General features: G+C 35.3%; 1 pseudogene; it reads left to right on the forward strand.

Moving 5' to 3' along the window:
- The first annotated feature begins 38712 nt into the window (after positions 1 to 38712).
- On the forward strand, positions 38713 to 72630 carry LOC121492553 (annotated as a pseudogene).
- Positions 72631 to 144179: the final 71549 nt, after the last annotated feature.

The raw sequence follows: 144179 nt of genomic DNA on the forward strand, positions 1-144179 counted from the left end.
AAGGTCTTAACAAATTCAAGACACCATGCACCTTTTCTGAATGCAATGCTATAAACTAGGAGTAAAAAACAAACAAACAAACAAACAAACAAACAAACAAACAAACAAACAAACAAAAACTAGGAGTCAATCATGCACACACACACACACACACACACACACACACTCTAAATCTGGAAAGACCACAAATTCATGGAGGTTAAATAACATGCTACTAAACAATGAATGGGTCAACCAGGAAATAAAAGAAGAAACAAAAAAGTTAATGGAAACAAATGTAAATGAAAACACAATGATCTAAAACCTTCAATATACAGCAAAAGTGGTTCTAAGAGGTAGGTTTATAGCAATTCAAGCTTGCCTCAAGAAGCAAAAGAAATCTCCAATAAATAACCATACTTTACACTTAAAGACACTAAAGAAAGAATAAAAAACAAAATGTGGAACCAACGGAAGGAAGGAAATAATAAAATTTAGAGCATAAATAAATGACATAGAGACCAAAACAAACAAAATCATAACAGATCAGTAAAACCAGGAGCTGGTTCTTTGAAAAAAATCAATGAAATTGATAAACTTTTGGCCAGACTTATCAAAAAGAAAGGAGAAAGGATCCAAATAAATAAGAGTACAAATAAGAGAGAAGAAATAATAGTCAACACCACAGAAATATAATTAGAACATTATGAAAAACTATATGCCAACAAATTGGACAATCTAGAAGAAATGGATAAATTCCTAGAAACATATAAATATTAAAACCGAAAGAGAAGTAGAAAACTTGAGCAGACCAATAACCAGCAAAGAAATTGAAAAAGTAAAAAAAAAAAAAATTCCAACAAACAAAAGTGCAGGACCAGATGGCTTCACAGGTGAATTCTACCAAACATTTAAAGAAGAGTGAATACCTATTTGTGTCTGCTTCAAACAATAGAAAAAGAAGAAAAACTTCCAAATTCATTCTATAAGACCAGCATTATCCTGAAACCAAAACCAGATGAGGACAACTATAAAAAGAGAACTACCAAGGCCAATATCACTGATGAACATAGGTGCAAAAATCCTCAATAAAATAGCAGCAAACCAAATTTAACAACACATTAAAGCATCATTCATCATTTGATCAAGTAGGACTTATTCCTGGGTTGCAAGGGTGGTTCATTATTTGCAAATCAACATTATAAATCAAACCAATGAGACAAAGGATAAGAACCATGTGATCCTTTCAACAGATACAGAAAAAGCATTTGACAAAGTACAACATCCATTCATGATAAACTCTCAGCAAAGTAGGGTGTTGAGGGAACATACCTCCACATGATAAAGACCTTTCATGAAAAACCCATGGTTAATATCACCCTCAATGGAGAAAAACTGATTTCTTCCCCCCTAAGGTCATGAATAAGACAAGGATGTCCACTTTTACCAGTTTATTCAACATAGTACTGAAAGTCCTAGCCACAGCAGTCAGACAACAAAAAGAAATAAAAGTCATTGGGATGCCTGGGTGGCTCAGTGGTTGAGCATCTGCCTTTGACTCAGGGTGTAATTCTGGAGTCCCAGGATCACATCCCACACCAGGCTTCCTGCATGGAGCCTGCTTCTCCGTCTGCTTATGTCTCTGCTTCTCTCTCTCTTTTCTGTGTCTCTTGTGAATAAATAAATAAAATCTTTTTAAAAATGCAAAAATAAAAAGTCATCTAAATCATTAAGGAAGAAGTAACACTCGCTATTTGCTGATAACATGATATGATACATAGAAAATCTGAAAAACTCCACCAAAAAACTGCTGGAACTGATAAATGAATTCAATAAAGTCACAAGTTACAAAACCAATGTACAGAAATCTGTTGCATTTCTATACACCAATAATGAAGCAGAAGAAAGAGAAATTAAGAAATCAATCCCATTTACAATTGCACCAGATATCTAGAAATAAGCCAGACTAAGGAGGTGAAAAATCTGGATTCTGAAAACTATACAACACAGATGAAAAATATTGGAGATGGCACAAACACGTGAAAAGACATTCTATATTCATGAATTGGAAGAATTAATATTATTAAAACCTTTATACTACCCCCCCAAATATACACATTTAATACAATCCCTATCAAAATACAACCAGCATTTTTTCACAGTCCTAGAACAAACAATGCTAAAATTTGTATTTGAAAAATAAAACAGGGAGTAAAGGGAAAAAGAGAGAAAGACAGTTGGACAAACTAAGAAACATACTCTTAATAATAGAGAACTGATGTTTACCAGAGAAGTAGGTGGGAGAATGGATTATAGAGGTGATGGGGACTAAGGATTGCACTTGTTGTGATGAACACCAGGTGATGTATGGAATTGGGGAATATATTGTATACCTGAAACTAATATAATGTTGTATGTTAACTAACTGGAATTAAAAACTTAAAAAGAGGAAATAAAAACTCTAATTTGAAAAGTAGATACATGTACCCTCATGTTTATTGCAATATTATTTATAATGGTCAAGATGAGATTTTTTTGCCACTTGCAACAACAAGGACGGACCTAGTTATGTTAAATGAAATAAGTCAGACTGAGAAAGACAAATGTCATATGATTTCACTCATTTATGAAATCTAAAGAAACAAATAAATAAACAAACAAAAAGCAGAATCAGACCTGTAAATACAGAGAAAAACTGATGGTTGCCATGGGGAAAGGTTAGGGGGATGAGCAAAATGGGTAAAGGAAAGTAGGAGACACAGGTTTGTAGGAATGGAATCAATAAGTCATGGGAATAAAAAGCACAGCATAGGGAATATAGTCAATGATATCATAATAGCCTTGTATGGTGGCAGAATGTAGCTACACTAGTGGTGAGCACAGCATGACACAATAGAGAAGTTGAATCAACATATTGTGCACATGAAATTAACATAACATTTGTGTGTCAGCTATCAAATAAAAATTAATTTCATGTCTTTTAATGTCTTTTTTAAATATTTATTCACGAGAGACAGAGGGAGAGGCAGATACACAGGCAGAGGGAGAAGCAGGCTCCACACAAGGAGCCTGATGTGAGACTCAATCCATGATCCTAGGATCATGCCCTTAGCCGAAGGCAGATGCTCAACTGCTGAGCCACCCAGGCATCCCTTAAATCTCTTTTGATTAACATCCCCCCCATTCTTTATAATATTATATTTGAAATGAATTTCTTATAGACAGCACGTCATTGGCTCATGTTTTATTTTGGACTCTGTCAATCTCTGTCCTTTAATTGGCATTTTTAGATAATTTACATCTAATTTAATTATTGATATGGTAGGGCTTAAGTCTGCCATCTTAGTTTTTGTTTTCTATTTGTTCTCTCTGCTTTTGATTCTCTGTTGTCTTTTTCCTGCCTTCCTATAGGTTAAAAATGTTTTAGAATTCCATTTAGATTTATCTATGATATTTTTGAGTGTATCTCTTTGAATAGATATTTCAGTGTTTTCTTTGGGTATTATATTTGCATATGTAACTTATCACAGTCTACTGATGTCATACTATTTTCATACAAATGTGAATATAGGATCTAATATAATGTGAGATGCCTACTATAATGCTAATTCGAGTAAAACAAGATTCCTTTTTTGATGCTGCAGTAAAAAAATGCAAGGTTTATGGTTTTGCATTTTATGGTTAGCCATGGTTTGTACAAAGAATTGAATCTCACACCAATTTTTATGTTGTGAATGGTGAGGCTATTTATTCTGACATGAAAAGTGCAACACTCAATCCTGATATTAGAAAAATAATGAACTTATAGAATAGCACAAAGTATATATAATATTGAATTAAACTATACTATTTTTTAAAAAAATAAGTTTTGAAAAGGAAAAACAATGCTAACTTATAAGAACAAGATATTTTTATATTCTTTTCTCGAACTATATAGTTGGACCCTGAAAACTGAAATAATTACTTGTTTGGCATTCATAAAATACATGTTTACTTGAAGACTTTGCTAATACACAGCTTTTTGAATTATATAAAACCAATTATATACAACAAAGTTGAACAAAAATTATGGAACAGAACCATTAGAAAAGTTAATGAGTAACTGGCCTTTTCACCTTAATTCAGTTTTAAAATTTGGTGTAATCATTAGCTATTGATTTTATAGACATATGTCCAAATTTTATCAATTTACAGTTTGTCTTACATATTATTACAAAATTAAGCTTATGATTTATGTATTAGTTAAATTTTGAGTATTTTAACTTATACTGCAACAAAAATGATTAAAGATACAAACAATGGAAGAGAATGAGTCAGAAAAACTATTTGGTATCTAGCAATTTGGAGATGAGTTCAATTGCTTCTTAGACGAGGAAAATAGAAAATGGGCATTTTTATGTCCACTGGACATGGAATAGTGCCATAAGTCCAGTTCCTAATCCTGCAGACCAGAATAGCTCTTGGCTCTCTCCTGAGACTTCAGACTTGTAGTTGTCTTTCTGCCTAAGGATACTCTGACTTGGAAAATGCAATATATTGAAAGTTGACTGATCCTGGCAAGTGTCCATTGAGGGTGCTCCTATTGAATCCTAAATCCTTTGTATTCAGTGTGGTTTCCTGGATTACTTTTTCTTGATAGGATTTTCTTCACATTTTGCCTTATTGCACATAGTTTTGACTCATAGACCCCTGGCACATTGTTGGTTTTTCCCTTGGATGAAAAATGTAGACTGTGAAATGTTTCTTTATTGAGAATGCTGCTGTTGCTCAACTTCTTTTCTGAGATGAAATTGAGAATACAATTATTTATGTCCATAGTTTTTGGCTTGGGGTGTGTTTTATCATCCCTATAACCATTGTATAGGTCATGGGGCAAGAGGGGAAACAAGTTACTGATTCCTTGAGACGTTGGAGGGGTGTCCATATGGAGCAGCAATGATCATGAGTCTAGTTCTCCCCTGTGCCTTCATTATGATTCATTCTATGTCACAATTAGAAATATATTCTTGGATATGTATTCGTTGCTAAGTTTTAGGAAAGCCCAATTTTTAATGTTTAATTGCTTGTTTCCAAAGTTAAGTTCATTTGTTTTTCTCACTTTAAGATCTTCAAATAGATTTTCCTTTCTTATTTGAAACATCTTTCAGCAAAGATAAATGAGCCAGAAGAACGGCACTTGCTGATGTGCCTTCTCTTCTTGCTGGCTTGATGAAAGCTCTTTTTTTCCTTTTTGGACTAGACTGTTGAAGATCTAGTCTGGCAGGAAGTCAGTCTCTGCAATGTGTTCTCTCTTGGAGCATTGATCTTCATTCTTTCTCCCTTTTCAGTTCTTTCTTCTTGATAGTGGTCTAGAGACCAAAATTCCTGATTGTGGCCAACAAAGCTCCCAATGTAAAATATTATCCTTCTCCGCCTGAGCTCCGCATCATCATAGATCAGCAGCTGAGAAGCTATCTCTGGAAAATATCTTTGTAGTTCTCCCCTACTTATTCACAGCTCACATTATTTGTTTGACTCTCTAACATCTCTGTGATGCTGGGGAAGTTTTTAAACTTAGAATGAGAAGTACTGGGAACAAAATTGATATGACATGGTGCCTGGTCCATACTTTTCTATTTCAAGTCATCCTATCTGCTGATTGTAGAAACACTGGTTGTATTGAAGTAAAACTGCTAAAATGAAATTTTAAAGTAAGTAATGTCATTCTGGTAGACATATTTTGAAGTTTGACTACAATCTGTGTTATTGACTTAAGGACAAAATGAAGTTTGAATTGACTGAAGGAACCAAGAGAATATCATTACTCCACTGGTATATTTTAATTATTATTAACAACATATCAGCTAAACAGGTGGATTATGAGTTGATAATTAAAAAGATGCTCAACATAGTTTGATTATAATAGAACACATCATCACCACATTCACAATTTTAAATAACTTTCCTTTTAATTGCCAGGAAATAAGATTATCAGTATAGTGCAAAAGGTCAAGACGTCAAAGTAAGTTGAAAATGTGTAACTGTATAAACTTCAAAGCAACACTAAATACTTCTTTAACATAGTAAGTACTTAAATAACAATTTCTTCATATTATTTTCATGTAATGTTAATTTTGTATTTGAAAACCAAATCAACTCTGTAAAAAGTATAACTTTTTGGTGTTTATAGAGGAAACACTGTTTCTTTTGACTTATAACAAAAATTCCTTATATTTGTAGTTAGATCATCTTTAGCAGTCTATAAATCTTGACAGAAGGAGAGGCTATTTATTTTTTATGAATTAAGACATTTGGCAATTTAAAAAGCTATTATGTTCTGTATCTTTCATTCCAGCTTATGTTCAGAAAAAATGCTGAATGAAAATATTGGCTGCAAAGATAATTGTATGGTGTTACTCATATTATATGGTGTTAGAATTTTTTTGTTTGCTCATTCAAATCTATCTTTCTGCCTTCTCATCCTGTTCTTTGCCCTTGCCCTCTCATTTTCTTGATTTGACCAATGAAAGGTATTAGCAGATGATCAAGGGGCAGATGAAAGATAAAGTGGGGTTATTTGTCCCCCTTTCTCCCTTTGGGTCATGAATTATCAGTGACTTCTTTCTCTGTTTAAGGCCACAGCTCCTTCCAAGTGGCACTCTGCTATTCCTACTGCTTTTCTCTGGGTTGTAATAACTTCTCTTTCCCTTGTTTTTATGACCTAAGGGTCGGAATGACCTCCTACTCTTCTTTTGCCTCTCCATACCTTGATATTTATTCTAAATTCTTGCTAAATCCTTGTGAATAGTCTCTGTATTAATCTTCTAGGGCTGCCATAAGAAATTAACACAAACTTGGTAGCTTTAAATAACAAATTCTTTCACCGTTTTGAAATCCAGATATCCCAAATGAAGGTGTTAATAGGATTGTTTGTTGTGGAGGACAGGAGGAAGAATCTATTCCATGTCTACCTCTTAGCTTCTCTGTCTCTCTGTGTCTTTTCCTGTCTCTTTTAAGGACATCTGTTATTGAATTTAGAACCAACGCTAACCTAGGATAATCTCACCTTGAGACTTTTACCTTGATTGCATCTGCAAAGAACCTATTCCAAATAATGTCACCTTCTGAAACTTCAGGTAGAAATGGTTTTGGAGGCCATTATTCAATTCACTATGGTCCTTTAGTTAAACTCTCATTGTCTGAACCCTACTGGATCTCTGAATACAAGTACAAATATGTTTGTAATTGTAATTGTACCTGTATTGACTAATACATGTACAAATATATTTGTACTATATCAATATAAGGAAAAAAAGGAAAATTAAAAGGAAATATTTGATGCAAGAAGATACTCAAAATTAAACAGTGCTACTACTAGACTAATGACACAACAGAAACTAGAAATACATTGTCTAAAAGGAAGACTAGCAAGAAGTATATTTACACTGTCTTAAGGGGAATAATTTTCTTTAGAATCCCTTTAGAAAATATACTTCTAGTTTACTTTGGAAATTCTGTATTAGAAAAATAAGATTGTTTGGTTTATTTGAAGTTCACTCCCCCTAGTAGGACTTAAGAATATATAAAAAAAAGAACCTCTAATAAAATGGTTCAGTTTTGATTTTCAGTCTTTCATGTGTAAACTGTTGGGATATAGAGATAGGCCTCACATTCCTGAGTCTGAAACAGTTAAAGAGCAGATGCTCCCCTTTCCATGATCTTAGCAGCTCAAAATTTTCAGTTGAATTGCACAGTATGTCAATGTAACTCTCTAGCAGAGGAAACGAAGGATTTTTTTTTCCCATAATGGTTGAAAACACCCACAGAATTAAAAAAAAAAGTAGTGGTAAAAGCTGAAGATAAAGCTGCAGACTTGAACAACCTAAGTCATGGGGAAGGCCAAAAGACTTTCTATAGAAATAAAGTAGTAGAACATTGTGTAGGATACTCAGAAGAGGAAGTTCAGTGAGAGGGTACAACCAGAGTCAAGACTACTCTTTCACTCAGTGGGTTAAACATTTTCATCAGCTTATATTAAATCTTTATTCTATGTTGTATTTAGAAAACTTGTGCTTATTTACTTCAGAGAAAAATGTGTAAGATCTTACTCAGAGTGTCTAGTCATTGATGAATCTTTATAATTATTTGAACCTTGTCAATTAAACAACTCCTCCAGTTTTTGTTAAAAATATTGAATGCATTCTTCCCATCTATATAAGTTGATTCCAGTCAACCAAAGAAAACTATAACTATGTAAGAACCATCCCTTTCAGAGTGCTGCTTTTTAATAAACTATAAGAAGTCTGGATGTGCTGCATGGTGAGCAAAGACAAGGTCCTATCTTGTCAGTTAGTTGAATACACTATGTTTAAATGAGATAAAATAATCTCTTTGTTTCTGTATTGTTCTTTGAAGAACCTATTTGAAAATGACATTTTCCTTATTATAAAAAATGCAAATCTTCATATTTCTAAATGTTTTATTTATATTGAGCAATCTAGTAAGATTAAAGTCTTTCTTCTTCTATGACAGAAATGAAGAATTATGAAACTTTAAACCTATATATATTCATTCAAATAAAAGAAATTAAAATATCATTTCATGAGGTAAAAATGTCTTGATGAGTAATGCATAAACATGGCATGAAATAAATTACTTAATAAACAGTTTGCAGCTGTGATTTGTTTAATATGTTATAGTTGACTCATACTGCCTGTTCACATTAATGGCTGAGCATAAACCATTTTTGTCAGTGAAATTTTATTGAGATTTAAAAAGAATAATGTAGTTTATGACAGATTTAACTACAGCCATCAACCATATATGATCTTGTTTCTTTCAGGTTATAGATTGAACATATGTTTTTAAAATATTAATTTGTCATATAATCAGAAATGTTTTGTGTTAATATATGGCTTTGTTCATCTGATTACAGCATTGGAAGAAGATTAAAGTTTTATGAGAGTCCTATAAAATTCAGCAGTTTGATAGAATACTAAACAGTATAATCACTATACTTTATGGAACTTTATTCTGAGATGAGTTAGATTTTCTCCAATGATTATTAGGTGAACTGATTCTTTCAGATCATTAGCCTACCACTTACCATACATCAGCAAGGATGGTGCCTGGGTCTAGAGTCTGGAGAAATTAAAAATATCTTTCAAAATATTTATCACATCACCAAAAAGCAACTTAAACATTGGAAAGAGAATCCCTTAAGTATGTCATGACAGACTTTCATAGGAATCTAACAATAAATCTTCTGTCCTCGTTTTATCCAGGAGGTCAGCAAAATTTTTCTATAAAATGTCAGATGGTAAATATTTTTAGTTTTGTGGGCCATATGACACTGTCTGTCTCAACTACTTAACTTCGCCTTTGTAATGTGAAAACAGCATAGATAATATGTAAGCTAATGTATGTGAATGTGCGTGTGTGTGTTGTTTTTTTTTTAAGATTTTATTTATTTACTCATGACAGACAGAGAGAGAGGCGGTGACATAAGCAGAGAGAGAAGTAGGCTCCTCACAGGGAGCCCGATGCAGGACTCGATCCCAGGACCCCGGGATCGTGACCTGAACCAAAGGCAGGTGCTCAACCACTGAGCCACCCAGGCATCCCTATGAATGTGTTTCAATAAACATTTACAAAAACAAACAATTGGCCAGCAGGTTGTATTTTGCCAATTCTTTGAAGCCTTTGGTTAGCTAAACTTTTCTTGATGACAGCAGTCAGGTTAAGGATCAAGCCATTGGGCTGTTCAAATTAAAACAAACAAACAAACAAACAAACAAACAAACCCCACCAGAACAGGAAGGTGAGTTTTACCAGTCCTAGAATTTCCAACTGTGTGGTATCAACCACTTGAAAAATTTATTTAGTCCAACAGTGAAGTCAGTGAATGCAATAATTTGCATCATTTAAGAATCCTCAGAATAAGGGCTCATTCAATTATATACAGCAGCCAAAAACATCCACTCTGATATCGCGCTGTCTTAAATACTTCCAGGGATCCCTGGGTGGCGCAGTGGTTTGGCGCCTGCCTTTGGCCCAGGGCGCGATCCTAGAGACCCGGGATCGAATCCCACATCAGGCTCCCGGTGCATGGAGCCTGCTTCGCCCTCTGCCTATGTCTCTGCCTCTCTTTCTCTCTGTGACTATCATAAATAAATTTAAAAAAAAAAAAATTAAATACTTCCATATCTCTTTTCCAACAGTTTTTGAAGGTTGAGCTGGCTAGAACTCATGCTGCTGTATCCCTGATTACTGTTCCTTTCATTTCCATAAAAATTGTCTAATTATGACAACATGAGTAAGGGGGTTCTTGCTAGACTTGTAACCTGTAGAGTTTATGTGCATTTTAATATTTGTAGAGAACTTTGCCCCACCAAATTCAGCTACTACTTTATCTGCAAATAAAGGTACATGGATCTTCCTTATCTCAATTATGTTTGCAGCCATGTAATTCTTTCTCCATATTTTACTGATCATAGCATTTTAAATATTCTTTCTCTTAGCCTGTAATCTCATATAAGTAACATATGTTTTGTTGTAACATATTCTTAATAAATTTCTTTCCTCATTGTATGAGATCCTACTAACCACAGTTGACCTTGTAGTATGTGGCATCCACACTTTGAGGTCTGATGAGATGGTGACTTGCAGGGGATAGACATTCCTCAGTCAGCATCATCAGACTCCACCAATGTCTAAAGCTTGGGGAGAGGACGGAGCTTGTTGGCTTGCTCTTTGTGAACTCTGTCCCACTGAGTTAGAGTTAAGTCTCAGGGTCCCCTCTTCAACTGCTTTTTGCTTGCTTTTGTAGACATTGATTTCTATTTATGTAGTGCCCCTGGAATTGATGGGTTTTGGGGAGATGGTACAGAACATGTCAGTATATGAACAATTAAAATGTCAAAAATTTTTAGATAATTTATTCATTCAACAAATATTCATGGATAGGTTGACCATTTATTGTACAAATAATGAAAATATTTTTTTTCTGAAAAGAAATAAAACAGAAAATAGAAAGAGACAAAAGGATGGTCATTATATTAATGAGTGCTTTCTCCGTCTCTTCTAGGCATTAGAGGTACAGCAGTGACCAAAAAAGCTGAAGCCCCTGCCCTTAAGGGACTTTGATTTGGAGTAAAGAGAGACAAATAATTAAAAAGTTAACTTTTAAAAAAGTTTTCCTTGGGGCACCTGGGTGGCTCAGTCCATTAAGTATCTGCCTTCGGCTTAGGTCATGATCTCAGGGTCGTGGGATTGAGCCCCTCATTGGGCTCCCTGCTCAGTTGGGCATTTGCTTCTTCCTCTCCCTTTGCCCCTCTCCTGCTTGTGCTCTATCTTTGTCAAATAAATAAAAATCCTAAAAATTTTTTAGTATAATGGTGGTTAAGAAGGGAACTACTGGTGGAACTTCATAGGTTTACGTCCTGATTGTCCCAGTTGGAATACCAATATGGAAATTAAATGAGTTAAAGCATGGAAAAGGCAACAATGCTGGCCATGAAATAAGAACTCAGTAAGTAATATGTTACTTTTATTACTTGACAAAGGCGCTACACTGATGAATCCTCTGAGAACCGGGAGATAAGATTGTTTTCACAGTTTGACTTCAAAATCAATACATCGGAATAGAGATATACAAATTGTCTCAAAAACAAAGACTAATTTTCTGGGGCAAAAGTCTGTACTATAACTTTTTGCATGGATTAATACAATTTAAAAAAATACTATGCCAGTCATATATGGGTTTTGTTAGCCATTGAGGTATAGAAAAAGAAGGGCTACAAGGTAAATATTGGTGTTGCCTATTAAAACACTCCCAGGAGAGAGTGAATCTTAGTCTGATAACTTATCCCAGCATTCCTCTCTGTTTTGGTAGGAGTCCTCAGAAAAGGTCCCTTTAGGGATTTAATGCCTGAAGAGAAAATCTTTTTTTGTTTGTTTGTTTTTTCTTCATTTTATTGGTCACCAGATAGTCCTGTAAAGTAGGTCAAGACTGCAGTGGAAGTTTGGCTGATTGACTTTCTCTAGAGCAGTTAGATTTAGTTTCCTTTGCTCTGCTTAAAATCTACATTTGATTTGACTATGTTCTTTAAAGAGATTGCTGTGGGCAGCCCTGGTGGCTCAGCAGTTTAGTGCTGGCTGCCTTCAGCTCAGGGTGTGATCCTAGAGACCCGGGATCGAGTCCCACGTTGGGCTCCCTGCATGGAAGCCTGCTTCTCCCTCCGCCTGTGTCTCTGCCTCTCTTTCTCTCTGTGTGCCTCTCATGAATAAATAAATAAGTAAAATCTTTAAACAAATAAAACAATAAAGAGATGGATGCTTCTTTTTGGTGGGGGAGTATGGAATCTTCAATTTTATGGCCAACTTTGATATACAGGTTCAACTGTACAAAGTTGCCATATTATTGGTCACAATGGTCCAGTATTGGCAATATCACATGAGTTAATCAAAAACCTGGGCTGCCAAACTTAAGCACCCAGTTGTGCTTGATATGATTCAGTGCCTGCCTCTGGCTTGGCAGTGAGAGGGAGGCTTCCAGCCAGCCAGCCAGCCAAGTGCAAAGTCTGTCTCTTCGGGACAGCTGAAGGCAACGAATGGGACGATACATCCTGCCCTTATAGCCCCTTGGCAGCAGGCTGAGATGGTTCATGTAAGTGCTGCTGTATAGCTCCTGCCAGACACAAAGGGAGTTGGTCTCCTCAAACTCTGGTGGACCATGGGGATAAATCTGCCTTCCAGACTGCTGTCTCTGCATACAAGACCCTTTCTGCAGCAATGACAAACTATAACCCTTATCTCTCCTCTTCAGCTAGGCGTCCTTTTCTTTCCTACTGGGTCATGAAAGCTGTCTTTGTTTTATCCATATTCTGTAAGCCTATGCCTTGTATGAAGGCTCCCCTCATCTAGGAGATGGAAATCCCTCTAGCTTCCTGTCTCAGGCACACTCTGACAAAGCAAGGCCATTTCTGGCTTAGAGATAAAGGAAGGGAGCTATAGTCAAATATTCTAGTCCTATTGGAATGACCATAACCCCGTGGTTAGAGTCTTGCATCAGGCTGTTTTCCCCTAATGCCATTAAATATTTTATTCATCTGGTTTCCTCTTCAGATTTTAGGCTCATCCACAAATCTTCTGCTTATCATCTACCTTGTCATGTAGGTACGCCCTGTCACATGGACTTCCAACTATCCTGATTTCTGTGATTTTTATTTCTTGTTGTGAATTTATGAAGCTGAATCTGGATTATATCATAGTTTTATGAGTTCAGTTTGTATGACTTTCTGTTTGTGAAAGATCCTCTACTTATGGTGTGTGCCAACACCATCTGATCTCTAATCCTTCAAAAAAGTGGCAGGAGGTTGGACAAGTCAAATTCACCAAAGTAAGGAATGAAGTCCTGGGAGAGGTCTTTTAAAAGCTAGCTAGATTTGACTTTTTGAGTCAGACAACAAATACCTTTTATCTCCATAGGGCTGATGGAGGAAAGGAAAGCACAAGGAAAAGCTTCTTTGTGCTTAGTATTAAATTTTTATATTCATGCCCCCTCCCAAACACCTTAATGCAAGTACTTCACAGAATTTTTTGTCTAGTTGTGGCAATTTTCTAACATATTAGATATTAGGATATTAGATATTTTTGGAAAAAAACAATAATATTAAATAGCTGTATAATATGCCAGTTACATAGACACATCAAAATTTGTAGAACAACAGCACTGTTGTTGGATATTTGCGTTGTTTATGTATTTATATATTATATTTCTATTAATGAACTGTCTTTTCAAAACTTTCTTATGTAAATCTATTTTCATCTTAGCATAAATGTCTGAGTTAATCATGAGTTAATATATATATAGTCATTGTAGGCTCTTGATATATACTTCCACTTTTTTTCAATAAGAATATTAATTTACACTCTCACCAACTCTGAAAGAGACTTCTTTTCACAGCACACTCACCAACACTGGTTTTATTCATATTCCTTACTATAGGTGAAACATACTACTATATTTTTATGAAGAGCTTTTCTTTTATTCCTAGTTTGGCTAATTTTTTTTGAGATGTTTTTGGAAGTTTTTATTTTCTTTTTTTCAAAAACACATTTTTACCATGTGATTGCTGTTTGTGCAGAGAGAAGCAGAGAATAATGATCCTGGAGGTCTGAGGCTTGGAGATGCTAGTTATTTGATTTCTTCCTGAGCAGTGGTAGGACCCGTGGACTGTAGCTCTTCACTGACAGACTCCTGTGACTGGGACACCAAACTTATTTCTATCAGAGCTTTTATTGTAGTAGCTGAGGCTTTTATTGTAGTAACTGATGTCTTTTCACATAGTGCTAGAGGCCATATCATAGGCTACAAAGGGAGCTACTCAACTAAGTATATGTAAACTGTACTTTCTAATAATTCATATAATTTAGGCACATACTTTTTTTGTGATGTGCATTTCAAGCAGCAAACCTACTAGTGGCATTTATTATATCATCCTGAAGCAAACATTCCCCTAAAATCTATTAAACTTAGTACACTTGAAAAGCAAGTATTTGCCAATACATAATTTAAAGCATCACTCCAAAATAATTTGTTTACAGTTGTTGGATCTACTAAAGTGACCTTCTAAAGCTAATTACCTGGAAAACATTATATAATTTCTACTGGAGAAAATCAGTCCTTTAGAAAGGTATTTTCTAGTGTCACCCTTGGATTCTCTTGTCTCTGATTCTTTCAATGTGTGAAGAAAAACTGAAGCATGCCTCTCTAAATGTCAAAACCCTTAACCTCAACTAGTCCTCTTTTCATTCTCAATCCTATTTCTTTTCCTTGGGGGAGACTGGGGACAAGGCTCTCATCTAACTCTAGACTGACTGCTCTGAGAAGTAAGGGCTTCCAAAGTTGCCACAAGTTATTGTGCATTTATCTCCTGTCTGCATTGTGTTGTGTAGCTTTTCTTGAATTTCCATTAACCTAGTCTGCATCTCTTTCAACTGACCCACAGCAGTCACCTACTTACCTATTGGACTCCATTTTTATTTTATTTATCTATATATATTCTTTTTTTCTCTTTTCTTTTTTGGGCTTCATTTTCAAATGATATAAATTGTTATTCAAATCTGTTCACATACTTTTGAATATGTCATATTGTTATGAAACATAACACATTATTATTCAGAGTAGTGCTATGTTGCTCTTTCGTTCTGTTCATCTTTATTTCTTTTCCTTTTTCATTTCCCAGCTGCTCTAAGCCTTTATTGCTTTTTTAAAAAAAATATTTTACTTGGGTATAGCTAACATACAATGTTGCATTAGTTTTAGGTGCATAACTTTCAAAGTTCCTAATTCCATATTGGGTTACTTGCTCTCAGCACTAGCTACTTTTCTCAGTGAGCAAATATCAATTATGAGCCTTCTGTCCCACCTCCTTTCCATCTCTAAATGCACTTACAGAATCAAATACCTCTGCTCCTCTCCTAAAGGAGAGTTTCTATTTCAAGCTTGATCCCATTAAATATTTCCTCTTTCTTAGCTTCATTTCCACCACCACCCCTGCCTTTTATTGGTTTCTTTACCACAGTTTAAAAATAAGGCTAAAGTTTTTCCCTCCCAAAATATTAATTTTACTTTCCCTGAAACACTTTCATTCAACTTTAAGCTCTCTGTTCTCTCTCATCATCTCTCTTCACCATTAGTTTAAATCTCAACCTACTGTAATTCAAAATTTGAGACAATTCTTCCCAGGGGCCCCAAGGGCTTTCTAATCAAGTAGTCTGTTGTAAGTATTTTCATTCCTTTCCTGTCTGTAACACTAGCTCGCTTCTCTCATTTTCTCTCATGGCTTCCATGCCACCAATCTCTCTTGCTTTCTTTTTCCTCTCTGAATATTTCTTCTCAGGCATGTTTACAGGCTCCTGTGAGGTTATTTCATGATCTGTAGGAATCTAGAATGGTTTCTCTTTTTCTTCCCTTTTCCCCTCTCTCTGTTCTCTACATATACATTCATATCCTCTCCCATGGCTTCAGATTCCATCTGTTTACTGTAGACAGTAAACAGTATATCTCTCTCTACTGAGAGAGAAATATAACACAAAATATGCACATCAGACAGTTATGATACCATACAGTAGTCATATACATGTGTATTATTCTCAAGATATTACCTGACCCGAATTGTTTCAATCTTCTCAACAATTTACATGGATTATTGTGTGGCTAATTTTAATGTGCAAATTAGAATCAAAAGGTACAGCAAAAGAGATTACACATTCCATGAGAACTGAAATTGTACTCCATTGATTCCCTGAAAGACTCAGGATTAGGGTTTTATATATCCTAGGCACTCAGCAGCTTTATGATACTTGTAAATAGTCACCGTGACAGCATGTGCTTATGCTTCCCTCAGAAAGTTTCTCATAAAGTACAAAGGATAAAAACAGATGCCACTTTTATCAACTGCAATTTTCCATAGATTATTTTTTGAAAACCAAAGCTGAAGAAATAACTTTAAATTACACACAATAAATTTGTATTCAAATGTGACCTGTTCTTGAAAAGTTGAATAGAAAAATAAGATTCTGTAAACTACGAAACCCCAGAACCATTATAGATCCTGTGCCTCTCTGGTGATTTTCATTAAGTGGTAGGCAAAAGTGATTTTATATAATCATGTTAATCAAAAAATGAAGCTGTAAAAATGTATGAGATCTTTGAGCACTTCAAATAATTTTAGAACTGCTCTTGGTCTTAGCTCTTCATTTTATATGAGAGAAAATTGAAGCCAGAGGGGTTAAATGAGTTCTTCAATTTCACTTAGCTAATTAGTAGTGGCAAAGCAGGGAGGATTCAAGTTTCAAGGCTCAGAGTTTAATGTGCTTTACATTATAAAACAGAGCTCATAAATAGCCAAAATTGTTGTCAATTCTGGCAGAAAAATTAGACCTGCTTTAACATCATCCTTTTAATTAAATAAATAGCTCTTCTTCCTTACATATGAATTTATTTATTTGTTCTCCCTTAGATGTCTGAGATGCTGTGCAGGTGGAGAAAAGTGGTATAATTGCTTTACTCAGCATGGTGAGTAAATCTGCCAGGTGATATTAATGTTAGTGATTATGTTACTTTTTTACATGACATCTTTTGTTCCCCAAATACACCACATAGCTATTTTATGTTTCTATATCTTTATTCCTTATTTGGTCAACAAATATTCCTTAAAAATGTACCTTATTCCAGTCATACTATTGGGAACCGAGAATAGAAAGGTGAATTATGATCCAGTCTTTGCTCATAAAGGAGATGTGAGCATCCACTAAAGATTAATTGAAATAACATATGAAAGTGCCCTGTTAATTGTAAGTAGTAGTATATGTATATGGTCAAAATAATCAATTAAATGCAACTTTAACATTATAGTTTGTGTACATTCATTGTGCAAATGCATGTAGATATATGATACTGTGTAGATACAGTGGGCTTCTGGGAGAAGTTATAGTTTCATCAGTAAAAGGAAGAGACCCATCTGGCAAGCAGTTGTTTTGTGAGTCTAGAGATGAACATTACCTATTAAGGATTTTGGAGCAGGGAGCTACACAGGACTTCGGTCCTTACTAACTTTTTGAGCTACCTTGGGCTTCCTGCCTCCCCGTTTCATCTTATTTACAAAAATACCTGTCCCAGCCTCCCCCATTAAGCCACTGTTCATTGAGTTTTTGTTATATGTCACTTAACATCGATTCCTGACATGTTGACCAAAGAAGTGGATATCAAACTTTAATAAGCACCAGAATTATCTGGAGGTCTTGTTAAAAATACAGATTGCTGGGCTCTTCCCAATTTTTGATTCAAAAAATCTAGGAGTAGATCCCAAAAGTTGGCATCTCCAGCAAGTTTCTAAGTGATGCTGCTGCTGCTGCTGCTGCTGCTGCTGGTGCAAGAACTGTGATCAGAGAAGGATTTAGCAAGTTAACAGACATGAAACAATTATAAGGTAATATGAAAGCTGTTTTAATTGAATTAGGTACCAAGTTAAGAGAAAAAGGGAAAACTGCACTTTAAGTCTTCCTCAAGAAGTTAGAGGAGTCAATGAAGAAAGAATTTGAGTTGAAGAATGAATATGAGGATGCCTGGGTGGCTCGGTTGTTTAACCGATGGTTGTTTAACCATCTGCCTTTGGCTCAGGTTCTGATCTCAGCTACCTGGAATGGAGCCCTGAATCAGGCTCCCTGTTCAGTGGAGACCATGTTTCTCCCGCTCCCTCTGCTACTTCCTTTGCTTGTTAACTCACTCTGTCAAATAAATAAATGTCAAATAAATAAATAAATAAATAAATAAATAAATAAATAAATAAACTTAAAAAAAATAATGAATACAGGTATGCTAGGCAGATTAATGGGAAGGGATGGAGAGAGAAAAAGTTGGCAATGACATGGAAACAGGGAAAAACACTGGGTTTTCTGAGAACTATACAGATGCTTGTCTATAAGGTAGGGATATGTATGTGTGGTATTACGGGTGGTCAGGGCATTATGTACATGTATATCAATGACCAGATAATGAGAAGTCTTATCTATCATGTCAAAGAATTTATATTGTGTTCTGTAAGATTGTGTTTAGTGGCAGAGCCATAAAAATCTTAAGAAGAGGGATATGTTTGGTGTGTGTGATTAAAAAGATGATGGTGACAGTGTAGAGGATAGGCTGGAGGAATATAAGCATAGAAGCAGAAGTCCAGTAAAGGGCTGTTGCAATTGTTCAGGCTGTGTCAATTTGTTGTTGAATAGTTTGATTTTAGTGTGGAGATATGAATGCTAAGTACTCATATCATCCAATCAAGATGGAATTTGTGAAAACCTTACCCCTAGCTGTGTAACAGTACCTAGTAAAGTGCTCAGGCTACTGTCCACCAGAGGAGGCCATCTTCTTAAAGGTTTCCTTTCTTCAATATTGGAAGTAGAGGTGGGGCCTGAGGTTCTTTAATTACCGTGATATGTACCAGTCCTAGAAATCAAAATATTTCTCCCTAAGGTGTCTTTAATCTATTACGAATTTAAGTCACAAATGTATACTATCTCAACTTAAGCATTAGAATAACCTTGTCTCTTGGATATAGATAAGGATATCTTGATATGTCACAGGGGAGGTCCTCTGTACACAGGCTAATATCTGCTCTCCCATACATCATCAAACTCATGAGATTCACACATGAAGCCCTAAGAAATATCCTCTACATATTTTTATCTAACTAAAAATTTATAAAAAAAATTATTCTTGCTGGAGCTATACTATTTGTATTTACAGTTCTTGTCATCAGTCAAACCAAATGGCAAAGAGGACAACTTAGGGCTTGGAAAAAATGCTAAGGTATCAGGGATTTGTAAAATGAGCTGCCAGCTTTCAGCTGAAATGTTTAGAGCTTTTGGAAAACAGAGGCCAGCTCTCCAGGTTAACCTGACTGGTGTGTCTACGCACATACACACGACTTTGTAATGACATGGAAACAGGGAAAAACACTGGGTTTTCTGAGAACTATACAGATGCTTGTCTTTGAGTGCCCCCCCTAGAGGAAGGGCTTGTTCTATATCCAGATGAATTCCTAAAGGCTTTTTTCTAAAGGAGCAAGGGGCCTGGGGTTAGGGGTGTCTGAAGGTTAGGGCAGCAACAGGTACCTTCTTCCCCTTTGTAAATAGTATTTTTATACTTTCTCCTCACCATCTCAGGCTTTATATGTGGGAGCCCCTGAATGGAGGGAGGGGGGTGTCCTCGCCCCCACCTGGAGCAGGTGAGGGTGGGGCAAAGGTATGTATTTAAAGAAAATTAAATTTAATAACAAGTTTCTCTAACTTAAAAAAAAAAGTGGTTAGTTAGTGGTTAATTAGTGGTTAATTAACTTAGTGGTTAATTTTTCTGGTTCAGAAACTTGTTTTTTGTTTCCTGTTCATTTATGGGTAATCATAGAAATACAGAATAATTATGTGGTATAAAAATAAACTTACAGGAAAATGGCTTATATGTAACTTGTAACTGGGGTGTGTGGGGGTACTATGGGGGAATATTACTTTCCTGGGGACCATCATCATTCTCTTATCTCATGGGCCCATATTTTCTTCTGTCAAGATACAAGGACAATCAAATGATTAATCAGAAGTGTGCTCAGGGAGCAAAGGGACTTGTGTGGTTTTGCAGGACATTTAATCTGGATTGGCTGATGTGGAGGCTGATGACCTTCCTCCAATGTTGTGTCCTATTGCCGGGCTCACCCTGGCTTCTCAGATACTGTCTTTTGCACAGCCCTGGTGAACCACTCATAAAATGGTTATCTCTAGCTCTCTTTTTCTCCCCAGCTTTATACAAACTACCATACTTCTGTTCTGAAAATATTTTCTGGACACACTGGATATTATTGTCATAGTTTACTTCAACAGTAGTTAAACTTTGGATATTTTGATGACATTTTAGAGAAAATGTATTCTTTATATTTAAGAAATTATGCCTTATTTTCATTAGAAAAAATAATTTGTTAGTGTACAACTACATTTAAAAATATAATTTACTATTATTTTTTATATTACTCAGAAAACCTAAGTTTGATGCAAGAACACAGGGTAATGGTAAACTAAGAAAATTTAAGACTCTAAAACATATTAGCAATTGGGAATATTCTCTTACGTAGTCATTCTTACAAAAATGCTGATATGTTGAACATACTATTTTATGCACTGACTTGTGTTATGAATAGTGTATTTTCCTATGGCAACGAATATTCTTCTATAATTGTTTACAATTGAATATTATTCTATTATATAGGGATAACATAATTTACTACATCCTATTGGTGGATATTTAGATTCTTCCCAAATATCAATTGTATAGATAATACTCTACTGAAAGCCTCTGTTTAAGTATCTGTTACTTGTATCTTTGATTCTTTCCTTAGAAACCATTTCTTAGCAAAACAAAACAAAACATTTCTAGAAGAATTTTGCCTTATGAACATTGCCAAGTACAGTGTATCAGTCTTTAATCTGACCACTCTAATCCATTATTTACTGATGTTTTGTCTCAAACCCAGAGGGTGCTACTTTCTGATTATGATCTCAGAATCTGGTTGTTTCATGAATTGGGAGCCTGCAGTTCCTTATATACTCTATGTGTGTATATTTGTTTGCCTGTGTGTGTATGTGTATGTTAAATATAACATCTATAGGGGCAAAGGAAGTATATATACATAGTATATATTGTATAAAGTGTGTATATATATACACTTCACTTTTTTTGAGTTTATATGTTTGTTTCATTAGATTTTCTATGAGCTTAATTTTAAGCTTTTTAAGTCTGGATTGAGGAATTTGAAATAAGTGATACAATTTATATCAAATACAACTTTGAGAATGTAACTTTATTTGGACCAAAAATATTTGATACCTGGGAAATAACCCATGTTAAATCTTTTATTGCCATTTTATAATTTTATTTGTTTATCTTTTAAAAGTTTTTGAAGGCTACAAATGGTATAAGATTAAACTGGAAAATTTAAGGATGTGGTTCTGGATCAAGGATGTGTGTGCATGTGTGTGTATGTGCACAAGCATTCACGCACCTATGTCTATTATGAAAACAGCTGTATGTGTGCCATGTCAATCACGGAAACAGCTATGCTTTCGTATGTCCTTAAAACATAGAGCTATTACCTTAGTGTTGCAACATATAATATAAATTCTTATATAAGAACGTGGGCATATTTAATCCACCCAGCAAGGAGAATCTGGCAGAAAAAAATTTCATACTTCTATTCTCTTTTGGTTCTTTAATAGATATCCAGTCCATTACCTTAATCAAATATGAAATTATAACCAGAATTTTTTTGCACTAATGATTGAAAATATAGTTAACTAGTCCTATCTTTAAGATAAGGGTTTTTAGCTTGAGAACATTGACTCCTACAGAATTCCTCAATGGGCTTCACCATATGTATGAACCTACCAAAATTATACAATCCTAATTCTATATTTGTGTGTATTTATGCATTTTTCCCTCTTGTGAAAGATTCTACGGTTTTTAAATCTCATTCTTCAAGGGGTCTATGACACTCAAAAGGGTTAATAACCATAGTATAAGACATATTGTTAAATATTAGAAAACATAATTAAATGGAATATATATAAATTAGAAATCCAGAGGTTTTAGAATATTCAGCAACATGGTGTTATATTTTCTAATGTGATTTGCCCTGTCAGAGCACAATTCAATTTTAATTGTACAACTCAAATTGGTAGCTGAAACAAAGTATATTAGTCACATAAAATTTTTTTGAAGAGTGACGATATTACAGGAAAAAAACCTTAATCATAGCAATTTTTTTGGTTGTTCAAGTCAAGGTTAATTTAGGTAATCACCTCTGGTCTAATCTTGAGTTCATTTGTTATTTACTTTTTAGTAAATGAGGGTGCCAGAATGAAAAGAAAATAAGCATATCAAAGAAATTGGTAATTATATCATTTGTTTGGCTAACTAGCTTAGTTAGTCTTGTCAAAAATCCAGAAATAGCAAAAGGAGAACCACCAAATCAATCAATAGTTCTTAGTAGTAGCTTATTGTAGATATAAGATTAGTTCACAAACTTGAGAGCCTTCAAAAATAAAAATTGATATGAGGTTCAGGGGCATGGATTTACCAGATGGCTTATAAAGTAAAAAGACGTTGTTTACTTTATAATGACTGGTTATAACAGGGGTTTCCAGACAACAGGGGATTGGTTGAAAGTGCTTATCTCATTCCATTTTTAGGAAGAGGACTTGGGTTTCTTTTATGATTTTCAGAGGCATTTCTAAGAAATAACCTAGGTTGTTTTGCTTATGTTCATAAAACAAGATAGATTTAGTTTCGCCTATGTGGCTTAAGTGGTTTTGCTTGCTCAGGGAATTCTCAATTCTGGTCTCTACTGAGTATTTAATCTTAACAGCCTCATATATTTGAACCTGTAATATGTAGGATACTTTAGTACTGAGGGATACTGAGGATTTGGGTGCATATGAATACATGTTAAAGATGGCCCAAATCTTCCAAAAGCTTACAATCTAGAATGAAAATAAAGTTTATAAGACCAACCACAAATCTAAGACCTTTTGCTATAAATCACCCAGAAACAAGATTACATCATGTTGCCCATTTATATGATCACAACTAGGCATGATTTCTACTCACAGCAGAAATCTGACAAGGGTCTATGATTCAAAATGTAGGTTTTTTTTTAAATTATTATTCACATATGGTGAAGCTAACAGATGGGGTGATAATTTGTTACATTACTTGAGAGGAGGGTTCATACAGGACACCATTGGGAAGCAATTATGGTTTTCAGGGGAAGGAATGGATGAGGCAGGATAGGCAAGTTTAAGATTGGTTAGTTTAAATAATTTCAGTGGGCTCTGAGGTGTAGGGACCATCACTTCTTTCAGTCTGATATCTTGCCCTAATGTGATTAGAGGGATAGTTGACCCTGAATGTAAAAGCCCACAAAAGGAGGTTGAGAGTGAGTGGGTTCTGAATTGGTTTATTTGTAAGCAAATGGCACACTCCTGGACCAGTTCTTTATGACCTCTAGGAATTAGCTAGCCCTGGGGGGAGTAGTCTTTCCAAGATTAGCAAGGCCCCAGATGTCAAAACATCAGAAAATACAGAAAATAAAAAGAAATAATATAGGTTATTAACAGACTATGGCCCTTGAGGCCCATTTACCTCCCTATACTAGTTTAAAACAATAATAAAGTAGTTGGTCTGTCTACTGAATGCCAAATATTGAGAAAAACAGAAATTCAGTCCTTTCAATGGTCTAGGAATTGGTTCAATTCTAGGATTGATTCTTAAAATGCTTCTATTATAAGTTGATACTATGTTTATAATATCAATCAATTACCTGAGGGAAACTCAAATTAATTCTTCTATTAATACTTTACTCCTCCCCTAGCCTCACAATTTTATTTTAGGAGTCAGTACAGAGATAAAAACATTGGTAAACTCTTAATCTAAGGCATTGCTGTCTACTTGAAATATAATGCTAATCATATGTAACATTTAATAAAAAATGTAACTAGCCACATAAAAATAAAAAGAAACAGGGGTACCTGGGTGGCTCAATGGTTTGAGCGTCTGCCTTTGGCTCAGGGTTTGATCCCGTGTCCAGAGATAGAGTTTCACATCAGGCTCCTCACAGGGAGCCTGCTTCTCCCTGTCTATGTCTCTGCCTCTCTCTCTGTCTTTCATGAATAAATAAATAAAATATTTTAAAAAATAAGAAGAAACAAGTAAAATTAATTTCTATATTATTTATGTGTATTTAATATATAATTTTAAATAATATGTTTTGTATATCCAAAATATTTTAACATGTAACCAATATAAAGTTATTTATGGAATTTTTTTTCATCCCTTTTAATGCTATGTCTTTGAAATCTGGTGTATATTCTGTACTTATAGCACATCTCACTTTGGATGCTACTTTTTTGTTGAAATACTTGATCTCCTTTTAAACAGTTGAACAGATAGATTTACATATGCAAAATTGTTCCAAATATACAGAAAAGCTTCTTGATAAGTGAACTCTGAGTATCAGTTTTAAAAACTTAAGTTAAGTAAAATTAAGTAAAATTTAAAATTCAATTCCTCGGTGGTATTAGGTGTATGTGGCCAGTGGTTACTCCATTGTACAGTTTAGGCCTAGGGTAATCAAAGTAGTCTATGCATTAGAATCACTGACAGATTACAGAAAGAATATAGATCCTAGAACTGTACCGTAAGCCTACTGGAATCTACACAGCGTTATGTGATCCACAGAATAGTTTGAGAGCCTCTGGAAACACCAAACATCCAAATGTCTGAAAATAGTATGTCCTTAGAAGGAAGTGGATAAATTTTTACCTAGTTGAGTGCCCTTTACTTTCCAACCTCACTTCTTACAAGCCTTCTCCAAAATTGCTCTGTTCCAGCCACACTGACATCTTTGTACCTTTTCCTCTATGCCTTTGAATTTATTTCACCCAGAATCATCTCTTCCATAACTGCTTGGCTCACACAGATATGTTCTCAGTGAAGCATTTCCTAAAAAATGTGAAACATGAAATAACATCTTTCCAGTCATACTCTGTCTCCTTGCCTTTTACATGTTAGTTCCAATACCTAACATTTGATATATTTCTCTATTAGTTATCTCCCCCTTACTAGAATATAAGTCCAATGGAAGATGAGTCTTTGTTTTATTTATGGCTTTATCACCATCATCTAGAAAAATACTTGGCATTCAGTAAATTGTGTTGAAAAGATAAATATAAAATCCCATTCAGCTGAAAGAATAGAACCTAGTCACTAACTTTTACAGTTTAATTAAGTTTGATGCAAGTCAGCTTCAGAGTCTATAGTAACCAAATGCTTAATATCAGTCCTCAGATTAATTTAGAACAGTTAATTTCTTTTTTGTAAAAAAAAATATTTTGTTTTTTCATTTGAGATAGAACACAAGTGGGGGCAGAGAGAGAGGGAGGGAGCCTGATTCAGGGTTTGATCCCAGGACCCCAGGATAATGACCTGAGCTGAAGGCAGACACTTAACTGACTGAGCCACCCAGGCACTCCTGAACAGTGAATTTTTGGCCACTGTATTTTAGGCCATATCTTGGGAAGCATGATAGACATCTATGGCCAATAACAGGACCTGGAGAAATGGAAGATCATGGCTGCTGACTAGACATACACACTTTGTAGTTGAGAGGATCAGGATACTCAATGATATTTGATATTCTCAAAGATAAGAAAATACTTAGAATAATGGTAGGCCTTTGGTAGATATATTGGCATCGACCCATATTTCCTTTGCTTTTTCCTGTTGAGCAAAACTAGAAACCTGGAAATGGTACAGGAGAAAGTACAAAGATAACTCTGAAAAGTGTTAAGAAGTGGGTGAGCTGGTTTGGGATACCCAAATTTGAGGCATAGCACAGTGGCCGGTTGTCTTGAGTCCCCCCTACCCAATAAAGGATGGTGTTTAGAAGCAGCATTTCTAGGCCATGGAACTGCAGTGGAAGGTAGTCCAGGTATGTTCTTCTTCCCCCCAAGCCCCAGATGAAATGGAGTACCTCTGACAGTGTCCGATGAGCCTGACAACATCAGGGAAGCCCCACCAGAAATATGTATCCACTGTTTTTCCTGTTGGCCTATCTCTCTTTTTCTTTTCTTTTCTTTCCTTTTCTTTTCTTTTCTTTTCTTTTCTTTTCTTTTTCTTTTCTTTTCTTTTCTTTTTTTTCTTTTCTTTTCTTTTCTTTCTTTTCTTTTCTTCATTCTTTTCTTTTCCTTTTCTTTTCTTTTCCTTTTCTTTCTTTTCTTTTCTTTTCTTTCTTTTCTTTTCTTTTTCCTTTCCTTTCTCTTTTCTTTTTCCTTTCCTTTCTTCTTCTTTCTTCTTTCTTTCTTTCCTTTCTTTTTGCAGAGAGATACTGAAGAGGGCAGATGAATCCTGCAGGGGAGATTCAGCTATAGCAGGCAACCTGGTCCCTGGTACTTGTGTGTCTCCATGGGAGACTCTTCTTCCCCACTCAGAGCCACCAGAAACCATCAATGGGGGATCACACTATAATTTTCTCCTGCTAAGAGATATCCAGTGATCCTCTTGGGGAAATTCAACTTCCTCAGTAGCACCATTTGTGGCATCAGATAGACCAAATTAACTAAAGTAACACTTCCAAAACTTTGAAACTTAGTCATTAGTATCAGAGCCCACAAATATAGGCCTAGTGCTACATGCTACACCTGAACAGGGTGAATACTTGCTAAATAGAAGATTCAAATAGGAACTCAAGTCTCTTAACATAATAGACAAAATGTCCAGGATACAATAAAAAACAGATTGACAACTTGAATGAAAAAAGATGATTCAGTGGTGTCAACACCAGGATGAATCGGATGTTGGTGAAGTCTGACAAGGATTTTAAAGCAGCCATAATGAAAATGCTTCAAAAGTCAATTACAAATTATTTTAAGACAAATAAAAATTAGAAACTCTCAATAAAGACACAAAAATTATGAAAAAGAAAAAATGGAGATTATGGGAGATTATGGAACTAAGTAACAATAATTGAGATAAAAAACTCATTAGATGAAATTTACAATTAGTCAAGTAGAGACAACTAATAGAAGATTATACTTATTCATTTAAAAGATACTTACTGAGAATTCACACAGCATCAACAAGTCAGATATGTTACCTGTACGGACCTTCAGTGAAATAAAGGAGATAGATATTAAACAAATCACTGCAGAAACAGTTACAGTTGTGCCAAGAGCCATGAAGGAAATGCTATGAATAAGAAGTACAGGCAATCCTTCTTGCAGGCATGGAATTTGCAGCAAACATGAGGATAAGTAGAGGAGAAAGTCTCCTCTTTGAAGGGAATTTGCTGAGTTTCCTGCAGAGTTCCTCCTGGCTTGGCTACCTCATGATTGCCTCAGGAGGCTTGGTTGCCAGGATCTCTGAATAAAGCATATGCTCTCTGAAATCCTTATACTCCCTCTGCAATTTAGGGTTTGTGATGAAGTGAGTCAAGGGTGACTTGCCAGTTTGTGGTATGGATGATAGGGAGAATATGGCCTCATTATTAGAATTGCATATAGAGGAAATAGAATGGGTTTGGAACTGGAAGAAAATGAAGTCACTTTTGAATACACTGAGTTGGAGATGGCTGGTTATCTGCTATATCCTATTGGCAGATGGATTTGTGGTTTGGAGCTCAGCAGTGACCAGAGTTGAGATAGGATTTGCCAGTCCTTACCATAGATGGAAATTGATGCATGGAAGAAATGAAATCACCATAAGAAAGTAGGTAGGATGGGGGGAAGAAAAAGGTCTAAAACATAAACGTAGAGATTGGGAGAGAAAGAGAGCCTGCATAGGAGATGAAGACAGAGAAAACAGAAAAGTAACCAAAGCTGAATAGTATTAAAGAAGTAAGGAATGGTTAATGTCTAATGCTACATAAATGTCGAAGGCAAGAACAGTTTGCAACAAGAATGTAATCAGTGCTTTTGGCAGGAGCAGCTTCAATAATTTTTAAATGGAGAATATGGAGACAACTCATGTAGACTCTATTTCTGGAAATTTGACAGAGAGAGAGAGAAAGATTTTTGGTTTTGGTAGGAGAGTGGCAATTTGAATGTTTGTAGGCTTAGTAGAAAGGGCAAACAGAAAGTAAGAAATGGGGCCATAGGTAAGGGAAGGAGGGAGTAACAGGGGAGACAAGGTGCCAGAAGTGCTGGTAGCATCAGGGAGGATGAAGCAGAGGAGGGGGCACTGGCCTTCATGGAGAATGGGGAAGGAAGGCTCATTTATATAGAGGATAGGAATTGAGGTATTATTACCTGGTCCACTTGGATTTCCTTGTCATGTGGAAGAAAAATCTCTGCTAAAACTAAAGGGACAAATCACAGGTGGTGAAAATTTGAAAAAAACTATTGGTGGGAATATTAAGAGAAAGAAAAAACTGCAGGGTTTCTGGGAAGCATTGATATATTAGTTGAGGTTAGAGGCATCTGCATGATAGATTCATTTAACTATTTCTTCAGCAGGTAATTTTTTATCATGAAGGTCCACTTGTATCTGCTAAATCACCTGATCAATTTTGGGATGGGAGTTTAAGGAAGTGTAGGCACTTATTAAAGCTTTCACCAATGAGATTAAGTTTTTGTAGCATTGTTACTGTCAGTGTTTACCTCTTGGAAAACCATATCAATTTAGTAAATATATCACTAATTAGTTGATTAAAAATGTGTTTTTCTTTTATTTATTATGCTGTAGGTGTTTATTCATTGCCTATGATGTACACTTTGTCAATCCCAATGGGAAAGTCTAGGAAAGTTGTAGTTCCTGCCTGTCACAAACTGCCCATTTGTTTGGAAGGAGTTGATAAATAGTACAGCTATTAGAAAAGATAAGCAAAAACAAAAAGACAACTGTTTTTTGAGTTAAGGTCTACTATGTATCAGACATTGGACTGGGTGTTTTATAAATGTTATACAGAAGCAGTATCGGGTGATGATGGAGTGTGAGCTCTGGAACCAGAGTCTAAGTACTTAACACATAATGGTGATTGTTATCATCTAATTGATTTTCTCAACAAACACACGGAGCAGGCATTCTTATCCCCACTGAATAGACTAGGAAAGCGAAGTCAGAGAGGTTAGATGTCTTGCATAAGATCACACAATTGAGGTAGATTAAGATTCTGATTTCTGATTGTGCATCCTGCAGTTTTTTCACTTGACTCTGCTGCCTCTCACTAATGTATAATGTTGTACAAATTACATTCACCTTAGTACTTATGCTTGCAAAATAGGGGGTATGCGCTCGGCATGTGGTGACATTAATCACAGAAAGTATACCGATGGAAATGAGTCTTACAGAGGGATTTGAGTGAAGTTGTGGGCATTAATTAGAGAAACAGAGTTAGAAAGGTATTCTAGAAAGAGGAAATAACAGAAGTCAAGCAACAGCCATGGGAAAGACTTTTGTTTTGTTTTGTTTTTTAAGTCTGGGAAATGATAGGAGGTAATCTTAACTAGAGCTAGTCTCTGTGCATTGGGAGATGAAAGGTGGAGTAAGCATGGCCTTCATAATGATAATTTGATTTGATTTGTAGCTTTTGTTGCTTACCTGACTTTTTGATATTATTGCATTTTAAGGAAAATTGGAAATTTTTCTTTCCTTTTCAATTTAGATCAGTTTGGTGGGCCTATCCTGTGACATGGCCTTTCTTCTTCTGTGAATCACTAACCACACAGAATACTCATGCAGAGCAAAATTTGTAAGCTAATAATTCTTATCAATTGTCTCATAAATACTAGCTATATTTCATTTGAATGGTTTTGGTTCTAGAATTTCCTGACTGGTTTCTCCACTTCCATCTCTGCATGCTCCCCTGCCCCCAATCCCCGTGATGATCTTTGGAAAAATCTAAGTCTAGTCAAGCCAATCCTCTGCTTAGAATTTCCAATGACTTTTTTATTCAGTCAAAATAAAATCCAGTGTTCTTACTATTATTGCCTATAAATCCCTACAAATCTTATCTCTTGCTTGCAACCTCTCAGACCCATGTGCTGTTGTCCCTCTCAATCCACGGTGTCTGGTTGCTTATTTCCTTCATATTTTTGTTCAAATGCTATCTAATCATCTAATCATTAAGGTTTTGCCTTATCACCTTATCTAAAATAGCCGAGCTCTTTTCATCTCTCCCCAAATCTGTTCCAGCCCTCTATTCTTACTTAAACTAATTTTGTTCATATCACTCATCACCATCTGATATATTACATATTTATTTGTTTATTGTCTGTCTTCTCTCACTGGATATAAGCCCACTGAGAGTGGGAACTTTGTTTTGTTCACTGTTCTAACACCAAGAGCATTGGCACATGGTAGGTTCCCAACAAATATTTACCAAAGGAATGGATGAAGAAAACTTTTTTAAAATGCTAATTAACATTTTAAATTATTATTGGGGAGAATAGTAACTTTAATATGGAAGTTATGCTGTACTAAAATAGTTTACAAAATATAGTAATTGAACAAAACCTTGTCATGCAGTGCCAGAACACATGCCAGTAGTGATTTTCTCCTTAGTCACATTCAGTATAGTGATATTCACTATATTGATAGCATTTCCTAAAGAAGATATGAATACCTTCTTTAAAAACTGAAAGCCATTAATGAATAGTGGATGGGATAAAAAACACTAGTGATAGGAAAAAATCAACAACAATACAACTTCTGCCTTTTCCTTTTGGTGAAGTGGTGAGATTCATATGGAAAATCTGGGACGGGTCATGAATGACAAATCTTACTAATAAAATGAGTTGCATTGCAAACCTCTGCTTGAAGGAGTCTAAGAGTCTAGAGTAGTTTGTCTTTATCTGAAATACAGTAGGAAACAGAGAAGGTTATTAATACCTTCTCAACTATCAACACAATTTATGAGTGTGGGTGGGTTCACACATAGCCAATCAAGGCCTGTCATTCCCCCTTAGAGATGAGGCAGACTGTTTCTCCTTTTTTTGTCATTGTAGTGATCATTGGAGGGAGGGGAGAATGACATAGGACCATTTGAGGTTAGCGCAAGTTAGCATTCAAGTCTGTGTCCATCCTGGTGTCTTTGATCTAAGCAGTTCAACCTGTTTAGCCATCTGCTGAGGTCAAATGAAAAACAGCAAATGAGAGTTTTGAAGTATTCAACTTCAAATTTGTATCATTTGAAAACTTCCTTGACTTCTTCATGTTCTATTTCCCTAACTTATTGATACTTGTAGCTTAGTCAAGGCTGAGAAAAATACAGTAGTGTGCTGCTTGTAAATTACCAAAGACAATCAGAGCAGCTAGCTTCAGATAGGTTTGTGTTGAAGAGATTGGTAAATTGGTAAATAGTATAGGTATTGTGAGTTATCACTGGCTTCTAAGTATGTCCCCAAATGACTTGTTTGGGCATTGTATTCCTTTATAGTGATTCCATTAGAAGTGGAGCCTTCAAACAAGAAGCTAACACATTATAGTAGAAATGATAGCAGTACATGTTTGACACGTTATAACAAAAACATTGTTAGAAGTTTTTTCCCTGACACCCAGTTTCTCATAAAATCATGTGAAGACAGCAAGCTGTCTCAAGAGGCTACAGTCAAAATGGTGATATCCCTTTTTATATTTATGTTCTCAGAGAAATCTCCCTGATAGTGGAATATATACCCAATTCCAGCAAACCTCCAGTTTGAGAACGGGAGAGGAACTCTTGGCCCCGGATTATTAGTCAACATACAGAACTCATTATATCAAATGGGGTATAACCTTCAGTGGCTGCCACTTTTTTTTTTATCCAGTAATACCAACATAACCCCTTCATCATGCAAACAAATAACAAGTCTGTTATCCACAATATTCTTACGTGTATGCTAATGACAGCAATCTCAGAGACTAGACATTGTTCTGGTGCTACCACACTTCAGACTGTCATGTGACATACTGCAAATAATGGACTTTAAAAGTTGTCAGCTGCCTCAGTGACTACAATAGAAATATTGAGGGCTGGCCTGTCCCTCTCCTCTATAAGGTATCCAAACTCACCACTACACCTGATGCTTTGAGGGGAGCCCTTCCTGTTTTCCCTCCATTCCCTCATCCTATGCCATCCTTTTTCCTCCATGGAGCTCAAAAAGACTTCCTTCCCAATAAGGAGAAGGGTTCAGATTTGGATTACTGTTATCTCGGTTAGTCATTCACTCTCAAGTATCTACATTTTCTGGGGCTCCCTTGGTTTATGGCACAGCTTCTGCATCTGTTGTGTCAGTGGTCATTACACTCCAGCTAGAGGACTTGCTACCACTCTCAGAGATGTCTGCTTCCTCTTGGGTGACTCAGTTCAACTTTTCTGCCTTTAAAAGCAGTCTGGGCTTATCAGTGTGGGCGTGCCATCTTGTTTTAATTTGCAGTCACCTGCAAGTTGTCATGTGCTTATTTTCCATCTGCATATCTTCTTGAGTGAGATATCTTTTCAGACCAATTGGCCATTTTAAAAATTGTGGGGTTTTAATGCTTCAGTTTTTTTTTTAAGATTTTATTTATTTATTCATGAGAGACACACAGAGAGAGAGAGGCAGAGACACAGGGAGAGGGAGAAGCAGGCTCCATGCAGGGAGCCCGATGCAGGACTCGATCCCGGGACTCCAGGATCATGCCCTGGGCCTAAGGCAGGCACTAAACTGCTGAGCCACCCAGGGATCCCCTAATGCTTCAGTTTTAAGTGCTTTTTGTATATTTTGGATACCAGTGCTTTATCAGATACGTATTTTGAAAAATTTTCTCCAAGCCTGTGACTATCTTTTGAAACTTTTCTTGATGTATTTTGGAGAGCAAAAGTTTTTAATTTTAATGAAGTCTAACATTTTTTTAATAATAAATTTATTTTTATTGGTGTTCAATTTACCAACATACAGAATAACACCCAGTGCTCATGCTGCCAAGTGCCCCCCCAGTGCCCGCCACCCATTCACCCCAACCCCCCGCCCCTCTTCCGTTCCACCACCACTAGTTCATTTCCCAGAGTTAGGAGTCTTTATGTTCTGTCTCCCTTTCTGATATTTCCCACACACTTCTTCTCCCTTCCCTTATATTCCCTTTCACTATTATTTATATTCCCCAAATGAATGAGAACATACACTGTTTGTCCTTCTCCGACTGACTTACTTCACTCAGCATAACACCCTCCAGTTCCATCCACGTTGAAGCAAATGGTGGGTATTTGTCGTTTCTAATGGCTGAGTAATATTCCATTGTATACATAAACCACATCTTCTTTATCCATTCATCTTTCGGTGGACACCGAGGCTCCTTCCATAGTTTGGCAATTGTGGACATTGCTGCTACAAACATCGGGGTGCAGGTGTCCCGGCGTTTCATTGCATCTGTATCTTTGGGGTAAATCCCCAACAGTGCAATTGCTGAGTCATAGGGCAGGTCTATTTTTATCTCTTTGAGGAACCTCCACACAGTTTTCCAGAGTGGCTGCACCAGTTCACATTCCCACCAACAGTGTAAGAGGCTTCCCTTTCCTCTGCATCCTCTCCAACATTTGTGGTTTCCTGCCTTGTTAATTTTCCCCATTCTCACTGGTGTGAGGTGGTATCTCATTGTGGTTTTGATTTGTATTTCCCTGATGGCAAGTGATGCAGAGCATTTTCTCATGTGCATGTTGGCCATGTCCATGTCTTCCTCTGTGAGATTTCTCTTCATGTCTTTTGCCCATTTCACGATTGGATTGTTTGTTTCTTTGGTGTTGAGTTTAATAAGTTCTTTATAGATCTTGGAAACTAGCCCTTTATCTGATATGTCATTTGCAAATATATTCTCCCATTCTGTAGGTTGTCTTTTAGTTTTTTTGCCTGTATCCTTTGCTGTGCAAAAGCTTCTTATCTTGATGAAGTCCCAATAGTTCATTTTTGCTTTTGTTTCTTTTGCCTTCGTGGATGTATCTTGCAAGAAGTTACTGTGGCTGAGTTCAAAAAGGGTGTTGCCTGTGTTCTCCTCTAGGATTTTGATGGAATCCTGTCTCACATTTAGATCTTTCATCCATTTTGAGTTTATCTATGTGTTTGGTGAAAGAGAGTGGTCTAGTTTCATTCTTCTGCATGTGGATGTCTAATTTTCCCCAGCACCATTTATTGAAGAGACTGTCTTTCTTCCAATGGATAGTCTTTCCTCTTTTATCGAATATTAGTTGACCATACAGTTGATGGTCCACTTCTGGATTCTCTATTCTGTTCCACTGATCTATGTGTCTGTTTTTGTGCCAGTACCACACTGTCTTGATGACCACAGCTTTGTAGTACAACCTGAAATCTGGCATTGTGATGCCCCCAGATATGGTTTTCTTTTTTAACATCATTTTTTTTTATTTTAAGGATGATGCTTTCGAAATTGTATCTATAATCTTATTGTTAAACCCAAGGTCATATAGATTTTCTTCTATGTTCCTTCTAGGTGTTTTGTAATATTATATTTTACACATAATTCTATGATCCATTTTGAATTAATTTTTTCTGAAAGGTATAAGATCTATGTCTGGTTTCATTTATTGCATAAAGACCCATATTGTTCCAGTATCATTTATTGAAAAGACTATTCTTTCTTCATTTTATTGCCTTTGGTCCTTTGTTAAACATCAGTTGACAATATTTGTATGGGTCTATTTCTGGGCTTTCTATTCTGTTCCATTGATCTGTTTGTATTCTTTTGCCAATGCCACACTGTTTTGATAGAGTAAGACTTGCAGTCATATTGTATCTGTCTTCCAATTTTATTCTTCTTTAGTATTGTACTAGTTATTCTGGGTTTTGTGACTTTCCATATAAAACTTAGAATCTGATTACTGAAAGCCACAAAATAAATTGTGGGGATTTTGTGTTGAATATATAAATAAAGTTGGGAACATCTTATTGAGCTTTCCTATATGTGAACATGGAATATCTTTCCATTTATGTAGGTCTTTGATTCCTTCACCAGAGTTTTCTCATTTTCCTTGTGTAGGTCTTGTAATATTTTGTTAGATTTATACGTTGTCTCCTTGGTACTAATGTAAATGGCATTATATTTTAATTTTCAAATTCCAATTGTTGCTGGTATATAGGAATCGGTTTACTTTTGTTCTTAACTTTGTATCCTTGCTAAAATCCCTCATTTGTTCCAGGCAACTTTTTCTTTTTTTGCTTCTTTGTCTGTTCATCGTAGAGGCAATCATATCATCTGTGAACTAAAACAATTTCATTTCTTCCTTCCCAATATGAATCCTCTTCTTACTTCACTACATAACACTTTCAGTAAGGTGTCTCTAATTTCCTATCTTAAAAGGGAAAGCAGTCAGTTTTTCACCATAAAATATAATGTTAGCTGTGAGTTTTTTGTGGGTGTTCTTATCAAGTTGAGGAGGCTCCCCTCTATTCCTCATTTGTTGAGTTTTATCATAAATAGGTGTTGGATTTTATGAAATGCTTTCTCTTCTTTGGCATATTAATGTGGTAGATTACATTAGTTGATTTTCAAATGTTGAATCAGGCTTGTACACATGTAATAAATTCCATTTGGTCGTGTTGCATGATTCTTTTTATACAATGTTGGGTTCAGTTTATCAATATTTTGTTGAGGATTTTTGCCAATGTGCAAGTATCTCTGATTCTCTCTCCTAAGTGAATGATGTCTTGCCTGAATATATGATTCTTGGGTGATAGTCCTTGCCCCTTTGAACAGTAGTGGTAAGAGATGGTAGGTTTGTTAGGCCCTTTTGACACCATGTATACCCAGATCTCCTTAGCTTCAAAGTCTACAGTTCTTTAAAGGCTCTTTTTACCTCCTAGACTTCTCTGAGGTTGGATTGGTAGGAAATCACTGTCTTTTTGGGCGTAGATTTCCATAGCCAATCTTTCTACACTAGCATACAGCTTTGATATTTGCCCTAGGATCCTCTACTTTTGATCTGCTTTGGCTGCAGTCACAGTGTATGAGAAAGTTGGGTATGGGCTTCTCTCCCTCTCTCACTCTCTTCCTCTTCTCCCACTTCCCCACCTTCCACCACTCTGTCTTAGGAGAACCTAAATCCTTACTCATAGTCTTCAGTCTCTTCAACCTGCTAAATCTAACAGCTAAGAAAATGAAAAACTAAGAAAAATCTAATGGTAATTAATTTCTTTTTTTTTTTTTTTTTTTTTGGTAATTAATTTCTAATGAGAGAGGAAAAGAGCAAAGACTTAGAGTTAGGGCAATAACTTCCCAGAACTCCTGTGCATGTTGAAATCTGTTTGCCTTTTCCTTTCCCATTTCTCTCTCTGCATATAATAAATCTCATTTTATACCTTTTAAATCAAATGGTAAAATGCATCAGACATGCCATCATTTTTGGTGTCAGCTATACACAAACTCTGCACTTAGAGAAGTATTTTACATATAGTAAGAGACTCAATTTAAAAGCCTAAATTTTACTGATATAGATACAACAGGCAGGACTGAGGCAGCTGCATAGAGCTGACCCAGCAGGAGAGGGTTTGACAGAAGTGCCCAGAGCAAGCTGTCATTGGAGTTGATAGAGTGGAAGAGGAGGAAAAATGGCAGATTCAAGTGGTAACAGACACAAGTAGTTCAGATATACAGGTGAAACCACTTCAAATATCTCTGAAATAATTCAGGATTTTTACAGAGAACTGGAGATCTTATAGGAGTAACAAGGGAATAGCAAAGTCAATGAAATCCAGTTGTTATCTAATATGACCCACTTTTATATATCCTTTTAAACCTGGTTTAGGTAACCCAGGTTACACAGCATTAGAATGTAGAGAGTAATTATGTAACACTTTTATTTAACTAGCAAGTATATTTTCTGTGTCTTTAGACACAGGTCTTTGGCCTTTGCTCCAATATCATTTCTTTGTAGGATTTAGTAAGATGATTAATTACCATATTTTAATGAACATCTTATTATATTCTTGAGAAGATGACTTTATAAAGTGTGTATAATCACTTTACCAAGGGAAAAAATCTTTAGTTACTCCTGGTCAACAACTATCCATGTTCATTTAGAAGGAGGCAAAAACATTTTCTCTGTTACCGCTGCTATCTTTCTGACATATCCAGCAGACCTTGACAGGTATAGCACATAAAGCTTATTTCTGTAGTGATAGGAGTGGTGCTTCACTTCTGCCTAAGAAACCTTTATAGGCAAGGCTTCAGTTCCACAAAAATGAGCTGAGACAATCTTACAGCTTCTTCAAAACATAACGTGCTATTCTTGCTTCATTTCACTGGGTTTCTGAAAGTTCCACAGAACTACTTGTTGCTTCTAGTCATCTCCTCAGTTCATCCATCAATTTGGGGTACAATTTTTTTTCTGGAACATCAGATTGCTTAGGGACCAATGTAAAAGGATTTGGAGTTAGGGTCTTTCATGCAGGGGAAGGGATTCTTTGTATTCTTCTTACAAGTAACTCTCAATTTATATTCATTTAGAGTGTTTTAGTTCCTTATTCACAAAGAATGGATTTTTTCACAGTTGATAAGAAAAGTAAAGAGGAGTGTGAATTTTTGCTGAGCTTAAAGCTAACCTGCTTGAGTGACTGTGAGAATCTTAGAAACGCACATTGTATATTTAGGAATGTAACATAATCTTCTGGCAAATGGGGTATTGTTTGAGTCCTGGACAGAAGGGATTTGCTTCATTTGCTATGGTAGATCATATTATATCTGCCAGATAGTAGAGTTATGAAAAATATAGTTTCTCTTCCTCTTTCTTTCCTGGCCAAGAGAAAAAAATTAAAGTAACAATAAGATAATAAATTTTAAATGACATCCTTTTCTTCTGTTACATAGAATTAGAATAGAAAGAGCTAGCTTCATTTGGCATTCTACAATTGAGTTGGAAAATCATTATAACTTTACCCAGATTGATGCAAAGCAGTGGTTCTCAATTTGTTCTAATCAGCATCACCTGGGAAATTGTTAGAAAGGCAAATTCTCAGGATCCACCCCAGACCTACTAAATCAGAAATTCTGGGGTTAGATGCCCACCCATCTATGTTTTAATAAGTCCTTATGGTGATTAACTTGTAGGCTAAAGTTTGAGAATCACTGGTGTAGGACATACATCTTCTTTAGTGCCCCTGAAACTGATTTATTGCTAAGAACATCAAAGAAAGCGCTATCATTCTATTTCGCACATGACATGGTAATAAAATGGGCATATTAAGAAGAAGTTTTAGAGATTATCTTGTATTTAATTGATTTCTGTTTTAGAAGTTGACCTTTAATGCTAAAAAGGTCTCGTTTCATGGAAGGATAGATCAGAGTGAAATCTATTATATTGAAAGAGAAGAATGTATTCCTTTTCATTAATAGAGAATATTGTTATATCCAGTTGAGTTGGATATAATGTTTTGAACAACAGTAGAGATTAAGGGTAAACATTGGAGATATTTTACTCCAATATCACTTTTTTAATGAAGCCTAATCCAACCACATTAAATAAAATAACAATGCTCTCTGTTCAGTTCTACTCATTCTTTCTCCCTCTTCTCATTCTCTCCTTTCTTTTCTCTTCCAGGGCATTTACTACTACTATCATATAAGTTTCTCATTGATTAATTTTAAAGTGTATTGTCTATCTCCCCTGAAAAAAAATGTAAGATTCTCCAAGGATGGCATATTGTATTCGCTTGATCGATGCATTACCCGAAGAACCTAAAGCAGTGCTTGACATATAGTAAGTAATCAGTATTTGTTGAATGAATAAAATACATAGTGTTTATATTCTTGCTACTATAAGAATGAAGAAAGCAAAGGGTATTGTGAGAGTTTAACCAAATGGAAGAGATAATCTATCTAAGACTAACCTGGGCAAGCACTTATGCTATTTATCTCAGTTGTGGGATCTCTTTATCACATTAATGATATTATAAGAAGCCACTTTACAACAAATAATGTAAATTGTAACTAGGGGTAGAGTAACAAAAGTGTTCCAGCTGGTTCCTAGATTGGAGGATGGTTAAAGGGGGGTGTTTGGGTGGATATTTTACTGTGGGCAAAGAACAAAGGCTATAAATAAATAATAAAAAAAAGATTGGTGTATAAATACAATATCTCATAAATAAAAGATATTGCATTGAATTGTGAGTTCATGAATTTTTGAGTACTGTAGATCTAGAAGTTTTACTAAGAAATCAAGACTGGCAGGTAGTAGCTTTTGTGAACCAGCTTGTGTTGTTATTATGACAAGTGGTCTTACTTGTTTTCCCTTCCCCCTGCTGCTACTCAGCAGCTCATCCAAAGGGATTAGAACAGATAGAAGGGGGAGTTAACCAGAGAGTGTGTTGGATTAGTATTCTAATATTACTGTCTTTAACTGATGGAAATAGTTTTTAAAATAATTTGTTCCACTTCATAATGTTCTTGTCCTAAGTGGTAAGTGCAAGAATATTCCAGAGGGTTGTTAAAAATGTTATTGATGATGGCTGTGTAGTTCCAGGTACTGGGCAGTGTAGGTGGCAGTGGACAAGATTAAATTATGTTTATTAAATATAAGCTGAGGGTAAAGAGCAGAACTCAACTTGGAGTACAAGCATTTGCTGATGCATTGCTCATTATCCCCAAGGTTCTTGCTCAGAACTCTGGTTTTGACCTTCAGGAGATGTTAGTTAGAAGTTCAAGCAGAAGATTCAACATCAGTTCAACTTGTGGATGTGGACTTGAACACAAGTGAGCCCATGGTAGCAGCAGGAGTAGCATATGAGATAACTATTGACAGCTAAAGAGACAGCTTCTTCACTCCTGCACTATGATTGCCACCAACATTCTCCTGGTTGATGAGATCATGCAAGATGGAATATCTTTTCAAAAAGATTGAACTGAAGCTTCTCTTGTGTCATCTCAATCATGAAGATTCTACAGAGTGATTCTAAGAATATAGCTATGGAATTTTTGTCTAAGCTTCAAATGATTTTCAAACGAATTTTCTTTTTCCATGTGAAAAAAAGAGTACACTGATACTCAAATTCTGAAGTTCTGCAATTATAATTACAATATTTTTTTAAAATCAGGCTGTACTGTATACATAGAAAGCAGGCCATTTTTACCCAATGAACAAGATGTTTTGTTCTAGCTTCAGTGATATAAAAGTACCAAGTTAGATAAGTATATATTATCTACCTTATTAAATATTCCTTGAAAAACAAAAAACAAAAAGAATATCCAGGGAGCTGAAGTCAGTAGAGAAATTAAGTCATTAGGTGACTGTAAGATAGGCCTAGATTACCAAATTGGAAAATTAGGTCATTTATTTCTTTTTCTTATATTCCTATTACCTCTATGTATACCTCAGAGTTCTGCTTCTGTCCCATTAATAACTCTTGTAAGGGATACATTTTTCCAAGTTATCATTTTCAAATATCTTCTTTTACTAAAGAGAATGCTAACTGTTGAAAGGATATATTTAAATTCATAGTCCTCTCATTTGTAGCCTGAGAATAGCTTCAGGTCAGGTGAATTTGCTTCAGTAACTAAAGAAAACACTGTTAAAATTTATCATAGCAGATTCTGAAAAATTAAATGAACAGCGAGACACCATTTTTTGAAACTGGTTTATGTCTTATCCCTGGGCTTTTCCTGATCATAGCCCAGGAACAATGAAGAAACAAACATTTCTCTACACGGTGGCTATTCATTTAAGCTGTCATCTTCACCCACTTTGGTAAATAAGAATGCAAATGAAAAGAGCCATGTTGGCTTCTGTTCTTTGAGACACTCTAGAGAGAACATGGCATCTGGCAGATGGGAAATAAAAATAGTGGTTTATGTTTTACTAATTATAGATTTCTAAAACAATAGATATGTCAAGAAAACACATGTTGAAAAAGAAAAAAAGAAGAAAAGCGCAGCTATCCACAAGTTACTTTAGAGAAACATTCTCACGTTTTAGGTGCTAAACTTGGATGCTTGCTAAAGAAATTTATTTTTAGCAGGAGAAAAGAAAACTGCATCCACAAGTATGCCTGTGTGTTTGCTCATGTGTGAATGAACTTAGGAAGTGAAAGAGAGGCAGAGAGGCAGAGAAGGAAAGATCAAGAAAGTGAGGGAGGGAGAGCAATTGGTTGATTTCCTTTCCAGAAGATTTGGTTCAAATATGTTTCCCTGAAAGTGGAAACCTATCTGGGGCAGCAAAGATCTAAAACTCAGCAGATCTATCGTGATCTATTTTTCATAGAAGGGATGCTCTACTTTCCTTTGATGAAAAAGTAGAGGTAAGAGGCTTGTGCCTGGACTCAACTATTTGCTTTGGATAATTCTGTGCCCCTAGAACTCAGAAAATGCCTGGATGCAAAATAGAGATGGAATAGATGTCTAGAATTTTACAGGCCTTTTGTGAAATGTAAGGGGCTTTCTAACTCTTCCAGATTGCATTGAATTGATCCATATCAGTGAGTTAGCTAGGTCTCCAAGAAATTAAGGTGTATTTGTGCTTTAGGATATAAACACACTCATTCCATTTCAAAGTAGTACATTTTTCTGGCTTAACTCAGTATTAAGTAATACAAATTAACAGCTTAAAATATATTTTTCAGAAATTTATATTTTAAAATAGTATTACATTAACATTATTTATTCTTTTCCTTTTTCTATGAATGTAAATTTAGGACCTGACACACATTTCATTAAAATATAACAACAACCATTCATGGACAGCAGGCACTGTATCTAGTTAATGACTGGAGAATTTAATCTTTTGGGATAAGAGAAAGGAGGTCATTAAGAAAATAGTAACAATTAATCACTTATAGACAAAGGCCTCTAATCACAGGCTGTGAGCATGATCTGCAAACAGCAAAAGTGAGATTTGTCTCTAGAGAGTTGAAAAACAATTACAAAATTAAGTGAAAATCAGTCTTCTAATTGTTATCACCAAGCACTTGGACAATTTTAAACTTCAGTGATAGAATGTAACTCCCTGCCTGGGCAGACTGCTTCCAGGCTTCTGTTCATAGAATTTCCTATTTAACCCTTGCAACAACCCTATAAGGCAGGTATTACTAATGTCCCCATTTTACAGAGGGAGAATCTGAGGCCTAAAGAGGTTAATTTGCCTAAATAATAAAGTCAGTCAGGGTGTTGCCACGAGGGACCACATTGAAAACTAATATTCCATATTGCTTTCCTAAAACAATTGTGGATGTTAAACTGTTTGTTTGTTTATTTATTTATTTATTTATTTATTTATTTATTTATTTATGATAGTCACAGAGGGAGAGAGAGAGAGAGAGAGAGAGAGAGAGGCAGAGACACAGGCAGAGGGAGAAGCAGGCTCCATGCACTGGGAGCCCAACGTGGGACTCAATCCTGGGTCTCCAAGGATCGTGCCCTGGGCCAAAGGCAGGCGCTAAACCGCTGTGCCACCCAGGGATCCCTGTTAAACTGTTTTGACCTCCTCCTTACCCCATTATGCATTTTTCTGCTAATCTAGCTGGAGGAAATTTGATCATTCCACAAATTAATTTCTATCAGATAATTCTGTTCTAGAATTTTTCCATTCTGTAAAGCCTTATAATAGCATTTGTGAACAAAATTTAAGCTCCAGATTTTACTCTCAGAAAAGTCACTCATACATCTATGACTGATTTTATTAGATCCTTGTCAGATGTTGTTCTTAATCAATAGCAGACATTATAAAGTAAATACAATATTCTGTAGTTCTCCTGAGTTAGGTTGAGTGGTTAGTGATTGCACTGTCAACTACCAATGAATAAATGGAAATATATGGATACTGCACATAGGAAGTATGACCTTATCAAATTGTCATTTGGAGATATTTAGTGCTCTTAGAGGTATGACTGTCGGAGATTCCTCCAGGAGACGTTTAGCACATCCCTGACTATAAGAATAGTACTAATTATCAATTAGCATTAGTAGATAGCTAAGTAGAGAGTTTTGAGCCTAAACAAGTGTGTGTTTGTGTGGGTGTTTGTGTGGGTGTAGGGATCAGAACTGAGTAAGCATGGAATAATGAGAGGACTTGAGAAACAAGCCCTGTGGGGTATAGTAAACTCTGAGTTGACTTGAGGTCTGGACCAATTACCTGGGAGTCTAGACCCAGAGAGTAGGATGTGAACAGAGGGCCTTAGGCTTTGGAATGAGGGATGTAGGGTGAACTCCATCCAGAACACCAGGACCTAGCTGAGTTCAGAAGTTCTACCTTGACAAAATGAAAACATGATTCTCTCTAGTGTGGAAGGGGATGGGGACTAGGACCCTGTCACATCCAGAGTCTTTTCTGTCATAGAAATACAGAACAGTTGATGGATCCAAATGCTAATGGAAATTCTTTACTCGTTTGTCCATGAAATTTCTTTTCCATTTCCCATAACTGATATTCTTTACCATGCTTTCGAAACATCTGGTCTTACTGCCTTTCCCCTCCTACAAGTGTAATTCCTGATTTCCAATGATCATAGAAGCCACAGGGAGGAACTCCTTTGACTTTCTACTAAAAGAAAGATTTAGCTAAATCTGCACTCATTTTTGTCCTTCATCCATCCTGTTACAATGAAGTATACGTAGGAATCTCCTAAAATAACCTTTCTGGTTTTGCTCTGGATCTCATCTCCCATACCCTCCTAGGGAGCTTATTGTTCTGGTTCTTTCCTCCCTTTTCCTGTTTTCCTGTTCCCAAAAGAATTTAAACAGACTCTGGCCTCTTACATCATAAAAACACAACATAGCTAGTTCTGCTTTCTTTATCACCAAACACTCTAACTAGATGTGCCCTGGCTTTTGTGTTCATCCAGGTATTAACATTATTTTAACCAACATAACCAAATATATCTTTGTTGTTAAATCTAATGAATACTTTTCAACTTTTTTCTAAACTGAACCACTGATTTTCACTCTCCTCTTTAAATACTCCTTTGTCTTCTAGATTACTCATTTCCCTGCTTTTTTTACAATTTTTTTTTCTGATAGCCACTAAAAATCTGCTTTGCAGGGTCCTTTTCTTTTGCCAGGAATTCTAGCCCCTCCTTTCTTTTTTCTTCCTATCTGCTCTCTACCCTTTATCTGTACAACCCCTACCTTTCCTAAGAAGTTTTGTCTTTATGTTCTTCAAGAAGTTTTTCCCGAATTTTGAAATGTGTTATGTCCAAGTTTATATCCTTCCACAGCACATTTTCCTCAAATAGCGCTTACCACTATAGTGTTGTAATCACCTGTATACTAATCTGTGTTCCTTACTCTCTTCTCAAAATATGGCTCACAAAACCCTCAGCCTCACTATCACTTGGGAGCTACTTAGAAATACAAACCCTCAGGCACCACCTCAGACCACTAAATCAGAATCTTCATTTTAACAAATCACTGTGATTGGTATCTGCATTAAAATTGGGAATCTTGGTATGGTCATAATAGAAACTTGATAAATATTTGTTAAATGAAATAGAAAAATCCCCCTCTTTCAAGAAGTCCAGACAGAAGAAAGCATATGGGTTGGATTGCCTTAAGGCTGGAGTGACATACCTAAAAAGACACAGCTTAAAACTATGACCAAACCAAGAGAGAAGGCTCTTTTCACTCAGATGTGGAAGATGACATCCACCCAGCTGCTCTGTGTCTGTCTGATGCAAAGAAAGGTGTGTGTATGTGTGTGTGACAGGGGAGGAGAAAGAATGAGAGGGACAGAGAGAATGAGAAAGAAGAGAGGGTGAGTAGAAAGTACATAGAACTAGTGAGCTTTTGAAATCTCAACAGGTTAAACTTCCACTTGATCCCTGAGCACCGTGGAGTAGCTCAGTCCATGAGTGAGTGGGTAACTACTGTCTGAAGTGAAGCTCATGGAAGAAGCAGGATTTGGAAGGTCCTTCTAAGGCAATACCAAGTCTGCTGATTTTGTTCTATTTCAAAATCATAAGAACAGAGGCTTTGTATTTGGTAAACATTTACTGAAACCTACCATTTAACTTGCAACGTGATAATTCAAAGCAGGAGTCAGCACACTATGCCCTGTAGGCCAACATCTTTTTGTGTCCTATTTTTGAATTGCAGAGGAGCTAGGAGTGGTTTTCACTCTTTAAAAAGGCTTTTTAAGAAAACAAAGAATATACAACAGAGACCATAAGTGGCCTGCAAATCCTCAAATATCTACTCTCTGGGCCTTTACAGAAACTGTGTCCTGATCCTAATTCAGAACTTCACACCGAGATCAATAACACTATCAGAAGAACCATTTTAGGGCAAAATAGTAGAACCTAAGAAATATTCAGTAACAGGAAAAGATTTTTAAGTTGCCATATGTCATCCCTGTAGTGTGCATGTATACACATGTATACACACACACACACACACACATATAGTGATCTGTTATCTACAAGACACTCCTGGATATGCTTTTTAGCAAAATAGTTTTTTTTTTAATTTTTATTTATTTATGATAGTCACAGAGAGAGAGAGAGAGGCAGAGACACAGGCAGAGGGAGAAGCAGGCTCCATGCACCGGGAGCCCGAAGTGGGATTCGATCCCGGGTCTCCAGGATCGCGCCCCGGGCCAAAGGCAAGCGCCAAACCACTGCGCCACCCAGGGATCCCAGCAAAATAGTTTTCATGGAAGATAGCATTTTCCTAACAATTCTTTGCTTGTGTTTAATGGGTGGTAGAATTTATGTTCTCCAAGTTTTCACTTAAAGTTTTAGTAAGAAACCATTATCATTCTAGAAAAAAAATGACTTTTCAATAAATAAGTGCAGTCATTTCACCATCCTCTCATTTATTTGCATGTGTTAGTTTAAAACAATGGGTTCTGGCTATCACTTCATCTGTAACAAAGTGGTACTTAGGAAGAAACTCAGAGAGGGTAGATTGCTGTTATGATCTGATGTAAATACAGTGACAGTCTGAGTAAAATCCCAGGATTTGACTGAGAGTACATTCAAATTAGGGTGGAAAGACCTCTTTATAAACTCCATCAGGGAATGCAAAAAAAACTTGGTTTTAAAATTTCTCAATTGGTAGTGGGACGTGTATGTGTGTCTATGTGTGTGTATTTTTGACACATGACCTATTTTTTATTAATGAAGTGATAACTATTTTGCTTAATAGGTAAAGGACTTTGCATTATTTTTAGCTTTCTGTTTAGTTTGGAAATTGTGGTCTTGTATACATAGAAAATACAAAATTATCTCTCATCACAAATGTGAGGTAATTTTTGGGAAGCACTTATCTATTGGCATTCATAATTTCTTTGTCCTGCACAAGCTAGATAATCCAAAATAAAGTTTAAAAAAAGTTTTTTTAAGGGGACTTTCTGGAATAAATCCTATGTGTGTGATTATATGCAAATTATGGAGGAAGGGAATACTTATGAACAGATTAAATTATTCTCTAATTTAAATTTGCCAGATAATCTGTCAGTATTACAACTTCAGTGCTGTGTTCTTATACATGGAAAAATAACTTTATGCAGTACATGTATCTGTAAATTATTTGAAAACAATTTTAATTGCTGAAACTACTATGATTAGACTTGAATTTAGTTTATCCCCCTTCTGTTTAATACAGCAGCATATAATGTGACCCAGAGGGTGCTTTATAAAATTTAATGTGTTTAAGGAATCTCTAATGATGTTAATTAAGTTTGATCTTGCCTCTAGGATAGGACGGTCCTGTAAAAAATTATTTTTTAAATTAACCTGTGTGACATTCAATTTTTCTCCATATTAGGTAGCATCCTCAAAGTTAAGGAAAAAAGTAATTACTTTTAACCATATTAATTTTTAGAGGGAAGCGCTGGCTTTACATAAGGTATTAATGGTTTTACGCAATATACCAAATTATCAACTATATTTTTTGATTTTTTGTATGCTATTGGCACTCAAGTTATAATGAATTAATTCAATTATAGACAATCTATCGTATGACTAAAATATGCAAAATGCTCTGAACAACAAGAAGGGTAAAGAAAATGAGTGGGTAATGCTGTCAAGGTAAATTCCATGAGGGTGGGATAATGTCATTTTCATTTTATTGAGTTAGATCATGGCACATAGATTATATATAGAAGATGGTTGTTAAATGTTGTACGTGTTGAATAGAAGAATGAATCCATAATGAATATAATGGAGAATAGATCTAAGGAAAATGTACAACAGGGACATATGACTATAATAATGCCCTAGAAAAATTCAGAGTGATGTGTCAGTTCCCAGGAGAAAGTAATCATATTAGATTAAGATTGGGAGAGCGGAAGAAACCTAGGAAGGCTGCATCTCATAGGGATTCTTGAGATGGCATTGGAGGATAGAATAGAATTTTAACATCAAAAAATGGGTTTAGGAGTACTCCAGACAAAGAGAAATCACATGAAACAAGGGACAGAGATAGTAACACATGGCAGGTGTTAGGTGATAAGTGACTACTCTGGATCAATTATAATGTGAGATTATGGACTGAAAAATATGGGAAGATTGGACTTTAACATGCTCTGTTAGAATTAGAAAAAAGGAATAATTTATATTCTCTAATCTGTGGGATTGCCAAAATGCTCTAGAATAAAGTAAAAAAATCTCCTCAAACAAATTGATAGTGAAAACTATAACATTGCTTTAGGTAAATTGTGCCAGATTTTAAGAGGCAGGATTATCAAAAGGGTACCTTAAATTAACCCCAGATTTTTTTAAAGATTTTATTTATTTACTCATGAGGCACACACACACACACACACACACACACACACACACACAGAGAGAGAGAGAGAGAGAGAGAGAGAGAGAGAGAGAGGAGAGAGGCAGATACACAGGCAGAGGGAGAAGCAGGCTCCATGGAGGGAGCCTGATGCCGGACTCGATCCAGGGACTCAATCCAGGGACTTGATTCAGGGACTTGATCCAGGGACTCCAGGATCACACCCTGGGCCAAAGGCAGATGCTAAACCTCTGAGGCACCCAGGGATCCCCTAACCCCAGATTTGATTCAGAAATAGAAGACATGACTTTGGTAATCCTTTCAGTAAACACATTGTAAACTCTCTTGTCTTAATTAGTTTTTCTTTTTGTGAATAGAATAAATTTAGATATTTTTACATCCTCTTAAAGTTATTTCACTAATCTGTTTTCTAATTCAGCCACCAAGATACTTGGGTAATAAAGTTTTAATGATAAGAAATCATATTTATAGTATACATCTAAATCTTGGTCCCTAATATATATTTCTACTTTTCATATGTCATTTTAAAAATTATTTCTTGACTGTACTTTTATAGGAAGTATTGAAGAATTTTTCCTGAACACTTGTGTTTCCTATCTATGGCAATACTGTCATATGGCCATTTGAAGTTGTAAAAGACAATTGGATTGAAAGGAAGCAGATGTTCATTGCTCATGATGAACTCATGTGATGCTACTACCAAAGTATACATCTTCCATATCAATAAGATATTTTTTCATTTCTGCCTTTCTCTGTGTGCACTGGAATTTCTTATGTATGTTATTCACTGCAGGAAGTATAATGTTTGGGGGGAATATTGTGATAAGATTTAAGTGTCATACCAAAGGAATAGTTTTGAGAAATTAACTCAGGAGATTTGAACAGCTGCTTATTTCCTTTTTTTATTATTTCTAGGAAGTGAAACTTTTAAACTAGATTTTCTGAGGTGGTTTACAGATAGTTCATATACTAGGAAAAAGATAATAAGGTGCAGGAATCCAGGGAGAAGAAAATCTTTGTGTTTAAAGGTATATTTGAGAATATGTTTAAAATAATCTCTAGTGAAATATCGCCTTCACATCTTAATGAACTTAGTTAAGAGAAATTTTAATGTAATAGTAAATTTATACTCATCATTCTTCTCAGAACTTACTGGAATGTGAATCAGTTCCTAGAAACCATAGGACATTTATTTGGAGTCAATGTCTGCTTTTTATGATTCTTTTAAAATGAGAGGATATTCAGGGTCTTCTTAGTATCATCTCCTGTGGCCTTGCATGTGGTCTTGCACATCATTACACAAAGCTGAAATAATGTAGTAATCATAGAAATATTTATTTAAAGGCAGGACTAAGAATTTTATTTATGCTTGATTAACCAATCAAAGTTCCTTGCTCTGACCTTATCCTAGTAGAGGTAATAGTTAAGAAATTATAATCTCTTAGATTTACATTAACATTTACAGGTAACATTATATTTTGAAATATATAATGTAATAATAAATAACAATAAAAAGTAAAAGAAAGCATAATTATGTTAATGTTAAAAATCATATTGCAAGTAGCATAATTAATTTATTTGAATTTCTCAATTAGGAAAAGTGTCATTAAATCTCTTAATCTCAATGTGTCTCTGTTTTTTTCAGCTGTAAATAAGCTTTAGTAATAACTCTGTTTTGTCTGAGCTGACATTGCTAGTGTGAAAATTGGACTCTAACCCAGGACTTCTGAATCCAAAATGATGATCCTATCTCTTTAGTAAAATGTCCGTTGTCCCAGAAAACAACCATACAAAGTGTATTGACTTTAAACCTTCACTTTTGTTCTATTTTCTCATGTATTTGAGCTAATTGCATGATGGAAAATTTTGAAATTTGAAAATTAAAATGTTCAGTCAAGAATTTAGACATTTTTGTCTCTTGATAACCACCAGCTATGCAGAAACCCAGAACCAAGAGATAACCTGAACTAACAATTTAGAGAGCATATGGTTCCATATCCTCATTTTAGGGAGGAAAATACTGGATTGATAGTTCTTTTTATAAAGACACAGCAGGGCTCTCCATGAACTCCATAAAAACTAGAAATAATATTATAATAATGGAAGTTTTGGAGGAAATGATTTTGTCTTTTTGAGCTTTTCATTTAAATAGTCCTTTTTAGGGATGCCTGGGTCACTCAGGGGTTGAGTGTCTGCCTTTGGCTCAGGTCATAATCCCAGGGTCCTGGGAGCAAGTCCTGCATCAGGTGCCCTGCATGGAGCCTGCTTCCTTTCTGCCTATATCTCTGCCTTTCTCTCTGTGTCTCTCATGAATAAATAAATAAAATCTTAAAAAAATAGTCCTTTTTATATTTGGAGAAAGGAAGAATTTTATCATATTCTTAAGTAAATAAAAAGCAATCCAGATATTTTGTGAAAAGGAGGTATATGCAAAAGGCCAAAAGAGCCTTAGGACCAAAGAAAAAGGCAGACAAGTCCAGCTTCATAAGAAATGGTACATTAAGGGGGCTTACAGGCAGAAATTTGTCTTCAGTGGCCTCAAGATGAGTAGATCTCAGCAACTCCATCTCCCATAAAACCTGCTTTTATAGTCCTAAAGGCTTGGGAGTACATGCTGAGGTACTACCAAGAGAAGAATGTTGCCACTACTGATGTCAGACAAATTCTTGTTTGTGTTCTCTTCCAGGATTTTTATGGTTTCAGATCTTTAATCCATTTTGAGTTTACTTTTGTGCATGGTGTAAGAAAGTAGCCCAATTTCATTCTTTTGCATGTAATTGTCCTGGTTTCCCAGCACCATTTGTTGAAAAGACTATCTTTTTTCTTGTGTGTTTTTCCCTCTGTTAATTAATCTATGACTATAGATTAGTCATGTGATTATATACATGTGAGTTTATTTCTAGAGTCTTTATCTTGTTCCATTGATCTTATGTCCATTTTTGTGCCAGTATCAGTGTTTTGATTATTATAGTTTTGTAGTATATCTTGAAATCTGGAATTGTGATACCTCCAGGTTTTAGTTCTCTCTCAGGATTGCCTCAACTATTCAGGTTCTTTTGTGATCCCATACAAATTTTAGGATTAATTGTTCTAGTTTTGCAAAGAGTGTTATTGGTATTCTGATAGGGATTGCACTGAATCCTATATATTGCTTTGGGTAACATGGACATCTGACAATATTAATTCTTTGAATCCATGAGCACGGTATATCTTTCCATTTGTGTCATTTTCAATTTCTTTCATCAATGTTTTGCAGTACAGATCTCTCAACTCTTTGGTTAAGTTTATTTCTGGGTGTTTTATTCTTTTTGGTACAGTTGTGAATGGTGGTGTTTTTTAGATTTTTGTTTTGTGACTTCATTGTTAGTGCATAGTAACACTACTGATTTCTAGGTATTAATTTTGTATCCTGCCACTTTACTAAATTCACTTATGCTAGTAGTTTTTCGGTAGAATCTTTAGGATTTTTGATATATAGTATTCTGTTGTCTGCAAATAGTGACAGTTTAACTTCTTCTTTACCAATATGGATGCTTCTTCTTTTTTTTTTTTTTTTATGTGTTGTGCCTAGGACTTCTAGTATTATGTTAAATAAAAATAGCAAGTGTGAATGTCCTTGTTTTCTTTCTGACCTTAGAGGGAATGCTCTCAGTTTTTCACCATTGAGAATGATGTTGGCTATGGGTTTTTCATAATAATGCCTTTATTATTGTTAAGAGTTTCTATCATGAATGGACGTTGAATCTTGCCAGATACTTTTCTGCATCTATTGAAATAATCATATGATTTTTATTCATTTTGTTAGTGTCATATATGACATTGATTGATTTGCAAATATTGAACCATCCCTGCATCCCAGGAAGAAGTCCTTCCTGATCATGGTGAATGATTTTTTTTTTTAATGTGTTGCTATATGTGGTTTGCTAACATTTTTAAGGCTTTTTGCATCTATATTCATCAAGGATATTGGCCTGTAGTTTGTTTTTTTTTTTTCTTTGTGCTGCATTTGTCTGGTTTTGGTATCAGGGTAATGGTTGCCTTGTAGAATGTATTTGGAAGCTTTCCTAAGTGGAAGAAAATTTTAAAGTGACTCTTTCATGCTGTCATTTTGTAGCCCCTCTCTATATTGTTTCTTAGATTTTAAAAGATATACAAAATCAATAATTTTTGGTTTTAATGAATCTATACTTCCCACCAAATATCAGAATCAGAATGTATATTTCACACGTGGTTGGGAACTAGAAGAAAGAGATTTTAAACTAACATGGTAGGTTTCTTGCCTTTAATTTAGTCAATGGTCTCAAAGAGGATTCCCAAGTTCCCAAGATGATATACTGCCAGATTCAATAAAATAACACCAAACATTACTCAGGTTAAATAACCCATTCTTAGAAATAAAAAAAGAAACAACAGGTGACTTGTTTTTCATATAGTCAGAAAGAAGGTTTCATAGCCCTGTAGGAAATGGCCAGTGGAAGGTTTCCCTCCAGCTAGTTATGGATAGCAGATAGTTAAGAAAATTAAGGTGCAGTGTTCTTCTTTTGGCAGATTTTGTGAAATACAAAGTACTAGACTCTGGACATTATTATTTTTTTAAATTTTTATTTGTTTATGATAGTCACAGAGAGAGAGAGGCAGAGACACAGGCAGAGGGAGAAGCAGGCTCCATGCACCGGGAGCCCGATGTGGGATTCAATCCCGGGTCTCCAGGATCGCGCCCTGGGCCAAAGGCAGGTGCCAAACCGCTGCGCCACCTGGGGATCCCAGACTCTGGACTTTAAAATACAGATCATAAGTAAGAGATTTATGAAAATATGAATATAAACCATAATTTTATGTGTATTCTTGATCTGCCTACTCACATATTTATCTAGAAAATGTGAATATTAAGCAAAAAATAGGAAAGAAAATAACCTCTTTAGATTTCAACTTCAATCTAGGATTCTGTTTCTACTTATTTATATGAGATAACAGATTTGCAATCAAATTAAATTAAATTATTAAATTATAGGCTTGCAATCAATGAAGTAAAGAGCTGGCCTTAAGTAACATGGGAAGATTGGATTATTTCCTTTAAGTTTGTATTCTTAAATGCTCTTACCTCAGAGATAATAGATATAAGCAGGAAAACTTAGAAGAAAAACTCTTCCTTCCTCTTTTCTCACTAGCCATTGCAGTAATGAAAGGATCAGGTTTAGGAGATATGGGAAGAGAAAAGGCAAGAAAGTACTCATAGGTCTTATTAACTTAGTTGTAGTAAAAATATAGGCTATGAATGAAAGTTCGAAATATTTTTATTTTTTAAAATACTTTTTACATTTCAATAAAGGTTATTTCTGGGATGCTGAATCTAGAAATCAGACTAAGATTAACATAAACCAAGAGTAGAGAAAAATAATTCTCTAAACAGACTTTTCTGAGGACTAGCATTCTTACCTGAAAACAGCTATGCACTGTGTAATTTTATAGGTTTTTTTGTAGTTGAAAATGTACCATTTTTCAATTAAATTATCAATTTTTTAAAAAGGTCTTATTTTTTTATTCATGAGACACAGAGAGAGAGAGAGAAAGGCAGAGACACTGGCAGAGGGAGAGGCAGGCTCCATGCAGGGAGCCAGTCTGATGTGGGACTCGATCCCGGGACTTCAGGATCAGGCCCTGAGCTGAAGGCAGGCACTAAACTGCTGAGCCACCCAGGCATCCCAAAATTTTCAATTTTTAATTCATTCTGAAATTACTGAAAAATTTCAATTTTGTTCTATTTGTTTCATTAAGGTTTGAGAATAATTTTATTTTTTAAAAGAGAGAAATGGTGATTTCAATAAATGACATTGTTAGGAATAATGGCAAGGACAGAGACTGAAACCATAGTACTAAGTATTTCCTGAAGGCACATGCTGGTTCAGTCATGAGAAGTTGTATATAATTTAAAACAAATTCATATTCATGGCCAAATTAAAGAAGAAAATTCAATTTAACTTTTAAAATTCCTTAAGCAGAAACAGGTCCAGCTTTCAGGCCAGTGCTCTAGCTAGTTGTTATTTCACAGCAGGAATTCTTCCTCTCCCTTTCTTCTTTCCTCCTTCTTGTCCCTTTCCTTACACATGTATTGAATACCGACTGTGTGGGTGGCACTGTTTGGTGCAGAGGCTAGGAAAAGATAAATAGCCTCTGTCTTTAAGGGATTTGCAATTAATAGTTAAACAGCCTTGAAATTTTAACTTAGTTTGAAGAAACTAAATGCAAAGAGATTTAAAAGGAGAAAAGTCTTTAGGGATAGCCAATTCACGTGTAGTTATTAAGATTCTCATAAACAAGATCTACAACTGTATTCTTTGTCTAATGTACTGAAGACTGACTTTACAATCTATTAGCTTGTCGAGGAGAGCTATGAAGTTGCGGAATGAAACAAATAGCCTTGTTTTTTCCTGAATAAGAGACAGAGACTGGGATTGGAAGACCACAGAGGATGGATCTTTGAAACTGTCTCTCCAATGTGGCATTAACCATTCTCCTTTTTTTTCTGACCTAAAAATACAGCTAGAGTATAAAATAATAAAAACATTTTTATAGTTGCCCTGTATCATATAATCCAATAATTTCAGCAAGATATTTGAAGAATTTTTTTGTCTTGTGGATATTTATCTTTTCCAAGTCTAAAGAGTTTAGCAAATAGCAACATAATGAGCAGTGCAAAAACAACTCTTAGGTGACCAGTTTGCAATCAAAGCATGCTCTATGAATCCCTGTTATTATTCCCCCTTGTTTGCTTTATTATTTTCTGTCTTATTTTGTCTAAAGCATTCTCTTACTTGATACTGCATCTTTTCAATAGCTCCTTTCTGTAAAATCAACTGCCAATGCTAATTGCAGAGGCTTAGTACATATGCACTGAGTGGAGACCTCAGAGATAACATTTTTATCTTAAGTTTTATAGAGCCCAAGACTGCTCTTATCTTTTAATTCTCTCTGTAGCAGCTGCACTTATCTTTCATGAACAGATTTGAAATGTGATGAAAATGCTAACAAATTTGCCAATACATAACCTTTTCTTTCCAGTATCATTAAGGATTAGGGTGAATGACTCATTGTCTAGTATTATCCATATGCAATTGTGGTCATTACTGACCCCTTAATTATTGCTATTAGATTCCATAGAATGTTAAGCACTTTGCAACTTTCCTATTATTTGGAAATGAAATATTTTCAAAGATGCCAATATTACTGCTCTGATATTCAAGCATATTTCTTCAATAGCTAAATTTTGCCTCATTCTACTCATAGAAATAAATAATATTAATGAATAAAATCTCAAATGAGGGATGCCTGGGTGGCTCGGTGGTTTCGTGCCAGCCTTTGACCCAGGGCGTGATCCTGGAGTCCTGGGATCGAGTCCCACGTCGGGCTCCCTGCGTGGAGCCTGCTTCTCCCTCTGCCTGTGTCTCTGCCTCTCTCTTTCATGAATAAATAAATTAAATATTTTTAAAAAATCTCAAATTATCTCTTCACTCCTATTTTCCCCACAAAATACTCACTTTTAATTAATGATAAATAATATAAAGAAATACACATTTAAAAAATTAAATGCCTAGAAGTCAAAATCCACTTTAGAGGCAGACAAAATTATTGATACTGCTATTTAGTTCTTAGTAACTTTTCTATAATTTCTATTGGTATGCCTGGCTGAAAATCACTACTTTTTATTCACTTGGATACAGGCAATAATAATAATGATAATGGCTAACCTTTATTTTGTACCTATGATGTGGGAGCCATTATACTGCCTGACTTGGAATATTTTATTAATTCACACAGTAATCATAATATCTTCATTTTATAGCTGTGGTTAAGTATTTTGCCCCAATTTGCATAGGCAGAAACTGACATAACTAGGATTTGAACCCTTGTCTTTTTGAGTGATGCCAAAACCAGCTGCAACCTCCTCCACACACACATTCAATCACTGTAGTATAATTTGTCCTTCATTTACCTTGCTCTCCAGGTGCCTCTGAGGATGAATGTAAATTGATTTATTTGGGACTTTTCAGAGCCATATTTTGCATGATAATGATTTTCTTTTTATCCCTCAAATTGTCACTTTATTTTCTACCCATAAGGTCTAATGCATTTTTATGTTTTTTTTTTTTTTTTTTTTTCTGAGAACACAGTTGCTTATCTCTGTATTTCCTGTGCATAGCACAGTTTCTGGCAAATGGAAGACTCTAAGTAAATGTTTACTTATTTTCTTATAGATTCATATGTAATTTTTATTTAAAATCAAACTGTGCATACAATTTTGCTAATAATTATTATCAAATAAGTTTAGAACATCAATCTGAACATCATCCCAAGTCAATAAGATCAGTTCAGATACATCATGTTTAATAGATCCATGGTATTCCTTGATATGCCTGTACCATAATTAATTCACCCAATCCACCATTTTTGACATTTTAGGTAGTTTCCAATTTTTAGCATTTGTTATCAGTGTTGAGAGGTATGTCTCTATACTTAGTTCTTTATATATAGCTATGCCCAATTTTTAAAGAAAAGGCATTTATTAGGTCAAAGGGTGTGTACATTTCAAGTTCTGGTCGACACTGATAAAATTTATGTTCCCCGCAGAGCGAGATGAGGTAGAAACAAACAAACATCGCTAGATAAAACATAGATTTTATTTACTGCAACAACAGATTTGCTACAATATTCTGAGCAAGCCACCTAACCTATCTATGAGTTTATTGATAACATCCTGGATGGAGATTTAATGCCTGTTATAATTTACAATTCGTACGTATTCACGGAACATGTAAGAAAACACTCAAAACTCAAAAATGAGAAAACAAAACATCCATTTAAAAAGTGGGCACAGGGATCCCTGGGTGGCGCAGCGGTTTGGCGCCTGCCTTTGGCCCAGGGCGCGATCCTGGAGACTTGGGATCGAGTCCCACGTCGGGCTCCCGGTGCATGGAGCCTGTGTCTCCTTCTGCCTGTGTCTCTGCCTCTCTCTCTATCTCTCTGTGACTATCATAAAAAAAAAAAAAATATTTAAAAAGTGGGCACAGTATTTGAATAGGTCTTCACCAAAGAAGATATAAGGATGGCAAATGCATTTGAAAAGATGCTCAACATAATTTGTCATTAGGGAAATGAAAATTAAAATCATAGTTAGGTACCATTACACACATATTAGAATGATTAAAATAAAATAAGACAGAATAAAATAACAAAACCCAACAAACCTGGTGAGGATGTGGAACAATTGTAACTCTCATTCTTTGCTGATGGGAATGCAAAATGGTACAACTACTTTGAAAAACAATTGAGCAGTTTGTTATAAAGTTAAATATACCATATGATCCAGCAATTCTACCCCTGGGTGTTTACTCAAAGGAAACAAATGTTTGTGTGTACATAAAAACCTATAGTGAATATTTACAGCAGCTTTATTCATGATTGCTCAACATTGGGAACAACTGATATCCTTCACCATGTGAATGGATAAACCAACCATGGTATATCCATTCAATAAAATAGTACTCTGCCATAAAAAGAAATGAACTGTTGATAGAAACCAATAACATGTATCTCTGAGATAGCTGAATAAATATAGACAGAACTGAGAAAATAATGTGCTTATATGAAAGAGATATGAATATTTGATTTCTGTGAAGCTATAGTATTTATCCATTTGTATTAAATATATTTATTATTTTGTTTATTCTTTAGCTCATTCATGATCTCAGTAAATTATTAGTGAGTTCCTAAAAATAGGCCTGATAGCATTCCAGAACTGAAGGATAAAGATGAAAATACCTACCCTTGAAGAAGTTGTAATGTAGCTGGGGAGAGTTATTTTTCACTACTTAAAAACAAAAACATAAGCTATATAGTCAACCAAGCAGTTGTAAAATATATGTTCAAAGTGCCAGTGGGTGCAGAGATGAGGGTGCTACTAACTGCTTGGTAGAGTGTGAAATCATATGTTATATTTGATGCAGGATGAGCCTATGTTTGTTAAAGATTGATATGCATTTTCTAAAAAGAATTTGGGATGGTGTCACTGCATCTATCTAGAACTGAGTGATATGTCCTCACTATATATTTGAATGAAATAAATTACCAACTCCAAAGGCTATTTGGGAATAAATAGATTTTCTTTCTCTTGGATAGATGGTTTCGATATATGCTCCTAAATTGGGATAAGGCATACATCAATAATATAATATAATATAATATAATAATATAATATAATATAATAATATAATATATAATCTGAATCATGAGTATAATATAATTTATTTGAGATGTTATTTATTTTAAGGCACATTTTACTTTATAAAAAATTTTTCAGTTAAAACATGGATGTATTCTCATCAGAAATCTGGCAATATGTTATAATTTTGTAAAATCTCATGTTTTTCAAATTCTATATTTCTCCAGAGAACATGAATCATGAGTAGGACCATGTTCTTTTGATTTAAATAGCATCACAGAACTTTTCCACAGGCAATTTGACATTTAATTATGTTAGTAATGGAATTTACAGAGGATAAAGATATATTAAATTATATTGTCATTATTTGAAAAATATTATTTCTGCATTTATCCCAGAGGTCATCCTTCCATTCCCCATTTTCCCCTCTTCCCCCTTCCCAGATATTATGTTTTCTCTCTCAGAATTGAAGAATTCCCTAGTATCATTGTATATTTTTTCTATATGTAGCATTATATCATCTACAAATAGTGAAACTTTGCTTCTTCCTTACCAATCTGGATGATTTTTATATCTCTTTATTGTCTGATTGCTGTGGCTAGAAGTTTCACTACTAAGTTGAATAAAAGTAGTGTCATTGGACATCCTTGTCATGTTCTTCATCTTAAAGAAAAAGTTCTGTTCTTAGGTTTTCACCATTGAGAATGCTGTTTGCTGTGGGTTTTTCACTTATGGCACATATTATGTGGAGGTATATTCTCTCTAAACGTACTTTGTTGACAGTTTTTATCATGAAAAGATGTTGTACTTTGTCAAATGGCTTTTCTGCATCAGTTGAGATAGTCATGTAGTTCTTAACTTTGTCTTATTAATGTGGTGTGTCATGTTGATTGATTTGTGAATATTGAACCACTGTTGCCTCCCAGGAATATATCCTATTGATCATGGTGAATATATTTTTAATGTATTTTTTTGTATTCAGTTTGCTTTTATCTAGCTAATGATTTTTGCATTCATGTTCTTTTTTTTCATTCAATCTGCTTTGTTTAATTAAACTTAATATACACAAATATGTCCACCCATTGCTCTAAATTTACACCTCTCTATGCAAACATACAACAAAATAAGGCAAAAACTAGGGCATAAAGATGCTAAAACAAATATCTATAAAAACACCACAAAAAATGCTCTTGAAAAACTAGTCTATAGTGTTTCGCTCCAGTGAAGTACATCTTTTTAACCATATAATTGTACATAAAAGGTATATTCTTGCTGGCAGACTAACTTTCAAACTCCTTGCACCTCTCATCTATGTCTGAATAATTTCCTGTTTTTTTATAAATTTATTTTTTATTGGTGTTCAATTTACCAACATACAGAATAACACCCAGTGCTCATCCCGTCAAGTGCCCCCCTCAGTGCCCATCACCCATTCACACCCACCACCCGCCCTCCTCCACTTCCACCACCCCTAGTTCATTTCCGAGAGTTAGGAGTCTTTATGTTCTGTCTCCCTTTCTGATATTTCCCACACATTTCTCCTCCCTTCCCTTATATTCCCTTTCACTATTATTGATATTCCCCAAATGAATGAGAACATATTATGTCTGTCCATCTCCGATTGACTTATTTCACTCAATATAATACCCTCCAGTTCCATCCACGTTGAAGCAAATGGTGGGTATTTGTCGTTTCTAATGGCTGAGTAATATTCCATTGTATACGTAAACCACATCTTCTTTATCCATTCATCTTTCGATGGACACTGAGGCTCCTTCCACAGTTTGGCAATTGTGGACATTGCTGCTATAAACATTGGGGTGCAGGTGTCCCGGCGTTTCGTTGCATCTGTATCTTTGGGGTAAATCCCCAACAGTGCAATTGCTGGGTCATAGGGCAGGTCCTTTTTAACTCTTTGAGGAACCTCCACACAGTTTTCCAGGGTGGCTGCACCAGTTCACATTCCCACCAACAGTGTAAGAGGGTTCCCTTTTCTCCGCATCCTCTCCAACATTTGTTGTTTCCTGCCTTGTTAAATTTCCCCATTCTCACTGGTGTGAGGTGGTATCTCATTGTGGTTTTGATTTGTATTTCCCTGATGGCAAGTGATGCAGAGCATTTTCTCATGTGCATGTTGGCCATGTCTATCTCTTCCTCTGTGAGATTTCTCTTCATGTCTTTTGCCCATTTCATGATTGGATTGTTTGTTTCTTTGGTGTTGAGCTTAAGAAGTTCTTTAGATCTTGGAAACTAGCCCTTTATCTGATAGATCATTTGCAAATATCTTCTCCCATTCTGTAGGTTGTCTTTTAGTTTTGTTGACTGTATCCTTTGCTGTGCAAAAGCTTCTTATCTTGATGAAGTCCCAATAGTTCATTTTTGCTTTTGTTTCTTTGCCTTCGTGTATATATCTTGCAAGAAGTTACTGTGGCTGAGTTCAAAAAGGGTGTTGCCTGTGTTCTCCTCTAGGATTTTGATGGAATATTGTCCCACATTTAGATCTTTCATCCATTTTGAGTTTATCTTTGTGTATGGTGCAAGAGAGTGGTCTAGTTTCATTCTTCTGCATGTAGATGTCCAATTTTCCCAGCACCATTTATTGAAGAGACTGTCTTTCTTCCAATGGATAGTCTTTCCTCCTTTATCGAATATTAGTTGACCATAAAGTTCAGGGTCCACTTCTGGGTTCTCTATTCTGTTCCATTGATCTATGTGCCTGTTTTTGTGCCCATACCACACTGTCTTGATGACCACAGCTTTGTAGTACAACCTGAAATCTGGCATTGTGATGCCCCCAGCTATGGTTTTCTTTTTTAAAATTCCCCCAGCTATTCTAGGTCTTTTCTGATTCCACACAAATCTTAAAATAATTAGTTCTAACTCTCTGAAGAAAGTCCATGGTATTTTGATAGGGATTGCATTAAACGTGTAAATTGCCCTGGGTAACATGGACATTTTCACAATATTAATTCTGCCAATCCATGAGCATGGAATATTTTTCCATCTCTTTGTGTCTTCCTCAATTTCTTTCAGAAGTGTTCTATAGTTTTTAGGGTATAGATCCTTTACCTCTTTGGTTAGGTTTATTCCTAGGTGTCTTATGCTTTTGGGTGCAATTGTATATGGTATTGACTCCTGAATTTTTCTTTCTTCAGCCTCATTGTTAGTGTATAGAAATGCCACTGATTTCTGGGCATTGATTTTGTATCCTGCCATGCTACCAAATTGCTGTATGAGTTCTAGCCATCTTGGGGTGGAGGCTTTTGGGTTTTCTATGTAGAGTATCATGTCATCGGCGAAGAGGGAGAGTTTGACTTCTTTGCCAATTTGAATGCCTTTAATGTCTTTTTGTTGTCTGATTGCTGAGGCTAGGACTTCCAGTACTATGTTGAATAGCAGTGGTGAGAGTGGACATCCCTGTCTTGTTCCTGATCTTAGGGGAAAGTCTCCCAGTGCTTCCCCATTGAGAATGATATTTGCTGTGGGCTTTTCGTAGATGACTTTTAAGATGTCGAGGAAAGTTCCCTCTATCCCTACACTCTGAAGAGTTTTGCTCAGGAATGGATGCTGTATTTTGTCAAATGCTTTCTCTGCATCTAATGAGAGGATCATATGGTTCTTCGTTTTTCTCTTGCTGATATGATGAATCACATTGATTGTTTTACGAGTGTTGAACCAGCCTTGTGTTCCAGGGATAAATCCTACTTGGTCATGGTGAATAATTTTCTTAATGTGCTGTTGGATCCTATTGGCTAGTATCTTGTTGAGAATTTTTGCATCCATGTTCATCAGGGATATTGGTCTGTAATTCTCCTTTTTGGTGGGGTCTTTGTCTGGTTTTGGAATTAAGGTGATGCTGGCCTCATAGAATGAAATTGGAAGGACTCCATCTCTTTCTGTCTTTCCAAACAGCTTTAGTAGAATAGGTATGGTTTCTTCTTTAAATGTTTGATAGAATTTCTTCTAGATTGCCTAATTTATTGGCATATAGCTGTTCATAATATGTTTTTAAAATCGTTTGTATTTCCTTGGTGTTGGTAGTGATCTCTCCTTTCTCATTCATGATTTTATTAATTTGAGTCTTCTCTCCTTTTTAGTAAGGCTGGCTAATGGTTTATCTATCTTATTAATTCTTTCAAAGAACCACCTCCTGGTTCTGTTGATCCATTCCACAGTTCTTCTGGTCTTGATTTCGTTGAGTTCTACTCGAATCTTAATTAACTCTCTTCTTCTGCTGGGTGTAGGATCTACTTGCTGTTTTCTCTCTAGCTCCTTTATGTGTAAGGTTAGCTTTAGTATTTGAGTTGTTTCCAGTTTTTGAATGGATGCTTGTATTGCGATGTATTTCCCCCTCAGGGCTGCTTTTGCTGCATCCCAAAGATTTTGAATGGTTGTATCTTCATTCTCATTAGTTTCCATGAATCTTTTTAATTCTTCCCTAATTTCCTGGTTGACCCTTCATCTTTTAGGAGGATGGTCCTTAACCTCCATGTGTTTGAGGTCCTTCCAAACTTCTTGTTGTGATTTAGTTCTAATTTCAAGGCATTATCCTCTGAGAATATGCAGGGAACGATCCCAATCTTTTGGTATCGGTTCAGACCTGATTCGTGACCCAGTATGTGGTCTATTCTGGAGAAAGTTCCATGTGCACTTGAGAAGAATGTGTATTCAGTTGATTTTGGATGTAAAGTTCTGTAGATATCTGTGAAATCCATCTGGTCCAGTGTATCATTTAAAGCTCTCGTTTCTTTGGAGATGTTGTGCTTAGAAGACCTATCGAGTATAGAAAGAGCTAGATTGAAGTCACCAAGTATAAGTGTATTATTATCTAAGTATCTCTTCACTTTGGTTATTAATTGAGTGATGTATTTGGCAGCTCCCACATTCGGGCCATATATATTGAGGTATGTTAAGTCCTCTTGTTGGATAGATCCTTTAATTATGATATAGTGTCCCTCTTCATCTCTCACTACAGTCTTTGGGGTAAATTTTAGTTTATCTGATATAAGGATGGCTACCCCTGCTTTCTTTTGAGGACCATTTGAATGGTAAATGGTTCTCCAACCTTTTATTTTCAGGCTGTAGGTGTCCTTCTGTCTAAAATGAGTCTCTGGTAGATAGCAAATAGATGGGTCCTGCTTTTTTATCCAGTCTGAAACCCTGCGCCTTTTGATGGGGTCATTAAGCCCGTTCACGTTCAGAGTTACTATTGAAAGGTATGAGTTTAGTGTCATCATGATATCTCTTTAGTCCTTGTTTTTGTGGATTGTTCCACTGAACTTCTTCTTAAAGGGGAATTTTAAGAGTCCCCCTTAAAATTTCTTGCAGAGCTGGTTTGGAGGTCACATATTCTTTCAGTTCCTGCCGGTCTTGGAAGTTCTTTATCTCTCCTTCCATTTTGAATGATAGCCTTTCTGGATAAAATATTCTTGGTTGCATGTTTTTCTCATTTAGGACCCTGAATATATTCTGCCAGCCTTTCTGGCTTGCCAGGTCTCTGTGGAGAGGTCTGCTGTTACCCTAATACTCCTCCCCATAAAAGTCAGGAATTTCTTGTCTCTTGCTGCTTTAAGGATCTTCTCTTTATCTTTGGAATTTGCAAGCTTCCCTATTAAATGTCGAGGTGTTGAACGGTTTTTATTGATTTTAGGGGGGGATCTCTCTATTTCCTGGATCTGAATGCCTGTTTCCCTTCCCCGATTAGGAAAGTTTTCAGCTATGATTTTTCAAATACATATTCTGGCCCTCTGGCCCTTTCAGCGCCCTCGAGAACCCCAATTAAATGTAAGTTTTTCTTCCTCAGGCTGTGGTTTATTTCCCTTAATCTATCTTCATGGTCTTTTAATTGTTTGTCTCTTTTTTCCTCAGTTTCCCTCTTTGCCATCAACTTGTCTTCTATGTAACTCACTCGTTCTTCCACCTCGTTAACCCTGGTCGTTAGGACTTTTAGTTTGGATTGCATCATTCAATTGATTTTTAATTTCTGCCTGATTGGATCTAAATTCTGCAGTCATGAAGTCTCTTGAGTCCTTTATGCTTTTTTCTAGAGCCACCAGTAGCTGTATAATAGTGCTTCTGAATTGGCTTTCTGACATTGAATTGTATTACAGATTTTGTAACCCTGTGGGAGAGAGGACTGTTTCTGATTCTTTCTTTTGAGGTGAGGTTTTCCCTGTCGTCATTTTGCTCATTGCAGAGTGACCAAAAACAAGTTGTATTGGGAAAAGGAGAAAAAGAGAGTAGAGAAAGAAGGAAAGAAAAGAGAAAAAGAAAAAAGGAAAAAGGAAGAAAAAAAAGAATTAAAAGAGAAAGAAAAAAAAAGAAAGGGAAAAAGGGGGTGGGGGAAGCAAACAGATCAAAAAGCAAAAACAAAAAACAAAAAACAAAACAAAACAAAAACCACGGGGCAGTATCTTCTGATTCTGTATACTTTAAGTCCCTTGACTTCCCCTGGAACTGGTCCGTCTAGTTGGTCTTCTGGGGGAGGGGCCTGTCGTGCTAATTTTCAGGTATTAGCACTTGGGGGAGCTGCTCTGCCCCCTGCCTAGTGCAGGGCTCAGTGGGGGTTGTTTACCCCGTGAGGCCCCAGGAGGAACAACTGCAGTGGCGGCAGCTCTGGAGCCCTGGAGTCAGCCCCCGCAGTAGCTCCGGGGCTCTCCGTCTGCAGGGCCTGGAGGCTCCGGGGTGGGGCCGCTGATCTGCTCAGCTGGGGGCAGGCGCGTCCTTGCTGTCCTGGGCCCTCCCGGCGTCTGCCGGTCCAGGGGGCGGCCGGATCCTGGGCTGTGTCCCGGCGCCCTGTTCTCCGGGGCCTGCACTGTCGGATTCCCGCTCCCACCCCGTAGCCCCCTCCGCAGAGCGGCCGCCCGAGCCCCCCCACCCCGAGCTGCTCCGGGTCCAGCCGTGAGCTCTGCAGCCCTTAGGGAGCTCGGCGCACTCTCCCGGGGCGCAGGTGCCTGTTAGTGTCCCAGGGAGCCCGAGGGCATCCCTGCCCTCCTGGGTCCTGCTCTAAGTCCCTCGAGCCCCTTTCCGCCCGGGAAGGTTGGTGCAGCTCCTGCTCCTCCGGGACGGGGCTCTCCTGTCCTGGGGACATTCGCCCCGGCCTCAGCCCGGCTCCTCGCTGGGCCCCTCCCCCTTGGAGGCCTTTTGTTTATTTCTTTTTCCCCGTCTTCCTACCTTGATAGAAGCCCGAACTCTTGGGATCCCTGGGTGGCGCAGCGTTTTGGCGCCTGCCTTTGGCCCAGGGCGCGATCCTGGAGACCCGGGATCGAATCCCACATCGGGCTCCCGGTGCATGGAGCCTGCTTCTCCCTCGGCCTGTGTCTCTGCCTCTCTCTCTCTCTCTGTGACTATCATAAATAAATAAAAAATTAAAAAAAAAAAAAAAAAAAAAGAAGCCCGAACTCTTCTCACTGTAGCGTTCCAGCTGTTCTCTCTTTAAATCTCAGGCCGAATTCATAGATTTTCAAGATGGTTTGAAGGTTATCCAGGTAATTTCGTGGGGACAGGTGACTTGGGGGCCCTACTCTTCTGCCATCTTGCCCCTCCTACTCTGATTTTCACATTTATGTTCATCAGAGATATTGGTCTGTAATTCTCTTTTTTGATAGTATATCTGGTTTTGGTATGAAGGGAATATTGCCTGATAGAATGAATTTAGTAGCTTTCTTTCCTCTTTAATTTTTGGAGTAGTTTCAGAAGAATAGGTATTTGCTTTAAATGTTTGGTAGAGGGGATCCCTGGGTGGCTCAGCGGTTTAGCACCTGCCTTTGGCCCAGGGCGTGATCCTGGAGTCCCAGGATCAAGTCCCACTTCCGGCTCCCTGCATGGAGCCTGCTTCTCCCTCTGCCTGTGTCTCTGTCTTTTCTCTCTCTCTTTCTCCCTCTCATGAATAAAGAAATAACATCTTTAAAAAAAAAATAAATGTTTGGTAGAATTCATCTGTGAGGTCATCTGATTCTAGACTTTAAGTTTTTATTTCTGATTCATTTTCATTACTAGTAGTTAGTCTGTTAAAATTTTCTGTTTCTTCCTGATTCAGTTTTGGATGGTTATGTTTCTAGGAATTTATCCATTTCTTTTAGGTTGTCCAGTTTGTTTACATATAGTTTTTTCATAGTAATCTCTTATAATTCTTTGTATTTCTGTGTATCAGTTGTTATTTCTCCTCCATTTCTGATCTTATTTATTCAGGTTCTCTGTCTTTATCTTTTATGAGTCTGGCTAAAGGTTTAACGATTTTGCCAATCTTTTCAAAGAACCAGCTCCTGGTATCATTAATCTATTTTTTCAAAGTCTCTATTTCATTTATTTGTGCTCTAATTTTTATTATTTTTTTCCTTCTACTGAATTTTGGGTTGTTATCTGTTCTTACTTTTCTAGCTCCTTTAAGTGTAAGGTTATGTTATTTATTTGAGATTTTTCTTTCTTCTTGAGGTAAGCTTGAATTACTATAATCTTCACTCTTACAACAGCTTTGTTGCATCCCATAGATTTTGAAATATTGTGATTTCATTTTTATTTGTCTCCATGTATTTTTTGGTTTCCTTTTTGATTTTTTGGTTGACCCATTTATTTTTTAGTAGCATGTTATTTAACTTCTATATATTTGCATTATTTCCAGACTTTTTTTGGTGATTGAGTTCTAGTTTCATAGTGTCATGGTCAGAAAAAATGCATGGTATGACTTTAATATTTTTGAATTAATTGAGACTTGTTTTGTGGTCTAATATGTGGTCTCTTCTGAAGAATGTTCCATGTGCATTTGAAAAAAATGCATTCCACTGTTTTTGGATAAGATGTTCTGAATGTATCTGTTAGGTCCATCTGCTTCAACATATCACTTAAAGCTAATTGTTTCCTTGTTGATTTTCTGCCTGGGATGATGCATCCATTGCTGTAAGTAGGGTGGTAAAGTCCTCTATTAATATTGTGTAACTGTTCATTTTTTCCTATATGTCTGTTAATAGTTTTTTGATCTATTTAGGTTCTCCCGTGTTGGATGCATAAATAATTACAGTTATTATATCCTCTTGTTGGATTGTTACCTTAATTATGATGTAGTATCCTTCTTTGTCTCTTATTACAGTCTTTGTTTTAAAGTCTATTTTGTCTGATTTAGTATTATTTCCCCAACTTTCTTTTTACTTCCATTTACATGGTAATTGTTTTTCCCCTTTTTCACTTTCAATCTGCCTGTGTCCTTAGGTCTGAAATGAGTCTCCTATAGGCAGCATATAGTTGGGTCTTTCTTTTTTATCCATTCAGCCACTTTATGTCTTTTTATTGGAGCATTTAGTCCTTTTACATTTGATTTAATTATTGATAAGTAGATACTTATTGTCATTGTATTACTTGTTTTATGGTGGTTTTTGTAGTTCTACTCTGTTCTATTCTTTTTCTCTAGCTCTCTTCCCTTGTAGTTTGATAGCTTTCTTTAGTGTTATGTTTGGATTCCTTTCTCTTTTTTGTGTCTGTACCTATTGTAAATTTTTGGATTGTTATTACCATTAGGTTCATATATAGTATCTTATGTGTATATAGAGGGTCTATAAGTATGAACCCATTATAAAAGCACTAAATTTTTACCCCATCACAATGTATGTTATTCTTTATGTCTTTTTATTTTGTGAATCCCTTGACGATTTTTATAGATAAAATTGATTTTATTGCTTTATGCTTTAACCTTTGTACTGGTTTTATAAGTGATTAATCTACTACTTGTATCATATGTTTGCAATTACCTATGATAATTTTTCCTTTCCTAGTTTCCCTACTCCTGACCATGACCTTTTCTTTCCACTCAATGAATTCCCTTTAATGTTTCTTCCAAGGCTGGTTTAGTGATGACAAACTCATTTAGCGTGTGTTTGTGTGGGAAACTCCTTATCTCTACTTCTGTTCTAAATGTTATGGAAGGAGTATTTTCGGTTGAAGGTTTTTTTCCTTTTAGTACCTTGAATATACCATGCCACTTTCTTCTGCCTGCAGTTTCTGCTAAAAAACCTATTGATAGCTTTATGGAGTTTCCCTTGTATGTAACTGTTTTCCTACCCTTCCCTCCCCACCATTTCCTTTCCTTTTTCTTTCCTTTTGGTGCTTTTAAAATTGTCTATCACTGTGGTTTTTTTTTTCCATTGTAATTATTGTGTATCTGGGCATGGACTTCCTTGGATCAATTTTTTTTTTCTCTGTTCCTCCTGGATTTGGATGTCTGTTTGTTTTCTCAGATTAGCGATGTTTTCAGCTCTTATTTCTTCAAAGAATTTTTTCTGCTCCTTTCTCTCTCTCTTCTGGGATCCCTACAATGAAAATGTTATTAAGCTGGATGATGTCAAGTTCCCTTAATCTAGTCTCGTTTTTTTTATCATGTTTTTTTCTACTTGCTGTTCAGTTTGATAGCTTTCCATTATCCTGTCTTCCACAATGCTAATTTATTCCTTTGATTCCTCTAATCTTCTATTGATTCCCTCTAGTGTTTTTCATTTCAGTTACTGGGTTCTTCATTTCTGATTGGATCTTTGTTATATTTTCTATCTCTTTGTTGAAAGTCTCATTGAGATCCTCCACTCTTTTCTCAGGTCCTTTATATTTATTACTTAGAATTCTTTACTAGGTATATTACTTATCTCTGTTTCCTTTAGCTCTTTGGTTGTGGCTCCTGTCTTGACAGCCTGCAAGGTACTCCAGCAGGGATGGATGCCACTCCAAAGTGACCCTTGCCCTGAGGAGAGGGAAAGATAACTATACATACCAGTATATCCACAGCCCCACCAGTCAAACTTTATAGCTGTCACAGAGGATGCCCTGCCCAACAGTGTACCTGCAGTTCTGGCAGGTGGCCTAGGGTAATGTGTCTGGTCTGATTGCCAGCCTGCCCGCCAACAAAAGCCTTTTAGAGTGCAACACAGGGAGAGCACCATACAGTTCAGTGTGACTGCAGTCCTGGCAGATAGGCTGTTGGCAGATATCTGGTATAATAACTAACATGTCCCAATTATAACCTGGAAGCAGCCCCAGAATGGTCACTTAACAGCACAGGGGCCAAACCCTTTGCAGTGTGCCCACAACAGGAAAAGTGAGATGTTACATCTGACTAGACTGAAGGCAAATGTGGCTCAGCCACAACAGTATAGGGCACACACAATCCACATAGGAGATATTCCTAAAGTGCCTAGTTCTAGTGAACACAGGGCATTGTGCTACAGGGTATCATACCTCTTCTTCATAAGGCTGCTACTTTCAAAATCAGGAGATGTAGCTGACTACTCTAATACATAGAAACAAACACAGAGAGTCAGATAAAATGAGGAGACAGAGGAATATGTCCCACATGAGATAACAGGACAAAGCCACAGTCAATATTTTTTTCTTTGTTAAGGTTCTTTAAATTTTTGGCTACATTTAGTTCCATAGACTTCTCATCTGAATTTTAAAAATGCCTGATTAGTATCTACTGAACACAAATCTTCTTCTAGGCTTTTGAATGTGATTTTTTTTAATCTATTGATCAATTTGGTGAAAATCGACATCACGACAGTACTGATGATTCTGGTCCATGAACATGGTATATTTCTCCATTTATTTAGGTTTTCCTTAGTAAAATGATAACATTTTATGGTTTTAATGCACATATTTTACACATTGTCAAATTTATCTCTAAGTATCTAATACCTTTATGCTATAAGTGGCACTATTTTTTTAAATGGCCCATCTTTTTGTTTCAATTTATGAATATTCATTGCTAGTATATCAAATGCAATTAATTTTATGTGTTGCTCTTATTCTTGCAAACCTGATAAACTTACATACTAGCTCTAATACAAGTTGAAAATAATAGACATCTTTGATTTGTTTTGATCATAGAAGAAATTAAGTCTTTCATCATGATGTATTATGTTAACAGTAGGATTTTATAGATGTTCTTTATCAAATTGAAGTTTTCTTCTATTCTTGGTTTGTTCATATATAAGTTTGACTGGAGGATTTGGACTTTTTCTCATTTCACAATTCCATGTATTTTTCTGAAGCACCTGAAGGTGGGGAAAAGCACATTCCCCTTAATTAGAGAAGGTAATAATAATAAAAAAAGAACCTAAATAACTCTGAAGACAAACTTGGCTAAATGACAATTTTGATTAAGACACTGTACACTTACATTCACATATAATCTTTAAGGAGGAACATTCATTTTGGTAGTGCCTAAGACAGTGCTTTGCAAATAGTTGGCTATTAATAAGTACATTTCTTGGATAAAGTGAGAAATTCCATATACAGTGTCAAAGATTGAACTGGACAGAATTAAATAGGCAATCAAGGCTATTATAGTAAGGTAGAGAGATTGAACTCTTAATGAAAGGTAGGAGGATTTCTTAAGCATTAGAGTGAGCTAATGAGAAAGTACTGAAAGACTTTAAGGGGAGTGGCAGTCAATGTAATTAGGCCATTTGTCTTTGCTAATTGGTATTTATTAATTAAGACAGGGAAATAGGAATTGATGATCACACTTTCAAGGGATGACTTCCAAGTCCTTGAGAAAGATTTTCCTGGGAAGTAAAATGGGCAAGGGGCTGGAGAAGATTTACATTTTAAAGAGAAAAAAATTTACAGTTGAAAGATTTCTAAAGTACATGCTTTAAGAAAAGTGAAGTCAGGGGCCAGTAGTGTGAAAGAAACCTGTCTGAAATTTAGTCAAACCAAGGGTTACTTTAAGGCCTAAGGCCATCTTGGGAAACAGATTGCTGGTACTATTATCCAGAAGTCTACACATTTAAACTTTACTCTTTTTTACAAATGTAGATTTATACAAAACAAAAGAGGATGGAAAGATTAACATAAATCTATCATCATAATAGACAATAACTCAGAGGATGGGTGTATGGCATCTTTTTATATGAAAATGCATGTAATTTTACTTATTCTAAGGACCTGCAGCAATATTCTAAGAATACTGCAGCAAATGCAATATAATGGTTCTACTTAAGGCTCATTATTGGGATTTATGATGATTTGGTTTTATGATGATAATTTTTTATTTTTTTTTTTTAATTTTTTTTTTTTTTAATTTATGATAGTCACAGAGAGAGAGAGAGAGAGAGAGAGAGAGAGAGGCAGAGACACAGGCAGAGGGAGAAGCAGGCTCCATGCACCGGGAGCCCGACGTGGGATTCCATCCAGGGTCTCCCGGATCGCGCCCGGGCCAAAGGCAGGCGCCAAACCGCTGCGCCACCCAGGGATCCCTGATGATAATTTTTTAGATAGCTAAATGGTCTTTAATTTTTTTGTCCCTTCTATATATCTGACTTCAGTTGTTCAGAATAGTTAGCTTTACTATAAATGGATTTTAAAAGTTATGTATTTTTTTGCAGATTTTAAATGTATAAAATTATAAATTATGTTAATAAATCTCCATTTATGCCACATTTTGCTAAATTATTCTGTTGAAATTATGTATTCTGATAATAGCAACTTAAATTTTTGTCAGTTCCTTTAACACAGGGTAGTAAACCATATTACATGTTACTTTTAAGGGAAAACACATTTTTTGAAATATTTGTATTAATTAGGTCAATTTAATAATTAAGAGATGTAGTTAATTATATGTAATCCTGATTATATACAACCTTCTTTGTATTGTATCCAACTTGATAATTACTATGGAAATATCAAGTATGTTTTAAAAGGACAATATTGTTGAAGAAACTGTCTTCTATTCAAATACAGTATTTGTACTAATAATATTTAGAAGAATTCATGGAGACCCAAGGTGGCGAAACCCACCCAAGCACCTGAATAAGTGAGACTTGCTCCCAAACTCTGCAAAAGACTGGAGAAAACTTTATTGAAGAGATTGGTGACAGGGTAAGCATTCAGTATTTTCTGAACTGAAATTTCTGCAGGGGTTCATAGGCTTGGTTTAGAACTTTCACAAGGTAAAAGAAGCTGGTGTAATGAATTTAGGGATGAGGAAGTAATACAAGTAATATTTATTTCATAGTACTTTCTTATACACTTTGCCACAAATTGAAAAAGTAAATTGTACCTCTGAGCAGATCCAGCCTTGCCACTACCATGGCTCAGAGACCACAAAACACTTTTCTACCCACTGCCAACCACTTCTGACACAGAATATCCAGTAAAGTATACTGGTGCAGAAGGCCAAACTGGCCAAGTAAGCTGAGTAATACATTAACATAGCAGCCTGCATGAAGTCTGTAACTGAGCAAGGAGCTGTATTATCCAACAAGGAGAGGAATCATCTCTCAGTTGCTTCTAAAAATGTCATAGGAGCCTGTAGGTCATCTTGGAGGTTTATCTCAGGGAGTGAGCTAATGATGTGAAGTGCTGAGAGAAACAGCAGATGGCTTGAGAATACAGAAAGTGATCTCAGAGGTGTCTGCAATGGTGTACTGTCTCTTTGGGAAACTTGCTTCACAAGCACAGAGCAAAGTCTTCTGCTTGAAAATGTAAGAAGACTACTACTGATACTTGGCCAGGTTGCTGCTGGTGGGGACCAGAAAGAGACTATGAATCCATCATAAGAGGCATACCAAGAAGTTGTTTAAATCAGTAAAAGGAAATGAAACCAAAACATCCTATGGTGTTAGGTCTGGGCTGTCATTTCTCTGTGTTTTATTGTGCAATTCTGAACTTCCTGGACAAAGACTGATCTTTTGCAGACAGCTTCCTTTCCTGTTTAATTGAAATATAAATGGCATATAATATTGTGTAAATTTAAGGTTTGTAGCATAATAATTTAATATATGAATATATTGCAAATTGATTATCACAATAAATTTAGGTAACATCTCACATAGTTACATTTTTTCCCTTGTGATAAGAAATTTTAAGATTTATTCTCTTAGCACTTTCAAATATGATGTTATTAATTATAGTCATTATAATGTACATTACACCCCCAGAACTTATTTATCTGATGATTGGAAGTCTGTAGACTTGATCACCGGTACTCAATTTTCCCATGCCACCCCCTCAAACTCTGGCAACCACAAACCTGGCTCTATTTCTAGGAGTTTGGTTATTTTAGATTTCACATACAAATGAGATCATACAGTATTTTTCTTTCTTAAGATCTATCCATGTTGTCACAAATGGCAAGATTTTTCTTTTTTTATGGGTGAATAGTATTCCTGTACGTGTGTATTTGTGTATGCATGTATACACTACATTTTCTTTATCCATATACGTATAGATAGACAATTAAACTGCTAAGGCAGCTTTTGAGGAAGCCATTGATAAACTCAATATATTAGTAGAGAGTCATACAAGGGCAACTTGCTAATAATGCAAAGACTGAGAAGCAGCTTGGCATGTGGACATAGGATCCTTAAGAAGACAAAGTGGGAGAGGAGGGGAAAATTAACCAGACTTCTAGCTTTAGTCTATCTGATTCTGAAATTTACACAGTGGACCATTTGTTATCCATATAAGAAAGTTTCTTGTTTACAATTTGTGACATGTATATGTCACTTCTATTTGAATTTCTATTTTTCCCCATATTGATTTTGTGTTTAATATTAGGAAAATAGAGCCAGTTAACATACAGAAATGTATCTATTTTCATTTCTTTTTTTCACATTTAGACTCGATTCCTTTCTCCATTGATTCTGCTTTTATTTTATCAAGATACTTCATCTTTCTTTAATAAGGTTTTGCCATTTTTTTCCATATAGGTCTCTTAATTTTTATTACTTTTCCTAGATATTTTATCATTTTGTTTGGCTATTGTTCACTAGATTTTTTTATTTTTACTTGATATATAATTGACATATATTAGTTTCAGGAATATAATATAATATAATACAATGAAATGATTACAAAAATAGGTTGATCATTCACTACCATATATAGTTCTACATTTTTTTTCTTGTAATGAAAATTTTAAAGATTTACTTTTAGCAACTTTCAAATATAGAATACAATATTTTAAAAAACAATTTTATTTATTTGAGAGTGAGAGAGAATGCGAGCATGAATGGGGTAGGGCAGGAGCAGAGGGAGAAGGTGGGGGAGAAGCAGGCTCCCTACTGAGTAGGGAGTCCAATGTGGGGCTCCATTACAGGACTTTCAGATTGTGACCTGAGCAGAAGACAGATGCTTAACTGACTGAGCCACCCAGGTGCCCCAAATATACAATACAGTACTAACAATGATAGTCACCATGCTGTACATTCCATTCCATTACTTACTTATTTTATAAATGGGAGTTTATACATTTTGACCCCTCCCTTACCCATTTTATCCATCCCTTATTGCCTGCCTCTGACAACCAACAATCTATCTATGAGTTTGGTTTTTTGCTTTTAGATTCTATATATAAGTGAGATCATATGGTATTTGTCTTTCTTTGTCTGACTTATTTCACATAGCATGATGCCTTTAAGGTTCATCCATGTTGTCACAAATGGCAAGATTTTATTCTTTTTTATGGCTTAATAATACTCTATTTATGTATATATATATATATATATATATATATATATATTACATTTCTATCCATTCATCTATCAATGGACACTTAGATTGCTTCTATGTCTTGGCTATTGTAAATAATGCTACAACAAACACAGAGGTTCATAAACTTTTCAAGTTAGTATTTTCATTTCCTTTAGACAAATACCCAAGGTTTAATTTCTGCATCATATGGTTCATTTTTGTTTTTTTTTAAAACCTCCATACTTTTTACCATAGTGGTTACAACAATTTACATTTACACCAACAGTACACATGGGTTCCTTTTGTTCCCAACACTTGTTATTTTTTCATCTTTTGATATAGTCATTCTAACAAACATGAGGTGATATCTCATTCTGGTTTTCATTTACATTTCTCTGGTGATTAGTGATGTTGAGGATCTTTTCATGTGTCTGTTGGCCATCTCTAGAATAATGTCTATTCAGACCCTCAGCCTATTTTTTTTTTTTTTTTTGCTATTGAGTTATAAGGGTTCTTTATATGTTTTGGATATTAACCCTTATCATTTATATGATTTGCAAGTGTTTTCTTCCATTTGATAGATTGTTTTTTTCATTTTATTTATAGTTTGCTTTGCTGCAGAGAGGCTGTTTGGTTTTATTCAGTTCCATTTGTTTATTTCTGCTTTTGTTGCCTTTGCTTTTGGTGTCATGTTTTTCACATTGCATTATTTGTAAAATTACCTATTGTTTATTTTCATTATTTTTGTTATACTCATTTTATTTTTGCTTAAATATTTTAAGCAAAGTAAGCAAAGACTTAAAAGTAAAGATGCAGTTAAAGTGAATTGCTTTTTATAAAGTAATATCCATTACTTTATATATGTCAAATAGAGAAGTAATAAAAGCAAAAACAATAAATGAACGAATGCTTAACACTTTTAAGGTTTTTTGCTTTTCTGGTATTTAAGAAACTTGTTAAACATGCATGTACTTGAACAGAAATCTCACAGAGGAAGACATAGACATAGCCAACACGCACATGAGAAAATGCTCTGCATCACTTGCCATCAGGGAAATACAAATCAAAACCACAATGAGATACCACCTCACACCAGTGAGAATGGGGAAAATTAACAAGGCAGGAAACCACAAATGTTGGAGAGGATGCAGAGAAAAGGGAACCCTCTTACACTGTTGGTGGGAATGTGAACTGGTGCAGCCACTCTGGAAAACTGTGTGGAGGTTCCTCAAAGAGATAAAAATAGACCTGCCCTATGACTCAGCAATTGCACTGTTGGGGATTTACCCCAAAGATTCAGATGCAATGAAACGCCGGGACACCTGCACCCCGATGTTTATGGCAGCAATGTCCACAATAGCCAAACTGTGGAAGGAGCCTCGTTGTCCATCTAAAGATGAATGGATAAAGAAGCTGTGGTCTATGTATACAATGGGATATTACTCAGCCATTAGAAATGACAAATACCCACCATTTGCTTCAACGTGGATGGAACTGGAGGGTATTATGCTGAGTGAAGTAAGTCAGTCGGAGAAGGACAAACAGTGTATGTTCTCATTCATTTGGGGAATATAAATAATAGTGAAAGGGAATATAAGGGAAGGGAGAAGAAGTGTGTGGGAAATATCAGAAAGGGAGACAGAACATGAAAGACTCCTAACTCTGGGAAACAAACTAGGGGTGATGGAAGGGGAGGAGGGCGGGGGGTGGGGGTGAATGGGTGACGGGCACTGAGGGGGGCACTCGACGGGATGAGCACTGGGTGTTATTCTGTATGTTGGCAAATTGAACACCAATAAAAAAATAAATTTATTATAAAAAAATAGAAAAATAAAAAATAAACATGCATGTACTATAAAAATAGTTAACAGGAAAATAACAGGATGGTGGCTAGCTTTGTTTAATATCTTACAAAATTTTTTGAACATCCAAGCATAATTAAGAATGTATATTAAGTTGACATAAGTGGAACAAAAGTTTTATACATGGAGAAAAAATAGAAATATTAACTCACAGTTTTTCTTTTACTTTATTCTTCAGTTTAATTTTAATGTTAAAAATCACATTCTATGTTTTTGGGTGTCAATATGTAGCTTAGTAGATAATCAGGTTTTTCTTCTACTTTCAGGGTATGCTTTTGAAGTGTAACTGGTTTTAATATATACTTTTTACCACTCTGCTTTTACTGTATTTATTCAGTTTTAATGCTTTGAAATCTTAGTTGTGTTTTTTTTTAAGATGTTTAAAATTTTTTTATTTTGTCATGAAAGACACAGAGAGAGAGGCAAAGACATAGGTAGAGGAAGAAGCAGGCTCCATGCAGGGAAGGCAGGCGCTAAACCACTGACCCACCCAGGCATCCCGAAATCTTAGTTGTTTTAACAAAACTTAAGTACTGTTTATAGACGATCTAAAAATTGTTTTATTAATTGGTGAGAACATGAACATGTGAATATGGTAGAATGTCTTTAAGAAATAAATACTGAAACATTTAGCCAGTATAATGTTTAGAGCTTTATAAAATGCACATGCTTTTTCTGCTGAAGCCAGAATGTTGATACTAGCAGCAGCAGCTGGAGAAGGCCAGGAGTCCAGTGGGACAGTGATCTTATCAGGGGCATTATACTAATCTGGAATCAGAGTAAGATATGAAGAAACTTATCCTAAGCATGTGAATGAGCAACAGGAGGTGAGTGAGATGTGGAGTGACCGGCAAGAAAGCTCTTGTCATTACATTTTGGATGACAACTTTCTAAACCATGTTTTAAATATTTACATAGTAGTTGACTGATTAGCAACTTTGGCTCTTTATTTTATGAGATATCAGAGAAAGATCTCTGAGTTATATTTGAAGATTTCATTCTACTTGAAGAAAAAATTCATACCTTATTTTACATTTTAATTTATAGATGAGATATAAATAAATATCAGGGTTTTAACAAATCAAACAAGAGCTTTTACTAGAAATTAGTATTGGATCTTAGAGTAGAAATAATTTTATAATGAAATACATATAAATCTGTAAGGAACTGAATATACAAATGGACAATTTCCTGGCCATAAATAAAAGTAGAACTGTGACCCACACCTTTTGTAGTAATCAACTACAAATGGCAGAACTTGATCAATAACTGCCGCTTTCCTAATTTTTTTTCGCTTGCAATGTAGGACTAACTAGAGAAAACCAAATATTCTTCCCCAACCAATCCCATAAGGTAACCCATTTCTAGTTAGCTCTTCTCCAACATCTTCTAATCAGGGTGTACCTGAACTGAAGCCTTACCTTTTTCTACTTGAAAACCTTTATGCTCAACTGATGGCCTTTGAATCTTTGCCAAATGCAAGTGATGGTGGCTGGTTCCATTGCTATAGTAATATCTGAGTAAATAGCCATTGCTTGTTCTCATACGGGTAGTCTGCATTTATTTCCACATCTGGAAATATTATGGGATATTAAAAGTTATGGAATCCTAACAAGTATCTAAGATTTAACAATTACTCAATATTAAATAATCTCATGACTGTAAAAATTTGGTGAATCTTAGCTAGACATTGAAAAAGCAGTCAATTCTAATTTAGACAACAGTTTTCCAACCGTTTCTTGATTTTAAAATATAGATTTTTACATTCACACTTTTAAAAATAACTGAGATCATCTAAAAATTATTTTAATATATAATTTATAGTGGTCTTTGAGTCATTAACCCAGGATCATACCTGATAATTTAAAGTTTTATCTAGAAAAGAATTTTGACTTTCAGTTAGTGGGCAAGGAATATCCAATATTTAGATAAGAAATTCAATTATCTTTTCATAGAAGCCAAGATGATTAGAGTTCAGAGAGCCAGAGGCACTATGCTGTTTCATTTTAATGTATAGCTGAACTAACTCTGTTTTTAAGTATATATTTCATTTCAAGAAATTGGATCTGCCTTAAGAGCCATAAACACACTACTGTGTTCATATTTATTGTTTTTAAACTATTTTTTGCTAATACATTAGGTCTGTTCTGTTAAATAACAGAAGAACTTAACTTTATAAAAATCTCCCTGAAGTTTTCTCCTCCACTATTAGTTAGGTTCGAACACAAATTATAATAGACAAGGCAAAAGAACTTTTTTAGGAGCTTAAAGAGATGAAACAGGGGTGCCTGCGTGGCTCAGTCCATTAAGTGTCCAACTTGATTTGGGGTAAGATCATGATCTCAGGGTCGTGAGATCAAGCCCATGTGTGATGTCTAGTTCTGAGCTGGGTGTGGAGCCTGCTTAATGTTTTATCTCTCCTTCTGCCCCTCCCCCACACCCTCCCTGCTGCATGCTCTCTCTATAAAAAAAGAAAAAAATAAAAGGATGAAGCAAAAGTGAAACAATACCTGTTAATATACATTTCAATGAGAAAATCTAAGAATTCCCTAATGGTTCTCAACCTTTTCTAGTCTTTATAATCATCATATCAATGCAAACACAAATAGTGCTTATTAGATTCCAGCTAGTGTTCTATGAACATTACAGGTATGAACTCATGTAATCATATTACCAATTCTGGGAGGTAAGTATAACAGTTTCTTATTACTTTCTCTAGATTTGTAATTTTTGTTGTCTAAATTAATGGTTCTTATATTCTAGATCTGAGTATAACTTAAAATTAAAAAGAATAGAAAACTGTCACAGAGTAGTTTTGCCAAGGTCATAAGAAACTACCCACCACCATCAGCACAACTATTATCTACTATAATCACCTTTCATTTAAAAAACTTAATATTAAAACCATGAACACAAGCTAAGAACAAAGTGCTTTCTCTTACTGAAAAAAAAATTCTCTTTGTTAAAATCTTATTTTATCATTTATTTTTTTCAGATTTTAACATGGATCAGTAAAGGCTTTATTTCAAACCAAAGCTAGTTAGTTTTTTTGTTTTTTGTTTTTGTTTTTTAAGATTTTATTTATGCATGACAGACAGAGCGAGAGAAAGACAGAAAGAGAGAGGGAAAAGCAGGCTCCATGCAGGGAGCCCTACATGGGACTGGATCCCGTGTTCCCCAGGATCCCGCCCTGGGCTGAAGGCGGTGCTAAACCGCTGAGCCACCCGGGCTGCCCTAGTTAGTTGTTTTTACCTTAAGGAATTAATTGGAAATTTTAATGGCCCCAACTAGTTGATGGCAAAACAACTAACCCTTTTTGTCAATATTATTAAAAATAGAAAACAGTCACATTTCCTTAGTTTTATGTGGATAAATTAATTGGCTCAATTTTTAAAAATTTTCTTAGTGTTATTCTAATGACTGAAAGCAATGAATAGAATATGAACAGTAATTAGAAAAAAAAAAACTAAGCAGGAAAGCCACATTCACACAAAATGGATTCACATTCATGTCTATTTGTAAAATTGTTAAGTAAGCGTGTTTTGCATATAGAGCAGTAAGTTTATTTTCTTCTACCTTCCTTCAGTTATATGGTTTCTTAGATCTATGAGTTACCACTTCTCCAAAGACCCCTACTTTGACTTTTTTTTTTTAAGTTTTATTTATTTATTTATTTATTTATTTATTTATTTATTTATTCATGAGCGACACACACACACACACACACACACACACACACACACAGAGGCAGAGACACAGGCAGAGGGAGAAGCAGGCTCCATGCAGGGAGCCTGACGTTGGGACTAGATCTGGGTCTCCAGGATCAGGCCCTGGGCTGAAGGTGGCATTAAGCCGCTGAGTCACCCAGGCTGCCCTCCTACTTTGACTTTAATATTACTATATCCTTGGAAATACTAAGAATTGCATTTCAAACTAAAGGGATTTGTTGGTTTTATAAAGCAATATAAAGCATAACTCAATTTTCCCCAAGGGTTTAGCTTTCAAGCTATGTAATTTGTTGTTTAATGCTACTTACTGATTTTTTTCATTAGTTATTTCTTCAGTTTTTTTATTGTTCTGTAACAGGAATATATGGATTATTATTGTGACTGATTGAAGCAAACAAGCTCCTAATTCTATATCCAGAAATCAGGAAATAGCTAACAAAATGAATCAATGTCAAAATGTACATTATTTATTGAATAGACAGTTGGATGATAATTCATCTCTGCATAGGGATAAATGATCATTGAGAATAATGGAAGTGTTAGATTAATATTTTATTGAATTTGTGAAAGAGAACAGGAATGTGGTCATGTTTTTTGCTTTTCAAGAGGATATTATTTTTGGGGTGGCTCTTTTGATCACAATTAACATCTTAAAGTAATGAGAAAATGATTATGTGGTCATCAGCTAGTTAAAATGTTACTCAGAAATATCTGAAACAACATTTGGGTTTGACTGTCGAAAGATCAACTAGGGCAAACTGATTTGGTTAATGATTCATATAGAGTTCATAGAGGAACGAACCCTAGTAAAAATAATTTTATACTGCATAGTAATGTGTTTGGTCTCAGATATTTCACTTAAAAAATCAGTTTAGAATAATTTTAATGAGACATATTGCATATTGTAATGATTTGAATTGTGGCCCCCCACCCCAAGATATGCCCTCATCCTAACCCTCAGTACCTATGACTGTGAATTTATTTGGAAAAAGGTCTTTGCAGATATAATTAAATTAAAGGTCCTTAAAAGAGAATAAAAAATAAGAACTATGCATTAGACAGGTCCATGAAATAGAATATTCTGAAGAGTAGCTAATTAAAGAAAGATGGGTAAAGTAGGAGGCTAATTCTGTTTAATTCTGAAATAATAAACTATGGTTTGGAAATTTAAATGAATGGATGAATGAATGAATGAAATATCCCAAGATGAGGACATCCTGAAATACCCAGGTGGGTCCTTAGTCCAATAAAACCTCTTTATGTGAGATGGAGGGGACAAAATCATGTGAAGATGGAGGCAGAGACCAGAGACTAGTGATGGATCCACTAGCCAGAAGATAAGAAAGAATCATGGACAGATTCTCCCTCAGAACTTCAGGAAGCAACAATCCTGCCAGCACTGATTTTAGACTTTTGGCTTTTTAAATTTCTTTCTTTCTTTCTTTCTTTTGTCATCAAATTGTGAAAGTTAAACAGCTCTCGTAAACTAACACCCTTCTTCACAGACTAAAATGTCAGACTGTAAAACTAAAATGGAAAAGTAGTTACAGCATATTGAATTGACAGAAATTAAGTTGAGGAATAACTCTAAATAATGAGTCATCCCTACTTTTATTTCATATCTATAATAACAAGCTTAAATAAAATTAATTGAATTTGTAACAGCTCTTGATTGTATGTTATATTTCAACACCATTGAAGATAGAGGAATAATATGAATGGAATGGATAAAGTGAAGTAAAAATTTATAAGCAGAAACTGATTAAAAATGAAAATTAATTTCGAATCCAAACATCTAAATATCTTGGGAAAAGACTTCCTGAAACATAAATATTTAAGGGGGAGAGTCAATTGGGAAATCCTTAATTGCTTAAGTAGAACACACAAGGTATTAACCAAATGATATTAACTGCTGTGAGATTAAATAGCTAACAGCAGAAAACAATTTTTATGAATAAAGTCTTTCTAGTTTTCAGTCAATTATTGCTTACATAATTAGCAATTTCATGTATGTACGAGTTATTTAAAATCAAGTCAAAAGAATTCGATCATATTTTTTTGGACCTGATTTTATGCCCTAAATTAGGCTGACACATAGAAAAATGCTCCAAATTTATCTACTTAAACTTAACAAACATCTATTTAAAAGAGCAACTAACTGACATAATTTAGGTCAGATGCTTTATCCTCTTAAAATGTATTTTAGAAAATGATAGAGTAGCATTTTAAAAAATTCTACCCAAATTATACAGAATCTGGATGGTTGCTATCACTGCTAGTAGCTATTACCAGAATAAATATATATATCTAAATGCCAGAATTTTTACTTATTCATTAACTTTACAGAAGATAGAGTTCTCATTAAACAAACAAAATGTGGCATCAAGCCAAGGGAATGAAGAGTATTGAAATCCCACTTTGGATAAATGTTTAGTTAATCATTGTTGACTAATTAATTCAACCCTTTTATTTCTATTCTAAGCTTTTCTCATTTGATATTAAAATATATAACAGAGTTTCAAGAATATATTTTGAAAGATGCTATGTCAAATTAAAGATTATTTCCTGATGAGATTTTTAATTAATTAGAGAAAAGTTCAGCAGGGGTTTAATATGAAAAAAAAATTTCACTGTAAATATGTTCAGTAAAGCTACAACTTGTTTTGATGTGCTACTGAGTAAAATAAGTTTGTAAGGCAATATGGAAATATGTTTTACTAACTCAAGTTTCTCTTTATCAAAGCATTGTATTAAACTTTATTCTGTAAAATTTTTATTTCAGGTGAAAGTAGTATGTCAGGAAACTATGAGGCAAGTTTTAGTGCTAGATCAGTTTTGGACTTGATTCCTTGCCCTGCAACCTACAATACTGAATAAGCTAACCAATGTAAAGCACATCAGATAGTAAATGAGGTAGATAGGTACTCAATGAATGCTATTTAATTTTACATTTAAAATTGTATTTCTTTGGTCATCATTACTAGATGTTTCAAAAACTTTTAGGGTAGCCATTTTCTCATTTTAAAATCTCGAAAGTATTTGAAGATATTACTGGATTTTAATGAATCCCTTATTGAAAAAATATTTTTTCCTATTTATTAATCAGAAAATTGGCATGGATTAGAGTTCCTGTGTGTTCTTATATGATAAGATAAATAGCTTGCTATTTTTGATATATTTTTCAGTGATGTCAACATCTGGAGGTGGATATTTATAAATACTTTGGCCTTTCCTGCCTTCTTCAACTCCTTTAGCCTACACCTTTATGCTATTTTAACAACCCAGCTCCATGAACATACATTGGATTTTGTCTTTTAGAATTGCTGTCTTTTGAAATTGTTAGAAACAACCATGTTCACTGAATCTTCGATCTCATGGAGACCTCAATCTCTTTCTTTCTCCCTTTCTTTCTCTCTCTTTCTCTTTCTGTTTTTCTTTCTTTCTTTCTTTCTTTCTTTCTTTCTTTCTTTCTTTCTTTCTTTCTTTCTTTCTCTTTCTTTTTTTCTTCTTTCTTTCTTTCTTTTTCTTTCTTCTTTCTTTCTTTCTTTCTTTCTTTCCTCTTTTCTCTCTGTCTCCCTCTCTTTCTCTCCTGTTTATTATTTATTGTATTTACTAATTTATTGGGCCTTTCCTATCTTTACTTTCTTCTCATTTTAAAGCATATCATATGGTCAGTATGAGTCACACTGTTTTGATTGCAATCAATAGAAAAACAGATAAATATGATTAAGGCAAAAAAAAAGGGTAAATAATAGTTATAAAAAGGGCAGGGGTTTTAGCTGGTCCTCATAGCAACCTAGAAATGGATTGCTTATTCAATAGATGGCCCTAAAACAATTAATTACTAGACAGGAAAACAAACTAAAATATCTATCTATCTATCTATCTATCTATCTATCTATCTAGCATGTGCATGTGCAAGTGTGCCTGAAAGAGAAAAGAGGCAGAGGGAGAGGGAGGGAGAGAAAGAGAATCTTAAGCCCTCCAGGCCCAAAATGGAGCCCTACACAGGCCTCTTTCTCATGACCCTGAGATCATGACCTGAGCCAAAACCAAGAGTTGGTTTCTGAACTGACTGAGCCACCAAGGCACCCCTAAAATACTTAATTTAATTTATATTTTATTTTTACATAAAAATAAATTTTAAAAAAGTAAATTAAAGATCTGTTTATAAAAGCAAATCTATATCTCTAAAAAGAATTGTAGGAAAATCTTCATAAAATTGAAGTAGAAAAGAATTTCTCACACAAAGGACAAAGGAGAAATATATCTTACAACCATAAATTTTATATTTATGTATATCTGCACCACAAAAAATACCATAAATAGGTTTCAAAGCAAGATTAAACATTAGTAATGTATAGAACTGGCAAAAAGTTGATAACCAGAGTATGAAAATAATTTCTACAAATTGAAAAGGGAAAACACAGAATAGAAAACTGGTTAAAAAAAATTGTATCAGGAACCTCTGGGTGGCTCAGTGGTTGAGTGTTTGCCTTTGGCTCAGTGCATGATCCTGGGGTCCTGGGATCGAGTCCCACATCAGGCTCCCTATGAGGAGCCTGCTTCTCCCTCTGCCTATGTTTCTGCCTCTCTCTCTGTGTCTCTCATGAATAAATAAAATATTAAAGAAAATATCTGTCAAGGTTTAGCAGGAACCATATGGTACATTCAATAGGGTATTTGGAGAGAGTTTAATACATGGACCATTTACAAAGGCAAGGGCAGGATTAGGAAATCAACTAGGGACAGACCAGTTCTGTAGTGCCAGCAGAAGAAGAAAGAAAAATGGAGTAAAGGAAGAGAGAAGTTACCAGAACACAAAAAAATTAAGAAGGCCTTTTACCTGGTTCTGCAGCTCTGGTAGAGGGATACACCAATCCATAGCAACCAGCAAAGAGAACGCCAATGGGATAGTGGGACAAATATCTAATATCACTCCCTTTCTAATCTCTGGATTTTCTGCTAATATAACTCTCTTTAAGTTTTCTGTGATTGTTGGGGCCCCTAAGCATTCAATTCTTGATTTGTCTAGATGGATGATGAGAGCAGTTCTGTCACAAAGTTTAAATCAAAAGGACTGATTTGGGGGTATGTTGTTGATAGGATGCCCCATTGTTTGCCAATAAAAATATCCATGGCTGAGCTTAGAACTCCAACATTAGCCTATAGGCAGACCCTCTAATTTAATCAATTACTATGGGCCCTTTGTGTCGGTAGTTAGCTTGTTTGGTGATGGGCAAACTGGTGAGATCTTTGAGTGATATGGTATGTTAAGCCAAACCAGATGAGAAAGAGGGTTGGGAGAAGAGAGGGAGAGATGAGAACATATCATAAGCTAGTTAGTTGAGAAATAAAAGGCCATATCTTTTTTTTAAAGACTTTATTTATTCATGAGAAACACAGAGAGGAGAGAGAGAAAGGCAGAGACACAGGCAGAGGGAGGAGCAGGCTCCATGCAGGGAGCTTGACCTGGAACTCGATCCTGGGTCTCCAGGATCACGCCCTGGGGCTGAAGGCAGCGCTAAACCGCTGAGCCACCTGGGCTGCCCAGTAAAAGGCCATAGAATGGTAAGAAGAACATACTCTCTCACTGACATAGGACACATTTAAGACATAATAGAGAATGTGTAAGCCGTATGTAAGCTTTATTAATTTAGTTCATAAAACAGAAATTGGCTGTTCTGAAAAAGCCCAATAGTATATATTCTATATTTATAAGTCATTTCTAGTCTTGCTGCAAATGATGGTGTCAACTGTGGATCAGCTAGTAAAACTTTAGAATGCACTACTGATACAATATTGGCATATTATCACTATGATGTATGATCTAAGTTACTCTTTTACTTATCAAAGTGGAATCTATCATGTACATTTTATGTAGTATTCTGATGCTTGAGAATCTTTCTGAACTTACAGGGTTTTAAATGATTTGGACCACTGCCAACCCCAGTGATAATCAAGGGATCAAGGGGTGATGATGATTGAGTTTTGTGTGGAAGCATCTAATTTCAATAGGAATCACTAATAAAACAGTATCTCATTAGGTAATAGGAACTTCCATTGCTTAAAGAAAGTGCTTTATAGTGAAGGTAACTATATAGCTTCTTAGTGACCTAATTGGTATGCATGGCAGAGAACAGTGCACACTAAACAAGTGGAAGATTCACTTTATCATCTTACTGCAAAACCCTTCCATAAAATATTCTTTTTAATTAAATCTTTAGCATAACATTATATAGAGATCATTTCTGTAGTTGATTAATTATGTACTTTTTGAGGGGAGAAGAGCGATTTCTTTGAATAGTGGTTATCATGTAAAAATGTTAGCTGTGGCTTAGACTTGTCTTTAATTAGAGTACTATTAATTTTGTGTGACACAGAGGGAAACAGAGCTAAAAGATTTACTTTAAAACAAACAAACAGCAAAAGCAAATCTTATTACTTCCTGTAGCTGGCATAAGATGAGTGATAATTAGCATAAAACTGGCCACTGGACTAAGTAGAGAACTTTTCCAGAATGTAGCATAAATCAGATTAGAGTAAGTCATTCGAACCTGCTGGACTTGCTAAAGGTGTCAGAAAGGATTTAATCTGTTTTAAGAAAGGATAGGCCCTTTTCACAGGGTTTCTTATGAGAATCAGGGACAGTTCTTCAGACTCCATTTAACATTGGAGGTGCAATAGAAGAAGAAAAATTAATAATGACACTAGCTAGTGATGATACTAGTTGGTGTTGATAATAGTTATGATACTAGGGAGTAATGGTATTCCTTATCACAGGATACCAAGAAGTTGGTGTTGGAATCATTTCTATAAAACTCCTGACAAGCACAGGTATGGCTTTGCCAGAATACCTACTGTGAAAGGGCATTTATTTATTACCTTTTAAGACTGCTCACTCTTATTTAGGGAAAGGTTTGATTTTAGATTTCCTGTCTTGTGTGTCTCCATAGGACTTCTCCCTAGTATCATTGGTTTGACCTACATGAACCATGATAAAAAAAAATGTCAATTCCCCGTTCCACAGGATAACGTGTCTATATTTAAGTCATCATGCTTTTTGAGATTATTCTTACCTTGGGTTGTCTTTTGTAACACATGAAAAATGAAGCTTATGGGCAGGGCTGGGTTTACACAAAATTGTTCATCAGAGAAGATTTTGCCTTTAGTAACACCTTTCTAGGGCATCCACACAGGTACATTTTCTTGGTCCCACTGATTGCCACGTCCCGTTTAAGGTACAGTCTTGCCACCCAGTGACCAGCAACTTCATCTATCCCAGCACTCACTGATCAGTTGAAGATATCACATTCTTTTGATAATAGCTCTCTTACCATTAACTATTATTGTTTATTTTATAGGTGTGTTTGTGTTTTTTCTTTATTGAAAGGTCTTAAGTATAGGGAAAAGCTGTATTTTCTTGGTATCATCATTAATAATCATTTTCAACTTAATAATAGCTAACATTTATTATGTGCTTGCTGTGTGACAATGTTCTAGGCCTTTATAAGTATTACCATTTCAAAGTAATCTCATAAAATAGGTAGTTTTATTACCCACACTTTACTTATAAGGACACTAAGCCATTTAGAGACCAAGCAACTTTTTCGTAGTAAGTATGGGAACCATGATTTGAACCTGGGCAGTCTGGCTTCAGTGCCCTTTGCACTCCGTTTTTAGTTTGATTATACTTTAGTTCATGTTTTCATGATTTTTCACTGGGGCTGTTACAGTTCTGGCCCCAGAAAATTCCCCTACTCAAAGATTTCTCCCTTCCAATGGATCTACCACAGCACTACCAGGAGACTTTATAAAATGTAAAACTGATTCTGTCATGTGCCTGTTTGAAATGCTTAAATGTCTCCCTAACTCTTTCAGGATAAAAGACAGACTACAGCAAATCACACAAAGCCCTTCATCATTTGGCTTTGTTCATTCTTCCAGCCTTACATATTGTCACACATTCTTAAGCAACCTGCTATATGCTGTTTTCTCTGCCTAGGATGGCTTATCCCTCATGGCCTTTGACTGGTTCTTAGCAATTTTTTGAAGATTAGCTAAAATATTTTTTTCCTTTGGAATTGTTCCCTATAGCTACTTACACTTTGATATCTGATTATTTTCCCTTGCCTTTACATATGTACATCTTATTTCTTCTATATGATTTTGGCAGTATAGTAATGGTTGATTTTTTTTCCTTTTTTCCCTCTATTTTCCCAATGGCCTCTGAGTTTCTTCAGGGCAAGTATTACACTTGCTATTGTTGTAGTCCCAATATTTTGCACAGTACATGGGTAACAGTGGACTACAACAAAACTTAGTTGGATAAATGTCAATAATGCCTTCCAGTCTGTAAACAGAAATAAGAGAGCCTAGGGCCAAGATGAGAAAATATTTGTCTATGTGCTAGTTCTCACTGTTTGAGGAACTACTTGGAGCATGATCTTAACATAAATTCTAAGGCAACATTTAGGCTCGGTGTGAATATTTTGGAATTTATTATTGATATTTATTATGGGCCTAGTAGGGGGTAGGGAAAAATGGCATTTGCCTACCTTGGTGTAGTTCCAACAATATTTTTCATTAAGATTTGCCTTCAGGGACGCCTGGGTGGCTCAGCGGTTGAGCTGCCCCTGGCTCAGGGCGTGATCCTCCGTCTCAGGATCAAGTCCCACATTGGGCTCCCTGCCTGGAGCCTGCTTCTCCCTCTGCCTACATCTCTGCCTTTCTCTCTCTGTGTCTTTCATGAATAAATAAATACAATCTTTAAAAAAAAAAAAAGATTTGCCTTCAGATAGGAAATTGTCAAAGATTATGAAGATGTTAATGTTCCCTGAAGTTAATTTAAAAATTAATGAAATCTTTGGAACTTATTCCAGGGGCTGGAAACTTGCCTTTGTCCTTCTCATTATACCACTGCTTCAAACAAAGGGAGGAGTACAGTATGGTAATGTTCCGGGTTTGAGGTGCTAGTTAGTGTTAGTTCGAAACTTTATTCTACCACTTATTATTTGCTTGATCCTGGGTGAGTAACTTAAACTTTCCTGGCGTCAGTTTCCTCATCAAGAAAATGGGAGTAATAGTACTAATCCCCCCTGCTGTTATAATTCTATTGTATCTCTACAAGAACAGTTTTATACAAGCATGTCCTATTGATAGATTTAAACACAACACAGCATTATAGGTTATGTCGAATTATGTATACCACCAGTAGGTATACTTAGCTTATATAGTGTGGGATTTCACCACAGTGTGACTTTATGTAATGCAGGATGTAATTGACTCACAGTGAAGCTGAGTAATTCTAAGCAGGTCAGTTTACATTGTGCAATGTGTGATGTAGTCAGATCATGGTAAGTATCACTATTGAGTTCTTTCTGCATGCTGGGTATGGTTTAGGTCCCTTATACATCTGCTAAAATAATATTGTGTAAAAGTCTTAGTACGGTGTTTAACACACTGACATAGAAATATGCTACTAACAGCATTATTTATAATCTTCACAAAAACTAGATTGAGAAGATGGCTTTATATGATACTACATGTTAACCTAGTCACTATAGTTAGTAAAGGCATGGTCAATGCCTTATATTTATTAAGCACTTTATATATAACAGATACTGATTCTAACTTCAGTAACTCCTAGATCATCTGTTACCTCAGGAAGCCCTTACGAGGCCATGTGGTACTTCTAAAGATTTACGAATGAACACAATGATCTGGTTAAATGAAATATGGTGACATATTACTAAGAAGAGTTAATAATGCGAATGATTTTCCAAGAAGGAACTTGGGGATATAAGCTGATCATTGTGGAAAACTCCTGTGGCCACTATACTAATACTGGGTTATATACTAATATACTATGTACTGATTTCTCACAAAGATCAGGATTTTTAAGGAGTGTAAAATTACCAGAAGGAATGCATTTCTTAATTTTTTGACTTTTTCTTAGAGCAGGGAAAGGCATCTTAGGGAATCTGGACCTAACCTTTAGAGCCAAATTTCTACATGACTGAAAGCTAAGCTTGATAGGTTTCAGCCTCAAGAAAAGCTGAATACTTGATCATGCAGACACTGAGCCCATGATATCTCACAATGCAATTGTTTAAACCAGCCTTCTCAAAACAATCATGAAGTGTGTTTAGCAGCTCTTTTATTTCATTTTAGAGTTGTTAAAAGAATATTAAAGTAAAACCATGGAAATGAGACTCATCTGTATAAGCATGTTTAAGCAGGGATTACATAGAGAAGAGTTATCTGAAAGTATCTGCACTTCTAAGCATTCGAATGTGCTTCTTAGTCACTTATCCCAAGTTAAATTTGATTGCATTGGGATCAAGCTTTTATCCTTTATTTTCAATGACAAAAATCACACCCAGCAGTATGACAGCTAAAGCAGCCCTGAAAATTAAGTATTTTGCTGAGAAGAAGAAAAGCCTCATAAATGGGCTTGGTTAAGGGTTTTTTAAAATTTTATTTTATTATTTTTTTTAGGACCCACAGAGCTTATTTTCTTCTTAGCATTTGGTGGTTTGAGGAGTACTGGGCCGTGGAGCTGAATGTGCTGCAGTGGCTAATTTAAAGTTCTAAGAAAGTTTAAACCAGCATGCATTTTTCATCACAGATAGGTTAAAAGGTTTTTAAAGTATTCTACTTATTCATAGGCAGCTGGAATCCAGTAGTATTGCATATCTGCCACGACTTGAGCAAATATCATCCCCAATTTGGCCCTGTAAAGGACAGCACTAGAAATTCTCTACACTTTTCCTACCTGGAAATAGACTGCAAATTTTATGGCAACTTTAGCTGTGAACTCTTCATTTCAAGGCTCTACATCCTCATTTTAATATGCATTGCTGTTCTTTACGTGTGTGCCTAAGGAATACTAAATTCATGGTAGGCTGTGAATGATATGGGTCGTTGCAGCTCACTTTAAATTAGGACTACTTACAGGGTGTGAGAACCCCTGATCACAGATAATAAAAGTGTATTTTTTATTCCTACTACTTTTATTTCTCCACTTGGGCCACAGCAGATTGATTTTTATCAAAAAAGAAATTATACTTTTCAGGGTCTTACTGCCATATATGAATGACATATATTGTCCTCTATATATATTGTCTAGTCAATGCATTGTATTGATATCAATGTTGCCTTTTTATTCAAAATGAGAACACTTTGATAAATAGAGGTCTATGGAAAAAGTGAAAAAAAAAGTCAAAATAGAGGGGTGGTTCATATAGCTGTGAGACATTGCTATACCCTGGTGTCTCATATAAAGCCTGCCACCTCAGACCTACTGTCGATAAATAATGACACGTTATCAAAACTACACCATTGAGTTAAAATGGTTGATGTCAAACTAATTCTACCTCACTGGGTATTTCTTCCCATTTATAATACTCTTTTTAAAATAAAAAAAGGGTCCACAAATTCAGATGTGTATATAATAGGGATGATATACAATTGTACTTCAAGCTGACTGCAAGCAATCTGTCAAAAAACAAAGCTAAATTCTGAGTAATAAAATTCACCATATGATTGATATCTTGCATTAAAGTGTGAGTTGAAGAAAGCAATTTTGTTTATGGAAAAGTCTTGGCTTGGCACATTTTTCATGTCACATAAAGATGGAAATCTTACCTTATGGTTGTAGATTACAGTTATATTTCAGCTTCTGTAATTGTAAAAAGACATGCATCTGTTTTAAAATAAGAACCATTTTCTTCTGATAAAAATGAGCTCATTTTAATATAGTTCTTTTTCTAATACATATCATATTCTCTTTTGCTTTTGTTCCCATGTTAACTCTTTTGTGACTCTTTACTGTGGTTTAGTAAACAAATACACCTTTTAAGAATTTTCAGAGTTTTGAAATTGCTGTGTTTCTGGGCACTCTATGGTATAAACAATGAGTTAAAGATATAAAGCATTTACTTAACATTTAAGAGTATTACAAATCGAAGAAAACTGGGTCGGCATGTTCTCATTTTTCTGCGTAGGAGAGAAATGAGTGGTGATGTTAAAAATCTTGTATAATTTCCTAAGTTTATCATTTTCCAATTTCGTTGTGTTAACTACTTTTTAAATAAAACTTTCTAAATATGCACAGTATTGTATAGGTTACAAAATGCTAACACATATATCACTAATCTTCATCTGTCCTTTGAAGTAAGAAATAATATTGTGATTATATTTATGTTCCTATTTTGTATATCAGGAAACTGAGGTTCAGTGAGGTTAAATCATCCTTCCAAAGCTGATCTAGAATTTAGCAGACTCAAGTCTTTTGATGTAGTAAAATCTTAAATGATTTAAGCTCACTTGCCTTCTGACTAAAATATGGCTAGACCAACTGTAGCATTGGAGTTAACCTACTTTGGCTCAGTTAAATTTAATCAAAAAATTTTTGCTGTTTTTGTGTTTTTGGAGGAGGGCACATATGTCAGATAAGAGAAGAAGAATTGGAATTGAAAGGGATAAAGAAGATAATTCTGTTATTTTGAAATAATAAATGTTTTCATTATATAAGTAATTAATGTTGAATAAATATTGAGCAAAAATAGAAGTGTCAGTTCTATAACAAACCTGTGTAAAATTTGTGAAAGTTGAGCAGTATATTCTCTCTCTGGATTATCTTTGTTTACTGTGCAAAAGTTTCTTTCTTAGGTAAAGAAGATTAGCTAAATCTGGATTCTTCCTCGTGTTATTCAGGACTGCATATTACAACTTCTGCATATCACAATTTCATGTCCTTTTCTGCCTTCTGATTTCCTATGGGGTAGGCTGGTTCTAAAACAGTTCCTAGTGGCTGATTCCTGATTTCTGGTATTTGTACTCTTATGTAATTCTCTCCATTTTTGTGTGGGCTACTCCGAGTAACTTGCTTCAAATGAAATAGAAAATGACAAAGTGACAGATGCCATTTCTGAGATAAGGCTATAAAATACTGACTTCTGTCTTTCCCTCTCTCTTGCTCACTCTTCCCTCTTTGGTGAGCTTGGATGAAGACAGCTGCCATGTGGTGAGCTGCTCTATGGTGAAACTCATTTGGCAAAAATTGAGAGAGTCTACCAGTCCACAGAGAACTAAATCCTGCCATCAACCACCAAGTAAGCATAGAAGCAGATTTCACACTAGTTGAACGTGAGGCTAACAGGTGGACACTTTGATGATAGCCTGGGGAGAAACCCTGAGCTGGAGGACCCAGCTAATCTGGGTCCAGATTCCTGACTCACAGAAATTCTGAGAAAAACATATGTGTTTTTTTAAGTAGCTAAATTTTGTGGTGTTTTTTGTTACCCTTCTAGATATTCTACCCTTTTTTTGTTACCCTTCTAGATATTCTGTGTCACATCACCTTATATTATTTAAATGAAAGCTCTTATTATCTGAAACAATCTTAATGTGTTTGTCATTTATCTTTCTTCAATTAAAATGTAAATCTTATAAAAATTGAGACTTTTCTTGTTGATCTTTAGTTCCAGTTCTTCTAGTTTAGTTTCTAGAAGAGCACCTGTCACATAGTTACTGGTACTCAGTTACTGTTGGTTGAATGAATTAATGGACAGATTTTGCTTAGAGTCTTCTCTCTAGGCCCTTATTATTATGTTTCCCTAAAATAGACAAATGGCTTAGTTGCCTTTTCTCTTTATCTTTACCTATTCAAGGATTATTTCTCAAAAAAAAAAATTAACCTGCTGCTAAGCTTCCAACAACTGTTTTACTATATTAACTTCATGTCCAAAGGTCTTCGTTTTCATTTTGCATAAAATTAGGTTAATAAAACAAGATTCTTTGACATACAGTACATTTTCACATTTGCTTTTTTCTGGATTCTGAGCTTGTGTTCACAACATATTATCTGTGGTATTAAAATTGTTTTATTTTCCATGTTTGTTCCTTTAAGATTTTATTTATTTATTAATGAGAGACACAGAGAGAGCCAGAGACACAGGCAGAGGGAGAAGCAGGCTACCTGTGGGCAGCCCGATGCGAGACTCAATCTCAGGACCAAAGGATCACAACCTGAGCCAAAGACAGACGCTAAACCACTGAGCCACCCAGGTGTCCTCCACGTTGTTTCACTGTGAAAGGTGTTACCTTCTTTAGCAAAGTTCTCAAAAGTGAAAATAAGAAATATCTTCTTTCTCTCTGTCTCTCTGTCTCCTTGTTTCTCTTCTTTCGTTTCCCTAAACTACTGTTGATTTCATAAAAGGTAGGGAACTTCTGGCTTTTGGAACATATCTTGTCTCAGCTTCATTTCATCCAGGTTTCAGAGCAATTTTGCAATTGTCACTGTTATAGAAGCTCATAAAATAAAGCATTTCTTTTGTCCTTTCATTTATTGTAAAACCTCTTCAGGTTTAAAATTACAGTAGTTAAAAAGTTATAAATAATAGCTTCAAGGTTCAAAAAGTATTGATGTTTACCATCTAGAGTTGTATCAAAAGTAAATATCAAATGTATAGTTACATATCTTTGCTCATCAAGTACCTTGCTAAGGGATACATAACTAATCCCACATATCTTTATGTTTACAGATGATTTCTATGTTGATGATTATATCCTCAAAACTCAGAGTATTCAGCTGTCAGTGAAGTAAAGTAATTAAAGTTTATAGTCACCTGGTATTTAATATTATTAACTACTTTTGAAATCTAAAGTAATTAACTGAAAATTCCGGTCAATAAATTCAACACACACAGTTCTGTGTTAGGGCAAAGTGTTTGGGCAGTCAAGCTAGAGCAAGAGAGGCAAAAGCAAGTTGGGAGAAGGAGAAGACAAATAGACACAGACCTAAAAGTCTGTGATGGCACTTAATTATTTTCAGTAGACTAAGTCCTAACAGTCTTTAGTGAGTGGGGAATTTAAGAATTCACTTTAAAAGGTAAAGACAAGGTAGGGGAGAAAGTGAAATAATAATATATAATAATATATAGAGGGTACCCATGATATGCTGGATACTATATTAGGTGCCTCATATACCTTACTTTTTTATCACTTATAATAATCTTAAGAGATAGATTTCACTATCCCTGGGTAGATCCAAGTCTGTCTTCTCACAACACTGCTAGCACTGAAATAAATAACACAAATGGTCTTTCTCTGACTTCAGCCTCAACCATATCCTTAACAGTGAATTAGTTTACTTTCCTAATGACCCAAATATGACTTCAAACCTTGTACTTTTTTTGAATCTCTCACTCTTCCCTTCCCATGTTACTCTTGGTTGATGATTTTGTGCCTTATTTCAGAGGGGAAAATGGAAGCCATCAGACAATACCTATTTCATTTTCCGATCATCCCCACCTACTAATTTGATGTTGTCTGCCCTTTCCTCCCTCTTTCTTGTTAAACTGGGGAAATTATATTTCTTTCCATGATGTGGATTAGATAGTCTCTTGCCTTTTTAGAAACTTTTTAGAAAATATGCCTTTTCTTTCCTTATTTTTTCAACATATTTCTCTGAATGGAACTCTTCTTATTAACAATTAAATATGCTATATGCAAGTATCTCTTCAATATATTCTAAATATAATGTATGTGCTATAAGTGTGTTTATACATTATTTTACATGTTACTTTTATTAATTATAAATTCATGGAAAATTAATAATTATTATTTCCTCTACTGAGGACAATAATTATTCCCCTCCTTATTTAAGCACATTTTTTAAATCTTAAAATCACCCTCCTTAGCTTACTCCTGCTTTCAACTATTGCCCTATTTCTGTCTTTCTTTCATAGCAAAACTCTTTGAAAGACTATTATATACTCCTATTTCTAATTTCTTTCTCTTCTTTCCTCTTATCAAACTTCTTGTATCAGGGTCATCAATAGATATTATTACGTTCTGTGGTCACCTCGCTGTTGTGATATTTCTTGAAATTTCAGCAACATTTGCCATAGTTGATGATGCTTTTCCTCAAGTCTCTTTCTTCACTTGGCTTCTAAGATGTCTGGTTTTCCCATTAATTCTCTGGATTTTCCTTCTCACTGCCCTTTGCTAATTCCTTCTCATCTCCTTGACCTCTTATGTGAGATTATTTGGGGCTTCCCACTTGAACTTCTTCTCTTTTCTATTTAGTCTCACTCCTTTGGGATTCTCAAGATTCAGAACTTTAAATATGAGCTGTTGACTCCCAAACTAATACTTGCAACAGAGATCTCTTCTCTGACCCCCAGCCTCACATAACCACCTGCCTTACTTGTTCCCTCAACTTAAATATGTAATACACATCATAAACTTAACATTTCTAAAACTGATATCTTTATATGCCCACCACTCAAGCCTATACTTCTCATAGTGTTCTCTAATGCAGGAGATGGCAAATTCACTCTTGAAATTTCTTAGGATAGAAGCTTGGAATCTTCTTTCATATCTCTTTCTCCCTCATCCTTCATATCTGAGGCTCCACTTTTAAAATATATCTGGCATACAAATTCTTATACCTTCACTGTCATTCCATCCTCCACTGTCATTCTACCTTATACCTCTGCTATCATTCCACCCTAATCAAAATCTCAATTATCATTTACACAAAATCTCTTAATTGATTGGTCTCCCCATGTCTAACTTCAACTTATTCCCAGCCTGTGAAGAGTATAGAGTAAATATGGTGAAACCCAAAGCAACCAAGCTCAAAATCTTGCAATTCCTATTACATTCTGAATAAAAGTCTAAGTCATAGTGACCAGAGGACCCTATATTATTCTCATTTCAAATGATCTCCTGCTTTATCGTCTCTAACTTCTATTCCAGCCATAATAGCCCTTAGCTCTTCAGCTTTTCTTAAACATGCCAGCATGCTTATAACTGAGACTCTCCTACTTGATATTGCTTCTGCCTGCAGTGGTCTTTACTTAGATATTTATTTGGCCTACTACTCTTTTTTTCATAATAGAGGATATGTTTTACTTATTTTTGTCTGTCTCCCCTAATAAAATATAAGTAATATATAAGTAATTAGAGTAATGCTAATAAATAGCCCCCAAATTCCAGGGGTAATAATAGTTTATTTTTGGCTCATAGAGATGTTCATTTATTTTTATGACCAGTGGTTCTGCCTCTAAGTAGTCATTTAGTGACCCAGGCTGACAAAAGTCCTATCATCTTCTGATTTCATAATGGAAAGCCATTCTGGAGGCAATTCTTATTTTCTAAAAGTCATAGCACAGAAATGACCTACTTTAGTTCCATTTGAATTCCAATGAAGGTACCCAGTAAGATAGCAATATTTGGATGAAAATGTGTGGGGGAATGTAGCTCCTGATTGGACAGCGACCCTCTAGTGGCTATAAAGAAACTTGATATTTGGTGAATACCTAGCTGTCTATGACACATTCCATAAGTGCAGTGAATTTTGAGTATTTATTTCACTTCAATAGCTAAATGAATAAGTGAAATACAAACAAACACAAAAACCATTTACTGGCCTATAACTCTGCCCAACTATTGTCTTTTCCCTTCTCAAGCTTATCAAAATGGTAGCCCAGACTGCCTGTTTCACTTTAATTTCCTAGTCACTCCAATCTGAATTCCACTGAACATGAACTGTAAATAAATTCACTAGAAAATGTGGCAGGATAATATTTTTGCCATTTTTAAAAATATCTGTGATTCTCTCTCTCTCTCTCTCTCACCCTCTCTCTCTCTCTCTCTCACCTTGTGGTGCTCTGTCCCTTGAAATGGAAGCAAATCTTACCTCAGGGAGAGGACAGAACACAGTTGAATGCGAAGAAGTCAATGTTCAGCTTTAATGTTCCACAGACAATTTTAAAATCTCACAAGAGTGCCAAAGGTTATGAAAACCGATTTCAGTTGCAACAGTTAGGCACTTGTGAGTAAGATAAGTTTTTCTTTTTCTCTGAACTTCCAAAGATGTTTTTAATAGCAAGAAAGCATACTTGAAAATGTGTATTTGGCATTTTAGTCTAAGCTATAGACACAGTAATATATGGGAATGGTTTCGTTTCATTATGGAAGGAGGTTTAAAAAAATCATCCCTTTGTGGCAGTGGGAGAGTAGTCTGGGGTGGGGAGCATTTCAACTTGGGTTTTCCAAAAGCAGATGTTATCATAAGAGCTTACATATAACCATGTAACTTTTCATATGGGGGAGTGATCTTTAGGAATAGGAGGAGAAATTGGAGAGAGTGAGATAAGAAAGCTGAAAAAAAAAAGCCAATATAAGTGTATTATTGAAATACCTGTTATGAACAATAAAGGTTTTATTTTCCTGAGAGATACAGTCTGCCTTGTAGAACTGTATATATGCCATTCAAGCTATCACAGCACTGGAGAAGTCCTAGGGGGCAAAGTGTAAAATGGGGCAGTGTGTCTTAGTAGTGGGATGCTAAAGGCATGAAATAACTTAAAGCCCTTATGGAACCGTTCACTCCAATTTTGACTGTGAAGTGAGGTGAGACCTTAAGGTTATGCACTAGACACCAAGACATGAGAAATATATCATATAAAGAGATTCTCAAGTCATTTGACAGCCGTTTAGAATTAGCAAGGGACATGTTTTCTTCCCTTCCAGATTTTAGACCAGAAGAAACATTTAATTAAGCATGATAAGGACATTCAGCAAATGAATGCTACCCAAGTAACAAAAACTAAGCAGGACAATTGACATAGAAGTTGGAGGCTATCAAACGCCTGAGGGCTATACAATGACTAGACACCCACCTCTGACATTAGACTGCCCTATGCGTGGAGAAACGAAGAAAGGGCACATGGTGAGGACTCTGAATATGACTGAATTCTTGACCAAAAAGATGATTCTAAAAGGGCATTCATTTAATACTTCCAAAATTTATTTCACCACTTCTAAAAGAAAAAAAGAATTAGGAGAAATAGAAGTTTATGAGTAAGTTAAATTCTATTATGGAGAAATAAATGTCTTTAAATTTTGATCAATTATGCTTTCAGAACTAAAATCTAGAATTCACTAGAATTCTTTGGTCTCCATCAACATGAAACTAAATTGGCCACTGTTGCTTGCAAACAAAGAAGCCTAACTAACAATCGTTTTCAGAGTATGAATTAGCTGACCATGCTATTCTCTTGAAAATGAAATTTGGGGGCAGCCCCGGTGGCTCAGCGGGTTTAGCGCCACCTTCAGCCCAGGGCCTGATCCTGGAGACCCGGGATAGAGTTCCAGGTCAGGCTCCCTGCATGGAGCCTGCTTCTCCCTTGGCCTGTGTCTCTGCCTCTCTCTCTCTCTCTCTCTCACTCTGTGTCTCTCATAAATAAATAAATAAATAAATAAAATCTTAAAAAAAGAAAATGAAACTAGGTATTCTGAGACAATAATATTCCAGTTCATATTCTGAGAAGGGGAACTAATAGCCCATGAGACAAAATCAAACCATGATGTTGACATTCTTGAGATTCAAGCAGCTGCCACAATAGAATAATTTAAAAGAGTATGAATTCCGGGACTGCTATGTATGGTGAGGACTTCTGATAACTGGATCACTTAAAGTAAGAATATAAAAGTTCAAGTCACTAAATTGTCACCAAATATCATGGAATGAAACCCAGGGGCTTTCTGACTCTCTTAAAAGGCATTTATTTTTTAATAACAGAAGGGCTGAAGTCACTAATTATTGATTCTGAAGATTGCTGAATTACAGCAATTGAAATAATAACCTCATCAGGTCTCTTGTATGAATGTTAGGGAACTAATCATTAACTGATGAAGATCTGACTATGAGAAAAGAAATCTAGAAAAGTTTAGAGACTCTGGATATGGAGTGCATCAAATTGGAAGTCATCTGAAACTCCCTATTGGCATGTTGTTTGAGAAATTCCTCTTCTGCTAACAAGGGGAAGCTAGCAATTCCCTTCATGCCCATGCTGTTGCATGTTGGTAACCAGAATCCAAACTCCACATTGCCAGGGCATTGGAGTGCATAGTTAGAGGAGGGAATGAGAGGCTATATATAGACAAATTTGAAGAATTTGCCAATTTGATTAATCAAAAATCTAAAAAAAAAATTGAGGGAGTTGGTTTAGAGGATATAATAATTAAGGCAGGTGTAACAGCATTGTAATTATGCTTTCTTTATTGCAACGGCTAGACTTTTTTGAAATTCTGAGTTTAATGGATTAACCAGAGCTAGAGCTGTGATTCTAATGGTTTCTGGGTTGAATAACAAAAATCCAATTCAAAGTTGGCCCATTCTAAAGGCATGAGTTGGCCTAGTGTCATGTAGAACAGAGGTTGCTATCTGGCAGCATGCAGCTTGTTTCTGGCCTGTCAACATGCTTTGTTTGGCTCTTGAAATTTTGGTCCACATGGTGTTTTTAAAACTGTTGATTTATATGCCAAGAAGCTTCCATAAAACCTTTTATTTCTACCCTCTTTTAAAAAAATCTGGCAACATTGAGCTCCTACTCCTATGTGGCAACACTTTGCTGCTCTCTGATTAAGATGGGGCAGGTGTGCTTCTGTTTGCTCTAGGCCCATCCCTTTCTATGGCAACCTGCTTCAGTCCATTGCACTCATTTTAATTTGATTTTGTGATCCCTTCTGATAAGGGAGAAATAAAAATCTTTGAATAATTGAGCTCTGGATTAAATCTGTCCTTTATCTCACCCACCTACTCAGAGTTGCCTTGAACAATGGATTGATGAAGAAGGAGAAGAATCTGTAAAAAAATACTTTTAGTGACTCTCTAGGCCTTTGGATACTGGTGAAAGGTCCCACAAGTGAAAGAGCCTTAGATTTTCACAAAAATGGAAAGTCCTATAGTGCAGAACCCAGGGTATGGTACTAATGAAAGGGAGCAGAGATTATACCTTAGAATGTAACCTTATTTGGAAATAGGGTCACTGCAAATGTAATTAGTTAAGATGAGGTCATACTGAAGCAGGGTGGACCCGACTCCAATATGACCGATTCTTTATAAAAAGGAGAAATTTGGACACAGACACATAGACAGACAGTATCAGTTGAAGATGAAGGCAGAGATTAAGGAGATGCAGCGGAAGCCAAAGATTACCAAGGGTTGCCAGCAAACCATCAGAATCTAGAAGACAGACATGGAACGGATTCTTCTTCATAGCCCATAGAAGGAGCCAACTCTGCCAATATCTTGATCTTGAACTTCTAGCCTCCAGAACCATGAGACAATAAATTCCTGTTATTTAAGCCACTCAGTTTATGATACTTTTGTTACAGCAGCCCTCATAGACCAATATGGTTCCAGTAGTTTCTGAGGACAAGATCTTCAGTTTTTCCTTCTATTCTGTTATCTGATATTCTCTGAACTGTTTCCTTTTTGGTGGGGGACAGAAAAGGAGGCTTAAGGTAAAAATCTATTTCTTTTCTTTTTTCAGAGAAAGTAATAGGCACAGATACATATATACCATAAAGCTTTGACTAGGTCACTGTGGATCTATTCAGTATCATCTCTACACCTTACTCATCTTTAAAATCCTAGCTAAATGGAAGGTAATGGGAAGAGAAATCTCTACACAGACATACACACACATTCACCAAGACTAGATTAGTACTCAGTATTTTTCCCCCATAGAAAGATTTTAATTACAATGAAAAATAATTACTTGGGGGGTTGTCAAGTATACTTCTCCACTAGACTGAAATCTATCACAGCAGGCAAGAATTGTTTTATGTCCAGTTAGTAGTACCTGGAACATGGTAGGCACTCAATAAATATTTTGGAATGAATTAAATATTAGGTTTATCTTATTCCTAAAGTCAATAATAGTCACTAGGTGTAATTAACAATGAAAAATCTCCCATAATTAAACTAAAAAATTTAGTATCTGTTTTAGAGTTCTTACAATATCTGCCACCATTGCTTTTGTGATAAAATGCAATTAATTCTGAAAGTTATTTCTCCTCTAATCTTCTGTTCATTTCACATGATGACTGTGGCTATACACTAATGCAGTATATATTTGCATATCAAGTTGAATTGTCTAGAATTAAATGGAAGATCCTTTTTGCAATTTAAAAGAAATTAGCATTAATTACTGGTGAGGTGAAAAAAACTATAAGCCTTTTGTTTCCTGAGTCTTGATCAATGAAATTTAAATGGATTTATCCTTCTCATAACTTATTGTAAAATAAATCATCAAAATTATCCTTGCCTTGACAAAACCATGTCAATGGAGAGTTGAACATAATTGGAGAAATAATTTTCACATATAACATTAAATGCTATTTAAAAATGCTCAAATGCTTGTTTCACTCTTAAAAAAAAAACACCAAATTTACAATACAGGTCTCTTTTATATTATTTCTACATATATGTTTTTTTCAAGTGCCCAATCTGAAACTACCACTTCAGTGTCTAACAGGCATCCAAATTTACATCTCTAAATAGAACTCTTAATTTCCTCTGCATTTCAATGTTGGTTCTTACCTCCTTTTTTGTCTTACGACAAAAATATTCTGAAGACAAGAGTGTGGAAGTCAGTCTTACCTTACTTTCTTTGATCTTAACATCCATACCAATAGCAAGTCCTGTTGATTTTTATTTTATTTTGTTTTATTTATTTATTCATGACAGACACAGAGAGAGAGAGGCAGAGACACAGGCAGAGGGAGAAGCAGGCTCCATGCAGGGAGCCTGATGTGGGACTCTATCCTGGGTCTCCAGAATCACACCCCAGGCTGAAGGTGGTGCTACACTGCTGGGCCACCAGGGCTGCCCAGTCCTGTTGATTTTAACTTCACAATGTGTATTTAATATGAGAAGTGCCTGGGCTGTTCAGTCAGTTAAGAGTCTGACTTTTGATTTCTGCTCAGGTCATGATCTCAGGGTCCTGGCATTGAGCTCAGCAACGGGTTCCATGCGCAGTGGGAGGCTCCCTCACTCTCTGCCTCTCCCACCCCCCTTTCTATCTCTCAAATAAATAAATCTTTTTAAAAAATTATGTATTTAATACGAATACTTCTCTCCATCTCCTTTGTCACAACCTAAGTCTGTGCAGTGAGTTAACTGAGCAACTTCAATAGCCCCTCTAAGTGGTCTTCCTGCTTTCCTCTTTCCCTCTTAAAATCCATTCTCCACAGAAAAGATTTCACCATCAATGGCTCCCCATTGCATTTAGACTACAAAATAAACCAATTGCCAGGGTCTTTGTATCAGTTGGGTCCTTGCAGAGGAGTTAGAAATGCTATGGTTTAGGGGGAGAAATAACTTGGGAGAGTTATTTGGATTGGGAAAGCAAGATTTGGCAGAGATAGCAATGAAAGAGCAATGCAGACCTAAAAATGTCTCTGCACCACCAACAGCTTGTTATAGAGTGACAGTTGCTCACTAGAGGAGTCCTGCACCAGGTGGACATGGATATGGCCTTATACTAGAATCTTGGTCAGTCACCTATTCATGCTACCACAAGGAAAGAATGCCATTAGTTTAAAAGCCAAGGTGGATTTTGTGGTGCTGACTGCTGGAAGCTGTTAGTTAACCACATTCCTTGCAGCTGGGCATCCTTAAAGATAGATTTAGGTAGTAAGCTTCAGGGTGCTTTAAGTCTTCATTCAAATTTTCAAACTCATCTCCTGGCACCCTTTTTTCCAGCCCTTCATCTCCAGTTTCCTTGTTCACACTGAGTCCTTTCTTGCCTCAGAATCTTTGAATGTTCTATTACCACTGGAGTATTTTTTGTATGTATTAATTCTAGTAACAGGCCTATTCAGGTGAGTATTATGATTATTGCCATTTTACAGATGAGGAAACTGAGGCACAAAGAAGTTAAGTAACTTCCTCAGTGTTCCATATCTGGTATTTGTAGAGTAGAGCTTCTGACCCAAGAGTCAGGCTCTAGATTTGCTATTAATGTTTCTACTCTATTGTCTTTATAGATACTCTCATGGTTTAGGTCTCAGTTTACTAATTGCTTTCTCAAGAAGCATTCACTAACCACCTTTACTTTAGTAATACTTAAACCCACTCTGGTAACTATTTGTAATGCCGAGTATATGATCATATATATAAAATATCTTTTCATTGTTGCCTTTGACATTTATTTTATCTTACCATACAAGAATGTAAATTCTTTGAGGACATGTCTGTCTGCAGTCACTGTGCTCTCCCTTGCACTTATAATAGAGCCTAGCTTTCAAAGAAGCTCTTAAAGTGTTTCTCTTTTATAAAAAAGATAGGTTACCAAATCTTTCATTCTCTAGGAAAAGGAACAATATTAGGCTATATTCATCTCAGAAATAAATGTAGCTATAATGAATAAGTAGATACTGAAATCTATTGTATTCTTTCTTCCTCTTACCTAAGAAGGGTTTCATGATAATTCATCTCTGAAACACACTGTACTGAAGGGGAAACTAGAAAATGTTTGGGCTTTTAAAGGTACTATATATATAAATATCTCTTTATTACCTACCAGTAATCTATCATCTATCTACACACACAGATACCTGCATACACACACAGCATACCAAGGGGCTGCTTCACTAAAATAGGAAAAAAAATCTAGGTCTTCTGGGCACTGAGATAACTTGAGATACCTTAGAGGGAATTTGTAGCTTCTTATCCATTTCTCACTAAGTGAGTTTGCATTGTAGAAGCGTCTGATTGAGAGTGGTACCAAGTCCATGGGAAAGGACCATGTAATGTGGCCCAGAGGTGTACATATCTACCCCCAAAAAGCCTCTCTTAAAGGGGCCTGTGGCTATCAGCCATATTGGGAAAAGAGAAAAGAACAGATCTTTCAGGGGTTAGAAGATTATGAATCTGAACCAACACTAATCCCCACTGACAGTAAACTCTACATGCTTTGGCAGTCAGAATGAAGATATATAGGTCAGGTGACAAGTAAAGTCTTAAACTGGTATGTCCACATTGGGTTTAATGCTACCACTGAATCATCCTCAGATTGTAGGATATGAATTGATATATTTAGAAATTGGAAGAATTCCAAAGTAGTTTCATGATCCATGAAGTCAAGGCCATTAGGTTTGGAATTGTCAAGTAAGCCTCAGGAATCACCTTCTACCCTTGTTCCCATCCCTGAACTCCAAGATAATGAGTCAATATTCCAACGTTGGGGGCATTAAGAGTTTATAGGCATTGACAAAAACTTGAAAGATGCAAGGGGTTTAACTCCTGTTGGGTACAAATCTAGGTAGGTCTTGGAGAACGGTTGTAGGTTATTAGAGTTGGAGATACTAATCACAGCTGCAGTTCCAGATTTGTGTTCTTTATTGGGGGAAATAAAAACATTCCCTGCACCTAATATGCATCTATGGTAATTTCTTCCTAAGCTTATTAGTAAAGATAATCAGAAGCAGCTTGCTTTCTCATTGCAGAGACAGCAGAACATCTTTATTGGTTTCCCCTAAAGCTATACCAATTTTCCTGTTCTCTGTCATAATCCTTCTCCTTTAAGCTTTATAGAGTATTCATATCCATCTTAATATCTTAAATAAATGTGTTTGCTCTTTCTTTACTGTAGTTATCTTCAATAAAAACATTAATAGTCATAGAAGCATCTTTAAATGACTCATATCTTATAAAGTTTTATCGTTCCCAAATGAGTAGAAATACCCAAATGTCTGGGTGAGTTGGTTCTAATTAAAATGTTAATTATAGTTTAAAAACACATGTGAATTATTAGGAGTCTTGGCAGTTTTGTGTGACTGTACTATTTATTAAAAGTCTCAAAAATTTAAAGATAAAACTTATGTTGCAAATTTTAATTGTGATATCATTAGTCTTTCTCCCTGTGCAGTCTATGCCCTTTAACCCTAGAACCCTAACACCCCCACCTCCAAGAGCATCCCTTCTTTTCTTCACAAACTAAAAGATGGTCTTGATCAATAAGGTAGACTGGGCTGAATATAGACTCTGTGGTCTTTGGGGATGTGTAAATCAATTCCGATGCCTCCAGCTTTTTCTAGATATTGTAGTACACATTGTTTACTGAATGTGATACTGCACAATGGGGTCACAAAAGGGGAACATGTTCCATATTCATATTTTAAAAGAAACAATAACTAAAAAATTATCATACTAAAGAGGATTTTTGGAAAACATAGTGGTTATGGCAGCATACATTTTGTATCTTCCCAAATCTTTACATAAAAATAAGGCAACTAGGAAGGAGAGAGCTGAGGGCTATGGTCAGATGGGGGCAGTTCAATATCTCTTTTGGCTGGAGGCACTGTTTCAAGGCTGATGGTGGCCAAGGCCCACCCCTGGGGCTGATTGGATGGGGCCAAGGCAACAATACTAAATAAAGTCAGGAGCTTTGTTCCCTACAACATACCCCCTGTTGTTCCCTACAACATACCCCCTTGATCAGGAGGCTCCCATGCAGGGTGGGGAGCAGACTGGAGAATGGGAAACAAAAGTGACCTAGGTCTAGTCTGAGGCTGGCTGCCCTTGGTGTGCCTCTGTGTGGTGTGCAGCTGTCTCTGAGAGTCTGGGACCCCTGCCCAGAGTAGGAAAACTGTGACAGTCAACTTAAGAGTGTAGTAGGGAATATGTAGGACAGCAGCTGCAGCTGGGAATGGGTGCTACTTTCTTTAAAGTGAATTGGGTGTAAGATATCTGTGGACCAATCTATGCCTTGCCATGTGCAGTATAGCCCCAAGAACTTTGAAACTGGTCCTCCATGACTTGTTTTTTTAAGTTTTAATTCTAATATAGTTAACATACAGTGTTATATTAGTTTCAGATTACAATATAGTGATTTAACAATTCTATACATTACTCAGTGCTCATGATAAGTGTATTCTTTAATCCCCAACACCTATATCACCCATCCCCACCCACCTCCCCTCTGGTAACCATCAGTATATTCTCTAAAGCTAAGAATCTGTTTTTTGGTTGTTTGGGTTTATTTCTATTTTTGTTGTTGTGTTCATTTGTTGTTTCTTAAATTCCACATATGAGTGAAATCATTTCTTTGTCTTTCTCTGATTGACTTCACTTAGGATTATATTTGCTGGCTCCATTCATGTTTTTGCAAATGGCAAGATTCCATTCTTTTTTTTAGTGGCTGGGTAGTATTCCATTGTGTTCGTGTGTGTGTGTGTGTGTGTGTGTGTGTGTGTGTATCTATCTCACATCTTCTTTATCTATTCATCTATCAATGGACACTTGAGTTATTTCCATAATTTGGCTACTGTAGTTAATGTTGCAATAAACATAGGAATGCCTGCCACCAAAAACTACTAGAACTGATCAATGAATTCAGTAATATTATAGTTATATAAAATCAATATGTGGAAAACTATTGCTTTTTCTAAACACTAATAATAAGGCAGCAAAAGGAGAAATTAAGGAAACAATCCCAGTTATAATTATACCAAAAGTTATAACATTCCCAGTAATAAACTTAATCAAGGAAGCAAAAGACCTGTACTCTAAAAACTATAAAACATAGATAAAAGAAATTGAAGATAACACAAATGGAAAGATATTTCATGCTCACAGATTGGAAGAACAAATATTGTTAAAATGTCCATAGTACCCAAAGCCATCTACAAATTTAAAACAGTCTTTATCAAAATACTAACAATTTTTCACAGAAGTAGAACAAATAATTTTAAAATTTGTCTAGAACTGCAGAAGACTGTGAGTAGCCAAAGGAATCTTGAACAAGGAGAACAAAACTGGAGGTATTTTAATCCTAGATTTCAAGATGTACTACAAAACTGTAGTAATCAAAACAGTACAGAACTGGCACAAAAATAGAGAGATCAATGGAACAGAATAGAAAATCCAGAAATTAACCCACAACTATATTATCAATTAATTTTCAACAAAACAGGAAAGAACATGCAATGGGAAAACAGTCTCTTCAACAAATGGTGTTGGGAAAACTGGACAGCTACTTGCAAAAGAGTGAAACTGGACCACTTTCTTACACCATACACAAAAATAAGCTTGAAATGGACTAAAGACCTACACGTGAGATCTGAAACATAAAAATCCTAGAAGAGAGCACAGGCAGTAATTTCTCCAGGGCTCTTTTTCAAGACAAGATTCCACCCGTAGGGGAAAGTACTGACAGTGGAAGGATAATTGAAAGGAACAGAAAGAAAAAAAAAAAAAAGACATATAATTAGAAGTTAGGGAGGAGAAGATTTTCTAATTCTGATTTTTGTTCTGATATACTTATCAGAGATCTCAAAAATCAAGGTGTCATATTTTTAACACTATACAAAAACAAGAGAAGAGAGGACTCTGTGATGTTAGAAAAGATATCTGAACCCAGTCTCCTAAAAGTGTAGAAAAATAAAATTTACACAAAAAATGAGGTACAGAAAATTATCAAATCTCAGAAAATTTGCCAGAGGAAAAATAAGTATAAGGAGAAGAGAACATTTTTACAAGGATTAAATTCTGTGGAAAGACATGTTTAAGAAACAGGTAAAAAATGTAACATATTATTTAAAAATGAGCCAAAAGACATGAAGAAAATGATTTAAAACATTGCAGAACAACATAAATCAGAATTAGAAAATCACAGAAAGAGAAAAAATTCAAATAAAATTAGAAACAAAAGAAAAAACATTATAGAAATGAAGATTAAACTAGAGAAGATATAAGAAGAAACAACTATTGAAGACAGGTGTGGTAGATGGATAGTACCTCTGCTACCTTCTCTCTGCTCCCTCTTTCAGAAAAAAAAAAAAAAAAGGAAGAAGAAGATACCAGGTCCTAATCCCTGGGACCTATAAGTGATTAAGTGATACCTTATATAAAAACAGGGTTTTTGCAAATGTGAGTTAGAGTCTTGAGATGGGAAGATTATCCAACATGCCAGGGTGGGTTCTACACTCAATCATATATATCTTTCTAAGAGGGAGGCAGGGGTGATGTGTTGAAGATGAAGATAGAGTTTGGAGTGATATGGACAGAAGCCAAGGAATGCTGGCAGCCACTAGAAGCTGGAGAAGGCCAGGAAAGGACTCTTCTCTAGAACTTCCAGAGGGAGAGTGGCCCTGTTAACACGTTGATTTTGGGTCAGCTATACAGATTTTATACTTTTGGCTTTCAAAGTTATGAGAAAAGGAATTTCAATTGCTTAGGGGACTAAGCTCATGATAATTTGTCACAGCAGTTTTATGAAACTAACACAATAGACAACTCAAGGAAAATAGGCAGCATATGGAAAATAGGTGTCCATAAAGAAGAAAATCAAAGCATGTAGAATATGACAAATACTAAAAACTATAATTCAATTAAAGCTTACTGATATATATTAAAAAATGGAAGTACATATTAATAGAACATACCATGTGCCTAAGAGTATCAACCTGGAGTGACTAACACAAGGACATATTTTAGTAAATTTCCTGGATTTTTAAGAAAAGAGAGAGAAATCATTTGGCATCTAGTCAGAAAAGGTACATGTGATTTAGAAGTGAAATAAAATTAAATCGTCAGACTTTGTGACAGCAACTTCTTATGCCAAAGAAAATACAGTAACATATTTAAGATATTAAGAGAAAGAATATATGAGCCAAGGATTTATATATGGAAAAAACTGGTCTCCCAAGTAAAGAGAAAGACACACTGTTATTAGTATTCAAGAAGTCAAGGAGTGTTATTTGCAGTTATTTCTAAGGAATATACTACAAAATGAATTTCAGAGTATCAAAATGAATTGAGATGGTGATGTAAGATCAGAGATAACCATAAAATGTATGGTTCTTAGTAAAACTAAGATTAAACAAATATGTAAAGAGAAGGATATTATAATATGTAATATATAGTGGATACGTGATTTGACTATAAATATAAAAATGGGGAAAGAATAAGAGTGGCATAGGCAAAAAGTTATAGCTGATTTAATTATTTACAATAGTGGTAGTACCGTTATTATATCTGAAGCATTTATATTTTTAAGATGGGGTGAAACAAAAAAGTAATTATAAGCTATCCTAATCCCATCATCTGGCTCTTAACAATCATGATCCTCAGCGTAGAAGAAAGGAGATACAGGGTAATGAAGATGAATTTAAACAAGAACCTTTTGTCCTGTATTTGAATTGGAAATATTTACTCATGACGTATTGTATCTACCAGTGTCTATGTTTATCTGTATCCTGTTCTGTCCACTGAAAAGGAAACAATGACCAAATCAGTAGTAACGAACATGCCTTGCACACAGATTGCCAACTTGAAATATCACTTCCCATTTTTAGGGATAGATGGCTGATTTTAGAGCAGGTAATGTAACAGATGAACCTAAAACATCTTGACTTATTAGGTATCAAGGAAGCCATCAAAAATACTCTGGCTCTATCAACAAGATTTAGCAGCTAACTTAAAAATTCTTCCACTAGCTGAAAATTGAGCAATTTAAGGTGAAAAAGAGTTAGACTGAATTTAAACTCATAAAGCTTTTTTTTTATCCATGAGTTTGTTTGTTTGTTTGTTTGTTTATTTATTTATTTATTTATTTATTTATTTATATCCATGAGGTTAAAATGATATTTTAAAACACACCAATTGGTCACATTTCAAAAACGAGAGAGAACAAATCATTTTCTTGAAAACAGGTTATATAAGAGAAAGAACTGAGCATTGATCTTGCTTTTTCCATAAGAACCATTGCTCTACGTAGCCACAAAGAAAAAGAGAAGTGCTTCGTTAAAAAATCATTACAGCTACCACATGAAAAAAAAAAGATAGAATATTACCCTTTTATTATACCACTGAACTGAATTAACAGATCCAGGCCTGAGCATGCACCTCTGCCAGAATAAATAAATAAATAAATAAATAAATAAATAAATAAATAAGCAACTGGCTATCCTGTATTTCCTGTTAACAGAACCCAGTGGAAACCATGCCCCCCCCCTTTTTTTCAAAGGGATTGAAATTGAATTTGGCCAAATATCTTAATCCATGTATCAATTTGCAGAAAATTCAGAGAAGGTGTTGAACTGCATGGTGAGTATACAATTAGCACAAAGCAGATTGGAAAAACTACAGGTCAGGGCATCATCTCATCTCTTTGCTATTGTATTTGATTAAAGGTTTGGATAAGGAGTCCCAGGTTAGCAATAACTACCTTTCAATATTTTGAAGGCATTGCTCCATTGTCCTTTACTTTTCCATGTGGCAATTGAAAAGTCAAAAGCCATTCTGATTCCTGTTCATTTGTTTTTTGAGCCTTTTAGTCTTTTCTCTGAAACTTTTTTGCTATTGACTTGGTTTTCATATTCTTAAATTTCACAATGATGAATATTAGTATGACTCTATTTCTTATTCCTTGAGTTAGGAATTCTGTAGAATTTTTATTTTGAAAAATCATATCCTTCAATTTCAGAGAAATTTTAAACATACTTGATGTTTTCTTCTGAGAAAATCTTGTTACTTTAGTGTGGAAGTTCCTGGATCAATTAAGTCCAATAACATATTAAACAAATATATCATGGCCAAATGGGGTTTGTTGTAGGAAGGCAGATCAGGGTAAATATGAAAATCAATTCATTTGCCACATTAATAATAAAAGAGGAAAGTGATAAGATGATCTAGTAAATACAGGAAAGCAGTTGATAATTACAATATTCGTGCAGGGTAAAAATCTCTCAGCAAGGCAGAAAAACATAGGAGTTTCCACAAGCTCATATATCTAAAACTTACAGCTAACATCATAGCTAATTATAGAAAATTGAATTCTTTACTTTTGAGTTTCATAAAAGGATAAATTATGTCCACTATTCCCACCCCTGATTCTTGTTACTTTCCAATATGCTAAGACTCAGATCCGCTTTCATCTTGAATTTTGCCAATTCAGGTGGCTAAGTGTGGCTTTCTCATCGACCGTGTTTTTATTGTACTACATGGGTTCAAGCTTCAAAAACTTGTGTTTCTTGTCAATTATTTTCTTTTTCCTGTTTTAGTTTTATTTATTATTGTAGTTTTTTCCCTTGCCTCCACTGAAACAAATCCCTTTTCTGTAATTGTAGTAAGGTTTCAGATGATGCACCAATATGCCATGATTAATGGTCATTCCACTCAGTCGTTTAATTTTATTTATATCATTTGTAGTAGATGGGTTTAAATTTTTTGAGCTTTAAAATAGATGTCTTTTCATACAGATCATTTAAGTTTTCATGTTTGCTGAGAAAGTTTATTTCCACCTTGATAGAATTAAAATTTTGGGCTTCTCATACTTTAATTATTATTTTAATGTTTAATCTTTTAATCAATTTAATTTGTGTGTAGGATATAGGGGGGTCAGGTGTTTGGTATAATTTGAAATGGATAGCAAATAATCCAATATAATTTATTAGATGACCTATACTCTCCAACTGGTGTGAATGCTTGCCAGTTTTATTTAGACTATAGTTCTATATATGTGTTTGTGCTTTTTAATGGAATCTATACTCTGTTCCCTTTGCACATTTGTCAATTTCTGTGCTGGTTTATATTGTTTCATTTACAGTAACTGAATATTTTAATAGCATATGGGGCAATATTTTGACTGTACTTGCAAATTATTTTTCATATGAACTGTACAATTACATTTTTGTGTTCCATAAAAATTCTGTTGAGATCTTATTTGAGAATATTTTGGATTTCTGTGTATATTATGAAATAGTTCATCTTCATTCTCAGGTCAATTTAATACTATCAATTTTCTGAGGGTAGTGATTATGTCTGTTTGGTTCATGATTTTATCCCCATTGCCTAACATAGTGTAGGCATGCAATAAAATACTTTATATGTGAATAAATAAATGTGTATAATCTTTCTTTGTAACTAATATACTATTCACCACAAAATATAATATGATGCTATTAGGTAGCACAAAGCCCACTGAGGCAAAAATATATCTCCCATCATTAAAGCATTTTTCTCCTTAAGTTCAGACAAATCTCAATTAGACAGGAAAAGAGAAATTGCATTGTGTATGTGTGTGAACATACATTTATGACAACCTATGCTCAATATAATAAAAAAGGACATATTTGTTTTTATTTGAACATATACTACTAATTATAAGATTTGGACTAATGTCAGTAATAGTACTAAAATTATTAAAAATGTTAACTGTACGCTCCTTTGTGACTTTAACATTTAAGTAATTGTTTTTAAAAACTCTGTCGATAAATTTAAATTGATTAATGAAGTCAAGAATCTGTCATATATTTCATATTGTTTCTTAGAGTTATGTTTCTATTTTTAAGAACTTAACTTTGGCTCCACAAATGAATAGTTCTTTATTTCATCCACAACGCTGGAGGAAACTTTTTCTTTCTCCTCTTTTTCCTTTGTAAACAGATTGCTTCATGGTACCAATCTTACTCTAAACTGCTCTGTGTTCTCTGTACCTCTTTCTCTAAAGGCTGGGAACATGGAGTTACCTGGCCTTGGTGTTGTGCCTCTGGATGCTAACTATCACAACTAAAGTAGTTCATTTGGTACCTTTGACAGGCTTCTGATTGAACAAATGAAGGTTTCCAAGTTTACAGTTTATTCACACTCTCATTATCCAAGATAGGTACCTGAAAGCTGCAAAGATAATAAAATATATTGGAAACTTTACAGACAGATGAATTGCCACTCTCGCATTATCTCCGCTGCTGTCTGTTCATCTTTGGGAGACAATTACTAACTTCATGCATTTTCTAAGTGAAGGAGGTACAGGTGCATTTCCCTTTTCTGATCTAGATGTTGCTCATAGAGTAAATGCTTTGATAAAAAGCTCTAAAGGAGAGCATGATTTATTATAGTGTCAATTTTCCAGTGTACATGTATTTGAATATATTGATATATTAAGCTCCTAGCTCTTGATATTATATCAGACCAATATAGGAAATTCTGAGAGACTTAGCCACGTAAGTTTCTTTCGCTTGTATTGTTTGACAGCATGCCAACTTAAACATCTTCCACTGTTTATTTTTAAATGTTGAAAATAGTTTTGTTCATGTGTTTTAGACAGACAAAATAATTTAAATCATACTTTACTATTTAGCAGCTGTTTGCACCCACATTAAGGACATTATGAGATAAAAGTAAGCAAAATCTTTTCCAGTTGATTAAGAAACAATTTAATAGAGCTTTTCTAAATATGAATCTATCACATTAGGTTTTTAAAAATATGAGCTAAAGTAATTTGAGATTATTATGTTTATTATGTTTTTTAAACTATTTTTTCACTAATCATAACAGTTAACATTTATTAGGTCATTAACTCTTCTTAAAAAATATCAGTTCTTGTTTATAGCTGCTTAGTAGTTCATCTGATTGTATAGGGAGTTATTTAGCCACTTGTCCTTATGGACTGAACTGTGTCCCATCCCCCCCAACCTGACCCAATATGTTGAAGGTCTAACTCCCAGTGTGGCTGCATTTTGAAATGAGGCCTTTAAGGAAGTAATTAAGGTTAACTAAGGTCATAAGAGTGGGGACCTAATTCAAAGGACTTGTGTTCTTATAAGGAAGAGACACCAGAGACCATTCTCTTTCCACAAGGGAGAGACCATTTAAGGACAGAGTAAGAAAGCAATATACCAGATAAGTAGAGAGTCTCACCAGAAACCAACCCTGGTCACAACCCTGGTCACACTTAACTTCCAGTGTCCGGAACTGTGAGAAATAAATTTCTATTTGTCTAAGCAAAATGCCCAATCTATGGTATCTTGTTGTGGTAGCCCAAACAGACTATGACATCCTGTTATGAACATTTGTTTTATATGTTTTGCTATTACTATTTTACTATTATATTTTACTATTTGTTATTCTGTATGTTTTATTAAATATTTTACTATTATATTTATATAATTGGAATTCTTGTCCATAAATCTTTATGCACAGGCATCTCCATTTTTTTTCTAGTTAAATCAATATGTGGAAATGCTCAACCAAAACTAAGAGAAATTTTTATCTAGAATTTTTTTTCCAGAAATGTTTTATATGTTTATGCTGCCATCAGTTGCATAAGAGAAATCCTTTCATCACAGGCTTGCCAAAACTATATTTTCTTAACAAAAAAATTATTTCTGAGGTTAAAAGTAAAAAATTTCTCTTAACATAACCTAGGGCTTAAAAAATAAAAGCTCACCTAAATTGTATTTCTATTAGACATTTAAAATATTCATTTATTCACCTATTCTTTGATGAATATTTATTCAGTGCCTTTCGTGTGCCTGACAGTACCCTGTGTCCTAGTATTAGATCACCAAACAAAATACTGTTTTTATCTTCTAAAATTTATATTCTCACAAAGAAGCAACAGGAAGCAAGCAGTGTGTCAGATGGTGTAAAGATCTTAAAACAGAGGAAAGGGCAAAGGAAGGGTGAAAAGTGGGTGAGGCGGTTGCTGTTGTACATAGATGTGTCAGAAAGGTCTCTGACAAAGTGACTTTCAAATCTGGTGAAAACTTGAGAGTGGGCCAAGCAACTGTCTGGAAAAAAAGCTTACGGAGAGGGAGATGCAAATGCAAAGGGCTTTAAGCCAATGTGTACTTATATGATGTCAGTTCTTAAAGATTGTATATTGTTGCTAATATTTCAAGATCTACATACTCTATGAATGTAGTATTAAATAAAAGATGACTCCTCATTTAAGTACTAAAATGGTTAGATTTAAAGTGACTTATCTGTATTCTCTGGTTAATTGCTCAACCATTATTTTTGAGCTAGGCAATTTGGTAAAAACTTAAATGTATCAGTGAAAAAACAGATACACCTTTCACACTTTTCAATTATTATTGTATGCTACTGCTATTCTGAAATGATGGTGGAAGCCATTGCATGAATTTGTATAATACTGAGGATCTTTATGGCAGCACTTCCAAGTATGGGTTCCATGGAATGCTATTTGAGAATTTTTAATATCTCTCAAAGAAAATATTTCCTTTGTAATATAGATTTTGGAAATGCTATACATCATCCCCTTCCACGAAGAGCTTTCCCAATAAAGAATTGTAGTAAGTCAGTCAGGAAAGACAGATACCATGTGATTTCACCCGTATGTGGCATTTAACAAACAGAGAAAATGGGATCCCTGGGTGGCGCAGCGGTTTGGCGCCTGCCTTTGGCCCAGGGCGCGATCCTGGAGACCGGGATCGAGTCCCACATTCGGGGCTCCAGGTGCATGAGCATGCTTTCCTTCTGCCTGTTCTCTGCCTCTCTATCTACTCTGTATGCTATCATAAATAAATAAAAAAATTTAAAACAAAACACAAAAAAACAGAGAAAATGAGCAAAGGGGGAAAAAAAAGAGATAGAAGGAGAAGCCAAGAAACAGACTCAACTATAGAGAACAAACTGAAGGTTACCAGGGAGGGGTTGCAGGGGTGGGTGAAATAGATGATGAAGATTAAGGAGTGCACTTGTGAGGAGCACGAGGTGATGTATGGAAGTGTCGAATCACTATATTGTACACATGAAACTAATATAGTATTTTATGTTAGCTATACTGGAACCTATTTTTTTTTAAAGATTTATTTATTCAAAAAAAAAAAAAAAAAAAAAAAAGATTTATTTATTCATGAGAGACAGAGAAAGAGGCAGAGACACAGGTAGAGGGAGAAACAGGTGCCTTGCAGGGACCCCGATGCGGGACTCCATCCTGGATCCTGGGATCAGGCCCTGAGCCGGAGGCAGACATTCAACTGCTGAGCCACCCAGGTGTCCCATATACTGGAACTTAAAGAAATAATTGCAAATACAAAGTCCTTGACGATAATGTGTGTTTATATTAGCATAATAGTAGCTGTGTAAAATTTCCAAAAAACATTTATTTTATTTTTCTGTTGAATATTTATTGACATGGTATGGGAGAGCATCTTGTGAAACACTGGATTTGATTGGTGGAGAAGTACATTGAACTTCATTTTTTCCCTGGAAGCTAGATGAGTATTGTATCATGAGATAAACTACCTTCCCAAATCATAGGTTGATCATAATCAAATTATCTTTTTACAGTAGTTCTGCATTAAATGCAGGCATAATACATTTACAATAATATAATATCAAGATCCTATATTTAAGAAGATACTTTTTTAGTAGGGTAGCTGGGTGACAGGCACTGAGGAGAGCACTTGATGGGATGAGCATTGGGTGTTATACTATATGTTCGCAAATTGAATTTAAATTTAGAAAAAGGACTTTATTAGACTATCTATCCTTACCCAAAATCTCTGATTTCGATTTGCAAATACAACATCAATGAAAAATCATTCCTTTGTATAGGAGGTAAGTTTACTGAATGTCTTACTTCTTGGCATTCATTCTTTTACTTCCAGAGCCTTGTGAAGCTTTTCAACTTACTCTAAATGAGGAATCATGTATTTGTTTTTTTATTGAGCTAACTGATATTTGTACTTCACATCTGAATTTTCATTCAGACTGAGACTGGAGATAATTTCAGTCTTAGAATTTTAACATCCCAGTGCAGTGGGAAGGGGAGGAGAAAAAGGTAGTAGCTTTTTTTCTGGAACAGGAGATTAGATGTCCTCTCCTTTGGAAAATATTCATCAGGTTCAATCTGGTCTGTCTTACTAGAGAATTTAATATCTAGGAACAAATGCATTAGGATTTTCTCTTTGACCACCCATTGTCTTATGCATGTGATTGCTTGTTTTTCATCAAATACCTAGTAGTAATCTTAACTTTTAAAAGACATTCTAACTAAAAAGATTTCATTTCTCAGTACTGTTTATAATTTATTTTTCTATTTATAATTATTTTGATTAGTGTTTTTTCATTTAGATATATCTTTGAATATTTTTTCCAGAAAGTATATGTGAAGAATGTATTATTCCTTTAATTCCATAAGTACTAGCATGCCTGAGAATTTCATTCACTTACTTTCAAATGAGAATATTAGCCAGGATGGATTGATTTTTAAATTGAAATATTTTCCCTTTGAAACTCAAATTTAGGATTTTTCTTTATTTTTTAAATTAGAAAAGGAAAAAAAGAAGATACGTTTATGTGCTCCCTTTACATTAATTATGCTTGGTACAAGGCAATATCTTTCATCTGAAAAAATATTCAGCTTATTAACATTTAATTGTATTATTTCTTTTTCTTTTTCTTTTTTTTTAAGATTTTATTTATTTATTTGAGAGAGAGAGTAAGTAAGGGGAGAGGTGAGGGGAGAGAGAGAGAGAATCTCACCAACTCTCTGCTGAGTGTAGACTGTGATGTGGGGCTTGATCTCATGACTCTGAGATAGTGACCTGAGCCAAAACCTAGAGTCTGTCACTTAACTGACTGAACCACTCAGGATCCCCTAATAATAACTATTGTTTTTTATTCATATTTTACCTCATTAAAAAAAATCTCCTTAGTATTGATATAGACTGTATCTTTCTGTTATAGTTTCCTATTTCTATAGTTTCCTATTTTCATATTATCTCTTGATGTGTAACAAACCACTTCCAAACTTACTTGTATAAATACAGTTTTCTAAGATACCATGAAGAGATTTTAATTTTATTAGTGTACACATTCATTCAGTCCAGCTACACAGCTGCATTCACTGTTAAAAAAGAAAAATATGGGGAAGCCCGGGTTTAGCTCCGCCTTCAGCCCAGGGCGTGATCCCGGAGTCTCAGGATCGGGATCGAGTCCCACGTCAGGCTCCCCACATAGAGCCTGCTTCTCCCTCTGTGTCTCTGCCTCTCTCTCTCTCTCTTGATCTGTGTCTCTCATGAATAAATAAATAAAATCTTTAAAAAGAATATGTAGCCTTTATTTGAGATCTTATAAGCCATTACAAATACTTTTTTTGCTATATCATAGAGTTTTGTTGGTTTGTTTGTTTGTTTTTAAGTAGGGCCCATTCCAAGAGTGGAGCCCAATGCAGGGCTTGAGTTCATTAGACCTGAGCCAGATGCTTAATTGGCTGAGCCACCCAGGTGCCGATGTTTCGTTTTTTTCAATACACATATATCTTTAGTATAAGCCCTAACCCCTGACTTGACAAACACCTCTCTTTGTTGTATAAACTAACCTTGAGCTTGTCAGGAAGCACCCTGAGCTTGTCATTGAAATTCCACGGTCACATTCTGATTCTTACTGCTTTGGTGACCAATAGGGAGGACTCTAATCTTGCATTGCCATGGACTTGTAATCAATCCTGTGATTATAGGCTTTGTGCTGCTACCTACAAAACTATTTTTAGACTAGGGAAAAGTGTTCAAAGAACTTGAATAGAAAAATCTACTAAAAGCCTACCTATGGAATGAGCTTGAATGAGAGCTGTTGCTTCTCTTTTAGTTACTTAAACATAACTATTATGGAACTTTGTGTTGGTAGAAGTACAGTAGACATTTCCTACCCTTTCCTCTTCTGTGCTATGTTTGTCCTAATCTACCCTTTTGCTAGACTATGCAGATGGTGCCATTGTTAAGGGGTGTGCCCACTAGTGAGTGAGAGAATAGTCTTCATATGATAAAGAAAGGGGTGTCTTCTTCACGTGTGTAGGTGAGTTGAAAGGAATAGAACAAGACTAAATGCCCAAAGCCATTTCTTTTAAATATCTGTATTTACTATGTATATTTATATACCTTGTATACAAACATGTATTTGAAGTTTGTAGAGCACAGCTGATATTATAAATGACTGAATAGTTGATTTCTACTCAGTGTGATTGGAGGCAGTGACTTCTTTTAAGTATCTCTCAGCCTGGCTTGTCATTGTCTTCAATTTCAGTTATTATAGCATTGAACTTTCCTTTATTGTATTTCCCATGCTGGAGTTGGCTGACTCTTATGTGTTTATTTTTGGGGATTTTCAAGTTATTTTATTTTTGTGTTTGAATTTCAATGGTAATCTTAAAATTATATAAACATATTCTGGATCACCTGACTGAAACAGAAAAAAAAATCATTAGAACAAATTTGTGATGAAGTTGTGTATTATTCTATTCTGAAGAATAAGCTTTTGATAAAGAATGCTATATTATCAGTAGAAAATTTAACTTCAACCAGATACTATAATATACAATAATCCAATCATTTACTCATTTATTCAACACTATCTGTTAAGTGCTCAGTAGTAATAAAGGCAAGCATTTCTTTACTCTTATTGTCAAGTAAGCAGACATTAAACAAATTATTACATATTTCATTACTTCTGTCCTAGCATATTTATATAAACTCAAGCTTATTGAAATTCACTAACAGATATTAATACTTCAGAAGACAATTATATGATAAATTGTTCACTATAGAATTATAAATAGAATCTGAATTAATACATTTATCAGTATTTCATTCTAGGGTATTAATACTCTGTCTTAAAATGGTAAGACAATTTGATCATTCAGTTTTGCTCCACTTAGTATAAGCTTTGTAACTAAACTTTTGCAATTGTACTAAACTTTTGAGATGGTTTTCTGTTTAGGTATATGTGATGCTTCGCAATTGTAGTTAGTAATTAGTAGTGTAGTGCATGACCACAGATGAAACCTCTAGTAGTGAGTTTTATTTTTCCAAGAAATTATGAGTGCTGAGGAAAATTATTTATTTTTCACATTTTAAATTTAATCTTATTTACATTTTTTAAAAACTTTCTGCTAGATTTACTTTTTAAGTTTTAAGTTCCAATTAATTACCATACAATGTAATATTAGTTTCAGTTGTGCAATATAGTGATTCAGCACTTCCATACATCACCCAGTGCTCATCACAAGTGCACTCCTTAATACTCATCACCTATTTCACCTGTCTCCCACCCATCTCCCCTCTGGTGACATCATTTTGTTCTCGATAGTTATGAAACTGTTTCTTTATTTGCTTCTCTCATTTTTTCTGTTTACCTGTTTGTTTTGTTTCTTAAATTCCAATTCATTCATATGAATGAAATCATATAGTATTTATCTTTCTTTGACTGATTTATTTTGCTTAAGCATAATACTGTCACCCTCCATGCATGTTGTTGCAAATGGCAAGATTTCATTCTTTTTTGTGACTGAATAATATTCCATTGTATATATATATATACCACTTCTTTATCCATTCATCAGTTGATGGGCATTTGAGTTGTTTCTATATTTCAGCTATTGTAGATAACACTGCTGTAAACATTGGTGTGTGTGTGTATCCCTTTGAATGAGTATTTTTGTATTCCTTGGGTAAATATCTACAAGCTCAATTGCTGGGTCAGAGAGTAATTCCTCGCCAAAGAGCTGTGAAAACTTAAAACACTGATTGGAGATTAAAATAATTGATTTAGAAGATAATGTTTCAGTTGGAAAACTGATGACTACATGGTACTGAATAAATTATTAAAAAGACATAAGAATAATTAGCCATAGTGGAGGTATACCTAGAAAATATTAATTTTTATGACAAAAATAGTTTGCCTCATAATATATACTTTTAAATACCTCTGGGGAATGAGTAATTTAAATAGAAGAGTTGGAGAAAGTAGATAATGTTTTCCAATTGTAATCTTGTGGGTCAATAGGCAGAAAGGGTTGATTCATTAATTTTATTATCTTGGGGGGCTCCTGGGTGGCTCATTCAGTTAAGCATCTGTCTTTGGTTCAGGTCATGATCCCAGGGTCCTGGGATTGAGTCCTGCATAGGGATCCCTGTTCTGCAGGGAGTCTACTTCTTAATCTGCTCCTCCAACTCATTCTTTCTCTTTCTCTCTCTCTCAAATAAATAAAATCCTAAAAAAAAAATATTGTTTTTTTTTTTTTCTATATAATGTCACCACCATTCGTGGGCTGTTTATATGGTTCTAAAAACTAAAAAAAAACTCACAAAATCCCAACTAACACTTTTTTCTCCCCAGAATGATGTCAAATCATCAACTTGACATTATTTTATTTTATTATTTTATTTTATTTTTTTAGATTTTTAAAATTTATTTATGCATTAGAGACAGAAAGAAAGAGAGAGGGAGAGAGGCAGAGACACAGACACAGGCAGAGGGAGAAGCAGGCTCCATGCAGGCAGCCCGAGGTGGGACTTGATCCCAGGTCTCCAGGATCAGGCCCTGGGCTGAAGGCAGCACTAAACCGCTGAGCCACCGGGGCTGCCCAACATTTTAAATCATATAGTATGATATGAAACGTAGGTTTGAATGGATCCAATCAGTTGCTCTTACAGATTCAGCTTTATACAAACCATATATCTCCAGGGTTAGCTTCCACTCTAGCCATTTTATTGAAGAAAATTATTCTAAGAAAATTATTCTCTTCTATTTAAATTACTCATTCCCCAGAGGGAGAGAGGGAGAGGGAGAGGGTGAACAAGAAAGACTGATTTTGCTGCTGGCTGGTGGTATGCTGTTGATATTTGGTAATAAATGTATAAGCAGCTTTATTGTTGAGCTGCTTGCCATGTGATGTCTACCTTTAGTGCTCCTTCTCCCACTCCTTGCCATGACCCTTCTCCAGTTACGGGACAGGAAAAAGAGCTGCTTCTATTATTTTTAGGAGAATAATTAATTAATAAATTAATTAATTCACACAAGTAGGGGAAGGGCAGAGGGAGAAGCAGACTCCCCACTGAGCAGTGTTCCCTAATCTGGGCTTGATCCCAGAGTTCTGAGATCATGACCTGAACCTAAGGCAGACACTTAACAAGCTGAGCCACCCAGGTGGAGCAGTTTTCAAAGCACAAGATAAAATATTATGGAGTTTGTTATGTTAAAACAAAGAAAAACACAACTTTAGAAATTTATTTCTAGTGAATTATTATTTCTTAAGGGAGAAAAGTTTTCAAAATGAGTCTTACATTGTTAAGGGGATATGTGGGTTTTTGTTGTTGTTGTTCTTTAGTGTGTTTATAAGATAAACGGATAAACCCAAAGGGCTTCATTTTTATTGTTGTTCCACTAACATTGCAGATTTTGTTATAAAGATTTCATTAAAAATTTGGAAAATTTGGTTGTTTACATATGACAACACAGCATGCTTTTCCAATAGATAAGAATAAATAACTTTTTTTCCAAATGTACACAGTTCAAAAATTACTTACTTGTCTGGGTTAAGCAAAAGTATTAAGTTTTGGGTAATGTACCTGTTACATAGTTTCTAGAGCTGGGGGCAAGTGGAATGGCTAATGTATATCTTTCCTTCCTCCATTTCATAGTTTAACCACCTTCATGGTGTATTATTTCCTGTAGAAACCTATCAAAATAATTCTTTTCCCCTGTGCCATGATATTTTTCCTTGGCTTGAATTTTTAACTTATTTTCATTTTTAATGTGGGATATTCATTGCATAACAAAGTAATAAAATATACTATAAGAATAATAAAGCAATTATTATTGTAAACCATTCAGATTATTAAATCAAATGTCACCAGTATCACTAAAGCTACTCCCCACCATCCTGTGATCTCATTACTACCTTCCCTACCAGAGATAAGCCCCTCTTTCTTGAGATATTCTGTTACGTGACTTTGGGGACATCTCTTTTGCTTGACTTCCTCTTACCTAAATGATATTCCTAAATCTTTGCTGACTCCTCCTTCTCTTCCAGACCACTGTTTAGTGAAATGTTGCAGATCTAGTTCTCCTCTCTTCTCCCTCTATAGTTATTTCTAAGTGAACTAATCCAGACTCAGCTTTATAAGATCATAACTGCCCTGAAAGTTCCCATATTTTAACTGCCAGTCAAGAAATTTCCTTTGAACACTAGACTTCTATATCTAATTCCCTACTCAACTTCTTCATTTAGATGGTTAATAGCCATCTCAAATCCAATATATCCAAAATCCATACCTCATTTTTTAGCCATAATTGCCAATTTCCACCCTCCAGACACTGAATCCAAACATCTTAGAACCTCTTTGACACTTCTCTTTCTCTTATAACCCACATTAAGTGTATTAAGAAATTGGTTTTTGCCTTCAATATTGGATTCAGAATTAATTCTCACTACCTCCAGGGCTACCAGCCTAGTTCCATGACACCATTTTCTCTTTCCTGAATTACTGAAGTTGCTTTCTAGTTGATTTTCCATCTTTCCCTTCCTTACAATCTCTTCTCCATATAGTATCCAGAGTGATCCTTGTAAAACAGAAAGATGATAACATTATTTATTTACTGAAAAGTTTCCAGCAACTTTCCATCTGATGCAAAATAAAAGACAGTCTTTATAATGGTTTATAGGTCCCTACATGATCTGACTCCTTGCTTCTCTGACCTCATTTTTATCCATCTCCCTATTCCACTACCAATCTATTACACTCCAGCTACATAAGCTTCCTTGCTGTCCTTGGGATAATCCAGAGTACTCTTTCAGGGCATTTTCCTCTGCTTTTCCTTCTGCCAATAATGCCATTCCTCCAGAGAGCCAATGATCCCTTTTTTCTATCAGCTTTCTTTTATTATGCCTAATCTCAGTCTCCTCGCTAAAAGAGCTAGCCCACTTCCTCCAAATCCACTAAATCTGCCTACTCTGCTTTGTTTCTGTTTTTTTTTTCATATTTACCACGTGACAGTTTATTGTTTTCTTTCTGCACTAAAATGACTGCTGCATGATAATAGATTCTTTTAAAGAACTATTTTGTTGACTGCTCATCTTCATTGACTCAACCATGTCAAGTATGTGAATAAATAGATTCTGAATATTATATTAAGCACTTCACTGCATTTCTGTATAATTTTGCCATGTGTATTTATATTAGATTGAACCATACAAAATATCTAATACTCACCTATGAAAATGGGCAATTTCAAATGGGTAAACATTACTGCTCCCTTAATTTTTTATTTATTTTTATTTATTTTTTATTTTTTTTCCCTTAATTTTATATGCTGTTTGGACTTGCATGTTTAAAATTTATGCAAAATATGTGATATAATATGTAGTTTTATGAGAGTTGTTTTCTCACCAATATTATGTACCTGACAATTACCCACATTGTGTATGTAGTTATAGTTGCTCATTTTTACAGCTACACAATATTCTTTTGTATAGATACTCTAGGATTTATTTATGTAGTCTCAAGACTGTGGACATTCAGTTGCTTACAGCTTTTATTCTTTCAAGCAATGTTGCCATTAAATTCTTATACATGACTTGTGCATGTGTGTTTCTGCTTTGTCAATGTAGAATTGGTAGGTTATAGGGGTACATATTTAACTTTATGAGGTAATTGCAATGTTTTTATGAGATTAGTAGTTGTATTGACTTTTATTTTCACTGACAGTTTATAAACTTCTACTTTGTAGTCTTGTTGATACTTAGTATTGCCACATTTAATTTTTGCTGTTCCAGAGGATATAAAATAGTATTTGTGGTTTTAATGTTCATTTTCCTAAACTGTTAATGAGATTGATCATCGTTTGAAGTGTTTATTGGTCCTTCATGTATCTTAATCTGTGAAATGCTTTGTGCCCATTATCTGAGTGTGGTTGGGTGATTTGGATTGTTTTCTTTTTCTTATTATTTTGAAAGCTTTTAATATTCTAGTTGGAAATGTGCTTACATCTTCTCCTGTGTGACTTCTTTTTGTGTTTTTTAGTGTTATAATTTTTTAAAGATTTATTTCTTTATTCATGAAAGACACAGACTGAGAGAGAGAGGCAGAGACATAGGCAGAGAGATAAGCAGCCTCCTCACAGGGAGCCGGATACTCTATAGAGCCGGAGCTCTATCTCAGATCTCAGGATCACGACCTGAGCTGAAGGCCCAACTGCTGAGCCACCCTGGTGTCCCTTAGTGTTATAATTTTATGAAGGATTTTACACTTTAATAATGTCTGATATATATAGTTTTATGATTTGTACTTTTGTGTGTTATTTAAGAAGTCTTCACATCCAGAGTCACTAGGGGCCACATTTTTAGAACCAGTGCTATAGATTATGACAAATGTAATCAGGTGGTTTTGATAATTACATCTCTATTTCCAGTTGTAGTATCTTTACTGGTACAAACAAGCATAATCACTAATACCACATATGAAGCTGTTTACCTAGTAAATACTTTTGCATCCATCATATAATTAAAGAAAATCAGAAACACTTTAGCCTCACGTGGCAGTGACAAAAGGATCTATTGATTTTTGCCTCAGGCCTCGAAATGGTCATATCACAGAGAATATCTGATGATGATATGTTAATTAGACCTTTATCTTTTACTGTATTACAAATTACCTACTATTTAGCAGCTTAATACAACCATTTTTATTTTGTTCACAATTTTGGGAATCAAATTTGGGAGTGGGTCGAATGCATGATTTTGACTTGAGATTTTCCAGGTGGCATTTGTATTTGGTTGGAGATTTAGTCATTTGGAAGCCAAAATGATTCATTCACATGGTAGACAATTATTATGAGCTATCTGCATGACAACTGAATTCTGAAAGAAGATGTCCTAAGAGGAGGTGACAAAGGATGTCCCGGGGTCCAAGGAAGATGCTCCAAGTTTTCTGAGTAGGCCTTTGAAGTCATATAGCATTACTTCTATTGCAAGTCAGTTACTAAGGTCAGCCAGATTCAAGGGGAAGGGAATTAGATATCACATCTCAATGGGAAAAATATCAGAATATTTGTAGTTTTCTTTACACACCTGGTGAGTATAAAGAACTAAGGACCCCATTTGCCTGAATAAGAAATATGAATTCTAAGGAGTAGGTTATGTATCTTGTAAAAAGTTCAAGAGTCTGTCACTTGGGTGAAATTTCTAGTGCTTATTAATTTGGGACATGTTAAGATATCTCTTCTAAAAGGAGAAAAAAATGTTACATTTTACACCGCCTATCATAAAGACAGAGACACGATATTCGGTAGGCCTCATAAGATTTGGGAGGTAACACAACAACTTGTAGTGAGCTGCTCTGATCCAATGAGTAGATATACTATATCTACACTATCTATACACTCCTAGCTTAGAGTGAGCATTAGAATAAGAGCATCTGTGGTATAAGCTCCCCTTCCACTTTGGGCCTGTGATCTAGTATTTATAGGGTCTTAAGGGATGCGTGTGTGTGTGTGTTTATCTGCTATTGGACACCTGCTATTTTATTGGTCTATCTCATTTATTGCCAGTACTAATATAGTATTCATAGTAATATAAAAAAAGAACTCACTATCTGGCAGCATATGATTTTCAGTCTTCCCCCTACCATGTAATCCTTTCTCTTCCAGTGTATCATGGCAACTCTTTTATCCTTCAGTCTTTCATATGTATCTAAGAATGAGCTTATCATGTTCTACCAAAGAAGGAAAGGAATGGGAAGGAAAGAAAGAAGGAAGGAGAAAAGGATGGTAAGAAGGACGGAAATACAAGAAACCTTCTTTGGATGTTTTGTCAGAATTTCCTTCATGCCCAAAGTCAATTTAAACCAATAATATATCTTACTTGGCTAATCCCTCCATTTACTTAGTTTTTAAAATGTATATCAATAAAGATGCTTATGGTTTTCATAAACATCTTTTCAAAACTTATTCTTTGGTGCCTCATATTTTGCGGTTGTTATTGCAAGTGGCAACTTTTAAAAAATATTTACTTATTTATTTTAGAGAGGGAGAGAGAGTTTGAGCAATGAGGAGGGACAGAAGGAGAGGGAGAGAGAGAATCTCAAGCAGACTCCATGCTCAGCTCAGGCCCTGTGCAGAGCTCTCTATCTCATGACCCTGACCTGAGAAGTAAGTAAGAGTCCAATACTCAACTGACCAAGCCACCCAGCCACCCTGAAAATTTTGAAATTACTTTCTTTTTTACCTTCTTGTTATCATTTAAAAATAGAAATAGTTTATACTTTTATATCAAAATGATTTATTTTAAATAATATCTAAGTAAATTAAATCTTGTTCTAATAATTTCCTCCATATTTATGTAGACATATATACATAATAATGACAATGTCTCAAAGTACTTTTCAAAACCATATACTTTTTTTTTTACTTTCTGTACTAATATTTCAGTTAGATTTAACCAAAACAGTATTAGTAGGTATCTAATATTGTCAATTTTTTCTAATATCAAAATAGATATGCAAATTTCAGTTTCTTCCTTTCATTTCCAGTTTACATTGCATTTCTTTAAAAATCCTTTCTCATATTCTATTTTTTGGTACAGATTTTTATGTATGTTCATTAAATCAAACCATTAATTATAATGTTTAAATATTCTGTATCTTTTACTATTTTTATCTGCTTTATATAGTTGATAAAGCATATATTTGAAAATTTAGAAAATTTTTGTAATATCCAATTTGAACGTACATAGCATCTTCAATCCAATTCTCTTAAATGGGGACAGGACCAGTGACGGTAAAGAACTAGTACTTTTGTGATTAGATTACTTATCAGTTACTTTTGAATTACTCAAAGTGGATATTGTTCCATGTGGGCCTGATCTAATCAGGTGAGTCCTTTAAGTGAAGATGAAGCATTAGAGAGAAGTCCTTTTGATGATTCAGTTCATGATTTCTTAAATTGTAAGGATATGAATTCTTCCAATAACCAAATTAGCTTGGAAGACTACCTCAAGGCTCAGCTATTCAACCTTGGCCCCAGTTGTCACCTGGATTTCAGTGAGACCCTAAGCAGAGAACCCAGGTGGACTTCCAACATGTAGAAACTATGATACAATGATTTTGCATTGTTTTAAAGTGATAACTTTTTGGTCATTTGTTATGTAGCATTAGAGATATAAATATCTCTTTTTATATATTTATAAAGTCTCTTATATCCCCATTTCTTATCATATTACCTACCCAACTACCATCCTGCAAAGGTAACCCTTTATTATGTGTGTGTATTTTTGAAAAATACATGTTATCTTATACATATGTATTTTTATTTATAAGCTGTGGTGTTATAGGTCTTTTTTAATCTTATAATTTTAACATGGCAATGTTTCTATGAACTATTTAAATCATATTTGCGTCTAGTCTATTGCTTCTCATAGCCTTCTAATATTCCGGTTTGCATCCACCATATTTTTATGTCTATTCTCCAGTAATGGCCAAACTGTGGGCAGTGTCTCTAGGATATATGCTCAGGAGAGGATTACTGGTTCTCAGAGTATTTGCATATTTAACCTGACTGAGTACTATCAGATTGCTTTCTAGAATACCTGCACATTTAATACCACCATCTGTACTTCATGAACCTTTTTATAGTCCAGTGATCTCTCCAAGGATTCATGTTATCTAGCATTTTAATTTTTGCTAATATGGGCAGGAAATTATATCACATTGTTTTAATTTGGTCTTCTCTTTTAAAAATGAGTTTAAGTATTTCTTCATGTCTTTGCCATTTACATTATTTCTTCTGTGATTATGTTTTTAATTTTTGAAATTTATTAATATTTGTTTTCTCATTGCCAGAAGGGTTATTTTTTAAGCAGTCACATCCTTTTGGTGTTCATCCTACTCTTTCAGTATGTTTTTTTTAAGATTTTATCTATCTATCTATCTATCATCTATCTATCTATCTATCATCTATCTATCTATCATCTATCTATCATCATCTATTTATTTAAGAGAGAATGAGAGCAGGAATATGCATGCAGGCAGAGCAGTAGAGGGGGAAGCAGAGGGACAAGGAGACTTCATGCTGAACAGGGAGCCAACATGGGGCTTGATCCCACAAAGCTGAGATCGTGACCTGAACCAAAATCAAGACCCAGATATCCAACCAGTTGATCCACCCAGGCACCTCTTCCCCCTGACCATGTTCATGTTATCTGCAATTTTGGGATTGGTTGTTATGAAATGCTTTTACTTTTTCTGTTTTTTTTTTTTTTATTTTAAAATATACCTATTGAGAATTAATCACAAATATGTTGTCTTTTTCTGGAAAATCATATAAAACATTTGATTTGAATTTTAGAGCTGGGCTTAAATACTGGAGACTCATAGAACCTCTCATTTCCATATAACTCTTTGCTCATTGAAGTATCCAACCTCTGTGTCATTTTTCTTTTTAACATTAAATTCACTTGAACGGCCAGTGCAATGAATTATTGGCTTTATGATATACCAAGAAGAATACTCCCATATCAGAACAGAGTTTACCAAACATGTATGGGCAGTTGCTCTTGCAGGAATATAGGATTTCATATGAAGAGTTACCAAAAAAGAAAATGTGGATAGACTGAAAATATCACTGATTCTTGTAGGTCATTGATCTTGGAATGATATTAATGAGAAAATGTTAAATGTTCTCACAAGTATATAAATTTAACTTGCTTTTTCTGTATTGATTATATACTGTTCTCCACCCAGTTCCAGCTTAATAAAAAGGTAAAAAGAAACAATATTAAGAGCTACCATTTATTCATTTTAAAGCTTGTCTTTTTTTCTTTATTTAGTGCTTTAATTGCAATAGCTCATATGATTCTCAGAAAACTCCTATGAAATTTGTACTCTTGCATCATTGTTTTACAATGAAATCTGGAGGCTTATTTTCACCACGGGGTCAAAAGCTTGTTTTACCATATGAATTCTACTATGCTATGCTGCCTCAATTTAAATTAATGTTCTTGTATAATGTAGACTATGACAGGCTAGTTCCAGCCTGGGTATGGCTTTTCAGGGAGTATGTGTATGAATAATGCTGATATCTTAGCATTATTGCTGACGTTAGTGCTTGGTTAAGCAAGCTCAGAGGTGGAGTGGCAGTACATATTGAATTGGGCAATGTCCATTCAAAATGCATTTTCAAGATTTAGTAGTTCTTTGTCTTTTTAGTACTGCTAGTTCTTATTCCCTTCCAACCCCTATCATCTAGGAGTTCTTGAATTTGGGCAGAGATACACTTACTATTATAAGGAAAACAGCACTAGAAAAGAAAGTAAGTTGCATTATTTTTAGTGCCTAAAAACCTCCAAATGCTGACATGGTAAAAAGAAAATCTGGCTATATAGAGATCACTGAAAAAAAACCAAAACAAAACACACTATCATTGTTATAACAAAGGTTTCAAGAATACTAAGTGATATTGATCATTAAGGCATTGCCTAGCGATTTCTCCTTATGTGACATTAAACATTTGCATTTTAAGTAATGTGGTGGTTCTGAGTACAAAGAAATCTGAACGCTGGAAAACATACAGCTATTAATACCGCAGATATAGACATTCTTTTTAAAATGATTTAAACTTGATATCTAGTATTTGATTCTTTTTTGGTATGGTTTTTTTCTCTGGGAAAAGAAGAAGCAGAAGTTGTGTTTTGTCATAGGATTAGACAGTCAGGATTATGGAGAAAGAAATTAAACCAGTGATATCCAAATCCTTATCCTTCTGACTGAGTTTTGAGAGTATAAATAAATGAGAATATGCTCCCACCTTAGAAAGGAGAAACAGTGGGTTAAGCCTTGATGGAGAGAAACGGAAAGCTAAGGTACTATAGAAGTCCCATACCCAGGCCCTAGACTAGTGAGTTCTGCTGGACATGCAGTTATATCCACTTTGTTGAGGTGCTCTGCTGATACTGAGGCATTTTCCTTGAGCTTTAACTTAGACAGCAAAACAGGGATACATTAAGTTGTAGTATGTCCAGAGGAACCATGGAAAACATGCAAGTGCATTGATTCTGAGTGGGAGACCTGTGTTAAGTCTTCCACTCAGGGACCAGGCGTGAGCTATTGAAAAGCTGAACACTTGACATTACTTCTACTTTTCCCTTTTGTCTGTGTGCTCTCTAAATAGGCTTATTTTTCTTTTTCAAGTGCCTGCTGTTAAGAAGTGTTGATTTGGTTTGAACTATGTGGGAGGGCTAGGACAAAGTGGACCAGATTGAAAGAAAATTATTGAAGTTAACCCAGAGAAACCATTCTGCGGCAGTTGAAAAAAATGTCAGTTGCTTGCCACATGATACAGTCTTTTTGCTTTTGATCCAGATGTTTTAGACACTTGTTGACCTAGAAGGCTTTTATAAATATTCTGCTTTTAGCACAGTGGACCTCTGATCACCAATCATTATATACATTTAGTATCTGAAATTAGCTTTAGGCAGTTTTGTCACATTGTAGCAGCAATCATTTACTTTCCCTGCCAAAAATGTATACACAGTTGTCCTTCCCTATCAGACTGCCAACTTTTAACACTTAAGTAGTAATACAGATAAATGGCCACTGAAAACAAAATATGAATGCCTTCTGTATGTGTGTTAAAGTAATTATTGTCATTAGATGGTTCTTTTGGGTTTGTTTAAGATATTATTTATTTATTATATATATAGAGAGCATGAGGAGGAGGTGCAGAGGGAGAAGCAGACTCCCCAGTGAGCAGCGACCCAGACATATGGTTCAGTCCCAGAACCCCAGGATCATGAAGGCAGATGCTTAACTGACTGAGCCACTCAGGTGCTCTAATGGTTCTTTGGTTAAGAAAGCAATATGATGGATCTTTTTCTACCTCAACTACAGCTCCTATTCTGGATGAAATAGGCTAAGTCAAAGGTTGACCAAATCAATTTGCATAATCAATTAAGAAAAATTTGAGTTTCTCCTAGGAGAGATATGGCAATGATGAGAAACAGTAATGGAGAAAAGAGAAAAATATACAGCTAGCAAGGCTGGTAGGACACGATAGGTGATAAATTTCATGGTTTTGAAGTCTGATATGGAAAACATTTTTTTGGATAATATTTATTTAGTGATGAAGAGTTGTAGAAAGAGGATGGCAGCAAAGGAACCAAGAAAACAATAAAGGGCCAAGTGAAAACAAAGAAGCAGGGAGTACATAAATCTAAAACAAGATGAGAAGTATTTGACTGTTCGAAAGACTGTTGGACTTTAAAATTTTAAAACCTTACCTACCTATCTACCTACCTATCTACTTGCCTGTCTATCCATCTGTCTGTCCATCTGTCCATCCACCTATCCACCCACCATCTACCATCCACCTACCTATCAACCTATCATCTATATGCCTAATAACCTTTAGTGATCTTCTGACTACAGATATCTGAAGGTCTTATAAACTTTCTGACTGATAGCATCTTTAAACACTTAAATAAAAGATTAATACCCTTATTTTTGCAGAGTGTCATTTTATAGACCAGAAAAACTTCTACATCAGTTCTTGCTTTTCCTATTTATTTCTGCCTTAATATGAAGGGTCAAAATGAGAAAGACATATCCTATTTCCAAGTAGTTTTAGCAAAAGAGCTAATGGTGGACACAATTATAGCTATAAGCTAAAATGAGCTCTTTAGATGAATTCTTTTTTTTCTTTTTTTTAAAAAGATTTATTTATTTATTTGAGAGAGAGAGAGAGAGAGAGAGAGAGAGAGAGAGAGAGAACAAGAATTGAGGGAGAGGCCAGAGAAGGGAGAGAGAGAATCTTCAAGCCAACTTCCGACTGAGCACAGAGCCCAACATAGGGCTTGATCTCATCACCCATGAGATCATGACCTTAGCAGAAAGCCAGTGTTGTATGCTTAACTGACTGAGTCACCCAGGCACCCCTAGATAAATTCTTTTTAGAGCTATACCTTGCACCCCAGTTAATAAAAATTAAGGTTTAAATATGTGAGGATATTTTCTAGATTTGGAAATATGGAGTCTGTTTATTTTTGTCCTTCTGTATTTTAAAACCCATAAAAAAAATCATACAGAGACCTCCAAGATTAAAGATGGATATTAGGACTGGGTTTAAATAAATTTCCATGGTTCCTTAGATCTTTTTTTAACCTCTTCCCCTTGCCCTTGCAAAAGGGTTTCACTATAGATTGAACACTTTTGGACTGAAATTGGGGAAACATTATGTGCATGGAGGTGGAAAATGCACATTATTCCAAAAGAATGGAAGATGATAGAAGGTTGTCTTTGAACCTCAAAGTTTTTCTCCTGGCAAATGAGCTATAAAATGGTTTTCTCAATATGAGCCCAATTTAGTACAGTTCTAAGTTTCAATGACTTCTGGATTTTTGAGGTCAAGAAGAATGGAAAAGTGGGTTCCCTGTGATTATCTCCTATAGAAATTCCATGCCTGTGATGAAGAAAGAAGATTAAAAAAAAAAAAAAAGAAAGAAGATTCAAGGATGTTATCATGTTTACTTTTATTTTATTTTATTTTTTGCGTGTTTACCTTTAATCTTGGAAATATGTGAAGAAAAATATAAATGATCAAGTCAATTACAGCAAACATACTAAATTGCTTTTTATTTTGTTTCTGATATGTCATTTAGTTTTTCATCAAAGTTAGAATTGAGCGAAGCTTATCTCTACCTCATCAGGGAAACTTATTTTGTGTTTGGAAGTAGTGGGATTCAATAGTAATAGTTTGTAAGAAGAGCACTCCAGTTGGTTTGGAAATTTTCTTGGTAAGTTTTTGAAATTGACATGAGCTTAGATGACTTTATACAATAGCTGAGTAAGAAGCTCCCTGGAGTAACATATAAGGGGAACTTCTGAATGGATGTCACAAACTATTTTACATAAAAATTGAAAGTATCAGTAGGAAATCATCCTTTAGCTCTTTTGTCTACTTAAATATCCCATAGCCACAACTTCTTATAACCCATCTTTATTAAATTACTTCAATTGTCGTCTTCATCAAAGCTATAGAGGATGCCCATTCCTTGTTATGTTTTCTTTCTTTCTTTTTTTATTATTCGCATTTTACTCCTCACTTCCTTCCTCAGTTTCAAGTATCATTTTCATCACTTTGATACTTCTCTCACCAATATCCTTGGAGATCTATATTACTGTTATTCTATTGCACTAGCCTGGTCAAACACCAACCCTTAATGAATCTTGGAAGGAATTGCTTTTTTCGAGGCAGTTAGTGTCAGAATTGCTTGGTGTGGAAAACCTGTATATCTGGTGTCAGATGTGTGGTGAGTGTGGTAATGGTGTAAGAATAAAAGTACACAATAAATTGTCCTTTTCCCTCACCTACTAACTTACCTGCATCTGCACTCAGAGTCTCCTACTGGCCATTCATTATGGAGGAAAGCATGTTCTGTCCCACTGAACCCTTACATTTCTTCTCTGAGCTCCATGTCACCTCACTTTCACAGAGGCCTTACTTTCTGAGGCTAATTACTTCTCCTGTATGTCAATATCCCTTTCTTAACAGTGCCTTAAAGCAGATCAGTGTTTTAACGCGTTCAGTTCTCTACTATCTTAAAACAATTCTTCTATCCAAAGTCTCCTTAGAGTTGACAGTTTCTTTTCACAACAAGGATTCTTTAAAAGGTCTTCTTATTGTCTTTATTTCTTTCTCTGTTATTTTATCTTTGCCTTTATTCCTTTTTAATTTTATTAGTCAGCTTCACTGCAGTGGTAAATAACCCCCCAGTCTCAGCAGATTAACATAACAAGCACTTATTTCATGCTCATGTTACATGTCAACCCCTGGTGGTTTGCTGCTTTGGCTCTTCTCTCTGTATCTTACTATTCTAGGACCCATTCTGAAGGAGAAGCCCTTTTGGGAAATGCCGTTTCCATGGCAGAAAGAAAAAAGTGAGAACTGATGAAAACACTTCATGCTCATCAGGCTTTTATTTGGAGCTGTTTGTTTAAGCTCTAATCCATCAACTTTTGTGATATTTGGACACAATTATCTTTTGTATGATCGATATAAACCAAAAGATAATGGAAAACCATTTTGATGGAGCATAAGCCAAGTTAGCAATGAGAGCAAAAATTTAGGGCTACAGCTTGTGCTAGTAGGGCTGAGCACCAGATCCTGAGAGACAGAGGTGTCTGTCTAGGTGTTAATGCTTTAACACATTTGGTTTTGTGTGTGTGTGTGTGTGTGTGTGTGTGTGTGTGTCTGTGATACGTGAAACCCTCTAAATAGCAGACCCCTGACTGGGGCTCCTTTTCCTGTGCTAAGGATGGTCTACACTTGGGTGTTCCATATTGACATTGAGCCTAACCCGAAATGAACTAATTTTTGCTCCAGATCTGCTCCTTTTCCAGGGGTATGAAGGCAGAGATCATGTTCTTTCTATTCAGCTTTAATCCTGATGCTCCAGGGACACATACGTGGCTCAGTGGTTGCATATTTGCCTTCAGCTCTGGGCATGATCCTGGAGTCCTGGGATGGAGTCCTATATCGGGCTCCCCATGGGAGCCAGCTTCTCCTTCTGCCCATGTCTCTGCCTCTCTCTGTGTGTCTCTTACGAACAAATAAAATCTTTAAAAAAAATCCTGATGTTCCAATTTCCTAATATTGCTGTGGAGCCTCTTTCTAAACTGGAAATGTGATGATAACCCTCTGCTCAGATAAAGCTCAGAGTCCACATTCTCATGGGATGAAATCCAAAATTCCTGGCTTGCCATTAAACTCTGCTTGTTTCTCCTTCCATCCTCTTATAGCCCTCATTTTGGTAGTTTGGATTAGTAATATTTTACTCTTACCTTTGATATTTTTTCTAACATGTATCTATCACTAACTTATAGTTCAGTTTCCTATTTATCAACTAGGCCTCAGCTCAGATATTACCTACTCTATTGAACTTAGCACCACACACAGACTTTTGTGTCCCTTCCCTTATGCTTCTACTGAAATCCTCTTACATAATTATGACAAAACATTTAATTATGTTATTTGATGTAATTTGTGTTATAAAGTTAAAATTATATAAGTATATATAGCCATATTGTATGACTTATATGTTTGGAAAAGATATGCGCTGTATATGTGTGTATGTATCAATATATGCCACTCATAGACCTTAATGTAAAATAATATATCAATACACATTCACTAAATAAATAAAGTGTTCTTGTCAAGCACATTTTTCCTAGATATTAAGACATAATCTCTGTTATTTTGAATTTCTCTATTCAATAATTGACTAGTCCAAAATAAGAAATTCTGCTTTTTATTTGATGTATCTTCCCTCTGATGTAATTAGTTTCTAGTGGAGAAGCATATAAAGTACACACACACCTAAAAGTTTCAGATTCTTCTCCAAATATTTGAAGTTATTAGAGATATGTTCCTGGGCTATGTCTGACTTTGCCATTCATTTCCATGTGAATTACCATGTGCTGAACAGTTTAGGAGAATTGATGAATCTTAGCAAAGGATTTATAATACTTTGTTTTAATCCATTTATATTACTTTGGATTACCAACAACTTTTATCTGAAACCTTGCATTTATCTCTTAAACCATTTCCTTACCTCCAGTTTCCCCTCTATCCCAAATACATTTTTAGAATGATTTTTTAAAAATACAAATCTGGTTCTTTCACTCGTTAGTCAAATACTATCAATAACTTTCTATTTCTTATATTTATAACCGACAACCTCCCTGTCTTTCAGTCTTTACCCCCACTCAATCATCAAGTTTTAGAGATTCAACTTCCCTGTCCTCTATTAAATCTAGCCTTTCCTTTCTACCCCTAGAGCTACTGATAATTAAAGCATCTATCATATTGTGCTTGAGCTATTAGAATAGTCTCAAAATTAGTCTCTCTTCTTGGAAGATTGTCTTTCCCTAATACATTCTGTACTCTACTGTCCGATTGATTATTCAGAAATTAAAATCAGTTCATATAACATGATAAACTCTATAATATTATCATCACACAAAAGCTCTTACTTTATCTACTGGGCTGTCTTTTTCTTTTCTCTTTTGTTTTCTTTTCCTTTGTTTCCTTTTTTTGCTAATAACACTGGTTAACCATCTGGAAAGACTCTTTAGCTCCATCCTTATATAAAATACTTTTAACACTGAGTTTTATCAACCTTGTCTGTGAAATCTTTTCTGTAGCCTTCACTGCCTTTAGCAGAGAGTTCACCATTCCATTCCATCCTTGGTACCCCTTTTTGATTTTGTTAATATTTCTTTAATAGTCATTATAAAATTCAATCACTTTAGTATACTTACCCATATAAATTCTTTTATGCATTTTATTTAATGTTTATGACATCTCAAAAAAGAGTTACATTGTTTTATATGTTTATTCATCATTTTGCACATATTAATCATCTATTTAGTATGAAGCATTTTTGCAATATGTTAAAGCTTATACAGTAAGAAAGCCATAGTTGCCATAATAGAACTTCAGAAAATTAAGGCTCAAAATATGTAAGTAACTGAACCTAGTGATACATAGTTGCAAATACCAGTGGATTCAGATCTAGGCTCTTAAGGGCATAAGCAACCTCTTATTTATGATTTCATCACTAGTACTTTCTTCAATTTCTAGCTCATTGCAGTTGAATAAATGATATAATGAAAAATTTTACTTTTTAGATATAATTCCTTTATTTGGGCATAGTTCATCCACTCTTGAAATTCCTTTCATTGTATGTACATTCCAGGATGGGAACACTTTGGAAAATACACTGAATCACAGAAATTATAATTACTACTATGACAGTTGATATTTAAGTATCTATTTTATAGCTTTGCATGTCTTAATTAAGGATTGACCTGAGATACAAAAGAGCTCACCTCATCTTGTGAATGCGGCTAGATAACAGCCACACCAGTAGAACTAACCCAGAAAATGACTCAAATCCTGGCATAAAGGACTCTCTACAGTTAATTGTAGAGAGGAGGTCATATCAGAAATGGCAGGAGGGGCAGAGACCTGGTAGGAAGACAAAATTCCTGTGAGGCTAACCACAAACTGGAGGGATACAAGTATGGAGATTGGAGAGAACAGACCCTATTCCTACCCTACACAGAGGACCCACACTGAAAAGACAATCCATAACATTTGGATTTAAAAACCAGTTTTTACAGTTTTTACAGTCAGTGGGTCTTAACTCTGGGTACTTTAGAAATCAGCAGACTTGAGGCACCTGGGTGGGCGTCTGCCTTTGGCTTAGGTCATAATTCTGAGGTCCTGGGATCGAGTCCCACATCTCCCTCTGAGGAGCCTGCTTCTCCCTCTGCCAATGTCTCTGCCTGTCTCTCTGTGCCTCTCATGAATAAATAAATAAAATCTTAAAAAAAATAAGCAGATTCAGCACTGGGAGAGCCAGAGGGTGATAGGAAACTGAGTCTCTGCCCTTAAGGAGACAGTATTAAGGAGGGCACTTGTTATGATGAACCCTGGGTATTGGATATAAGTGACGGATCACTGAATTCTATTCCAGAAGCCAATACTGCACTGTATGTTAACTATCTAAGATTAACAAACAAACAAAACAGCACAACAAATAACCCCACTAAAATACAGCATAGAAGCAGCAGTTTGAGAAGCAAGCACCTTGGGTATATGGGAAGAAGGTTTATTTACTATTCTCAGAACATGCAGTAGAGAGGCAGGGATTGTAAGGAGACTTCTCCAAAAGCAAAATACCTTGCAGGCACCATTTTTTCTCCTTCAACCCAGCCTAGATACCACGACAGCCTCCAGAAATCAACACAGACACACTCCACATAGCTCGCTAACACTGTGTGCTCTGCCCCCATGTTCTCCAGATCTGCCTCATCCAACTGTCCCCACTCAGCAGGCTTCTGTTCAAAGCAGCTCTAGCCAGGTCCCACCCTGTAAGCAATCCTCGTAGGGACTAGTGCCTACTTGGCTAAAACTGTGCAGTCTGCCCTGCTGCTCTCCTGTGAACACACCAGCCTCAGCTGCACTCCCTTCAAAGTACTGCCTGACATATCTCATTCTGCAAGCAGCCCTAACAATGAGCAGCACCACTCCAAAGTGACTCTTGCCCTGGGGAGAGGGGAAGATAACCAAACACAACAATTCAACTGCACCCCCATCCGTGGGCTGGGGGCATACATCTTACCTAACTGCCAGCCCTACCCACCAACAAAGCCTCAGAGGGGGGCAGTACAATGAGATAGCCCTGTATCTCAGGACCACTGCTTACCCCCCAAAAAATGTGTGTGTGGGTGTCTGGGTGGCTCAGGCGGTTAAGCATCTGACTCTTGGTTTTGGCTCAAGTCATTATCTCAGGGTCATAGGATCAAGCCCTGGGCAGGACTCCAGGCTCAGCCCAGAGTCTGCTTGAGATTCTCTCTCTCCATCTCTCTCCTTTCCCCCTTTGCACACATGCTCTCTCTCTCCCAAATAAATAAATAAATCTTTTTTTTTAAAGCATCCAAATTGGTAAGAAAGAAGCAAAACTTTGATCTCACTTATATGTGGAATTTAAGAAACAAAGCAGAGGATCATAGGGGAAAGGATGGAAAAAATATAAGATAAAATCAAAGAAGGAGACAAACCATAAGAGACTCTTAATCATAAAAAACAAACTGAGCATTGCTGAGGGGGGATGGGGTAACTGGATGATGGACATTAAGGGTACATGATGTAATAAGCAGTGGGTGTTATATAAGACTGATGAATCACTGAACTCTACCTCTGAAACTAATAATATACTATATGTTAATTAATTGAGTTTAAATTTAAAAAAGACTTTAAAAAAGGAAGAAGTAAAACTTTCACTATTTGAAAAGGACATGATACTATATATAGAAAGCCCTATATACTCCACCAAAAAACTACTAGAACTGTAAATGAATTTAGTAAGGCTTCAGGATACTGAATTAATATACAGAATTCTTTTGCATTTTTATAACTAGCAGAAAGAGAAATTAAGAAAACTATCCCATTTATAATTGCACCAAAAACAATAAAATACATAGGAATAAACTTAACCAAAGATGTGAAAGATTTGTACCCTGAAAACTATAACATACTGATAAAAGAAATTGAAGATAAAACAAACAAATGGAAAGATATTCCATGCTCATAGTTGGGAGAATGAATATTGTTAAAATGTCATTATCACCTAAAGAAGTCTACAGATTTAATGCAATCCATAACAAAATACCAAAGCATTTTTCACAGAAGTAGAACAAGTCATCTTAAAATTTGTGTGAAACCACAAAAGATGTGAGTAGCTAAAGCAATCTTGAGAAAGAAGAATAAAGCTGAAGGGATTACAATTCCAAACTTCAAGGTTACTACAAAGCTGTAGTATTTTTTTATTTTTTTAAAGGTTTTTTAATTTATTTATTCATCAGAGAGAGAGAGAGAGAGAGAGAGGAAGAGACAGGCAGAGGGAGACGCAGGCTCCATGCAGGGAGCCTGACGTGGGACTCGAACCCGGGTCTCCAGGATCACACCCCGGGCTGAAGGCGGCGCTAAACCGCTGAGCCACCGGGGCTGCCCTACAAAGCTGTAGTAATCAAAATAGTATAGACACATAGATCAATTAATTATTAGCACAAAAATAGATCACATAGATCAATTAAATAGAGGATCCAGAAGTCAGTACACAATTATATAGTAAATCTATTACAGAAGAGGCAAGAATATAAAATGGGAAAACATAGTGTCTTCAACAAATGGCCTTTGAAAAACTTGACAGCTACATGTAAAGCTACATGGATCCACATATTCCATATGTGGAATAGTTTTCAGGGTACAAATCTTTCACGTCTTTGGTTAAGTTTATTCCTAGGTATTTTATGAGTATATATTTATACTATACACAATGGATTAAAGACCTAAATGTGAGAACTGAAACCATAAAATTTCTGGAAGAAGACACAGTCAATAACACCTTTGACATCAGCCATAGCAACATTTTTCTAGATATATCTCCTGACATGGGAAACAAAAGCAAAAATAAACTATTGGGAACATCAAAATAAAAAGCTTCTGTATAGCAAAGGAAACCATCAACAAAACTAAAATACAGTCTATTAAATGAGAAAAGACATTTGCAAATGATATATTTGATAAGGGGTTAATATCCAAAATATATAATGAACGTATTCAACACCAACAACATGGATAGATCTAGAGGGTATAATGCTAAATGAATCAAGTCAGTCAGGGAAAGACAAATATCATACTATTTCACTCATATGTGGAATTTAAGAATCAAAACAAACAAAGAAAATAAAAGACAGAAAAGAGAGAGAGTCTTAAATATTGAGAACTGGTAGTTGCCCGAGGGGAGATGGGTATAGGGATGGGTGAAAAAGCTAAAGGGGATTAAGAATACACTTATCATGATGAACACTGAGTAATGTATAGAATTGTTGAATCATTATATTGTACACCTGAAAGTAATCTAACACTGTTTTAATTATATTTGAATAGAAAAGCCAATAGTAGCAAAAAGAAGCTATACTTATATTAGACAAAATAGACTTAAGCTAAAAAATTGTCACAAAAAAGTCATTTTTTAATTATAAAGGGGTGAATAATAATGATATAATAACTATATGTATATATGTACCCAACTGTGAAGCTTCTGAGTATATAAAACTAATACTAACAGAACTAGCAGGTGAAATAAACAGCAATACAATAATATTTGGACACTAATACTGCACTCTAAACAATGAATATGTCATCTGGACAGAGAATCAATAAAGAAATTGCATTTGAACAACAGTAACCCAAATGGACCTTACACAATATACAAGATTGTCCATCCAACAGCAGTGGAATACACATTCTTCTCAAGTGTACATGGAACATATTCTAGGATAGGTCCTATGTTAGGCCAACAAATAAGTCTCAGCACATTCAAGGAGATAGAAAGCATGTCAAATATTGTTTCTTTTTTAAAAGATTTTATTTATTTGAGAGAGAGAGAGAGAGAAGCAGACTCTGCTGAATGGGGAGCCTGATGTGCAGCTTGATCCTAGGACTCCAGGATCCTGACCTGAGCCACAGGCAGATTCTTAACCAACTGAGCCACTCAGGTGCCCCTCAAGTATTGTTTCTGACCACAGTGTTATAAAACTAGAAATCAACAAGAAGAAGGCTGGAAAATTCTCAAACATGAGGATGTTAACATACTCCCCCAAAATCACTGGATCAAAGAAGAAATCAGAAGGGAAATCAAACTATATCTACCTATATCTATATCTATATCTATATCTATCTATATCTTAAAGATTTATTTGTTTTAGAGACAAAGAGTACAGAGGGTGGAGGAGAGAGAGGGAAGAGAGAATCCTAAGCAGACTCCCTGCTGAGCACAGAGCCCAATGCTAGTTTTGATCCCACAACCCTGTGATCATGACCTGAGTTGAAACCAGGAGTCTGATGCTTATCTAACTCTGCCACACAAGTGCCCCAGAATATTTTTTGAAACAGATAATAGAAACACACCAAAATTTATGGGATGTACCAAAAGCAGTTCTAAGAGGAAAGTTTAGAGCTAAATATGCATATATTATTAAAAATATATTATTTTTACATATATTATTTTAAAAAAGCTCAAACCTAACATTATACTCCAATAAACTAGAAAAGGAAGAATAAACTGAGCCCAAAGTTAGCAGAAAGACAGAATTAAGATTATAGCAGAAACTGAAATTGAGAAAAGAAAAACATACAAGAGACTCACAAAACTAAGAGTTCTTTGAAAAGATAAACAAAAAGACAAACCTTCAGTTAGACTGACCAAGAAAAAAACGAATAAATGAATAAAAATTATAAATGAAAGAAGAGACATTATAACTGATTCCACAGAAATACAGAGGATCATAGAGAATTACTATAATCTATTATATGCCAACAAAGTATGGGTTTACTATCCAAAAGCAGAGTGGTCCTATGAAACTATTTTAATCCAAAATGGCATAAAGAACAATTATTACTAATTTATATGGAAGACATTTTTAAGCATTCCTAACCCCGAATATAACCTTTGTTAGGCTTTTCTGGTACCTTAGGACACATTCTGGTAATGGAGACACAAAGTAAATTGAGATAAAGTGCAAATGCTCGCAGACAAAATTGTGGCCTGATGCTGAGATGCTGACTGTAGTTCTGGGAGAAGGAGCTTGGTGATGCCACTCTCACTGCTTGAGGTGTGCACAGCCTGCATAATGGCTTGCTGGAATATAAGCACTGAACACATTTTTGCAAATGCAGAAATTAGACCTATTTTCTTAGGTCTTAACCTTCAGGTTTCATTCTTTTCTGATCCTGTGAAATGTTTTCCTTCTTCATTGAAAATGACAGTAGTTTTTTTTATTTTCTCTTTTAGATATAATTATTGTTGAAAAAAAAAAAAGGTATAAGCCCAAGGCCTCAAAATACCAAAAGAAAAAAGAAATATGTGAAGTACATTCCAAAATGAGTTACTAGATCACTATGCCTAACTTGCTAAGGAGGTAATAACAATTTGATCATTGTGAGCAGAACGAGGTACTACAAATGAGGTTGAAGTCGAAGACTTTAGTGAGAGGCTCTGAGAAAATCACACAGAGACTTGATAGTTTGGAGACATGGTGGACAGCATTTAAAACACAAAAGTACCTAAAAACAAAACAAAACAAAACTCAAAGTACCTAAAGATGAGAAGCTGGCTGAACATTCTACGATAGCAGGTAAGAGGTTTGCACTG

This window comes from Vulpes lagopus, chromosome 6 (assembly GCF_018345385.1).
Source record: "Vulpes lagopus strain Blue_001 chromosome 6, ASM1834538v1, whole genome shotgun sequence".
In the NCBI taxonomy this organism is placed as follows: Eukaryota; Metazoa; Chordata; class Mammalia; order Carnivora; family Canidae; genus Vulpes; species Vulpes lagopus.